This window comes from Saccostrea cucullata, unplaced genomic scaffold (assembly GCF_032062105.1).
Source record: "Saccostrea cucullata isolate Sc308-1 unplaced genomic scaffold, CSIRO_AGI_Scuc_v1 ctg637, whole genome shotgun sequence".
Lineage (NCBI taxonomy): Eukaryota > Metazoa > Mollusca > Bivalvia > Ostreida > Ostreidae > Saccostrea > Saccostrea cuccullata.
In genome coordinates, this window is record NW_026929309.1 from 52486 (window position 1) to 180650 (window position 128165).

The 128165-nt window shown below is 34.0% G+C and overlaps 10 protein-coding genes across 11 annotated transcripts; 4 read left to right on the top strand and 6 right to left on the bottom strand.

Moving 5' to 3' along the window:
- The first annotated feature begins 739 nt into the window (after nucleotides 1-739).
- On the top strand, nucleotides 740-1564 carry LOC134280406 (uncharacterized). Its single transcript, XM_062762808.1, has one exon. It carries the CDS (start codon nucleotides 740-742, stop codon nucleotides 1562-1564), a length of 825 nt encoding a protein of 274 aa, XP_062618792.1.
- Nucleotides 1565-4406: 2842 nt separating this feature from the next.
- On the top strand, nucleotides 4407-6863 carry LOC134280417 (piercer of microtubule wall 1 protein-like). Of its 2 annotated transcripts, none has more exons than XM_062762823.1 (4): nucleotides 4407-4544; nucleotides 5638-5725; nucleotides 5875-6008; nucleotides 6306-6863. In XM_062762823.1, the coding sequence occupies exons 1-4, from the start codon at nucleotides 4533-4535 to the stop codon at nucleotides 6372-6374; spliced, it is 303 nt and encodes a 100-aa protein (XP_062618807.1). In that variant the 5' UTR covers nucleotides 4407-4532; the 3' UTR covers nucleotides 6375-6863. The 2 variants fall into 2 exon arrangements, with proteins under 2 accessions (XP_062618807.1, XP_062618805.1); XM_062762821.1 differs by having other exon boundaries at nucleotides 4432-4544; nucleotides 5635-5725.
- A 1460-nt stretch (nucleotides 6864-8323) lies between these two features.
- On the bottom strand, nucleotides 8324-12296 carry LOC134280421 (ATP-binding cassette sub-family F member 1-like). The gene is made up of 4 exons (XM_062762829.1): nucleotides 12240-12296; nucleotides 11814-12034; nucleotides 10141-10781; nucleotides 8324-9910 (listed from the first exon to the last, which is right to left on the bottom strand). The coding sequence occupies exons 2-4, from the start codon at nucleotides 12007-12009 to the stop codon at nucleotides 8597-8599; spliced, it is 2151 nt and encodes a 716-aa protein (XP_062618813.1). The 5' UTR covers nucleotides 12010-12034; nucleotides 12240-12296; the 3' UTR covers nucleotides 8324-8596.
- A 258-nt stretch (nucleotides 12297-12554) lies between these two features.
- Nucleotides 12555-57886, top strand: LOC134280407 (cilia- and flagella-associated protein 54-like). The gene is made up of 68 exons (XM_062762809.1): nucleotides 12555-12811; nucleotides 13396-13501; nucleotides 13744-13887; nucleotides 14455-14626; nucleotides 14821-14879; nucleotides 15031-15174; nucleotides 15344-15457; nucleotides 15697-15798; nucleotides 17600-17801; nucleotides 17984-18091; nucleotides 18313-18425; nucleotides 18678-18852; nucleotides 19179-19264; nucleotides 19502-19585; nucleotides 19644-19682; nucleotides 20167-20299; nucleotides 20909-21001; nucleotides 22096-22337; nucleotides 22653-22742; nucleotides 23354-23635; nucleotides 23774-23935; nucleotides 24284-24466; nucleotides 24598-24690; nucleotides 24965-25147; nucleotides 28038-28180; nucleotides 28605-28752; nucleotides 30311-30466; nucleotides 30569-30691; nucleotides 30989-31313; nucleotides 31650-31742; nucleotides 31997-32123; nucleotides 33925-33976; nucleotides 36051-36155; nucleotides 36346-36437; nucleotides 36603-36844; nucleotides 37319-37426; nucleotides 39126-39316; nucleotides 39647-39871; nucleotides 40814-41043; nucleotides 41567-41817; nucleotides 42049-42201; nucleotides 42522-42707; nucleotides 43073-43160; nucleotides 43358-43531; nucleotides 43783-43849; nucleotides 44058-44258; nucleotides 44953-45216; nucleotides 45474-45625; nucleotides 45903-46057; nucleotides 46365-46538; nucleotides 46887-47067; nucleotides 47677-47703; nucleotides 48568-48764; nucleotides 49193-49368; nucleotides 49610-49789; nucleotides 50102-50277; nucleotides 50617-50741; nucleotides 51083-51191; nucleotides 51478-51643; nucleotides 52900-52926; nucleotides 54091-54358; nucleotides 54625-54750; nucleotides 55031-55349; nucleotides 55483-55675; nucleotides 55919-56076; nucleotides 56392-56551; nucleotides 56934-57020; nucleotides 57367-57886. Exons 1-68 carry the CDS (start codon nucleotides 12621-12623, stop codon nucleotides 57490-57492), a joined length of 10326 nt encoding a protein of 3441 aa, XP_062618793.1. The 5' UTR covers nucleotides 12555-12620; the 3' UTR covers nucleotides 57493-57886.
- A 3469-nt stretch (nucleotides 57887-61355) lies between these two features.
- On the bottom strand, nucleotides 61356-62753 carry LOC134280408 (uncharacterized). The gene has a single exon (XM_062762810.1). It carries the CDS (start codon nucleotides 62751-62753, stop codon nucleotides 61356-61358), a length of 1398 nt encoding a protein of 465 aa, XP_062618794.1.
- Nucleotides 62754-75945: 13192 nt separating this feature from the next.
- LOC134280409 (uncharacterized) lies at nucleotides 75946-89568 on the bottom strand. The gene is made up of 6 exons (XM_062762812.1): nucleotides 89049-89568; nucleotides 88855-88945; nucleotides 88422-88601; nucleotides 82389-82453; nucleotides 79581-79668; nucleotides 75946-76082 (listed from the first exon to the last, which is right to left on the bottom strand). The coding sequence occupies exons 1-6, from the start codon at nucleotides 89352-89354 to the stop codon at nucleotides 75946-75948; spliced, it is 867 nt and encodes a 288-aa protein (XP_062618796.1). The 5' UTR covers nucleotides 89355-89568.
- Nucleotides 89569-94181: 4613 nt separating this feature from the next.
- On the bottom strand, nucleotides 94182-95027 carry LOC134280410 (E3 ubiquitin-protein ligase TRIM71-like). The gene has a single exon (XM_062762813.1). It carries the CDS (start codon nucleotides 95025-95027, stop codon nucleotides 94182-94184), a length of 846 nt encoding a protein of 281 aa, XP_062618797.1.
- Nucleotides 95028-95101: 74 nt separating this feature from the next.
- LOC134280411 (E3 ubiquitin-protein ligase TRIM45-like) lies at nucleotides 95102-95839 on the bottom strand. Its single transcript, XM_062762814.1, has one exon. The coding sequence runs from the start codon at nucleotides 95837-95839 to the stop codon at nucleotides 95102-95104; it is 738 nt and encodes a 245-aa protein (XP_062618798.1).
- A 3228-nt stretch (nucleotides 95840-99067) lies between these two features.
- On the bottom strand, nucleotides 99068-99924 carry LOC134280412 (uncharacterized). Its single transcript, XM_062762815.1, has 2 exons — nucleotides 99833-99924; nucleotides 99068-99410 (listed from the first exon to the last, which is right to left on the bottom strand). The coding sequence occupies exons 1-2, from the start codon at nucleotides 99922-99924 to the stop codon at nucleotides 99068-99070; spliced, it is 435 nt and encodes a 144-aa protein (XP_062618799.1).
- Nucleotides 99925-102999: 3075 nt separating this feature from the next.
- Nucleotides 103000-108591, top strand: LOC134280413 (uncharacterized). The gene is made up of 4 exons (XM_062762816.1): nucleotides 103000-103782; nucleotides 106022-106918; nucleotides 108027-108148; nucleotides 108429-108591. Exons 1-4 carry the CDS (start codon nucleotides 103000-103002, stop codon nucleotides 108589-108591), a joined length of 1965 nt encoding a protein of 654 aa, XP_062618800.1.
- Nucleotides 108592-128165: the final 19574 nt, after the last annotated feature.

Here is a 128165-nt window from a genome sequence, read left to right on the forward strand (position 1 = left end):
GGTATTTAAAAAAGATAGATTAGTGGAAGCAAAACTGGATAGTCCTGAGCGAGAAGTAATTAAAAGTATAGTGTAATTATTTTCCAGTAGTGTGTGCAGATGGAGCTGAATTGTGCTTTCTGAAATCTACAAACGGAGTCTTTTTATCAAGTTCAAATTCTGTATAATTTCGCATTCAATTTAAAAAAAAAGGTGATTGGGATCGGAAAGTTCAGGCATATCCAATTTTTTCTTTGCATGAAGGATATATCTCGAAGTATACCCTCTGGGTATATACACAGTACATGGGGACGAAGATTGAAGACAAGTATATATCATTTAACCCAAAAAAGTTACAAAAATTAACACGTGGACTGAAATTCAAATCAAATTGGTATTTGCTTGAAATTTTTGGTCTTGCGGTCCTCGTCGACCATTTATAATGGAGAGAAATATAGAGATCATCCAACCACAGTGACAGTGCTTTTGGCCAACAAAGTACCAACTGAGTAGGTAAAACAAATACAAGATGTGAGGACAATCATATGTTGTAATTTAATTGTTCAAAATGACACCCAAAATATGCACTGTATCAATCATTGATGAAACCAGAGGTTACTTGTAGAGATCTGTAGCTAAATAGCTTCAACTTGACAATATAAAAAGAGTTTTTAGTGTGGTATTTATTTTCCAGTAGATATGTCTTTATATAATTGTTTTAAAATGAACAAAGGAAGTAAACTGCATTGAAAAAGAAACGATGGAAATATCTACTAGTTCCTTGCAAACAGTTCTTGTTGCTTCTATACAAACCGGAAGTGACGTTCCTAGAAGATTGGCTTGTTTCGGTTCCTCGGAGGTCTGGATAAGTGGCATAGATGACGTCATTGAAGGCTGGAACATGGAGGAAGAATTTGCAGTGAAAGATATATTTCAAACCGGATCTGGACGTCGTCCGACCGACCTTACCGTAGATTTTAAGGGTAGACTTATGTACTCAGATCATTATCAAAGAAAAATCTTTAAAAGGAAAAACAGACATGTTAAGGAGGTGATGTGTTTTAGGAAGTGGAGACCCTCGGGAATATGTTACACATCGAAAGGCGAATTGTTGATTGGTTTGTCAAATAAAAACTACTCAAAGAAACTGATCAGGCGATACTTCGGAAGGAAATGTATTCAGGAAATTCATTTTGACGAAAACGGAATTCCCTTCTTCAAGCCTGGAGATCTGGCCATTTTCGTAGAAGAAAATAAAAACACTGATATCTGTGTTACCGACTGTCAAGCCAAAAGTGTGTTAGTATTCGACGAATCGGGGAGTGTTCGATTCAAATACTCGGGAAGTCACGTGATAGCCGAATTTAAACCAGGATGTCTGGCGACTGATTCTTTATATCACATTTTCATTGTGGACACAGGGAACGATTTGATCCATGTACTGGACCAATATGGTCAGTTACTGGGATTCATTGATGACGCATGCGGGGTTACAGGCACCACGGGCATTGCAGTAGACAGTGAAAATCGAGTGTGGGTAACTGAATGCCACACCTCCAAAATTAAAGTCCTCAAGTATTCCTAGACTTTAATGATCCTATTGCCAACTTACAACTTGATGAACTTTTTGTCGGGAAATATGATTTTATATGTTTACTTATGTGTAAAAAATACACAATATTTGATATAAATCAATATTTTTTGGTAATAACATTTGTTATAAGATTGATATGTGTGTATATATGAATAATTTGAACATATAATTTATGTTTACCCATTTGTTAAAAAAAAAAATAAAAACTAGCGTTTTGATCATAAACAAATTTTGTATTTTAACTTTGCTGTGTATGTTTATTGGAATGATATTCCACAGTGTTTGCTTAAAGAGCATAAGGATACAACAAGATTTATATGCAAATTACGTATACGTCACTTCCAAAATTTAAACTTGCACTGACATTTATATTACATCACCATGGTCCGTGTCACACACACACACACACAGAATGTTAATATATTAATTCAAATATCTAACTTTCAAAAACTCAAACTGATTTGATATAATGAAATTTAATATTTCGTCAAAAATCTAAATTTCCAAATAGGTTTTAGAATTTTCACTTTATTGTTAAATTTTCAAAATTCAAATTACCAAATATTATGGTGCTTCCGTTTGTTCAGAAAGTTTACACTTAACAATCTAAAGTTTGGTAATATTTTTTTCTTTCGATTATTTGAAATTAGCTTCAAATTCTAAAATCCAACTTTGTATATTAAGATTTTTAGAAAATTTTTGATAATTAACGCTGTTCTTTAGAATTTTGCAAATATCCAAAATTTACACATGAATTTCATATTTTGGATATTTGTAAACTTCAAAAGTACAAACGTGTTTTGGTTATTTTAAATTTAAAATCAAAATTCTAAATTTCTAAAAATCTAAAGCGTTTGAAAGTTGGAAGTTTGAGGTAAATTTTAAATAATTAAAAGACGAAAATGTTATCGAATTTTATGTTTAAACTTTGGAACAAACGGTAGATTAAAAACTCTAAAGTTTAAAATACAAAATTTGTTTTTGGAAATTTGAATTTTGAATATTTAATAAAAATCTTAAAACTCAAAATGTTAAACCTGTTTGGAAAATTGAAATTTTAGATTTTTCTAAAATATTAAAATTCAATATCAAATCAAGTTTTTGAAAGTTAGATATTTGAAATAATATATTAACATTCTAAAACTCGAAATCGTTTTAGAAATTTGAATTGATAAGTGTTACACGGACCCACCATGTATGTGTTAAACAAATTGTAAATAGCTGAATTTCCATCCATTTAACCGGGTAATATAATAGTGGTGGGCTGAGTCCCACATATATTCTAACAGATATGTTAGACTAATTTTTTCACGGACAAGCAAAAATTATAATTTAAAAGAAACAAGATGTGCTTGTGAAACACTATGCGCCCGGCTGCTACGAAGTTCGGAAAAAAGCTATTTTTAACATATAGGTCACAATCGAGGTCACAAGGTTATTGACACACATACCAAATATAAAGCCTCTATCTCTCCTGGTTCAAAAGTTATGATGAAGCTAGGTACAAAAAAGCTATTTATAGCATATAGGTCACAGTCAAGGTCATTGACCTTGGTGTCATTTGAAAAGGCATCATGTGTGGAGTATGCATACCAAATATGAAGTCTCTATCTTTTTTTAGTTCAAAGGGTATGGCGAAGGTTAAAGTTTGAAGACAAAAATGTATTTTTAGCATACATTTCACTGTCAAGGTCACTAGGTCATTGACCTTGGTATTATTGGAAAGAGTTTAATTAGCATACCAAATATGCAGTCTCTATCTTTCATGGTTCAAAAAGTTATGGCAAAGGTTAAAGTTTGCAGAAAAAAGCTATTTTAGCATATTGGTCAATGTCAGAAGGTCATTGACCATGGTGTCATTTGAAAGAACTTTATTAGTGAAGTATGTATACCAAATATGAAGTCTCTATCTTTAATGATTCAAAAGTTATGGCGAAGGTTAAAGTTTGCAGACAAACAGACAGACATACAGGACAAAAACAATATACGCCCCGGATCTATCGATTCGGGCGCATAAAAATTAAAAGCACATGCACACAAACACCTGACTGTCTTCTTGTCTGTTACAAGTTATACTAGATGTCTGACGGGTGGGAGTTCAAGGTCATTTTTCAAAAATTGGAAGTATTTTTTTTAGCAAAACAAAATCTTCAAAATCGAAAACCCTATTTCGTGGCGGGTGTGTGTATATATACCACCATCACCAATTGCAACACAACATAGGATTTTCAAGTTTTTAATTACTAAAATACTACTGATTTTGTTCAAATCACTCAGTTGCTTTTTTTACTACCAAAATTTTATTTAAATACGTTACTATTATACTACATGTATAAAAAATGATGCGGATAGAGGATCCTATATAATTAAGTTTGGTTAAATGAATGATGGTGGAAAAGCCTTTCAATAGGGAAAAAAAAAAACAAAAAAAGGTAAAATACATGTATATGGAAAGAGGTTGGGTTGCTACCTGATAAAACTGTGGTCTGCATGCTGAAAGTATTAAATATTATATAATGTATATATCATTATTATTATTTTATTATCCAATCAAGGGACCCGTTTTACAAACGAACTAACGACTAAGACCAACATTTTGTTCTGCATTATTTTATAATCATTCAACATTACAATATATTTTTTTAATGTTTATTAAACATTGACAAAAGGTTTAATCTATTATATAAAAAAAAAGAATGAAGTAAGTCATGTCTACAAAAGTAGTTTTAATCAGAATAAAAGTATGCAATATTTTACAAACAATTAAATATCTTGGACGTCTTTTAATTTTCTCCTCTTTTGTAAAACGGGTGTGAAGGACAATTTTTTCAAGTTTTATTTTCATCGGGCTCGCGATTCGTTATTTGTGTTGTTGGAAGTGACGTAACGTCCTAGCAACCACGACGATTACACCTCAGCTTTGTACATACAGCAGTCAACATTTAGACATACAGATAAGATGGCAGATCAGGTAAGGTTCTTGGCGAAATTTTTAATTTTTAATGTTGTTCAAAGAATTTTATTCGCAGTAGGCATGTTATATTTTACGTTTATTTTTATACAGAAATGGAAAACAATATAGATATCGATCTTCCTAAAGTTCCTTGTTCAAAACTAAAGCAGCGTTTTATACTGTACGTTTTAAATAAAATCTACTTTTGAATACTTAAAGAGGCTATTTTTAAAAGCTTTGAAAAACTATAATATAGCAAACTTTCAACTTTCGAAATTTCAAGTTCCAATTTACATGATTTAATTAAGCTTGTTACTCAAATTAAAGTCAAGAAATCTTATTAAATCCCGGACAAGGTTAATATTAGTTTACTTTTACATGCATGTCCCATATCAGCTGCAGAACTGTAGCTCTCCGAAAAAATATTTTGACAGACCAGAGAACTAGTGCCACCCATTGAATTAAAAACTGTATGTTTATTGCGCACAAAAAAGTGTGCTGTTTATTGATTTGTTTCTCGATGTTTTAAAAACTATCATCTCAAAATATTACTAACCGTATGTTCCTAATATATTTTTTCACAATAAAACATTCCATATAATTGTTATTAATAGCCCTCCTGGCCCTGAAATCGAGATCATCGAAAATTTTGTCTATTTATACTGCCATTTTGGTTTGCAAGATAATCGGCCTAATGCGCTTCGTGTAGATGTCAACTACACAAGTACTTGATAGAGGAGTACGGAATTTGTTGAAATCTAAATTTTATACAATTGAGGTAAAAATTGGAAGAATTAATCGGTAACCAAGCGCAAAGTACTGCGCAATAAATATATAGTTTTTTCAATGGGTGGCAATGTAGCTCTCCGGTCTGTCAAAATATTTTTCGGAGAGCTTCAGTTCTGCAGCTAGTCCCCATATGCAATTATATACGCATTTGTCATATATGTATTACTTGTATAAAGCCATTCCCATGGCCCAGATATGTGGAGATTGTGGGCTTGCGGCACAAGAATTATAAGCTACATGACTTGGTTAAAAGGCATGGTGAGCTAAACTTTTAACATGTCTAACAGAGATATATTATCAAGCATCAAACTTATTTCAGCAGCAGGCTGCACCTGGCAATGTCCCAGCTGGTTCAAAAACCTCAGAATTTTACAGAACAGACAACATTCCAAACAGATTTGAAAACCCAGGTATGGATAAATTCAATAAAACCAACATTAATTGTGATCATCAGCACATCTTACCAAAAAAGATTATTATTTTGAATGTTAAGATTCCTCAGATTCTAAATAGGGATATACACATATATGAAACAAATCAATTTACATTTCCTTGACAGAGTGGTTTCAGGGCTACGGAGGTAAACCCCAGCATCCTATGTACAGAACCAGTTCTTCAGATTACGGAGCTAAGGCCCCCTCTGTTCACACCATGCCCACAACTTTCCATGCCCGGTCACAAAAATTCTCAATGGTAAGAAACCCAACACATCATTTCCTATATTTTTAAATAGAATGTACAGGTGTCATCACTTGGGGCTGCTGGTAATTTTACATGCAAGACCTATATGTACACAATGTCATACTACAGATTGTGATTAGAATATGTTAGGAAAAAATTATATTACGTACAATTATTGAACATTTAATCTCAGGTATACAATCTCTTTTTTGTAATAAAAGAAATAAAATGTTTTAGGTCTGAACCTATTAAAATGATATCATTTTATAACGTTATTTTAAATATTTTTACTCCTTTTTTTCCCTACAGCACCTAGGAACATGTGGAATGTACAAGAATCACTCCCTCAACACTGCCTTGGATCAGAGCCGAGTATGATGATCGATTCTGTTTATTTACACTATACCTAATAGTCTCTTCACATTGAAAAAATAAATATCAACATTGGCTGAATTTTAAACACTTGACAGTGAAAAAGGTTTTTCAAAACGTATTGATGGATTTCATATAAATCAGAGTTTTTGTTGCCTTCATATTGTTACATCACACCTAATGTGCTTTAAATCAATTTTTCACAAGGTTTCAGCTAGGTTACTTTAAAAAAAGATTAATTATATATGTGAAGTTGTAGTTATTGGAAACCTTTGTTTTGTGCACTCAACTATTTGCTACATTCAGAATCTAAAGAAATCATTTTATCAATCCATGAGAGAAGTTAACCAATCATTTATTTAAATTTTACAGTACTGTACATTAAATGTGCATTTAGACAATATTTTCAATGATTCTTGTAAAAATTTCAAGGATCTTGGTTTAAATATTCATTTTTTTGAATTTGTTAATAAATATATTACCTGATACATTAAATTATCCAGTCTTTTTCTTCTTTTTGTGACTAGATGGAATCAGTGAACGAAAATATTAAAGCAATTACCTACTTCTATTTGATTAAATTTGAACTGGCTGTTTAGTAATAAAACATTGATTTGGAAATTAAGAAACACTGCCTGATTCTGTCATTCATACTTATTGGAACTACAGTGAGGAAATGAATCAGAGTACCAGAACTCTTCTTAGCAAAAAGGCCCCTTATTCTTGCAGCATTACATCTGGAAATATTTATTTTATCATTGTAAATTCTTAACATTTAACCTTGACCCACTTGAAGACTTGTTTTATGCCATGCCTGATGTCCAATCCAATTATGTAATTTGACGACACATAAAAAAATATGTACTGATAAAATTATAATTACAAGAGATATCATTTCTGCAACTTAACCCATCAAACCCCCCTCTGCACAAGGGACATAATTCTGTCAAAAATTGCTCGATTGTAACCAACATGACATAAACATTCTTATGATAAATCTGTATACAAAATTTCATCTCAGCATGTGCAACCTCTGCAAAGAAAATGAATAGAAACTGCAAAAACTTCTAATTATTCCAAGTCATGTGGGCATATCTCTGTCAAAAATTGCTTGATAGTGCCCAAAATATCTTGACCTAGATATTATGATAAATCTGCATTCAAAATTTCGTTTCAGTATGTGTGACCTCTGCAGAGGAAATGAATGGAAACTGCAATTAATAAAAATTTTTTGAAGTTCAAGGGGCATAACTAAGCTTGATTGCATGTACCCAAAACAGAACTTGATCTTAGATATTTTTATATAATAAATTCGAACTGGGCATAAAAATCAAAATATTCTACTAACAATGAATATTTAGAAGGATATATAATTATAAAAGCAATTGGAAGAAAATGCAAACAACCAGAATATACATATCTGAATAAAGGATTGTCTAGAAGATGGCGTATTTACAACATATTCAAAATGGCCTATAGCTATACTTAGTCTTTTTTTCTTTCTTTTGTGGCCTAGAATCTCTCAGAAAAATGGTAATTTAAATGATCTTAAACTCTTTAAAAGAGCTTTTTTTTAAATTGCATACAAATGTCTCACTAAATGTAAATCCAATAAAAGAAAGGTATTCAAAATGGCCTATAGAAAATATACTGAGAATATTTTAAATTAAAAAATATTTTTATCTTTCTTTTGTGTTGCCATAGAAATGAATCTCTCAGAAAAATGATACCGGTAATTTAAATGATCTTCAACTCTTTAAATTCAGATAACTTGCTTTTTTTTTTTATTTCATATTAAATGCCATTAAAAAGCTACACTTTTCTTCATAAGAAAGTCAAACATGTATTACTGTACAATGCATAGACAAAAAATCAGTTTTTTTCTTTATCAATATGTTTAAAATGTAGGAAAAAAATCCCCAGAGAAATTTAGTTTAAACATGAAAAATATATGCATTATAAAACTGCAGGTATCCAAAATTAGAAGGAAAATACATGTATAATATTTTTTTCCAATAAAATTAATATCTTCAATTTAACCTTTTATATGGTAGACATAAAGAGAGAGCATATTGCCTTATCAATCGTAATTTTTCCAAAAATTTTTACAAGCACTAACCTGGAAAAAGAAATTAGTGCCAAAAAAAATTTGACATTTCATTATCCTCCAAAAACATTGCACCAAAACAAATATCTTATATATAAATAACCAACATTCTAGACATTCCTCAGTTTATATCTGTTGGCTGAGCTATCACCACTTCCTCTCCCAAAGATTCCAGAAGTTCACGACGATAGTCATCGAATCCACCATCCACCTCATTAATAGTACGATCCTCCACCACCCACAGAGTGCAGTCTGTATCTCGGATCAGTCTCTCGTCGTGAGACACAATAATAACTCCTCCCTCGTAATCGTTTATTGCATCACCGAGAGCATCGATCGATTCAATATCCAGATTATTGGTAGGCTCGTCAAGAATCAACACATCTGCCGCGCGACATGAGAGGTCTGCCAGGGCAACCCGGGCTTTTTGTCCTCCAGAAAGATCGCGAATTTTAATTGTGTGGGCATGACTGGCCAGCCCGAATTTTCCGAGCATTTTTCTGGAGTCCTGATATGGGATGTTAAACAGTCTTTGTAAATACTCACACGGTGTCTCATCCATATTTAGCTGATCTGCAGAATGTTGGTCATATTTCCCAATTCTCAGTCTATGATTTTTAATCATATCTCCTTTCTGAGGTTCTAGATCTCCCACAAGGAGTTTTAAAAACGTAGACTTTCCAACACCGTTAGGTCCCACTATAGCAACTCTTGAACTCATGTCAATTCCAAAGTCCAGATTCACAAACAATGCCGGGTTGTTTCCATACGCAAATGTCACATTATTCAGACCCAATATTGGAGGATTCAATGGGCTGGGGTTGGGGAAATTGAACTTGACAATGTACTCTTTTGGTTTCTGTAACAATTCTGTAGGTTTGTTCTCTTCTTCAATGGCAGCCTGCATTTTCTTGTTTCTATTCTTCTCCTGCTTTCGTGTCAGGGCCTCTTTCTGTTTGGCTTCAGCCACTTTTGTTGATTTACCTGAAGCTTTCATTTCCTTTAACATCTTTTCCTGCTTCTCATATGCCTTGGCTTGTTCTTTTCTCTTTTGCTTCAACATCTTCTTAAAGGTCGCGTAATTTCCTCTGTAATAGAACAACTTGTGCTGATCTAGATGAATAATGTCCGTACAGACATTGTCCAAAAAGCTCTGGTCGTGAGAGACCACCAGCAGCGTCTTCTTCCAGGTCTGCAGATAATTATCCAGCCAAATAACGGCATTGAGATCCAAGTGATTCGTGGGCTCGTCCAGTAAGAGGAGGGTGGGCTCCAGGAACAGGGCTCTAGCCAGGGACACCCTCATTCTCCAACCTCCCGAGAGATTCTTTGTGGGGCGCTCCATCATCTCTTTCGTGAATCCAAGACCTGCGAGGATCCTCCTGGCCTTTGGTTCTGCTGCGTCAGCACCAATGGCTCGAAGCTCGTCATAAACCTAAAATAGTGAAAGTTTGTACGTGTATGTACATTATATTGATTTATAAAATCGGGTCTCAAGAAAGATCATAAAACCTCATGGAAAGAGAAAAAGCTTTAATGACAAAATTACAAATCTTATAAATATGCCCAAGTAATAATTCAAAAATATTCTTTATAACTGGCATTTATTTTGCAAATATTTTATTTTTGTTCTGAATTAAAAGATTATTTTTACTCAAAACAAACCTCCTGAAGTCTTTCATTGATTTTTGTGTTCCCTTTTTCCACTTCCACTTGGAGCTTTTTTTCTTCCTCTAGGAGAGCGGTGCGGACCTTGTCAGCCTTCAGAACAGAATCAATGGATTTGGTCTCATCCGCCACAATCTCTTGCTCACACAGCAGAATATCAATACTAGCTGGAATGTTCAGAATCTTCTTGGCCATGTGATTCAGAAGGGTCGTCTTTCCATGACCGTTAGGACCCACCAGACCATATCTCCTCCCTGCGGTGATGTACAAGCTGGCGTTGACAAACAGATCTTTTCCTTTAGCAGCGATGGAGAAGTTCTCCACTTTGATATCCTGACTGTCCAGTATGGTGGCTTTAGCAGATTTCTCCGCCTGTGAAACGGTGAAATTTTCCACCCCTCCGGCCTCCATGCTTTCCAGCTGTTTCTGGTACTCGGCCTGCTTTTTGAGTTTCTTCATTTCCTTCTTGCTGAGTTTGGGTTTGTTTTCCTCCACCTGTTCCTCTGCTTTTTCCTCTTCTTCATCCTTCTGTCCTTCCTCGTCAGACTCGTAATAATCAAACTTCACCTCCTCCCTCTCCTCTACCTTAGGTTTGCTCTTTTCTTTCTTTTGTGGTTCAACAATTTCTTCCTCTTTTACTAAAATAAAAAAATTTCCTAGACTCAAAAAACTATTCAGTTACTCAAAATCATACATGGTCAGTACCCCCATTCCTCAGAAATTGCAATCAGGCTAAGATAAATTTCATTATCACCTCCTTTTCTTTATTTAATATTCCAGTGTTGTTTCATTATTCGATAGTAGGTCCGTTCGACTGACAGTCAAATAGTCGATCATTCGTTGACATCCCTAATTTGTTCCTATATTCGTAATGTAGCAGAAGAAACACGGGTGATAACTCACTCACTTCCAGTGCATTTACTACCAACAATCCAGAGAGTTCCAAATGTAAACATGGCAGGTAAATTTGAAGTGAGAGGAAAATGTTGAGAAAATTAATTAAATTTTCGTCTTTATATGGATTATTTTTTGGGATGAAAGGCATACGCAATTTCAAAAGGGTTTGTTTTTTCAAGTGCAAATCCTTTTAAATATTCTTCAAAATCATTTCGGAGCGGAACGCTCCGATTAGCTACATTGCGAGTATATGGGACATATTCTAACTGAGGTGAGGGCTTGTATCAAGACACAGATTATTCTAACTGATAGGGCTGGGCAATAATATCGATATTTCAATATATTGCAATACAATGGCAAAAAATATAGTATCGCAATACGATTTTGTAATATCGATATATGGGCAATTTTAGCATTGAATATAAAAATGGACTTATGAAAGTTTGTTATTAAGCCAAACAGTTAGTCAGAAGTTGTTTTGTGGGAACATTTCAGAGCATAACTTAAATGAAATCAACACGATTTTTTTCCGTGTTGGTTACTTATCATAGTTATATACATTCTGCATGTAAATTAAAGTAAATATAGTAAGAAAATGTCATTTTTATTACATTAAAAAGATTGCAATACATATTGCAATACAGTTAAAAGTATCGCAATATATCGCAATACAAAATCTCGCGCCAATACCCAGCCCTACTAACTGAATCTAATGAAGCTTGTATAGTGTTTCACAATATGACACTTTAAGACTTTTCTAAAAGTTGTCTCACCTTCCTCTTCATCGTCCTCTGCTGCCATTATTTCAGCTAGCTGGGCCAGTTTTGATTTCTTCTTTTTCTTCTTCTCTTTTCCAGCTGCACCATCATCCGTCGCTAATTTCTTCATTTTTTCATCTAACGCTTTTTCCTCTTCATCGCCGTTCCAGAGTTCCTCTTCTTTTGCTTTTCCTTTACCCTTTTTCGGCATATTTTATCTGGTATAGTTTCTTCGCCTTGAAATATTGTGAATTGCGTAATGTTAATGAAATGTTCTTTTACCAACATTCAGTCTGAATAAGTGAACAATTTAAATGTAAATTTTCATTTCTATATAAAATTGTACAAATTTTTCAATAGAACTATTTAATCTTTGGATAAATAAAAAGAAATTTACAAATTTTAAGTGTATAAAAGATCAAAATATGTCAAACAAATTACCGGTTCTCTTAGATCATTCACACCGGAAGCATGTGGGAAAGACAAAGTGAAGTAAAATTCATCTTGGTTTCGATTATTTTCCCGGATTTAGTTTTATAGATAAAGTAGTACTTAATATAATTTTATATTGTGTCAGAATAGTTAGATTTTTTGCCTTTACTTTTCCCAAATTTTAGGACAAATTTTAATTATACGATGATTTAACGTTCAGTTAGTATATTCGGGAAAATGAATTCCTATCTGAAAGTTTCTGTAACCCAAAGTGCTAGCACGAGTTATCGTTCTTCCCTAGAAACGCGGTGCGCGTCGATGATGGCTGTTTGGAAAGAAAACATTTTTATTCAATAAGTATAACCCACAAGTAGTGAACAGTTGGAGAAGATGGCGGCGATTTTGCGAAGCGCCGCGGCAAATGTTGCCAATCGTGGCCAGCCAAGCTCCTTTTACAACAAGGACAAGAACAACCCCGTTTTCCAATCCCTTGACCAAGAAATCAAGAAGTTTATGGGGTACATGAGAAAAAGAAGTGCACCTGGGTATAAAAAGCCAGACGAGGAACCGTCTTCAAGGCCGTACGTTTTATTCATTTAATTACATGTTCAAAAATTCCCCCAAGAGATTAATTTCAATGTGAATGAGTCAGTCACTTTCCTAAATTTCTGATTTTTATAAAATTTACATTAACATTCTTAGTTCACATAGCATAGGTAACAGTATACAGTTGTTGACTGGGTATAGGGAAATGGTCGATCTGTTGTACCAGAGTGCAAGATTACCCAAGGCCGTAGGATGCTGACAACAGTTAGCACTCCAATCCAACATATTGGCAGTCACTGTTTAAATTCCTGTCAACAACTATTTTGTTATACACTGCACTCCTTTGCCAAATGAAAATATAGCTCAATTTAGTGCCTTTTGATGTCAGCGAGCAACTGTTTACAGTATTTTTTTAATGGTCTATTTATCATTTCCTGGACCGACAGTTGTGGAAAACAATTGAACTGTTGGATTTTTAGGGACTGTTTATATAAAAGGGGTATAATGATATTGTTTTGTGCATCTGAAGAACAGAACTGTAAGTTTTTATTTCAAGAAATACAACAAAACTTGAATCAATTCCTTTGATTAGAAGATAATCAATTAATTTCCCTTTTAGTTCTGACACACTGTTTGAGTTGTGGAACAAGTATGAACCTAAGCTTCCTAAAGAGTACTACCAGAGCAAGTTGTTAGAGGTGGGAGACTTCCTAGTGTTGGTTAAGGTAAGTAAATATACTATGATAAGCAATAAAGACAATGTAACTTAGTATTTATAGCTTCTAGAATAGATGAACAGAATAAATATAAAGATTATAAATCATATTATAATTGCACATGTTTTATACCTTAATTGCCCTGAAAAGCGAGAATTAAATTTTTTAAGCGTCTGTACATGTAAAATGTTGATTTATACTGTTGTATATCCATTCAAAATTTAATTGAGATTTGATGATTTTTATTCCAGGAGTACAGTATTGCCCTGTGGCAGTGCTATGATAGATATCTGATGCACTTTGGGAATCTCAATGTAGAAGAAATAACTGATGTAGACGCCTTCAAGAAAATGTTCTTCCCAGGGGGTTTTGATTCAGAAAATGCCGGTCTCACTGTAAGTTTTTGCTACTCATTTAAAATACATGTCACCACTGAAACACTTTATGGGCAGTACAAGATTGTTTATAACATAATGAGCAACACATTTTTATTTTATCTTTATCTGTATTTTACATGAAACTTTTATATTAAACTTGTTTTTACAGTTTATTTCACTATGTTTTATTTAGAGTGAAAAATAATTTACTGTTATGCATTACACCGCTCATGTTGGAATTGAAATATTATCCCATATAGGTCGTAAGCTCTCAAAAATGGCAAGGGTCATGCAGTTTAAAGAATTTCATTCAGTGTCTTGTTTTAAATCATTTATTGATGTACATTTATAGGTCCATGTTCACTAATGTATAGCTTTCATTTAAGGGCCATGTTTCACAAAAAATATATAGCTTTATAGCTCCATATGTTTCAGTAAGCATTTGTCAATATTTTCTAGTTGCGACCTCTGATGGATAAGAGCATCAGTATGTACCAGATGGTTGTTTTAATATTTGTATTTACTGTTCCGAGCTCTGATGGGTAAGAGCATCAGTATGTACTAGATGGTTGTTTATATTTGTAGTTCCGAGCTCTGATGGGTAAGAGCATCAGTATGTACCAGATGGTGAAGGCTGGTGACCCCAAACTTCAGAACAAGCAGTCTGTAGAGAGGTGTGTTCTCATCCTGAATTTCCTCCGTCTCGTCATGCAGGTCGTGCTTCCAAAAGAAACACTGTGCTGGCTAGTGTACAATGGTAGGCTGAAATATAGCACATTTCATTGGTAGTTTAATTGAGCTTTCTGTACGTGGTGACATATTCACATTCCACCATGTAATCGACATACATGCTTTGAAGCAAGTGTCAGTACTGCATGGAAAAAAGAGGTGGTAAATGCACCATGTTATAGCAATAAAGTTATAATATGTGTATACTTTATTCTGTTACAGGTACTGTTCACATCTACAGCATTTCACGTCATCTCATGTCCCTGGGGCACTCCTCAAGGGTAGGTAATGAGTTGAGTTATACTCAATTGTATTAAAATATCAGTATCGAGTTGTGAAAGTTAGACTTTAATAATTGCAGTAAATATATGACTGATTTTAACATTTTACTGATTGACCTTCAGTAAGTGACTTAAATTGTTGACATTGTAGGCCCTGGAGTACCTGCTGTGGGCCAGTATGTGTATGGAGACCTCCGTCCCCCTCCTGGCCGTCAAGTACCTCCCCTGGAGGGCCACCCTCTACACTGCTGTCTGTCAGTGTTACTTTGACTGTAAACAATCACAACATGCAGAGGTAAGTAGGGGCTCTAATGGAATGGGGTTTTACAAATATTTTTGAATGAAAAATTAAAGACCTTGTAAAGTTGAATTCAAAAAATGTTATATTTCTTTTTTCATTTGGCTATCAAGATTAGTCATATATTCCTACATGGTTAATAAGCTTGTATAATTCACTCTTTCAGGCCTTTGCAAGGCGAGGACTAGCGAAGATTAATGAGCTGAGTAACTTGGAGAACCTGAGTAGTTCTATAGAGACGCCCCTGTCTGAGATCACCTTCAGGACTGCCACTGTCAAGGTAACCAGAGGTCAAGGTCACAGGCTGCGGTCATTTATAATGAATATTTTTATAAATTAAGTATCCACTGTCAAGGACAGCAGAGATCAAGGTCACATTGTACCATCAATTAATTTATAAAATTTAAATACAGTGACAAATTTGTTTATTATTCTTGTCTGAAGTTGACATCATGTTTGCTTTAACTAATTTCATTTTCTATTTATTGAATACAGTTATATTCTGATGTTTAATTACAGATGGCCATTATGGTGTTCAAAAGATCAGTGTATGAAACAAGGAGGAAACCCAAGGCTTTACTAAGACCCAAAACAAGAGCTAATCTTAAGGAGGCCTCCCATGTAAGTATCCAATACTGAGACCCAAAACAAAAGCATATCTTAAGGAGGCCTCCCATGTAAGAATCCAATACTGATACCCAAAACGAAGAGCTAATCTCAAGGAGACCTCCCATGTAAGTACCTACAAGTGAGACCCCCCCCAGCCCCTGAAAGCTATGATTAAGGAGGCCTCTCATGTATGTGTCAACTTCAAATCCTGGATTTTATGAAAGATAATGGAGGAATTTCTCATTTCTTACAATCAGAGCAGCTTTATTTCAGGAATGAATTCTAAAATGAGCCAAAATGATTTAATTCTATTGCACATCGATTCAGATTTATTTTTGGAAATTATGTATAGACATGTAACTACAGTCAAGGGACATAATTATTCGCCACTTCAAAATGGCCGCCGAAATTTTACAAAGCGCACCTTGATATTTAGGAGCTGTTTAAAAATTAATAAATGCCCATCTTACCTCAATACTTTGTTAAATTGCCTTTCATCTTTAATACTTATTTTTACCGTTTGCTATAAAGATTGGATTTAAAATATTTTGACAAATTTCCGCCAGTCATAAAATCTTTTGTGTTAATAATTCGGCACGGGTTTCCAGTGTTCTTTTCAATTTTAACCAAATGTTCACATGATATTTAGATATTCCTGGGCAGGCCATGATGTTGTAATTATATTGTTATTGGCGATGTATTCTTTTACTAAATTAGCTCTATGCGGAGAGCATTGTCGTCCATAAATACATATGCGTTATCTGGAAAATGTCTGGAGAACGGGCCAAAGGTTGTTGTCTAATATTTCAATATATTTTCTTGCATTTATGTTACCTTCTACACTAGTTAAAGTTCCCATTCCTTTTATACAAACACAACCCCAGATCATGATCACACACTGTCGTCGAGATGGCGGACACACAAGCTGCGCAATATATTTTCCTCGTCTTTTCTCAGATATAAACTTTCTTATTTTTTCCAATTAATATTTTTGGCTTTCATCACTAAACACCCATTTATTCCACTCACGATCAACAGTCCAATTTCTCCTCTCCTTGCACCATTTACAGCGAGCTTTTTTGTTGGCCTCACGAATAGCGACTTTTTTCTTGGCAACCCTTCATGTTTGCTACCCAAGCTCGTGAATTTTTCTTTTTATAGTCCTTGTACAAAATCTATGATCGTTTTCCTCATTTATTATACCTGTAATGTCCTCGTAAGTTCTTCGTCTGTTATCTTTAACTACACGTGAAAGTTTGTTTTTGTCTCTGTCCCAAAACACTAATCTTCCTCCCTCTTCCTCGTCGATTTTCTACCTGTCCCGTTTCATCAAACTTTTTAACAATACTACGTATTGTTGACCTAGGGATTCCTAATATCCTCGCCAATTCTGATGTATTTCTGTTGTTTTTATATGCTTCTACAACCATATTTCTGACGGTCTATCTAATTCTTTCCCTTGCGACCCATGTTGTTTTCAGATATATTTTTCGACAAACAATATAGCAGACGACAAAAATATTGTGTACACGTCATCAATTTCAGTATTACAACACAAAGATAAAAATAGAATGGGAAAATCTTTTGATTTAAAAATTCAGCCCTACTTTACGGAACATGCGAGAAAACGTGACGCGATTTAGGCGGAAGTGGCGAATAATTATGTCCCTTGACTGTAGCTTAGCATTGAAGAATTAATTCAAACTGAGATATTTTAATTGCCTAATGTTAGAGAGTGAATTAGTAGACTTGTTTAGTTTGGTATTTAATGTATGATCTGATAAAACAGTAAAGGATGTGATACATTTTATAGCTGACTTGGCCCAGGACTCCATCAGAGAAGCTGTTGGCGGACATGTTTGAAGGCAGTGCAGCCCAGTTCTTATGCATTCTAGAAAGTCTGACCGACACAAATCGCCGGATTCTCCTGACAGCCCCTCCGGCCTCTGATTCTGAGGTAGAAATACTAGACGTGTACGCTGAACTCTTCATGGCAGGACAGGAGATTCTCGCAGGTATAGATTTTGCTGATCTAAATTATAATCATCATGATAATACGTTTCACATCTTTTTCTTTTTCTGAATTATTGGTCTAAAGGAAATATTGTGTTTAAAAAAAAATTAGGCCCATTTAAAAATCCACCAAATGAATAAAGGTACTTGAACATTGAAATATTTTTTTATTTGTTTGTCACAGGTGGTGGTGGACATCGTGGGTCATCCATCAAACCGACCAGCAGTGTCCATCTTCCTGCTCTGGCGGGAATTATCAAGGACTCCAGTGTCATGGATATGGCCTCCAAAGGTATGGGACAGCTGGATATATTGGACTGTGTCTACATCAACAGACTTTAATTATTCTGATCTGTAATGGAAAGAAATGTCAGATTAATATTTTTATTCAGAGTTAGGTATTCAACAGAATTTCAAATGTAAAAGTATTCTTTACTTAGTTCGATTAGGAAGGGAAAAAAATGTTAGATGACATTGAAAGACAGTTGTGCATTTATTCCTTTGACCTTGCAGGTGAGGACGGCAGTTCTATTGAGGGAGCCATTCGTCTGGTGAAGCTGGCCTACAGCTTTGAACAATGGGAGGTGTTTGATACCTTGATTGAGAATGTTCTTACCTATATCAGGGTAGGTATTCACAGAATTTAAAGCTTACAAATGTTAGCTTTGAAATAAATATAATTATCAAGAGAGGTGGAAGTAGTTGTTCAAAGATAAAAATTATATTTGTCAGAAAAGATAAGTTGAGTATGGTATGGTAGTTGTTATCATCAAACTCGTTAAAATATGAAAGAACACAATGGGCATGCAGGTCCCACTTTCAAAGATGTTAACATTTTCCAAAACAAAGCACTTTTACTCAGATACAATTTTCTGTAGATTCTGAACAACAACAAGTATAGCTGGGATGAGAAGGCTCTGGAACTCTTGCTGGCCATGGAGAAAGTGAACCCCAGCAGACGACACAAACGTAACATGGCCTCCGTCGTGGATGATGTCGAGAAGGATGGAGGGCAAACCGCAGAACCCAAAACAGCACCAGAGTCACAACAAGGTAGGAGCACTGTAATGTTTACATTGCAGGATCAACAGGGGATGCTTACTCCTCCCGGGCACCTGATCCATCCCACCACTGGAATTTCTAAGGGTCCATGTTTTAAGTATGCCCTCTTAGCAGATTTGTATTGTTTAAAGATTTTTTAGATCAGTTATTGTTGGCTATCTTAACCTTTTTCATATTCACACACAGCTCAATGGTATGAACTTCTAATCTAAAAATCATTCCAGTTTTTGAACTGCTTGTTAGAGCTTCAGTTTCATTTTGAGGTAATGGAATTACACATAAAATTCTTCATCATCCATGTTTTTTTCTGTTTTAAGCTACTTCCAGCAGATCCTACAGTGGAAATGATGACTTGATTCAGGTGGCTGAGGTCATGATGTCCATTGTTAATGGGCCATTTGTGGTAAGAAATGGGTTTTACATCAAAAATTAATTATTTTCTAATGTCTCTCAGGCCTAAATTTGAAAGAAGAGCACAAAATGAGAAAGAGAGAGGATTGAGTCATAGTGAATTAAAGAAATAGAAATCTAACAAAAAATTCAAGTTTTGTTATCAAGAGGATTAAACCAGATTTATCTGGGTTTTTTTTTTTTGATACAGAGTCATGATAATTTTTTATAATTGTTTTTTTCACTCTAGCCCTCCAAGATCGAGGTAGATATGGTTGTAGATGCCGCTCTCTTCCTTTGGAATAAACTTGGCACACAAGTCGGTTTTCTGTGCATCGGTTTTTGAAGCACCGGTGTTGCCTTGGTTACTAAAAATGAAATTTCTTTGAAACAACCCAAAGTACCTCCAGAAAATGGAGAACCCAAATAAGGTCTGTAACCCAAAGTATTTCCAGAAGATAGAAAACACAAATAAGGTGAATTTTCCGGATCTCTTTGAAGTGTCTGGTCATTTTGCTCCACACCCTTACTTCCAGGATTTTTGTTTTCAAAAATTTCATGAGACTGACTAGTTCATTTGATGTGTTTTCTGCCAGTAAGTTTAATTTAATGTCATGGGATTTGTTTGATTAACTTCCCTTATATGAAATTTGTTTGGCAGGGTAAATGGAAGTATTCTGTTGGATAAGAGGGCAAAAAATATTATGATATATTAAAAAGCTCTTGAGTGGAGCAAGGATACAAAATGTCGAATTGATGTAAAAATGTTATCATTAATGAGTAAATTGAATTAGATTTTATCGTATCATACACATGTAGTTATTTCCTTGTTAGGAAGACTATTTCCCTTCCCTAAATATATAGCTGATCCTTTTGTGTATAGTACAGCATGTAAAATATTTTGTTCTGTTACAGTGGGTGTACATTCTGGACGTGGTCCACAAGGTCCTGTGTTGGTGTGGTATCAGCAGTGTGGACCCCGCCCTCACCGCTGAGGTGGTGCTGAGACTGGCCCTGGTGTTTGAGAGTAGTGCTCACATTGATGATGGTAATTTAAGATAAAAATATAATCCATATTAAATTCTGAATTAAATACAAATTTCCTATTTGATTAAAATTTACAATTTATTTTATGGTTAAAGGGATCTTATTGGTTCTGCATTGTTAATGCTTTTCTTTTTTTTTCCATCAATGTGTTTGCTTTTGATTGTTGGAGGAATATTCTTTAATCTTGATGAAATGATATGTAATTTTGAAGAAAAAATGATAATCTTTGTTGTTGAATGCAGATGTTGAATTATATATAATCATTATAGATGTAGTGCATCATCATTGAATCTGCCCTTTTCCATTCAAGAGTACAAACTGACAAGTTCTTTGTAATGATTTTAATTTTTCAAAAACATTTAGTTGTAGGACTCTGAATTTTTAATTAAAGCAGGATTTAAGAGTATTAAATCCAATTTTTATAGCACAGCTTTACATTACTCCATATTTTCTGATTTACATTGGCATGGGCCACATTGCACAATCATAACATTACCTAGTATAAGTATATTATTTGCTTGAATTTAAAAAAAAAAAAACTCTTTCTTTTATCTTGATCCTGTGTGTAATATATTGTATTCTGTTTCCTCATTCCTTTATTGTCCACCAGGAGTTTTAAGATCTAAGTTAGTTACCCAGAGTTCCAAGTTTTCTCCTGACGACGCCAGCACGCCCACGTCTTATCGTTTATCCAGTACGCGTGGTAAGAGCTGAGTGTCGTTCAGGCGCGACAGGCCTGGCTTTACGCTTCAGCAGATAAAGTGTCTGCTGACTTCACGCTTGTTTGATTTGTAGCTCTGTATGACTGACTAGCTGTCAATTAGCAAAAGAATTTATAGGTGTGAAACTTCTGTGATTGAATGTGTGAACTTTGATAAAGATTCGTCTTAAGTTTCTAAAAAAAAATATTTTAATTTTTATGCTGTTCCAAAACACTTTACCATTTCCAAGATTTTACTTTTTCTGCATGAATTTGATCTAATTGTTTGAAAAGTAATAGTGTTATAATTAAACTTTTTTCTTTTATGATGCATATAGATAATCTGCACATGTCATTTAGATATCATTTTTGTTTTTTAAACCCAGAATTTGCTGTGACTTTGGTGTGAAAAAAGATTTGACTTGCTCATTTATCAGATCAACTACTACATTTTTAAATTCATTGATTAATATCAATTATTTCCAATTCACAAAAAATGCATGTTGTGAACAGAGAAAAAAAATAACGATTTGCAAAGTCTGCAATCCATGCAGATGAGCACACATATATGTAATTGTATTACTTCCACACAGGGTATGATTTGTAGATGTTTACATGATTTGTGATAAAATATTGGTTTTTGTATGGTTATTTAGCTGAACAAAGAGTGAAGAAGCGAAGTCTGGCATTTGTTTTTTGTCTAAACTGAGACAGTGTACATCCTAAGTTTTATGATCAATAAAACTTTCTATCAGAGGTCCTTTTGCATTTTCTTACAAGGAAATTGATAATCAAATTTTATTTCAGCGAGGTGTTTTAAAAGATCTGGTTAAAACTAAGATAGATAACTTTCAATAATTATATTGGTTCATTCTTTGAGAGAAAGTACATTTATAAGTTTTTATGAAAATTAGTAGGAGAATGAAACCATTAAAATATTAAATTGAAATTCATGGATATTGAGAACAGCATTCTTCACAAACATCTATGCCTAACTGACTCTGTACATTCTCTATGAGAGTCATTGGAAGTATAGATCCAAATACATAAAACAGATAGGTCTTAAGTAACATCATTTTCTTCTCTCCCTATTTTAGAGGCCACTTTTGCATTGCGTGGCTCCAAGATGTCACTGGATGAGGTGGGACAGGAAGGCAGCCAGCACCACCTGGTGTCAAGGACCTCCATGTTGTCATCGTCGATGCTCAATGTCAACCCACGACAACAACTGCTGCAGGCTCGAGATATTCTGGATCTCGGACTCAAGAACGTCTCGTACGCTAGACAGGCTGTGGCTCTCAGTGATGGGAAATCCATCGCAGATGTCAGCTGGGCAAAGGTAGGTCTAGCAAATACCGATAAATCAAGAAATAAATAAAGTATTTGACTGTTTAGTAAACTGTTTTGTCTAGTACTTCTTATCTGGAGAACTCAACGATAAAATAATTTTCCAAAATAATGTTATAAAAATGGTCAGCATTTTTATGATGTTGGGTGACATCATATGATTTGGCAATTCGGATTTAGAAAATTTCAGTATTGGTATATCAATGCTGAATGTAATTTTGAATAGATATAAAAAAAGTGATAACAATCAGATTAAAACTCTAATTAGTATATATGGTACAATAACCATTATTGGTGATGAATTCAGTTGGAGGAACATCAAATGATGTCTCCAAAGAAAGCCCCAACAAACCTGGAGCTGGACACAAAAAGTATCGCAAGTGATTTACTAAGTCTGGTAAGTGACCTTGACCTTATGTCACATGACCCCTCAAGGCCACATTCTATCTGCCTGTGTTGCCATGACAACTCATTGGTGGAAGACAGTCATGCAGCTAATCACATGACTGTGAAATTTAACATTCATCACCCTGAAATGATTACCGCATCATCCATTTTTATATGGTTTCCAATTTTTTGAATTGGAAATTTAGCTAGGCTTCACATGTACTTCACATAAAAATTCAGAATGCATGTCTTTTGTTTTGTTGTCTAACCATGTATAATTTGCATGATTTCCCATTTTGTAAGGAAATCCCATCATTTGCAGCCTGAAATACTTGCTAATGAGAAACTCAGATATTGTTTTGTCATTGAGTGTTTTTTGTGAGTTTTAACCCTTGAGTTGTTGTGTATCTAATTTCATTCCTTGTTTGTTATATTTTGCCTTGTAGTGTGATTTTATTAACATAGTTGTGAAAAAATTGAGTTCAATTAATGTTTAAAAAAAATTAAGCTTCCAACTTCCAAGCCTGGAGTTGTTTGAGTACATGTACTTTTTTTAAAAATGTGGAAAAAGTCCACTTTCCATTTTTGCCTTTCATTCTCCCTTAAATATGTAACCAACAGGACATACAAGATGAAGTCTTCAGTCCAGAGCCGGCCTCTCAGAGAGACACAAACCGTACTGAGGGAGTAAAATCCACAGATGAGGGGGAGGGGAAGAAAGAATCCCAGCTCACAGAGGAGGGGGGTAAGGGGTCAGCCACGGCTGTGTGGAATACTATTAAGGACCTCCACCTAGAGCTGATTCTGATGTACCACCGCGTCTGTCTAAAGCTGGCCTCCATGGGACCTGACCCGGCAGAGAATCTACCCAAACCATTTAAAAGGAAGGACCTCTCTAAACAGGTAATAATGACGGACTGTCCAGAATCATTAAATAGTGAGGCTGACTGGCTTTTTTTACACGTGATATAAACACTATTGTCTTTGTTTTAAGTCTGTTATAGTCTGTACAACTGTTACTGACATTTTGGTGTTTTATAGGAGAGCAGTAATGATCTGAACCCTGCCTACATCGAGGATTATAAGGAGCTCCTAGGAGCCTGTAGGAAAAACTACCTGTCTAAGGCCCTGCTGTTTATGCAGAAGTCGCTACTTCTCAGTAACTCTGGGGTCACCACCACAGAGCAGAAGGGTCTGCTGCAGGTACAGAAATGTTTTTGAAAACTGAATTAAATCGGTATTCAATTTACTTTAAAAGCCAATTAAGGACTGTAACCTTGTAAAAGTTGAAGTAATTTAAAGACTGATTTTTTTAAATGCAGTTATATAATTTTCTGCAAGAAATTTATTCTGAAAAAAATGTGCATGTAGTATAATAATAAGTAAATTAAGCAAAACTTTAACATTTTATTTACATTATTTAAATCAGAAAGAGATACACAAGTCCACATACTGAATACTGTTTTTCCCTATGCATTCATTTTTTAAAAAAATAATTTGTTATTATATCATATCCCAGAATGCAGCATTATTCATTATTTTATGATAAAGGATGCCGTCAGTATGATCCAGAAGAGTCAGACAGATGAGAAGAGGATCTACACAGAGAACACCAATGTCCCAGAAGTCCCAGACAAACCCCGCAAGGTGCCCCCTCCCCCCATACTACTGTGTCGCACCGACACCATGATGGTCTTCAAACCCGCCCCATTCTCCTCAGAAGATGGGCAGGAGGTCTGTCTACTTCTCATTCTTTATGTCTAACTTTCAAGAATATGGCTGCTATTTTGAGTACTTCTTTTAGTTCTAAGTTTTGCTCTCTTTTGGAATGTGACTGAAGTGTCTTAACAAATTTTAATTTTTAGGTGGCTTGGTACAGAATCTTTGCTCGCTCCTCTTCAGGCAGTAATGTCAAGGTCAGATTGAATGACCATTTCTTCCCGGGAACTGGTGAAGAGGTAAGTTCTAAATTCTTAGTAATGGGAGATAACCTAATGCAAAAAGTGACTCAATGTAAGAGATTCAGGGTCAAAAGGTCAAGTAAAGCATATTTCTTGACTTATTTCAAATAAGCCTTAATTTAAATGAACATAGAATGTAGAAATATTTTTATTTCTCAAGAATATTATTAAATTATCTAAGTATTTTGTGCTTTTTGATATCTTAATATTTCCAAAAATGATTTTTCTTGGAAATTATGTCTCATTGCACATTCTTTGTGTGCCCATGCAGGTGCCCAGTTATAGATGTGAGCTACGAGTGTCAGGACTCCAGCCCAATGAGCGATACGTCTTTGCCGTGGCGGCCTATAACGCCGACGGTCAGTTGATTGGAGGAGGGGTGGGGGAGAGTTCTAAACCTGTCCTGGCCTCCCACCCCCTCCCTGTACTGATGACGTGGGGCTTCCTCAGTCAGGTAGGGAAAATTTCTATCTCAGCAATGATACACATGAATATCACATGGTTTTAATACAGAATATTATTTACAAATCACTCAATGTAATCCAAGTCTGGACTCTCCATAGACATTTTGTTTCACGATATACTTTTTAATGAGCACTTGTAAATTGTAAATGATTCAGTGTTTCAAAGGAATATTTCTCATTTTTCTGAATATGTTCATCCCTAGTAAAATTTGTATTTTCTGAATGAATTCACCATGATTATGATTATAGTAAACAAAAGTGCCTTGCATGTATAAAGGTAATATTGCCATATAATGAACCTGATACACCTCTTCAAAAATTTTCTAGTCCCTAGAATACTGTAAGGCTTAAATTCCTCTTGCTCAAATGGTGGTGTAATTAATGTATGAGGGAAAATTTAAATATTTCCTGTTTTATAACATGATTGAATAGAACAAGTATCCACAGTAAGAGTATCAAATTGATTGTCATTCTCTGTCCTCAATGCTAAGTGCAATCTCAACAATAATGAAAACAAAAAGAAAACAAAGTTCATAAGTTTTATTCCAACACGTAACAAAAAAAGCCACACTTGCAACACATAACAACTATCAGATTTATTTCATGTACTGAATGACTTTGATCTCTCCTGAGTGGTAGAGAGTGACCCAAAGTCGACCCTCCTTGTCTAGACCCAGACCCGTGGGTCTGTCCAGCCCTTTAATGTCCACTAGTCTCACAAACTGCCCAGCCTGATCAAGGACATGAAGGCAGTCATTCTTATAGTCTGTCACTAGGACCTGGCCTTTAGAATCGGTCACTATCTGTTTGGGGGTGAAGGTTTTCTTTATCCTGGAGGTTTTTCCATCATATCTAAATTGGACTGTTCCAATTTTGTTGAATGCAAGGATGGACTTTGCGTTGCGGTCTGAACAACAAATGTCTTCATTGATATTCTCTGACATGAAGATTTGATATTTCCCTCCGGTGAATATATTGGAGCCTTTGTCATCCATCTCAACTTCTTGCTTCACTTCTGCTGTCTTCCCATCATAGCGAACAACTTTGTATTTGGAGAAGTCAGATGTGACTTGGCTCACAACAATGTCCCCATTCCTTGTATCACAGATACCCTGTGGATGCCAGTTCTCGGGTGTGGTGACAAAAGTTTCTGACTTTCCATGTTTGACAATGCTCACCGTGTTTTTGAAAGAATTTGTGTAGACTAGTTCTCCTCTCCTGGTCATTGTGATGTCATTGGGGTGCAGTGTACAGGTGGTTTTGACCGTTCCCTGAACAGCCCCAAAAATATCCACACAGGTCAGGGTCTGGTCTGTCCCGTTGACCCAAGCTTCGTGGGTCCCCACACAGGCCACTTTACACAGATTTTTCAGACCCGTAGGTACGCTGGCCACAATCACAGCCTGTTCATCCAGAAGCGAAGCCTTTGCCATTTTCTTCTTCTCCACATAAGTCTGTTTTAGCGAAGATTTCAGTTCTCCGAATTCAGCTGAGAGTTCGGTTCCCTTGACGGTTTTGGTGATCAATGGAGGAATTTTGATCTGACGTTTTGTGGGCATGTCATTGTATTCCTTTAATTTGGATTGGTACCTTGCGATGTGTGAGAATTTGTTTTTGTTCAGCATGCTTCTGTTTTTCTTTATTGTTTTCAGCATGCCTCTAATGTAGGTCCTCAGAAGATACTGATGTGTGCGTAATGTTGTCAGATGCTCGTCCTTCGTCGCGTTTATCTCGGCATTGTATCTGTCAAAAATCTCGTCCACTTCTCTGTGCCAGTCGCGTCTGGTTTTGTCGTTTTCCTTTGCCAACTCTGCGTAATTTTCCATCGTTGTTTTGATTAATTCTTGGACCTCTTCATCCTCGTCCACATATTTCGGGATCACAGACAGTTCTATTTCATCTGTCTCTTCCTCTATCTTCTGTCTGAGGTCTTTTTCTTTCACAATGATTTCTGTATTGTGGATACTTGGAAGGGAGGGGGTCTGACCCTCCTCGGGGGGAAAGTACTGGTCACTGTGTAATTAAAAAATTCAAAATTACTAAAAAAAAATTCAACAGTTAATTAATTTAAAACTTCATAAAACTAAAAATTAAATGAATAGATGTCTTAATATTTTTTAATGCAATAGAATCTCAGCGTTATACAAAATTTTATAATTACCTACTCAGGAAATTTTAGAAAAACTGTATAATATCTAGAAGATAAATTTTTAAAACTTAAAGAACATTCTTACCTCTCAAGCATTGTTGAGAACTTGGACCCTTAGCCTTCGCTATTCTCTGTTTTAATTCTGGTAGAGGAACTTCTTAGCAATGACCTAAGATTAAGGACAGCCCAAACACCTACTGCACACGGATTAATTCCTCAGTGTGTTACTAGGTTTACCTGGGATCTGACTCAGGGACAGGGTCATGCATTACTCAGATTATAGTCATAAAGATTTCAGCAGTAAATCCCTCTTTTGGAAAAGATTAATTAGGTTTTTAAAGTACTAAATATAGGATTAAAATATGTTAAATCACTAAAAGGAATTATAATAACTAATGCAGAGTATTAATGTTTTGTATTTTTGGCAGCAGAACTTGAACAAAATTGGTGCATAAGGTTAAATAAATACATGAAATAATCAAGACATCCCCCCCCCCCCACTACCCAGAACCACCATATCCAACTTTATACATATGCTATTTTGACCACTACCAAGCATTGATAATTAACATTTCAAAGATTGAACAAAAAAAATCACCATTTGAAATTCAAGGATACAAATTAATTGAATCAACTAAAGCACAAAAAATAATTATCATACAATAAATTTTACAATATATCCATCATTATAAAATTCTAATCTGTTATTTTTGGCTCATTTGTTTTTGTAGATAGCCTACCAGGTTGGTTGCTATGACATTGCACGACAGGCTTGTGACGTCCTCTGGGGTCACTTCATTGCTAAACCTCCAGCCCCCCAAACTGTGACCTTCACCTCTAAATCAGAGGGACCTTCCAAGGTCACATTGATGAAGTAAGCATCACCAAGTGTGAATGTGAAAAAAAAGATTCTTGAATACATGTACATTAATCAATTATTAATGTATAAGCCCTGGAGATTTATAAACTCGTGGATGAATTGTAGAAAAGGATTTAAAAGTTAGGCCTAAGAAACAAAAATAATACATAGTGGCTATGATATCTTCTGTAAATGCATTTCAAGGTCCCAATGACCTATTTTTGACATATATATTATATAAATACAATCATGTACAGTTTAAACTTAATTATAATGAAGTCACTTGGACCTATGAAATTACTGAGCTATGTCAATAATTTATAATATCCATATAAGGATTAGTTAAATTTATACAGCTGGGGATCCATGATAACTTTGCTTTATTTATGCATTTGCAATATCCGTGTTCATACTAAACGAGTTTAACTGTATATTGCAGACTAAACCAGAAGGTGGTATGTGTTTCGTCCCCCGTTCTGTTGAGACAGTTCCTGACCAGTATCTTTATCAGTGTAGACATGAGTGTTAAGGAAGGAGAACTCTTCTGTGATGTCATCAATGATAAAGGACCACTCCTTCCTGGACAGGTATAATGTCAAGAGTTATCTCCCTTTACCACAGTCAACCTTCAGTGCAATTATAACCTGCTAAGTTCAGAATACAACTTCAGAAGTTTATCATATTGACAAATGCAATAACTAGAGCTTGAATATATATTGATTCAAAAATGATTTGGAAGTCTTAATCTTATAAAGTATTTTTGTTCCCCGCTTTCGCGAAAGCGAGGGGACATTAAATCTCATTCGTCTGTCCATCTGTCCCTCTCTCCGTCTGTCTGTCCGTCAGTCTGTCAGTCTGTCCGTCTGTCACAAAAACTTTAACCTTGCCCATAACTTTTGATTTAGTGGAGCCATGACTTTCATATTTCACATGTGTATTCCTTGTGACAAGACCTTTCTTTGGGTACCACCAAATTTGACCTTTTGACCTTGACCTTGGAGTTTGACCCAGTTTTACACAAAAATTCCAAACTTTTACTTTGGCCATAACTTTTGAATGGTAGGTACTAGGACTTTTATATTTCACATATGTATTGTTTGTAGCAAGACCTTTCATTGGATACCAACAACCTTGACCTTTTCACCTTGACCTTGGAGATTTATGTACTTATAAAAAAACTTTAACTTTGACGAAAACTTTTATATGGTAAGGGTTAAGGATTTCATTCTTCATGTATGTAATCCTTTAGAAAAGAACTTTCATTAGATACCAAGAACTTTGGTCCTTTGACCTTGACCTTGGAGTTTGACCTTCTTTTTAAAAACTATAACCTTGGTTACAACTTTTGAACGGTGGATACTATAGGACTTTCATATTTCACATATGTATTCTTTGTGGCAAGACCTTTCATAGGATACCAACAATTTTGACTTTTGACCTTGACCTTGGAGATTTATGTACTTATGAAAAAACTTTAACCTTGACCAAAACTTTGGAATGGTAGGGGCTAGGGCTTTCGTACTTCACATATGTAATCCTTGTGAGAAGACCTTTCATCAAATACCAAGAACTTTGATCCTTTGGCCTTGACCTTGGAGTCTGACCTACTTTTCAAAAACTTTGACCTTGGCCACAACTTTGGAACAGTAGATACTAGGACTTTCATATTTCACATATGCATTCTTTTTGGCAAGACCTTTCATTTGATACCATTGGCCTTGACCTTTTGACCTTGACCTTGGACATTTTTTTGTACTAATAAAAAACTTAAACCTTGACTATAACTTTTGAATGGTAAGGGCTAGGGCTTTCATACTTCAAATATGTAATCCTTATGAGAAGACTTTACATTGGATACCAAGAACTTTAACCCTTTGACCTTGACCTTGGGTTCAGTGATGATTTCTAAATAAATGACATATGATAGGGTGTTCATATTACACGCAATACGTCATAAAAAATGACATCTCACCCACAATGGCACTGAAAGCGGGGGACCACAATTCCTTGAATTTGCTTGTCTTTGAATATTTCAATCTGGATGTCTTTGAAAGTTTTTCTCTATGCAATCAAGTTCAAGAAAAATGAATTTTGCCTGTTTTTCTGTATACTGAACATTCAGTAATGCATGATTTCCTCCTTCAGATGAAACGGCTGAGTGAGTGTGAGAAGATGTTGGTGGCGCTGGAGTTGGCGGGGTGGCTGAACGAGGCTAATTTGGCCCTCCAGGCGGTGGTCCAGTGTTACGGACTGTTGGCACCACTCATCTTCTACAAGATCCCATCTCTGGCGGTGGTGCAGGTCATTATCAAAACGCTTGCTGTTTTATTACTGTAGCTGATAATCTGCGTGTTAGAACATTAAACCTTAAAATCTTATTTTATTTCTCTGTTTATTAAATAGGTATTACAGAGATGCCATGTTGTGCTACAAGAAATTCCTGCTGGTCTGAGACAGAAGAGACAGCAGAGCATTGCAGACAGTCTCCATCACATGACAGCCTGTATAACCTACAGTATGGCTAAGGTAGGGACTCCTATAGTAAAAATCTGCCTCCTTTCTCCAACAGCAGGCTTGGTTTAGACATGTTGGCTATAAAATGTTTTGCTGTTTTGTCATTTTTCAAATTTTGTCTTTTGTATCTAGGTATAAAAGAATTCATCCCATTTCTGAACAATTGTTCCTCTCTCTGTTTTTGTTGAACAGAAGAAAGCAGTCAAGTACTGTATTATCAAAGAAGAGTCTAGTCTGTCAAGTAAAGAATGGTCTTGTGTTAATTGTTTCAGATGGGTTTAACATTTTGACTTGCTTATGTATTTTTAGGTTTTGAGGTCATGGGGTCACAAGCAGCTAGCCAACAACATAAACGAGGCAGGGCGCCGTCTGCTCGCTCTAGAAGGAGAGGATCCCAAGGACAAAAAACACAAAGAGAAGGAGCAGACGGACATGACAGAGAAGGGGGCCCTCTCAGGGGGAGAAACGTCCGCTGACGAGAAAACTGACATGTCTGACTCACTGCCCCTGCATGCACTGAAGAGGAAGAGGGCCAAGAAAGCAGGGGCGGGAGCCAGTAAAGAGGAAGCTGAGGGACCAGTCAACGAGGAACTGAAGGCCTTAGAAGCTCACATGCTCAGCCTCTCCAAACAAGGTGTGTTCAGTACCAAATCTGATGTCTTGTTACTTTAACAGCTTCCTTCAGTTATCAAAGCGTCATTTCAATAGTTTTGACTCCATATTATGTTAACATTTTGTAATATGATTGCAAACCATTGAAGCACAGACCTCTCTTTAAATTCTGATCAAGACTACAAAAAAACGCAGAGGGACCCACTAAAATTATATTTTCCTATTTTATTCACTTCTGATATAAAAAAGAGATTCACCACTTGTTGAATTCAATAACAATTAAAGACCATTCAACAAAGATTCTCTCATGTCCTTACTACAGCTTTTGAAATAATTTTTCTCTGCACTTTGTTTATAGCCCAGTATGAGCATGAGCTGTCAGGATTTGAGGACCCTAGTATTCTCCATGCATACATAGCTTACCTGCCTAGTAAACTGGCCTATAGGGAGGGTAAGTAAACTAAATATTGAAGCCTGCATTGCTTACCTGCCAATAGAAAAAAATACTTAATATCATTTGAAAGTAGGTGTTTTTATGATTAGTTTGGACAGTTAAGTCTTTTGACATATATATTCCAGAACTTTTGATGTATAGGTGTTCAAAATTTCAAATATTCTATCATTTTCATTTTTTGTTGAAACACATAATTATGACTTTATGATATATTCCATTGAATATTTTTTCGTAATTTTTGTCTGTTTCAGTGGTGAAGTTTAAGCGTCGCCATCGCTATCTGGAGTTCTTTGTCCAGGTTGCTCAGAAAGCCCTCACAGAAGGAATGGCCAACCAAGTGATGGACTGGTGTGACGACACATCGACATGGCTCGCTAAGTAAGTAGATCCTTGTTATACTGTAAACGTATCACATTTGGCTGTGTATTCTTTTTAGCGGCTTTGGCGGATCGCAGCAACCGCTAAATCAAGTACATAGCTAAATGTCTTGCATGTATACACATAATTAAGAATATGAAGAAATGCGCTAAATCAAATCTACTCTGACTTATTCAAAAGTCAATATTCGCCAAATATCGTACACGCTAAATACCGTATAAGTAGAATTTTTAGCGAGGATTTAATTTTGGCACTATTAGCGAGGGTACCAACATCGCTAAAATTGAATATCGCTAAAAATTGATTGCGTTTTATTTGAAATAGCTTCTTTAAGTGCATTTTAGAATCGCTAAAATAACATATCGCTAAAAATAAATTACCAGTTTTTAAGGACAAATCGCTAAATTTGTGTCTCGCTAAAATTTCCACTTATATGGTATAATACATTTACAGTATCTCATCAATCATTAATAAAGATGTGGATTTTACACAGTACAGCCTCTTCAGAAAATTATATATATACAATTCTGTGTGATAGCTGGGTACAACCTTTTTTGAAAAAAATTGAATTTTTAAACACATAAGAGGGATATACTATAATAATATTCAAAATTTGTGTGTTCATACATGTATATGAAAAACATATATGTATATTTTTATAATGCACTATATCCAAACTTCCTCTGTAGTATTTTACACTATATCCTGTATCCAAACTTCCTCTGTTATTTTGCACTATATGCTGTATCCTAACACTTCCTCTGTTATTTTACATATAAATTATTAAACTTTTTTATTTTGCACTATAAAGAGATCCTAACACTTCCTCTGTTATTTTGCACTATATCCTGTATCCTAACACTTCCTCTGTTATTTTGCACTATATCCTGTATCCTAACAAGCATATCCAATATAACACTTCCTCTGTTAACACTATATCCTGTATCCTAACACTTCCTCTGTTATTTTCACTATATAATGTATCTTTCAGGAGAAATGATCCTAACACTTCCTCTGTTATTTTGCACTCTATCCTGTATCCTAACACTTCCTCTGTTATTTTGCACTATATCCTGTATCCTAACACTTCCTCTGTTATTTTGCACTATATCCTGTATCCTAACACTTCCTCTGTTATTTTGCACTATATCCTGTATCCTAACACTTCCTCTGTTATTTTGCACTATATCCTGTATCCTAACTCTTCCTCTGATATTTTACACTCTATCCTGTATCCTAACACTTCCTCTGTTATTTTGATATTTATTAACACTTCCTCTGTTAAACTATATCCTGCTATCTACTGTCCCTACATTATATAATATTTTGCATTAAAAATGTATCCTAACACTTCCTCTGTTATTTTGCACTATATGTATTAAACTTCCTCTGTTATTTTACACTATATCCTGTATTAACTTCCTCTGTTATTTTGCACTATATGTATCCTAACACTTCCTCTGTTATTTTGCACTATATCCTGTATCCTAAGACTTCCTCTGCTTATTTTACCACTCTATCCTGTATCCTAACACTTCCTCTGTATATTTTAATTAATTTGGCATGTATTAACACTTCCTCATAATTTATTTTACACTATATAAAAAATCCTAACAGTATTTTTTTTTATTAAGATCATTGTGATTTTTTTTCATTTAAAATACAGTCAAATAATTATTTATATTAATTGTGCTAAAATTAAAACTTCCTCTGTTATTTTGCACTATATCCTGTATCCTAACTTCCTCTGATATTTTACCCTATTTAGTTTAACAAGATGTATCCTAATTCTGTATTTTAGAGAATTTAAACTTCCTCTGTTAGCAAATATCCTGTATCCTAACACTTCCTCTGTTATTTTACACAATATCCTGTATCCTTTTCTGTTATTTTGCAATATTTGTATCCTAACTCTTCCTTGATATTTTGCACTATATGTGAACTCTTCCCTGTTATTTTACACTATATCCTGTATCCTAACTCTTCCTCTGTTATTTTACACTCTATCCTGTATCCTAACACTTCCTCTGTTATTTTACACTCTATCCTGTATCCTAACACTTCCTCTGATATTTTACACTATATCCTGTATCCTAACACTTCCTCTGTTATTTTACACTCTATCCTGTATCCTAACACTTCCTCTGTTATTTTACACTATATCCTGTATCCTAACTCTTCCTCTGATATTTTACACTATATCCTGTATCCTAACTCTTCCTCTGTTATTTTACACTATATCCTGTATAACTTTTCTGTTATTTTAGCCAAATTGTTCCAAACTTTTGGTATGGTGTATCCTAACACTTCCTATTTTATTTTGACATATTTTGATGCTATGTTTGTTTCTGTATCCTAACACTTCCTCTGTTATTTTGCACTATATAATGTATCCTAACACTTCCTCTGTTTTTTTGCACTATATCCTGTATCCTAACTCTTCCTCTGATATTTTACACTATATCCTGTATCCTAACACTTCCTCTGTTATTTTGCACTATATCCTGTATCCTAACACTTCCTCTGTTATTTTGCACTATATCCTGTATCCTAACACTTCCTCTGTTATTTTGCACTATATCATGTATCCTAACACTTCCTCTGTTATTTTGCAATATATCCTGTATCCTAACACTTCCTCTGATATTTTACACTATATCCTGTATCCTAACACTTCCTCTGTTATTTTGCACTATGTATCCTAAATGTTATTTTACACTATATAATGTATCCTAACACTTCCTCTGATATTTTGCATATTGTATCCCAACACTTCCTCTGTTATTTTGCACTCTATCCTGTATCCTAAAGTTATTTTGCACTATATAATGTATCCTAACACTTCCTCTGATATATTTTTTGTTATTTTGTTATTTTACACTATATCCTGTTTACTTCCTTTTATTTTCTATATAATGTAAACACTTCCTCTGAATATTTTGCATTTTTAACTCTTCCTCTGATATTTTACACTATATCCTGTATCCTAACACTTCCTCTGTTATTTTGCACTATATCCTGTATCCTAACACTTCCTCTGTTATTTTACACTCTATCCTGTATCCTAACTCTTCCTCTGATATTTTACACTCTATCCTGTATCCTAACACTTCCTCTGTTATTTTGCACTATATCCTGTATCCTAACTCTTCCTCTGTTATTTTACACTATATAATGTATCCTAACTCTTCCTCTGATATTTTGCACTTATAAGATTAATGAAAACCTGTATCCTAACTCTTCCTCTGATATTTTGCACTATATCCTATATCCTTACTCTTCCTCTGTTATTTTACACTCTATCCTGTATCCTAACACTTCCTCTGTTATTTACACTAAAAGCTTCACTATTATTTTAGATATACATCCTAACACTTCCTCTGTTATTTTGTATCTTTCCAAACTGCTTCCTATGTAAAATAAATACAATTTTACATATCCTTATTTACACTTCCTCTGTTATTTTGCACTATATCCTGTATCCTAACTCCTCTCTGATATTTTACACTATATCCTGTATCCTAACTCTTCCTCTGATATTTTACACTATATCCTGTATCCTAACTCTTCCTCTGTTATTTTACACTCTATCCTGTATCCTAACACTTCCTCTGTTATTTTGCACTATATAATGTATCCTAACACTTCCTCTGTTATTTTGCACTATATCCTGTATCCTAACACTTCCTCTGTTATTTTGCACTATATCCTGTATCCTAACACTTCCTCTGTTATTTTGCACTATATCCTGTATCCTAACACTTCCTCTGTTATTTTGCACTATATCCTGTATCCTAACACTTCCTCTGTTATTTTACACTCTATCCTGTATCCTAACACTTCCTCTGATATTTTGCACTATATCCTGTATCCTAACTCTTCTTCTGATATTTTACACTATGTAATGTATCCTAACTTTTCCTGCAGGCTATAGAGACCTTCACCACCTACTTCCCAGACATGTTCAGACAGTGGCACAGAAAGAGGAAACTCAGGAAGATGACAGTGGATGAGATGCCATGGAGATGTCAGGTAAAAAGGGGCGGGGTGACGTTTTATATTTGGATGTCAGATAAAATGGGTAGGGATATTTGTTAATAAGCAGGGTGGGGCCATTTCACTAAGTGACAAAACTAAATAATTGATAAACAGTATTTGATTATCAATTATTCCTTACATGGACCATGTGTTATAAAAGAGAATCTGTTGCTTTAATTTTCAGTTGGTGTTGCTGCAAGGAATGAGTCATTTCTCAGCTTTTCTACAGAGACTGGAGACAAGAGATAAAGTACTGGGTACTGCTAATATGTACAGGTAAAGTCTGCACACCTATATCATAAAATTCTTTTGTTAAATATTAAATTACAATGCTTACACATGAATACAATAATTGTTACATGTATTCTACAATATAGAGTAATTGCAATTATTGTATCCTACTTACATGTTGCTAAATAAATTCTTTGCAAACATTTTTAGAACCAACTTTTTGGATGAGGAATGGTTTGGTTTTGAGACAGCTGGTACCCTTGTGGTTGGCTGGGAAGGGGGACCAGCTAAGCCCGTTGAGCCGCGAGGCAGGAAGAGGCTGGATGAAGATGAGGACAGAGAGCTGGCTCGTTTACAGGCTTCACGCTTGGATGCACTCGACTTAGCAGAACACGAGAGTCGTCCACGGACCACTGCTACTGGTATAGAGATAGCAGCTGCCCTAGCTACAGGTAATGGTCTTTGATATAAAGCATTAGTTTGGATTATATTAGCATGATAAGCCACAGATTTTAATAAGACTTTGTTACAGGAACATTGGAATCTGTTCATGAAGTTTAAGACAGCATGTCAGATCTCTCATTCAAACATGTGATGATAGTTATAATGTAATGTCATGAGACAATTCTAAGATCTTGTAATTTTTGGAGTCTTTAATAACTTTTAATGTTTTTGTGGATTTGTATAAAATTTAACAACTTTATAATTCACATGCATGTCTATGTCGGCATCTTGATTGTTGTAGTCTGTGGTGATTCTTGTGTTTGTCAATAATCAGATTAATTTTTTTGCATGAAGATTTCAGAATCCTTTAAAAATTTATAAAGAGTACCACATTGACAGAAATTTCACCACTGTTATAAACCACGTTTTCTGTTAAGTGCATGTTTACTTTCATTTTGCATGCTTCATGTGCTCACTTCTAGGAGAGGTCCCTGAACATCTGAAGGAAACTGAATCTCCCGATTTGGCTGGTTCTCAGTCCCAGACTGAGACAACACAGGGTACCAGTACAGAGGGTACCACTAAAGAGGGTACATATATCTGGTGGCGGTCGCCCGATCATCGCCACACTCGGGCAGCCTTTTATAAATACTTCTGTCCTGCATTTGGTGGCTTGTCTTCCTCTTAGCTTAACATGTAGTCCAATTATATTGGGGTTTTGGTCTTATGATTTCATTTAATTTTTTTGTTTATTAGACGTGTCTCAATTCTGAGAGTCTTAGTAAATGGAGATATTTATAATTATCATCACTAAGCATTACATTTAGTATAGAGTAGAATTTCTTATAAGGGCCCACATCGAAATGTGCTGACCCATTACATTCACTGTGTCTGTCTAACAGTCTGACTATCTATATCTGCATACTCCATGCAGTGTGATAGCTTTACTGAAGTACCTCTTTAACAAAAAAGACTTCATATTTACTGCAGTTTGGGGACTGTTAGGGGAAGATAAATAGGAATTAAAGTTTTGAAAGTCACTAAGGTTAAGGTTAATGCAAAATATAATTACCATGACCATTTCACAAATATGTGGTGCAAATTAAAGTTCATATATATATCTTTAAGAAAAACTTTTAATATATCATTGGAGGACTATAGATTTTGGGGTCACTTGGACAAAGTTCAAAGTCAATATTGTTTTCATGATCAGTGATGATGCAATTACTTGGATATGCTGTGACCAACAAATTTCTGATTAGCTACATAAGCTGAGAATGCCTGGAAAATCATTAGTATGTAAAATTTGGATTCATATGGTCAAAGGTCAAGGTGAAAGTTTTTGTTAATTTAGCCATTGTGCATAAACTTTTATGGCAGAATTTGTCTCTTTACTAGATTGATAAAACAATTAGAACAAAACTTGAATTAATATAAATGTGGTTTTCAATCAAGTTAAAATCAAATTACTGATTGGTCTGAACTTAAAGGTCAAGGTCAATTAAAAGAAAAGTTTATTCATATAAGCAAACCCAGGAGCCATGTATTTATTTCTATTTTAAATTTTCTATTTTAAAAGTTGGTCACTTTTTTTTGAAGAAATCCTTTTGCAGCACACATTTTTATTACCTACTATAAGACAGGACTTCTATCATTGTACTTGCCTATGTTTCCCCTTTGTGCTTCAGTTGATATACATACTTATATGTTATTATTTTTGTCTACATGTTTCACAAAATATTTTGTCAGATGATTTGCATGCATGCTTATGGGCCTTGCACCTCAATGAAATCTGTGTAAATCTTCTTTTTTTCTCATTATATAAATTTTTTGAATTATTTTTCCTGCACATGTACAAGTATACCATGCATGCATTTTATTTCCAGGGTGATGTTTTTTTTATTTCAAGCACTTCAGCATTTATCCCCACACAACCTTTTTTTCTGCCACAAACAAAATTATTTATTTTTTCATCATTGTGACTATGACGTTTTTACGTTTAAACTGTATTAGCTATTAGTGTTTTCATAAAGACAGACAGACAAACAAACAACATTTTAATGTATTTTGCTAAATTGTGGTTAAATAATGAAAAGTCTTTTCAATAAGCTTGACATTTGAAATGTAAAATTAAGATTTTAATTAAAATCGTTTAAGACAGTACAGATAAAAAATCTAACTGTCATATAAACTGGTATTCGTCTAATTATAATGTATCATTATAATTATGATTTTCCTTACTGCAATTTAAAGTACTTCCTCTGTAACAAGTTTTCCCATTTTCTACAGGCAGTGCTCCCCCTCCTATGTTTTTCTGCCCCCCAGAACAGGAGGACACCCCCAGGACGTACCGCTCAGAGGCCAGCAATGCCCCCGCAGTCCCTAAACAGACCCAGAAGGAGATAGACAACGTCATTATATCTACCAAGGAAATCACTGAATCCCTCACCAAAACTTTCGCTCACTTCAAAAAGGCTGTGGTAAGTTTCAGATATTTTAATTTCATTGCCATTTTACTTTAGAAAAAAGTGGTGTTTTTTGTACTTTGGTTTTACATTTTAAGAAAAAGATCGAACATCTTTAGGTAAAAAAGAGCCTTAGAGTAAGATTAAAAAAATGAAAACAGTGAGGAGATTAGGAGCTATCTTTACTTCTTATCAATTTGCAAATTTACTGATATTTTCATTTTTCCCTGATACCTGTCAAAAATGTTTATTTCCTCAAATAATATTATATCTTAATGGTTTGTTCTAATTTTCTAGTCAATCATTTAGTTTCTTGAACATTGAGTTATCTCTCCTTGTTTCTAGATCTTGGCTCATAGAGGGCAGCACTGGACCTTGCTCCAGGACTCGTGCCGGACCATGTGGAACTGTGCCCACACTGCCCTGTTACGGGCGATCGGACAGGAGGACGGACTACTGACCGTGGACAATCTGAGATCTATTGTGTGGTTCCCTGTCTATACTGCTGCTGACTGTATACTGGACATGCTGGTACATTTACAGACCGATCTAGAGAAACATGCTGATAAGGTAATTAGCCCTTTTATGGTAACTGAGGTAGTACTTATTTGCAGTAATTGCTCTACATTCAGATAATAAAATGATGTATTTGTAACAATTGCTTTCATGTGATTTTTCGTTGCAAAGAGCAGTACCGCAGTTATCATGAAACAGTCTATACAACAGCTTCATTTGCTTCTTGTAATGTATATAAAAATATACGCCTTCAAAGTGAAAAAATTGTTGGAGACTCCAGACCTGTTTACTCTCACGATTTCGCCGTATTTTATACGGATTTTTAGTCTAAAATACGTCTCACGTTTTGCTATTATAAAAATACGGAAATCGTAAATACGTGTCTTTCGGAATTTAGTAGTTATATTTTGTTATAATATGTCTACGTTTCACGCTTTTTAATCGCTAAAGATAGAAAGATTTCAAACACATAAGAGAAGTTGGTTTGCCAAAACGCTAAAATGACAACTACCATGTTGTTAAGGCAAAAAAAAATTAATTTTTTGGTTCTCAGGCCCTCCCTCATCTCTTCCAAGGGTGCCTCATTGACCCTTTTTATTGCTAAATCAATAAAATTTAAACACCAAATCACCTCCCTCATCATTTTTTGAGGTTTTGTACAATGTAAAAAGCTGCCTCATTATGTTTTGGGGGCAATAAAAAAGAAAAAAAAATGCCTCCCTCCCTCATCATATTTCTTGAAAAAAGGCCTGTGAACCAAGTAATAAACTTTGCATGGCCTAAACCATGTTTTTGTAATCAGAAAATCAGTTGTTCTCTATTATTAATTTATGTAAAATCGATGGAAAGTGAAATCTTACTGGCAAATGCCAAATCTCACGGACAGATCTAATCAAGAATACTGAGAGACAACGATATGGGTAAACAGGTCTGAGACTCAATTTTCATTAATTTTATCCTTTTCTTACTTTAATTTCTCTTTTTTTCAACTTGAAGGCTAAGAGTAAGAATCGTAAGCTGGGGGACCTGTTTGAGACCTGGACAGGGGACATCACTCAGGAGAAGGGCGGGGCCAGTCTGAAGTTTGAGGCCCCCCTAGACGACGCCAGTGTGTGTGACATCCGATTTATCAGTCGATTTGTACTGAGGGTACTGGAGATGTTGTTCTATGAGCAGAAGTGGGAGAAGTTGGTAGACATAGCCATGCGCTTCAGTGGACTGACCAAGTGAGTTGTTTAATTTTTGTTTAAAAACACTTACGTAATATTCATAATTTAGACCTGCATTAGTAATAATCTGTGGTCCACAACTTTGCAGAAAAATTCAGAATTTCATTTTACCAAATAAAATTACGAAGCTATGCAATCTGGTCAAACTAACTTTACAGATTTCTTGTCTTTGAATCTTGTCTCTGAGTCACTAAGTAATTGGTGTAATGTTTTGGTGTTACATGTAAATCATTATGTTCATATGAATTAGACCACATGCTTTTACCACTTTTGAGTATCACTTTCTCTCTTTCTTGTCTTTCAATGACCCATTATATTGTATCACTGTCTATTTCTCTACTTTCAGTGACCGTTATGCTGTATCTCTTTCTCTACTTTCAGTGACCGTTATGCTGTATCTCTTTCTCTACTTTCAGTGACCGTTATGCTGTATCTCTGTCTTTCAGTGAATGATCTCTTTCCTACTTTCAGTGACCGTTATTGTATCTACTTTCAGTCGTTATATCTCTTTCCTTTTCAGTGACCGTTATGCTGAGCAGGTCATCCCGATCCTTGTCCAGGCCCAGAGACAGATTGTGTCCCTCCTGGAGGATCTGGGGGGAGAGGAACCACCCCAGAAACACTACCGTCAGTTGATGCAGAGGCTGGGTGGTGTCATCACCTCTAAGGACTATCTCCACACCCAGCTGACCTTGGTCATTGACCCCAATAACCTCCCCAAAATCCCTCCAGGGGCAGCCATTGACCCACTTGGACATGGAATATATTCAAGTATGTACATGCATATGTATATTGTAAGATTGCAAGATTGTTATCAATTTAAAGCCTTTAAGTCAGGCCATTTTTTAAACCTTAATAATTAATCATCAGAAGTGTTCATTAAATTGACTGAATAACACAGTTTCATCCTGCACATGTGAGTGACAGGCTTTGTGTAATGAAATAAAGATGTTTTTTACAGAGCTAAGAATACAGGTACAATGATATTGTATCTCTTTGTAGTTAAGGACGGTCAGACCTCGGTCTCTGTACCCCTTGACGTGCCCCTCAGTCTACAGACATTACGGGAGGTCCTGGACAAGTCGCAGTACACCTGTAGGGCCCTACATCACAGCCGAAAACTCCTTATACTCTACCTAGCAGGACAGCAGAATGGTAGGTCTAATAGCATTGTGAAAGGCCATTTGTAAACTTGTGCAGCCACTGTACACACTGGATATTTTGGCTGGGTGTTATTTTTGCCCTTTCAACCTTGCAAACAATTTCACCCTGTTTTAAATTCTTCATTCATAGTTTTGTTTTATTTTTATATTTTTTTTTTTTTTTTTTTTTTTTTTTTTTTTTTTTTTGTGGGGGTGTCTTATTTCATTTTTTTTTTACCAAAATGCAAATAATTAGACTTTTATCTCACTTTTTTTTAAAATTGAATTTCCTTTATCTATTAAGGTACAACTAATGTTATTTTTTTGCTGTAGTTGGAGATGGGTTCCTGAGTCGCCAAGTGTCTCGGGTAGAATTTGTCCCCACCACCGCGAAGCCCCAGCCCACCATGCCACCGGACATCAGTCGAGAGGAATTTATGGACATGAACGACGTACTGACCACATGTATGCCCAGGTCCCAGCTAGGAACGGTCATCTCGTCATATGAAAAGACAATAGGTAGATATGGATTTGTTGTAATATCAGCTCAACGCGTGAGATACATGAATGTGACAAATGCATGTACATAATATAAAGAATAAACTGGACAAATTGAGGTAAAATTACAAATTAGGCAAACAAAGATTAAAAATATAAAATTTATCATAATTAATTCTAGATATTTCTTATTCTATACTAAATTTAAATATTGATACAAATCAGTGAGGCTCTCTTAGCTATTTTATACAGTAATGAGAAATCTATAGTACCGGTATACTTGTCCAATTTTGGCTGTAGATTGATGTGTAATGCCTTTCTCTTTATAGCTCTATTAAAAGTTAACTTTTGCTATCATCTGATATCAGCATTTTCTGTTTCTGTAGCTATGCTGCTGGCCAAGAACCAGAGAAGTCAAGCAGCACAGGCCATGCATGAATTAGGAAATCTGCAGTACCATGCCTCTAACATCAGGTAATTGTCATTTCACATTAAAATATAAATTCATGTAACTTTAATTTTAAATCTTGCAGTTACTTTTTCCCTCATAACCTCTTGTTTGTCTTATCTTTGACACAGTGAAGTTACTATTATCAAATCATTTTTTTTAATTTACATTCATGACTACTAACCCCTCCAGAAATAGATATAATTTTTTTCTCTGTTTACAGAGGGGCATACCGCTGGTGGGCTGAGTCCCTGGACCACACCCTTAACACGACGGATGCCCTCCACACCTGGCGGGGGATGATGAAGGACAGCACTGACATCAGCTCTGATCTCCTCAAGAGATGTGGACTGTGGGGGTGTCTGCTAGGGGGCGTGCTGGCCTCCAACATTGCACAGTAAGTCAGGGGGTGTACTAGCTTCCAATATCGCACAGTAAGTTAGGGGAGTGTTAGTTCCAATATTATTGCAAAGTAAATCAGGGGTGTGCTGGCCTCCAATATAGCACAGTAAGACTAACTGCTCACATTTGTACAAAATAGAGTTCAGCTAGCTTATCAGGTTGATAGACATAAGATAATAGATCAAAATATGTGTGGTATATGTTTTTTAGAGTGTGTCCCTCTTAAATCTTTTATTTCAAATTTAGGTACATCTTAACCTCTGACCTTGGACTTAGAATGGAATGCTGCTTCCTGTCTGGCTATTTCTTCAAGGTAACAAATATTAATGAAATTGAATACCAAAGCATAATAAAAATTAATAAGCATAATAAAAAAACATTGTGTCTTTTTACATTTTGAAAACTTGCATTTACTAAAAATTACGATAATTTTAGATTTTTTTCTTGGAGTGCCCAGGTTTATTGTTTCACAGATATTGATCAGCAGCCTTGATTAATAATTAAATTACATTTGTTAACAGGCCCTGTTCCGTACGTCTCTGCCCCACCCCCGGGCTGACAGAGACTATGCCCTGTATGAGGTAGGGGAGGGGTGTGAGGTCACTAACCTTGTCCCTGGGTTGGACCTGCTGTCTGAGAAGTTCCGGTGTGACGGAAGACAACTGATCGCCGCAATCCGCTGGGTCACGGAAGAGCTGGCCAGAGGGAAACATAACCTATTTGTAAGTGTAAACTTAAAAATCAATATTATCAATTGTTTTTGCTTACCCATATTTAACATTTATCTTAATGTATATTTAATTTTATAAAATCTGTTTTTCATTGAAATAAGACAAATTGTTTCTTTGCAAATAAGAGTAATTTATTCAAAATAGTTGTTTATATGTTGTAAAACAAAAATATTTTCTCAAGTGGTGTAAATTTTATTGTGTTCCTATTTTATATTTATATTTATTCTTATTTTTGTTATATATTAAACCCCAAATGTTAAATAAAAAAGAAAAATAGGCAGGTTATGATTTTGGGGGGCGATATTTCGATATTTCTTCAGTAATAACGATATGCGTACATTTTATTGTTTATATTTATATCTGTTTATAATAATCATTTAAACTTTAAGTTCAATAAAAGGATTTTTTTTGATAAAAATGATGCGAATGTATTTATACGCTTTTAAAAGAGGCTTTAACAGCTTATGATAAAGAAATAGTTAGGACATGCCGACTGTAGAAAAGCAGGTGATCAAATGGATGGGTGTTTTCTTAAGAAATAAAGGAGAAAATATTCAGCAGATGTAATTATTATTGCATAAAGATTGTAGGCCAAAAAGAACAACTCTCATGAAATGTGAAATAATATATAATTATTCAATATTGTAAAGTTCAGTACAAAGGCAGTTTTCTTTCTTCTATGTAGGTCCTGCCCCTACTAACTCTGAACCAGTACCTGACAACCTTTGTCTGCCGTGACCTTCAGAGGTCAGTGGATGGACGAATACTCAAAGTCAGAGTGCTCACTGACCTGCGACTGTTTAACGAGGCCTTCATCACACTTCAGCGACTTCTTCATGGAGAGCGACTTCCTCAGATCGGAGACAGTCATTTCAGACAAGTGGAATCTAAGATGAGCTCACTCAAGTTCAACACATCCAAACCTATTACAGAACCTGTCAATCTGAGGGTAAAGTTTTCTATGAAATGTAGACTTAAGTTTGAAATGCACTGATACCTGAAAATATTTTTAGACTCATTTAGCTGCAAAAACATTGAGGTGGATTTGTGAGATTTTGACTTAAGTTAATAAAAAAAATTGCTCAATATGTTCTGCTTATTGGGAATTTAGAATAACAAAGTGCCGGACACTTATTTTTCTATGTGTGAGTTCTGGAAATGGTCCTAATATTAAGCTACATTCTGACTTTGTTTGTCTGTCTGTAGGTTCTGGAGATGGTCCTAGATAAGAGGCTGTCCTCCAGTCTGGCCACCCTGTACGGGCCCCACATGACTTGTCATCTGTCCTTGGTACAGGCCCACCTGTTTGTGTCCCTGGCGGACACCATACCAGTCATCCCAAGGATGGAGGATGTCATGTAAGTCTGCAGTTAGCTATAGCTGCCTCCTTTTTGTCGACAATCCTTTATCTAATAAGCTTTTTTATCGAACAAACTTTGAATGATTTTTTCTTGTTTTTGTGGAAAAAAATATGAAGTTGTAAAAAAAAAGAAATTGAGTAATACATGTAAACTGAAATTGAATTCATTTTGTTAAATTGGACTTATGAAGGAAAATGTTTTCTCTTCAGTATATAAGTTGCTAAAATCTAAATACTTCATGGTCACTGTAATAGATTTATGTTTTTTTCTGCAGTTTGACAGATGGACAGAAGGACCTTAAGCCTTTCACTATCAGTACTATCTCCCGTGGGGGACTGGGCTCTAAAGGATTCAAATTGTCCAGCAGCAGCAGTGGAGGGGCACGGAAATCTACGAGGTCATCAATGGACATGAGGAAAGATGATGGAGGTAAGGAACAAGAAAAATTACCAACTTATTCAGAGAGCTGTCACAAGTCTTAGATAAAGAACAGAAATGTTCCTGGAATTGTGATTGGTTTGTAGCATTGCTCAGAACTTAGTCCCAATCATTGTTTTCAACTGAAATTGAATTATTTTCATTTAGAGAAATTAGAAAATTTTTGAAAAGGGGGAAAGGAAAGATACATTTGCATTTAAAATTTACACCTTTTAAAATCGGAAAAACTATGAAATCATTGATTTTTTTCTCCATTGTGGGTGAAAACTTTATATTATTGACCTTTGACCTTTTTCAGGAGGAGATGAGGATGAGGAAGAACATCACAGTGGTCATGCTACTCGACGCTTCACCCAGAGTAAGAAACCCCTGACCCTGGAGCTGATTAAGGGGACACTACTGACCATGGCTGATCAGATGGTGACCACTATTGCTGAGGTTATTCTGGAGAATGCAGAACACGACAAATCTGGTTTGTAATAGGACTCCTTGATCATCAGACAAAAAGAATGATTTGGAATTGTTTGTATTGTTTCATCTAACAAAGAGATCTTTTCAAAGTGATCAACAGTTGGTTTGCTTTGATTAATTTAAGGTGTATTATGCTAGTTAACCCCCCCCCCCTCCCGTTCATTAGCTTCTTTTTGGGGTTGGTAGGGTAGGGTGTTATCAGTCAGACATAAGTAAAAGTTATAATTTAAGTGGAAACTGTAAATCAACTTTGTCTTTAATATCACACTTTATTATAACTAGTAAAATTAATAACTGTAATGACAGCTTAGTTACATGCTTATCATATACATAAATCCTCCATCACTAGGTCTGGAATCTCTGCCAGCAGCGGAACTAGAGTTGGTCGTCCTGTGTAAACTACAGCAGGCCGTGATCTCCCGACAGAAACAACACGCACCGATGGCTGCTAGGATCATTTTGTCTGCCCTCAAACTCCTCAAAAACTCCCAGCTGTTTAAACCCAAGAAAGAGGCTCCAATTACAAAGAGGTGGGTTAACTTTTCTTTTCTTTTCAGCTGGTATATGTTAAATTCCATGAAGTCATTGTCTAAGAATGGAATATCAGTCATTTGCATATACAGTAAAACTTGTCTAATTCGATACCATGGGTTTTAAATAAATTGGTGGGATTGAATTTACCATTAAAGGGACTTAAAATACCGTATACCTGGTAATTGAAAATTTTACCGAGACGCAAGTTTAGTGATTTGTCTTTAAAATTTGGCATTTTATTTTAAGCAAAATGTAATTTTAGAGATTTTAAAAAGCTCACTGAAGAAGCTGTTACAAATTAAGTGCAAATAGTTTTTAGCGATATTCATTTTTAGCGACCTCGGCACCCTCGCTAATAATGCCAAAATTAAATCCTCGCTAAAAATTCTGCTTATATGGTATAAACCATGTTAGACAAGATTTCGGATAACGCGATTTTCAGATTAGAAAAGTTTAACTGTACCAGGATTTCTAAACAAATTAGAATGACATCTTGGCAGTTTTAAGTCAAATATGTATTGGAGTTCTATGTTATATATCATTTAATCCATTAAATTAATTGACATCTATGATTAATTATTTTACTAATTATTGTTGACTTACAGAGAAGATCCTTTTGAATTATCGGAGAGGTAAAATAGATGTAGTATATAACACAAACAGTAATTTTCTATTCCATCAATTTCTTGTTGCTTTTTATTTCTACAGAATTTAAAGTTATTAGGCCCAACAACCAAAGATTTTATTTTACAATTGTTTGCATTTTTTATTTATCAAAAAGATGCAATGCTTGTTTTATTCATGATTGTTTATTTTGCTGAATGAAATGTTATTTTCTCTTTTTCATAAGATTTTTTTTTCTTTAGTCACTTAATATATGCTTTCTGAATCAATGAAAACTAAGAAAAAATAAGGAGAAATATCTAATATGGTCAGTCAGCTGATTTATGAACAAATTTCTTATGCCATTATGTTTTCTTAATTTTTATTGGTATCACAGAAAAAAAGCTTTTATACAGTCACAGATGTACACAGAGGCCATCTTGTAGTAGATATTCACATGAGAGATATACAATTCAAAGCTTTCACCACTGTAGATATGACATATTAGTTGCACTCTTGCAATATTCTCTGATATGTTCATCTTTAATCTTAGAGTCTTAGCTCAATGAAATATTACAGTAAGAGGAAACTTGTAACATTAACCTGTCCTGGCAAGTCTTTAATTTCTGTTATACTTATTTTGTGGGAAATATAAAAAAAATCTTATCATTCTAAAATTTGTATGGGAGATCTGTATTTTGTGGATATACTCAACCTTTGGGGAACAAACTCAGTCCTGTACCTGTTGCACATACATGTATGTAATTACAGTACTTTAAATTAAATTTTATTCCTTTACAGTACTGGCCATATATGTTATCCTTAGTGTCCCTATATTTAATTTCAAAATAGGTATCACAGTGAATTTGATTTAAGTATTTCTCAATTTTCAGACCCTCTTCTCTGAAAGGATCAGGTCCCAGGAAGGACACCCATGCTAACGTTAAAATCGTTCATCCGGAAAATAGCCAGTTCCAGTACCAGAACTTCCAGAGTCGGTCACGCTTGGATGCTCGGTTATGGTTGGACTGTCGACAGGCTCTAGTGAAATGTCTGATGATGGAGGTCCGCAGTCTGGGAGAGATCAAAGGTGAGAGGGCAAAGGTCAACTTTTACAAGAACAAAATATATATAATCTTATGTTAATCATTAATGTTGAAACATGAGTATTTTCATTAGTTAATAATATAGCATATATTTGTGGGGAAAAAAAAGCTTAGGAATAACAGTATTAACATAATTGGTGTTATCCTTCAGAACTAAGTTTTGCACTAAGTTTACCAAATAAAACTGTACTAGTAAATAAACTATGGTTTACAGCTATTACATTTATTAACTGTTTTGGTCATGTCAAATATAAATTTTAAGAAAATTGCATTATACATGTATATAGTCATCAAGATGTTATCCAAATTCAACAACATTCACTTCAATTCAGTTGTAAAGGGTAATATACATGACTGTATACAGTGAACAATTTAAGATCTATAGAGTGACCCTTATATTTATTGTTTACAGACCCTGAAACTAAAGTTCTACAAGAGCTGGCAGACTGCCGTCAGTATTGTATTGAGGGTCTTGGTGAGGCAGAGGCTTGTGGCGATGTAGAAATGCAGGCTGAGTTCTTTATACAGGGCGCCATACTTAACATCACAGAGGGCAAGAGTCTGGAACACACTGTCTCTCTGCTGCAGGTCTGTGTAAAATACTGTAACAAATTATTGTCAATTTTTTCTTCAATTTATGGATATTCAAATATTTTTGTATATTGAAAATTTATGTGAAAATTCTGCACTGTTTATTATAACCAAAACTTCATATTAAGTTATTCAAAGATTGTATTAGAAAAATTTGGGAAAGTTTCTAAGATCTGGAAAAATAAGATTTTGAAAAAATTATTTTTGAAAATAAACTAACTTCTTGAAACCTTTACAGGATGCCATTAAGCTGTTACAGAAGATCCCTAAGTTGTCTATCCCCGGGGAGCAACTTTTGACCCGAGCCCTGCTCCTGAGGACGGACCTCGAGGCTGTGGAGAGGGAGGATGAGACAGCACTGTTTACTGAGCGTACACTGGACCAGTACTTAGAGGCCCAGGACCTCATACTTAAACAGGTACAGATATGTAAAAATTGTAAGCCAGGGGTCAGTTATTTTGTAATGTCCAAAATTGAGTGTGCAGTTTTTAATGCTGTAATTGATTTAAGAGTACTTGATAATTAAATCATTTATATGACATTGTATGGTGAGATTTTTATTTTCATAGCATAATATATTAAATATTTTAAAAAAGTTTTGTACATTGAATTGATTTCGTACTATAAATTTTCAAAATTGCTTGCAAAATCTCAATATATCTTTGTGTACAAGGTAAAAAAAATTGTTGAGTCTTTGTTAAATAATTACGAATAATTATATTGTTTACAGTTGGAGAGACTAGGGGAGGCAATCGAGCATTATTACCCCAGTCAGATGTCACAGTTCTCTGCCCCTGTCAGTCCTATGAAGAATATTTACCTCCCACAGTTGTTACAGCTGGTACAGATCAAGCTGAGGGTCGGGCACGCCATCAGTCGCAATGCCGCCAAATACATCCGCAGTGGGTAAGTCAAATAAATAATAAATACAGGTCAAACTAAGGAGTCGCAACACCGCTAAATACATCTGCAGCGGATAAGTAAAATGAATAATAAATACAGATCTGACGGTGGGACACACCGCCAGTCGCAACGCTGCTAAATACATCCGCAGCGGGTAAGATGTCTGTTTAGTAAAAATATATTTTATATTTATAGTGGGTAAGAATTAGACAATGGTGCTTAAATTTATGAAATTCCAAGAGATGTTATCATTCATTTTTTTTATAAAATTAATCTAAAAATCAATCTAGCTAACATAATTAGGAAAACAGTAATTTTACATGTGTATTTCTTTGTTAACAGTTCAGATAAAGACCCGGTACAGCTGTGGTCCGCTGCCCTGGGAGTCCTGATGACTGCCAGAGAACTGTCCCAGGCCAGCGTCACAAGGGAGGCAAATCTGGAGGCCGAAATCTTACTGAACCTTGGTATGTGTATTAATTTATTACAGTGTACTTGTAAATTGAAATTTGATTTTTAAGTAAGCCAGGTGTAAATTTCTTGGCTTGAGCTGTAGGCATAACATTTGAAATAACTGCAAAATTTATCACAAAAAGCAAATGATACTAGTAATTAATACACCTCATATTTATCAAATGTCAGAGGCCAAACCTGTTTTAATTAAGATAGATTATACAGATAAACTGGGCTGCATCTGTAACGTCCAAATACTCCCCCGAGATGTGTTTTGGTATATATGAAAACCCTAATTTATTGATATGTTAACAGCTTTTTACTAATAGTTAACAAATGGATTTTTTATTAACAGGTAAAGTACAGCGTATGTTGGTGTACCACGGAAAGTTCCCACCCAGGAAAGCAGCAGAAACTCTGTTAGAGGCCATTACTACCAGCTTCAATAATGACCATGATTTGGGGTAAGCGCTGTAGAAATGACATCATCAAATAATAATGTCCTTGACTGTGTATAATCAATGCCCCTTTCTCAATAGAATGAAGTCACAAACTCTCTGGACAGATGGAGTATGTCCTTAGGTCTGTTTAACAGAGTGCAGGTTCTTTAGCACGCTATCAAATTCCTTATACCTCCAAAAGATTTGTTTGCAAGCACTGGCTCTGTTGAACAGGCCTCTGGGGTGTATTGGTTTAATTATGTAAATTATGTGTATTGCCCTCTGTATTGTATTTATTGCCCTGTTGTAGACTGATGAGACAGGCCTACATGGAGATTGCCCTAGTCTACCTACAGAGTTCTGGGCTGATTACTCTAAAGGACAACAATGGGCTGGAATTTGTCACGGAGTCTCAAGATCCACTGGAACCTACCAGTGCCAAAACGGACAGCTCACGGAAGACCAAGTCCTGGAAGGTAAGGGGTGGAGTCAGGGGTGTGGCTTATATACGTCAATCATTAGGGAAAGAATAGAAAGATAGTAGATGTATTATGCATGATATAAAAGATGCAAGATTTATGCATGATTGATAGATAAACAAAACATGCTTCATTTATCTGTATTTATTTGGGGATGACTATCTATAAAAACATCTATCATTAATATATGATTTATATTCTCAATTTACTGGTTGCTACTTTAAATGAGGAAAGGATTCTATAAAAAGACATTTCTCTGTCACCAAGAAGATAATTTGGGTTTCTGATTGAATGGATGATAAGATTTAGCAAAATAGTCATCCTATTTTCTTACAACGATCGTGAATATGGAACTTCAACGATGGAAGTTTGATAGGAAGTGAAGAAAAAAGAATATGAATATAATTATGCAGACAGAGCCCTGTATTTGACCTATGGGCATTCATAACATTCTTTGGATTTTTTTTGTAAAATCAGAAGAGTGTGTAATAAATTTTACGATTCAGTAGATTTTTAGCTCACCGCAATGAAGTTGAGAAGTTGAGATGTCATTGAGCTTATGCTATACCCCAGGCGTTGGCCTCGGTTTTGGTGTCCCAGGTTTTAGAAGCAAGTCCATTCCCAAGTAACTATAAGCCCTATTTGAATCAAACTTGCATGGATGATGCATCTAGGAATGGACACTACAAGACTTGCAGTGGATGCTGGATCTGACCTACATTTTCCAGATGAGTGACCAGGTTAAAAGTTTTTGGAGTAGGTCCATTCCCAAGTAACTATAAGCCCTACTGGGACCAAACTTGCATGGATAATATATCTAGGGATGGACACTACAAGACTTGCTTTGGATGCTGGATCTGTTCTACTTTTTCCAGATGAGTGACCAGGTTATTTCCAATAAACTGTAAGCCCTACCCTGACCAAATTTGCATAGATGATGCATCTAAGGATGGAAAATCGAGACTTGTTTTGGATGCTGGATCTGACCTGCATTTTCCATATGAGTTTCCAGGTTAAAGTTTTTGGAACAGGTCAATAGACAATAAAATTTAAGACCTATTTTAACAGAACTTGCATGAATATTGTTGTCAGGATAAATACTAACTACTAAGAAAATATGATGTGAGATTTGTATTACATAAACTGATAAAATTTGTTGAGGTGAGCTTTGTAATTTTTGATTACCTATTTATCTTTGTATAGTAATCACAAGAGATAAATAAAAATTTCAGACAAATAAATTGACATTACAGGGTTCCCCTGTGTCTACACCAGAGAGGGTAATTAAACTGTCAAATACATGCTTTAGATTTTTGTCAGGAGCTTATAATTAACCAGTTCATATTACAGGACTTTGTTAACATTTTGTTTTCTGGGCTTATAAAGGAAAAAAATAGTTGTCTTCAAGTGCTCAAATTTGATACAAAAATTAGTTGTTGATTACAGTTCTGTGTGCATAAGTTTATTTTTGAATGAAAAAAAAAGATTTATTGCTTAATGCATTTTTCATGCAAAACAAAAGTGCATGCAAAATTTTATTTCATTTTTATGTCATTTCAACTTTCATTGACTTCTGTTTGAAGTTAAAACATTAAATTCATTTTCATATTTCATTTTAAAGAATTAAAGCAGTCGACATATTCAGTTCATCGCATCACTGCATGACTTGTGTTGTGCATGAAGGAAAACTTTTAATTGTGATTTCAAAGTAAATATCAATTAAGTATTATGTGTGATATATTTTCAAGCTATACTGAGTTTGTATTGAGTACTGTTATACATGTACATCGATTACAGTAACTGTTAGACTTTGGTGTCAAAGCTCTGAAAACAGGATATCGGGCATACATGTATAAAGAGGGATTTTCCTGCACTGTATATACAAGAAATAGTGTGTGAAACTTTTAGTTCTGTAGCATTGACTTCTTTTGATTAACAATTCTCTGAAAGTCTCTAAAGCCTAAAGTCTCATAAAGTAGAACTGCTATTTGGTGCAGGGAAAATCTTAAAAACTGAATGGAAGGACTCTACTTAAAATGTGTGACTTCTGCTCAATATCTGTATATTGTTACTGTACAATAACATAGAATTGATCAATAGAAAAGCTGGATGTCTGCTGATATTGTATGGGAGGACAGAGATTTTTTAAGAATTTTATTACAGATTGAATTTTTACTGCTTTAACACCCTAAAATCACTTTAAATTATTCCACTTAATATGAAAAATGAAGTAGTAACCTTAAATAATGCTTTAGCAAAAACTAAGTTAAGAAAGGATTTGATCTCATTTTTTATAATGCAGTATTTTTTCTAGCCTTTTTTTTTCTTCAGCATTATATCTTTACCATAAATACTTGATAGGTTTTAGGTACTATATTGATCTGTATCATGATTATAAGAGTGCTAGTATTGAGTTTATTTTGACACTGTGATTTTGTTAACAGAGTAAGAAGGACCGTCTGAGCAGTAGGACCAAGTCCAGTAAGAGTGATGAGGTGGGTGACCAGGAGAAGGAACGCCGCGCGGCGTGGCTGGCCATCAGATGTGCTGCAGCGGTGGCAGAGGCCCAGAGAGCTCGTGTGTTACTGATCGGGGACGTCAGCGTCACGTCACAAAAACTCCCGGAGACTGCGCAGGAGAACATCCCAGACTTCGTGGCTTTGGATCTTGTCAGTGCTTATGTGTTAGGGGAAAAGAAGAAAGTGTATAAAAGTAAGATGTCTAATGATCAGTAGTTTTACAGGAGGAGAGTCATGCATGGCTAAAAAAAATGAAATATGATTTTTAATCTCATCTATTTTGAATCATTTTGTAAAACTGCGTGAAATTTTTTTGATATCCTTTCCAATTCTTTTACATCTTTCAAATAAATTTTTTTGCCTCATAATAGGGAGATGAAATGAAAGCTCATCATTTTCTTTAATTTATACCTTATACAAGTGTAAGAAAATCAATCCTTGTGTTTTTTTTTGCTGCAGATGAAATAGAGGAGGAGTTGGCTCCCTTGATTGAGGCACAGGAAGTGAAGAAGGTGGAGACTTATGAAGAACAGGTGAACCGAGCGAAGGACGGAGCTAAAGACCTGGGGTGGATCCACTTCCTGGGTATAGTAATCTGAATGGGCTTTAACAAAGAGGAAATCTTTCAGAGAATATTCAGTGAAGAAATTTGCAGACTTCAATTGCATGGATTACTTATCCTAAGTTATCTAGGAAAGATCATGTTAGCACTCTATTTCAATAATATTCGAATAAAAATAAACACTATATAAAATTAAAAAAAACCAAAAAAACATGCAACTTTTCTATGATGTGTATGATATCTAAGGACAGAGACCAGTCATACTGTAAGGAGTTTCTGAATGGAATTTTTCCTATTTTCTAGGTTACCAGACAGTGTTACAGAGACTTTGTAGTACCTCTACCATCTCTGCCTCCAGCATCAAGTCAGACAACTCACCACAGGATGACACCGACCCTGGTGATCTTGGCCCAGACTTTGACCTCGGGTTTATCAGTCATGCCCAGTGTGACACCACCATGAACCATGACGTGGTGCGCTCCATGCTGTTTGGTGGTATCTGGTCGCGGCGTTCCGCTAAGCTCCACACATACCTATCCACACATCTACAGGTGTACAGTGAGAAATGTTGTGCCGTGTATCCCCCCGACAATCTTAGTCTGCCCACCGTTACTGCTGTCAGGTGAGGGTGAATTTGGTAAACAACCATGAATCAACTGCAATACTGTTTAAATCTTTTTTACCTTAAATTTAATGAATATTAATGTTTTTCATTTTAATGAATATTCATGTTATAAAATTTATTCTTGTTGTAGGTTGGATGCCAGTGTATTGTACAAGTCCTACATCCAGAACCTGACCGTGCCAACTGACCAGGAGGAGAACGTCCAGACAGGTGGACAGGGGATCACAGGGAAGGCCCCGCCCCCTCCAGGCTCTAATCTCAGCCAGTACCAACCCCCGGACAAAAGTGTCACCACCCCCACCGATACTGAGGTGGCAGTACAGGTCAGTACGGATATTGGGTGTCACACAACACCCCCCCATCCCCCCTCCTCCCCTCCACCAAAAAAACAATAAATAAAATTTTTAAAAATCGGCACAGTATCATTTTTACATCCCCACCACATAAATTTTTCAGAAAAATTAAAAAGTAAAATCAACTTTTATAAACCTTCTAAGAATAAAAATTTTGATATTGTGTCCGTATTTATTCAATGTGTTTATTCACTTTTGGTCTATTTTTAACAGTTTTACCAGCCCTCGTTGGAGGAAAATGATCCCCAGAGACCTGAAGCTGTGGGTCCAGACTCCAGAATTCTCTTGCTGTTTGCCATGTCCAACAAAAAGGTCAACCAACCGGGCATCCAGTGGGTGACCTTGTCCCAGCTGAATGACCTTCATGACAGGTATGGTCAATAATGACATATGGCAAATAAAATATGGATTAAAATATGCTTAAGTTTAAAATTTTCAGCCAAAAGACAAGAAACTTATCAGCATAAGAGATAATGAACAATTTAAAGATAGCAGATGCTTTGTTTTAAAGAAATATTTCAGTTAAGAAGACTATCAAAAACACGAAGAAGAGCAGTCTTCTCATGAAGATCTAATGAGAAAACGCTGATTTGTTTTCTTTAATCATGCAGAAACTGCTGCTTAAAACATATTTCTCTAATTCACTGACAGAGTCATTATTTATAATGCTTTTTTTTAACTTACAGATTGGCACTGCTTGCTCAGAGAGTAGAAATTTCACTGCAGGAGAAAGAGAAGAAATCCAAGGACCCTATCACTCCCTCCCCTACCCCCACAGCCAAGGCTAAGAAGACCCAGAGAATCAAGGCTCTGTCCCCAAAAGTTCAGAGAGATGAACAGTTAGAGGTATACAATCTTTTTTCCTAATTTTTTTCGTAAGGAAAATTTACTTTGTAAGTTAGTAAAAATCACTTTGTAATTTTTTGCCCAGTTTAATAAAATGCAACGAATAAAAATCTTAAGTTTCAAAGTTAATAAAGATATTGACTATATGAAATTTTTTTCTTGGATCTTTTCCAATTTGTCTTTGATTCCTACTTTGCTTCTATCTCAAACTGAATATAGGGAAATTGTTGTCCTCATTTTATTATCACCTCTTTTGCCCTTGACACTAGACAAAAAAAACATTGTATACAGTAAATGTTATACTCTCTCTTTTCATGATCAGTAATCAATTAAACATTTACATTAAGACAGTTGTAATATTATCCTATCTTTCTCTCTGTAGAGTTTACTGAAGCAGTGTGTGGATGATGTGACCACTATACTGGGGGTCCTGACTGACCAGGCCGAAACAGCCAGCACCGCAGGCGACGTAAGTTATCTCTATGTCACACAATTCATGTAGAATGTCTTGTGTGTAGAATGTCTTGTATCTCATACCTTAGCAAAAACTGTGAAAATCATAGCTTCATAATTTATCAGAACCTTATAGTTAGCAAACAGTTCAAGCCTACAACTACTGTGTTTCATTTTAATTCTAGCGCTTTAGTCGGACCATAAGTTTTTGAGTTATTGCGTAGTTTTTTTTATATATTTATTATATTTATCCTGATGTATAAACAATTAAACTTAATTTCTTAATCTCATGATTGCATTGTATCAATTTAAGTTTTGATTTTTATATGACAACATGTAATAATGATTTGCATTGTTTGTAGATTCCGTTTGAGGTGAGTCGAACCAACATCAGGAACCTGGAGGGTTTGTTTGACCCAGGATTTGGTTTTATTCTCCGCGGATCAGACATGGCTACCTGGCTTGTGAAACTACTGACTCAGCAGTAGGAACCAGACAAAGGAACTGGACAGTGTTTATTTTACAACATTGTGTTACTAGGCTTAATATTTAATTATGTATTGACTGTAATGAAATGAAAGTTTATTTTGTTTTTATTTACACATACCACATTGAATTTTAAAATAATTTAAAGATAATAAAAAAAAATAGTTTTAAAATTTGTTTAGAAAACTACTGATTGAACTATATAAATTTTTGAGAAAAAAAATACTTGTGTATGACTTAGCAAAAAATGTCCACTTTATGGCTTTTGTGAATTGTTTCACATTTTACATCAATGTTATGTTTGTTATTTTTGAAATTTGTGGCACTTAACTTACTTTCTCCGTCCATTTGTTGTCTATTTTTAAAAATTATGTTTATTTTGGTATACTTTGATTATATATTGCTCACTGTGATAAAATTTCTTTTCTATTTATGAAAAATTTTGCATTTGTCCAAAAAATATCCTTAATTGTATAATTATGAACTTTATTTATTATTTATTGACTTTGAGAGACTAATATTAAAAAAAAATTCTGAGACATTGAATTGATTGTATGTTGTTCAACATCCCTCTCGAGAATTTTTTTCACTCTTATGGAGACAGCCACCACTTAGCAATTAAGAGCTGCAAATTTTGCACTTACAGCCATTGAGCAGTAAGGACTCTCTTTTGTGCTAGCACCTTCTGCAACACAGGACCTTGATTTATACAGTCACATTCCAAGAACCAGTATCCACTTCCCACATGGGATTCAAACCCGCAACATAAGGATCACGTCTTTACTTCTTGACTCTAGAGCAGACACACTAACCACTGCATTATGCAGGAGAAAACATTGAATTCAAGTTTGTTTAATGTTTCAGATATGATTTCTGCTTATATTGGTTTTAAATTTTTAATGTAAGTGAAAGAAGAAGTGATACTAGACCTTGGGATTTTAGTTCAAACCTAAAAATAGAATTATCTGTCCAAATCAAAGTTCACTATTTGATCTTAGTCCCCCCCCCATAATCAGTCATTCATTGTATTGTTCATGATGACTTAGCCTACTTTGGTGTCTTGACAATGCTAATAGTTTGACAAACAATAAGGACTATACTATAAACTTTTACAACTGTCATCAATTGAAATGGTATATTATATTTTCATACCTACCTTTTTTAAAGAAAGATCTGGCACAATTGTTATCCAGGGCCGGCCATCCATTATTCTCCCTCAAACTACCCTCACTAATTTTAAAAGCAGTAGCCACCTCATCTCATGAAATGTGATTGCTGGTGCCTTGAACATATGCAAAAGGATTTTTAAAAATTCTTTTTTAATGAGGGGACCAAATTGGAAAGAAAAACCTGTAATTTTCTTTTTAAAAAAACATGGATCCATACTTTACCTGTTACATTTTTCTTAGTGGTCAATTCGCATTTAGGAATATATAGATTGGGTTAAGGTATTTCAGTTTTCAACTGGCAGAGATCAGATGTCAAAAAAGAAATTCTTGTACAAAAAATTTGTTCCCTGATTACCTCTCCATTTTGTTTTGGAGTAATTAATTCATTTTATTGAGTGATTGGTGACTTCCTTTATATGTGCAATAAGGTTCCAGAAATAGGGTTTCATACTAAAGGTAATGGTGGGTAAATTTTTTTACTTTTCCAATAATTACTGGCTCCCTTAACTTAAACATTTATTGCAGTAGACCATAAACACTAGTTTTAAATATTTTTAATATTCCACAGAGCCAAAATGAATTTGAACCACCCTGTATATATTGGATTCCGAAACTTCATAAAAATCCTTACAAACAAAGATACATTGCGGGTTCCAGTAAATGTTCAATCAAGCCTCTTTCGTTACTCCTCACTAAGATATTGACAGTAGTGAAGGAAAAAAAAATTCAAGAGTACTGTGCAATAATATATTCAAGAAGTGGTGTAAATCAGATGTGGGTACTCAAAAATTCCAAAGAACTTTTGGACAATTTGAAATCACAAGATTTTACCAAAATCAACAGCTTAAAAACTTACAACTTTTCAACTTTATACACAACCATTCCCCGTGATAAATTAAAGTCCAGGCTTTTTGATATCATTGGCAGCTGCTTTATCAATAAAAATGGAAGTCGTACATTTACTTACCTGGTCATTGGTCATTTGCAAAATTATTTTTGTTAAAACGCATTCTGATTGAACACACAGGTTCTCTGAAGTTGACATCAAAAAGATGCTTGAGTTTTTGATTGACAATATCTTTGTGGGTTTTGGAGACCAGGTCTTCCAACTATCTATTGGAATTCCCATGGGTACCAATTGCACTCTGTTATTAGCAGACCTATTTTTACATTCCCATGAAGCAGAATTTGTGCAAAATCTTAATGCGTGAAAAGAAGAAAACACTTGCTGTGGCCTTCAACTCGACATTTAGATATATCAACGACGTATTGTCAGTTAACAATGTTAATTTCCATTCCTACGTCGATACGATATATCCTGGAGAGCTTGAGATAAAAGATACCACAGAGTCTGACACATCTGTTTCATACTTGGATATTTTACTTGAAAAAGACGTTAATGGTAATCTAACAACCAAACTCTATGATAAACGTGATGACTTTAACTTTTCTATCATAAACTTCCTTATGCAGCAATGTACCTTCATCACCTGCATACGGAGTATATATACCTCAGTTGATTCGATGCGCAAGAGGATACTCTACGTATGAACATTATCTAAAACGAGATAATTATTGACAAGCAGGTTGATGAAATAATAATACTAGCAGTCTCGTCTAAAGTCATCATTTCGTAAGTTCTATGGTCGATACAATGACCTTGTCAGCAAATACAATTTATCATTGAGCCAAAATGCTGACGGACGTTTTTCATACCAATTGTTTGTCCATTATTTATACACTGAATTGAGACAGATTTTTCCATTATATCCCGATCATGACAAGGAGCACACAGCGGGTGTGACCGGTCAGCAGGGGATGCTCACTCCTCCATGGCACCTGATCCCACCTAAGATGTTTCGGAGGTCCGTGTTTGCTCTGCTCCTATTTTGTATTGTTTATGGACTTTGATATTGAAAACTGCTCGTTATCTCCATATCTTTCAACATATGTACAATAAGGCTTCCAAGCTTAATTTTAAGCCTGGAGGTGATTGGCAGATTTAGGAGTAAAAAAGGAAGCTTTTTATAAACAACAGGCACATGGGCTACATCATTCACACGAAATAAACAATAGAAATGGAGAGAAGAGCAAACACAAATTGACCAACAAAACATTAAAGATGAAATCAGGTGTCATGGTGTAGGAAACATTCCCTGTCAACTTGCTACATGTACTCCTGTCGTACGCACTGGCTAACTGAAAATTTTATTTATCTTTCAGCATGTATCCAAAGTTCCGCCCTAATCTGTATCATCCCTATCTTGTAGTAAGAACCAAAACTATCCAATTTTAGAACTAGAATTCATTTTGCTTGTTGTCGAAGACGGATTTTTTAAGGTCTTTATTTACGTTTGGATAGTTTTTTGCAGTGGGAATCGGAGGTTTGCTTGAATGAAGGCCCCAGGTTGCCTTCATGTTTAAAACTGTGTTGGCCAAAAAAGCTTTTCCATACTGTATAACATAAATGTCGACAAAGTTCAATCAAAATCACATTATTCAGAATGGATTTGCAAAAGCTTTCATGAAATTTAAGGATGTATTCATACATGTATGTGTTTTGTATATACTTTATCTAAATATATATAATAATTGATAATATAACTATACATAAAGAAGATGCGTGAAATAAAAATGTAAGCAACAAGTCCACAAGTTGTACATAGCCATTTTCTGATGTGTTTGACATCATAGTTTTATATCATGTACCTGATCACCTTTATTTCTCCTTTTTCAAATAGTCCTACCCACAACCTCCCCTCACTGTCCACACTCAATCCACAGGGCTTGGGTATTCCACACCTATCTAGACATTTCAGGAACTGTCCGTCCTGGTCAAGAATATGCAGACAGTCACTTCTTAAATCTTCCACAATGATCTGACTCATAGAGTCTGTCACAATTTTTCTTGGAACAAACCCCTTTCTCCTTCCGGCTGGTCTACCATTGTATCGAAATCGTACTCTTCCCGTTGTATCAAGTACGACAACTGTCTGGGCATTAATATCAGAAACACAAATGCCTCCATTGTTGTTCTCGGCAATAAAAGGCACCAATTTACCACTTGCAAAAAGGGCTTTTCCATTTTCATCTTTGAATATTTCCTGCTTTACTTCCTGTCCATGATAGCGGGCAATCATTTTTTGCTGTCTATTACTTAGAGTGACCAGTATGTTTCCTGACTTAGTGCAGCTCAGTCCTTCTGGAGTCCATTCTTGCGGTGTTTTGATCAATATCTCTATCCCCTCGCGTCTGACAATGTTGACAGTTCTATCTTCAGAAATACTATATATCAGTTCACCCTCCCTTGTTAGTGATATATCACTAGGATAGATTTGCTGTGTGAGGGCAAGGATCTGCTCTACAGATCCGTATATGTTCACACATTTCAGAGCTTTATCTAAACCACTAACCCAAGCTTTATCTCCTCCGACAGCCACCACTCTATGTAGAGGTTTCACTCCAGTTGGAATTGTTGCAATAACTCTGACTTTGTCCAACAACTCTCTCGTTGATGAAAAAGATACTTCTTCTTTCAGACTGGATAGCGATATCTGTGTAAGAGTTGCTTTGTATTTTTCTAGCTCTATACTGAATTCTTTCCCTTGGACTGTACTGGTTTTCAGGGAAGGAATCGGCACACTAGGATCTGCAAGAGAGTTCCTGTATTCAACAAGGTTTGATTCGTGGTTAGTCACTTCTGAGACTTTATTGGACTTCATGATCTCTTTGTTTCTTTTAACTGTTTGGAGGATTTCTGGAATCATGCCTCTGAGTTTAGATTGGTTAGCTTTTAATACAGCCAGGTGGTTTTCTCTCATGGATGTGATCAAAGTTCCGAATTTATTAAAGATGCTGTCTACTTCTCGATGCCACATTGTTCTCTGTTTCTCTGTTTCTTTTTCGAGATCAAAATATTTTTCCAAGCATAAAGTTATATCCCTGTCACTATCTTCGTTTTTCTTTTTGTATTTTGGAATAATGCTGGATTCAATTTCCAGTGTTTCCTTTTGGATTTCCTTTTTCTTGTCGTTGAAGATGTTTGGTATGTCTTTCACGTTGTGTCCATTATGGGAAGTGATGACACATTTCATGCAGACGGGGGCATCGCACTGTAGACAATGGGCCTCGCATCTCTGGTGTGGGTGAATTTCACACTCAGGAAACACCAGTTGTATCTTTCTGTTTGTAAAGGGAACAATGTCGTGTGTTTGACACTTGAATTTGTCCACAAGTTTACTGACGCAGTCCACACATAAACTGACTTGACAGTTGTTACAAAACTGTTGGGTGGAGTTGTCACAAAGGTCGCATGTTATTATCTCCTGTGCCCAAGAATGGGGGTAGCCATTTCGTTAAATGTTTGTCGAAACTAAATCTGTAAATAGTTTATGCAAAAAAAATTGTTAAAATGCATAATTGCCACTACAAATTTGCTGTCTAAGTTTAAGTATTTTTATTTTATTGAAAATTATATAACAAAAAAAATTTAGAAATCAAAGTTTTAGAATAAATGAAGCAAGTTAATGTAGTTATACAGTTCTGCTATTTCAAATCTATTCGATACAAGTTTTTGAATGATTTTTTGCACTCCAAGGAATATTTGTCTTACCTTCATCGGAGGAAAGGGTGGGGCTATTTAGCGATAAGGCAATGTTGCAAAGCATTTCAACTAAACAAAGTCAAATAAAGTAACCTTTTATTGGTTTATTTTCTGTTAGAAAAGTTAACCCTTCAAATGTCCAATAAGTATGGTAAGGATATCAGAGAATTCACACATGATTTGAAACAGGTCTGTCGAAACTGAAGATCTTACTGCTGATTTTCAGCTCAGTTGCCCCCCTTTCCCATTTGAAACGGCTTCTCACGGGCACATTAAAAATATCTGAGCAAAATGCAATATACTAGTATGTTTGAAAGCACTTGCATATTTGTTGATTCACCTTACATAATAAAAGCAATGTCCATCATTTTATGTATTTTACAGGAGTAATCTTGAGAAGTTATCAAAATTAGTCTGATTTTATAGATTTTAGTGAATAATAGATTTAGTTTCAATTTTTTGTAAGTAAAAACGGAGAAAAAAATGCTTTCTCATGAGTGCACAAACATTGTTAGAGATAGATTACCTGCATTTGTTAATAATTATTGCTATCGATAAAAAAGTAGTGGTTATGGAAAAATTAAAAGAATTTAAAGTCGTAAGAAAACATACCTTTTTCAAACTGAACCAGATTTCCTTTATGCACTTCGTTTTGACAGCCTGATATTATCTAGGTAGGGGTTCCACTATTTATTTCTTGTTTATTCTTCCTAGTTGTTATCTTTATCCAAAAAGATCGATATTAAAGTGTCTCAGTAAATCAAGATGGGAGGACAACATTACCGCTACATTGCCAAAACTTTCAACTCATTACCGCTACATTTTTTCAGATTTTCGACCGATCATTATCGCTTTATTTTCCCGGCTAAAAACAACTCATATTACCGCTATACATATTGAATCAACCCAAAACAACCCATTACCGCTACATATCGATTTGGCCAGGTATGGTTCGGTATATGAGTTCTAATCAACAGAATGATACGCACTCATCAACATATCCTTACAAATGTTGTTTCTCTTTTTACATTGCAGTTTTCCAGAACAGTCGAATTCATTTAAAATGATTGCAAATTCCGAATAATTTCACAAGTATGCTATGTGGATTTCTTTGCACACACACATAAAAAAAAAATTAAGGGACTTCGATCCTCAGCCAACAACCTGAGGATGATTCCAAATAAAGAAGATGGGCGGATAAGGCGGGTAGAATGCCTATAGCGTCAGATATCAAGAAATCACATTTGATATGTAAATTGAGTAATAAATTTACATCTCATTATTGAAATTTATGAAATTATGAGGAAAAAACATTTTCTGAGAGAAATTAAATCTTTTTAAAAAAATTTCATTGATAAAAATATTTCATGGTATTCATGTGATTCATCGGAGGAAAGGGCGGGGAGCAATAAAATACCTATGTATCAGACTGCTTTGAGACTAACGCACTAACCACTATGCTCCTGAAGTGTAGGGGCATTTAAATCATCTTTGTGATATAACCCTTGACTTAATAGACTTTAAGTATTTCTCGGAAAGATACGAATGTTTTGTCATAAAAGTTTTAAGGTATAGTGGGTCTTCGCACCATTTTTTTGCAAACCAAAAAATATTTATTTCATCGCAAACTTTTAGGATTATCTTTCAAAAAATCGTGCGAAAACCCACTCACATTGAAGAATTTTGTGAGATTTTGTAAAAAAGAATTATACATTAAGTTTACTTTAATATTAGATGAGATATGACATAAAATTTGGATATAATTGAGATTAAATTTTTCACTTCTTATCTGTCGCGATATATGCATTATGCTCGCCTTATCCGCCCATCTTCTTTAAATAATACTTTCCAGTTCTGGAGCATTCATTTTTAAATATAAAATATACCGCGGTAAATGATTCTTACTTTGAAATATATATGGAGATAACGAACAGTATTCAACATAGTCAATTAAACAATAAAACTTTTGGAGCAGATCAAACATTGACCTCTAAAATATCAGAGGTGGGATCAGGTGCATGCCCTAAAAGAGTGCGCATCCCCTGCCGACCGGTTACACCCGCCGGGTGCTCCTTGTCATGATCGGAAAAATCCGTCAACAATTCAGTGTATAAATAATGGACTAACAAATAGTTGCAAATCTCCAGTAAGCATTTGATCAATTGTACTTGCAGGTTTTTCATTGTATCGATCATAGAACTTAGGAAATTTAGAAGTTTTCCCATAAACCATTCAACTTAAAGATCCAATTTAATTTATTTAATTCATTTGTGACTGTTTGGTTTCTGTTTGAGAATTTCGCAGTTATATTGAAAAAGATGTTAACACCCTCTGGTAAAGAGATGGGAAGGTAGACTTGTACTCGGCACTTACAGCCATCGAGTAGTAAGGGCCTCTTTTTTTACGGGCACCAACTGCGAACAGAGGTCCCGTCGAAATACCGCACATAAGGATCATCCCTTTACTCTGTGACTTCAGAGCAAACGCTCTTACCACTGCGTTGGGAGGGCATCAAATATAGTTGAAAAAAAAAATAACAAAAACAGTCTGTCGCGGACTATGCCAGACGTTGGGCTCATTATAAAAAAATCTAAACTTAGTTAGAATAGATTAAGTGTTTTAGAAAAATAATTAAAGAATTGAATTTAGAAAGTTAAAAGACAGTATGAAAACCAGAACGAAATAAGAGACTTAAAGGAATACCTATAGAACGCCTGCATAAACAAAATGTTCTGGCTTAATCTAAAAAGGCTTGCAACGATATCTTCTTCGTTTTAAGGCTCAGTATTGTAAGTTTATTCAAAAGAACTTGGTTTCAAGTCTACGTCTAAAAATCCAACTTAAATTCAAAGTTCACTGTCTGATTAAAAAGTACTCTAATTTTTCTATTTAAAGATTTAAAGAGCCTCGATATTAAACCCCTTTCACACCGGGGCTGCGTCCTCACGGCGAGTGCACGGCGTCCTCAAAAATGCAAAACGCCGAGGTGATCGCAGTAGAGTCTCCTACAGCGCCTTGACAACGCGGCGAGATCTCCACTGAACGCCGTAGGGTAGCGTAGGGTCTCCTAGAACGACAGGAGACGGCAATCACTTTGGGCATGCACAAAGTACGCGCCGTGTGATCGCGGTCTGATAAGAACGCAGTAGAAACGTAGTATGATCGCCGTAGCAGCGCAGTGAGATCTCCAACAACGTAGTGGGAGCTCCGTACAAGCGCCGTGAAGACGCATATGATCGCAGCACGAACGCAGCACGAATGCAGCACGAACGCAGTGATAGTAGACTGCGCTTCCACGTACGGAGACCTCACGGAGATGTCGCGGAGTCCTTGGAGATGTCATTGCGTTTCTATCGCGTTTTACGGCGCTTCTAATGAGATTTATCATCTTGTGATTTTTCGACTGCGATTACACGGCGACAGCACAGAGTTGTGACTGCGATCATTGCGCTCCCATGGACGTCACGCACGGTGTTGGTGTCAAAAAGCCAATAATTACTATTACGGCGGCATATACGCTATTTCCATAATTTTAAAACAATTCACTATATGAAAACTATATATCATTCGATCGGTAATTGTATACTAAATACATTTTAACAAAAATATTGATGAAAAAAATTTCAATTATCAAATATATCAATTCGACTATTCAATCCATTACGTCAAAAAAGCATGTAGATAGGTAACAGGAGAGTCGCACATGCAATAACAAAATGTTGATAATTTCCATAAAACAAACAATACAAACATAAAATTTGGCAGAAAAGTCCTTTTTGTGTGCGAGGAACTATATTTTAAATCAAACTGATATTTTGTGTCGATATGTATGTTGGGTTTCTGATATTAAGCCGATTTATTGTGGGGATATTGACTAAGATGGTGTGTCACAATGTTTAGAGGTTCAATGTCGCAAGGTTTTTAAGATTCGTAAAATGGCAAATTTTGTAATGCTGGATGAAAAATTGATGTTGAAAATTATTTTAAATTCTACGAAATGTTGCCATGTTATTAAGAAAAAGATCTCTAGACAGAATTTTAACTTGCGGTGCCTGAAATTTTAATAATAATTGCCGTGTTTCATACATGTACTACATGTAGCTATACGTTACAATTGAATTTGACGGCAAAAACGTCACGTTAAAATGCTACACCCCAGAAATGAGCTATATTTTTCTAATTTGGCAACAAACAACGTTTAATACAAAATGTGCAAAATCAAAACTTTATTTAGATATGAAAATGAATTGATTCTATAAAGATGTGTTTGTTTTATAGGCTTTTTACAATGTCAACATAAATGTCACACATTGTCCAAAAGTAATAAATCTTACTATAATTGTATAGATGTGGTAACATTGATCATATGTGTAGTCATTGAAAGTAGACATATTGAAAATTAAAGGATTTTTATGAAATGTGCATCTTTTCAAAAAGTTATTGGTATATTCCAAAATAATTTTAGTAGAATGGTGACAAAATCCTAACAAAATTTAAATGTCAACATAAATGTCACAGACGTAAAAATTTGGCGTTTTGACGTTATTAGGTTCAATGCATGAAAGTCATGTAAAGCCTCAAAATATTTTTTTCTCTCTCCAAAACTTAGTCTCAGTTGCTGATGAGCCTGATATGGATAAAAGAAAAACATACCAATAATGATTAATTAGAAAAATAATTTTAAGTTTTAAAAGTTGCATTTATATATAAAAGTAAAACATGTGCAATGTGTACTTGCACACTGTATCGGTATCAATCCTTGTTAGAATCTGTACAAAAGTACCATTCATAGTTCGAATTAAGACACGAGAAAAAAAATCACACAAAACAAAATTTATGCAAGGATATGACTTCAAATTTGAATTAACTCACAGTAAAGTGTGTCACTTCTATTTTATGCTGGTATAAAATGTTCTATATACATGGCGCGTTTACATTGAATAATCCAATATTGAATAAGAGTTAGGGGTTGTCGGAGGTGAGTACAAATGTATCAGATTTTCATTACAAGATGGGATGGGACTTTGAACGAAAAAAAAATTCAATGTTTAATCAGCAAAATATCTACAATAGTTTAATTTACTGAAAATAAAGGACAGGTTCTAGGGCCTACTGATATGGAATTCTTTTTTAATTTATCTCAATAAAATAAAAGCATAAAAAATTTAAAATGCGAAGTTGAACAAGTTTCGTTATTTCTACCAAGTTTTTATTTTTAATGAAGCAAACCATGCTCATATACTTTCCTCCCGCAATATGCATGCAGAAGAGTGCAGATAATTTAATGACACGTGCTTTCAATTACCTGCATTATATAATTGGCGGCATTACTGGGTTTTTATTTTTCCTCCATAAAAAATATTAGAAAAAAGTAACGTCAAATAAATTTTCTAGAACTTCACGTAAAATAACGTCATTTTGACGTTACCGAAACTGACACCAACACCGTGCGCATCGTCTTGGCGTTTCTACAGCGTCCGTTGGCGATCACAATGCGCTTTAACGGCGTTGTTAGAGCGTTTTCAGCCAGCTCACAAAACAAGAGCAATGGGATCATATTTGATCAGCAATAATTCCAACGTATTTGTTGCACTAGGAGCATTTAAGTGAAAAAAAATGGAAGAGAAAATTACACTAGAACTTGTTCTGTTGTTTCACTTTGTAGATTTTGTAGAATATTTTTCAGTGTGTTTATTTTTTACATTCATTATAAAATCAAAGAAAATCTATCAACACATCTGAACCGATAAAATTGAAAAAAGGAGTTTAATCATAAAACTTTTAAATATTAATAATTTAGTACCAAATTATTTTTGTAAGTATTCTTCTTAAATATTAAGAATATTTCTTGGCAAGATTAGAAGTCTTTTCACCGTTTAACTTGAATTTTTAAACAAGAATGTTTTACATTCCTTTTGAATATATATCAATGAATATAGAACGCATTGTGAACGTATTATGAACGCAGTCAGCGTAGTGAGAACGCCGTGAACACGAGGTGAAAACTGAAAACTCCGCGGAAGCGCAGTCAATCGAGATCTCCGTGGAAACGCAGTACTGTAGAATCGCATCCGTCGCCGTAGGGACGCCGTGACATCTTCATATTATGAAAATTTTACAGAAATTTGTGCAATTTTCCTGCGATACTACGGCGATTTTAAAAATTTAACAACGCCGTAATGACTCCGTGTGAACGCAGCTTCGTCACCCATTCTCAATAAAGGTGTGCAGTTACGGTCGCAGCTTCTTATGCCTTTAAATTAATGTATTTCATATCGTATTTAGTTTATTTAAGGTTCAGTTGGGGCCGTAGAGAAAAATTAAAATCAATTTGCATTTCTTCATCCTTTGCAAAAAAAAATTTCAGGTATAATATTATACATTTATTGTCTGAGTTCGAGGGCAACATGCGTTTTGTCGGACCCAAGAACCAAACTGTCTGCCTGAGGCCGTTAGGCCGAAGGCAGACAGTTTGGTTCGAGGGTCGACAAAACGCAATTTGCCCGAGAACTCTGTCAATAAATGTTTTGTTATACCTTTCATTTTATTTTATATTTTTTGACATACATGTATTTTGTACTATATTCTGTAATGTAACATTAGGTCTGTCACTGTTTTACACCAACGAATGAAAATTAGATTAAGCTCCGCCCATTCTGTGACGTAAGCGGTCCAACATCTCTCCGAGCGGTCCAACATCTCACTCAGCGGTCCAACATCGATTTTTTTATGCCCGCTCAGCAAAACATTAAAAATTTTAGACTTTTTTTTCGTATGGATTTATGTAGGAACAAATTTTTAAAGGTATAACAATAAAGAAATGACACGTACGATACCGTCGCAAACAGTAAGCATCTAAACAATATGTACTTGATTTTTTTTACGGTGTTTAAATTGTGACTTGATTTCATCAAAGTTATTGTAGCATTATTCCATCTATCTTTATAAGCGATTTAGAACTCATGATGTTGCATATTTCCAACAGAAATAAGGTAAAATACGGATGTCGCAAGTATCACTGTGAACAAGTTTCTTTGCAAATAACAGTCCAATAAATGAAGATTTTATCAGTTCGAAAACATTCTGATACAAAACCTTGTTTTTTCTTTACGTAAAAGGAAAATCTGAAATGTTTTGTTCACATTTTGTTATTACTGGAGACTGATTGAAATTTAAATGCCATGAAGAAGTATACTAACCTTAATCGTATGGATAAGAATGTAACGTACTAGATCATATAAATATTATTTATTAAAGAATTTGAACACATTTTGTACGTTTTGCTAACGTTTAATACTATTTTTCGGAATGAAAAGAAAGTCCATAACCATTATTAATATATTTTTCAACTCGTTAAACTGTAAAATACGGTAACATGAAACGTACGTTATCGAAACGTACGTAACCAAACAAGCTACTAATCACCTTTTTGGTAGGACCAAGCCTCCGTATCGGTTCCAGAAGCAGACGGCAGAGCATGTGTACTTGTGGGGAATAGCAAGTTTTATTTTCTGAATTGTCGAAAGGGGTAAGTTATTTTGTTTATTTATACACACACTTTGATGATGCCCTATAAAAATTGCATTGCATTATTTCAGGTGATAACATTCATACATATTTTGTGATTGGTTAAGCATCAACCCAGAACTTGATGCATGATGCGGAGTTTGCGTGTTATGGAACATCAGTCGGGGAAATGTACGATACAATTTGTAACGTACATTTCAAAATATTAAGACTTTTTAAATATCATCTAGTTTGTTTTTCTAAAATTATCTTACTAATTTTTTTTAAATAAGCCTTTTATATTAACGTTTGTTTTATATTATACACAAACATTTCAGATAAATCTGATTATTTGATTATTCAAACATGAGAATAAAGAGGTGTTTTGATTAAGAGAAATACGAGTATTTTTATGACAAAGCAAAGATGATTCCTAGGATTCATATTCAATATTCTTAAATTTTAGATATGTTTTGACGATGAAAAACTAATCTGAATTGGGAACACGTATTTAATTGCAATCAAGTTATAATACATTTTATATTTTTCTATTAGTAACGTACGTTTCACCAATGAGCAATAAACATATTACTGTTGAAAATGACACTTTTATCAGTTCTAATTGTTGTAATATTTTATAGAACGATGCCGCTGAGTCGAGCTGAAATACAAAAAGCATATCGAGAGAGAAAGAAAGCCAAGGAGGGTGAAAGTTATTTGCGGAAGGAGAGATCAAGGAGAATGAAGTATTATGTTCCAGCAGCAGAGTTGTCAAGCAAGGAAAGAAAAAGAAGAAACAAACAGAATGCAGAGCGAGTAAAGAAACATCGTGAAAAAAGAAAAGCAGAAGTTTTGCAAGTAGAAGAGGACAATGTAGGAGAGACAAGTGGTTATGAAAGTAATATGATGTCTACAGGTGAAGAAAGGCAATTGATTGTTAGAATGAATTTCAACACCTCAAAAAAAAGTTCCTCTAGAAAGAGGATAAGTAGGGCAGTTTCAAAAGCTCACAGAGAAATAAATCATCTGAAGACGAAAACTGATGAAATGAAAATGAAGATTAGAATGCTTAAAAAAAGAAACGAACGATTACAAAAACGTCAGCAGGCAGGTATGTCACCTAGAACACCACGAAGTAAAACAGACCGAGATTTGAGAGAGGCAGGTATATCCCCAAGCAGAGGAAAGGCAGTCAAAAGAAAGCTTTTATTAGGCAATGCTCTGCTTTGTGAAATTAAAGAGGCAAATCTGAAAGCTGGGTCGTCAACTGTGAAGAAGCAAATGTTACAAGCTATTGCATCTGGAAATACACTTAAACGATACAAAGGACTTAAGTGGTTAGGAAGTAAAACAGGGATGAACAGAAACAAACTTAGAAATACCATAAAGAAATGGTTAGATATAGGAAGAAAATCAAGAAGAAGAGTTCAACAGAGGTACAAAAATGAAGTAATATCTTTCCTTGAAAGAGATGACAACAGTAGGGCACAGCCGGGTAAAGCAGATGTGAAAAAGATTGAATCAGGTACAAAGATGCAAACGCGAGTACTTACAGATTACTTATCCAACTTGCATCAGAAGTTCATATCGGAATATCCTAATATAGAACTTTCACTTGCAACATTTTGCAGAATGAGACCTAAACACATACTCAACACGAGTATGATTTCAAGAAGCTGTTGTTTGTGCACAAAACAGAATATGGCGTTACTGCTTCGATGTATGAAAAGTAATGGGATGCAGGTACCATTAAATCCAGAGTCATTTTTGAAGCAAAATGATAAGCCAACACTCCAAGATAAGCTACCAGCTCAGGTAAAGTACAGTCAATGGAAGAGAATTGAAGTCACAGAGAAGGGGAAGACTAAAAATGTTACAAGAATTGTAGAAATGAATGCTGAAAGGAGTTCATTCATAGAAACCTTTGAAGCACAAGTAAGGGATTTTGAAAGCCATGTTTTCAGAGTTGGAAGACAGTATCGGGAAATAAAAAGTCTAAAGGAAAAACTCCCGAAGCATCATTTCATTGTACAAATGGATTTTGCTGAAAATTACGCTTGCAAATCCAATGAAGAAATCCAATCTGCATATTGGAATATGACGTCTGTAACGCTTCATCCGATTGTGGTTTATTTTATGAACACTGATATGAAATTAGAGCATCTAAGTTACGTTGTTGTATCAGATGAAATGAGCCATTCAGCGATAACTGTGCACTGGATTCTGGAGAAGTTGATTCCCATTCTCAAAGAAATTGACCAAGATGTTGAAGTGATACATTATTGGACAGATGGGCCAACAAGCCAATATAGGACAAAACAGACTTTTTTCACCGTCGCTAACCACAAGGAAATATTTGGCATTAATGCGCGTTGGAATTATTTTGAGGCGGGGCATGGAAAGGGCCCATGTGATGGTCTTGGGGGGACCACCAAGAGAATGGCAGATGAAGCTGTAAGGAGTGGCAGAAAAGTTATCCAACATGCATATTTTTATAAGTGGGCAGTGGAATCGAACTTGAAAGGAATCAAATTTCTCTTTGTATCATCTGACGAATGTAGTTCAGCTGCAAATACTCTATCTGCTAGAAATATCAAGCCTCTGCAAGGTACCTTCATAGTCCATTCTGTAATCGGGAAAGGAAATTCCATAGTAGCTTGGAATGAGGTGAGCTGCTACTGTCAACAATGTTTCTTTGGTGAGGATCCAAACGCTGACCATGGGTGGAAAGTACAGAGCTTGAACAATTGGGTCAACAATCGGAGGAAAAACCCAGAAGGGGAAGAACAATTAGCTGCAGAAACAGACAAGGTAAAAGAACAACCATCAAATACAAATGGAAGCCAGATAAACCTTATTGAAGGGGAATATATCGCTACAAAGTATGATAGTGGCTGGTATATCGCAAAAATTCTACAAATCGACCATTCCGATGACGAAGTGAAAGTTATTTTCATGGAGAAAAAAAAAGCAATTTTTCCAGTGGCCAGCAAGAGATGACATCCTTTGGATACCAGTTAAAGATGTCATTTGTAAAGTAACTGAACCAATGTACATCGGGAAATCCAAGAGAATGATGAAACTGCTGCCTGATGACAAGGAAAAGATCCTGGATATGTTCAAATGAGTGAGAACAGATACTGTTTGTAATGTACGTTACGTTACATTAAAAGTACATAAATTGGTTTATAAATAAGTTCAATTCAATCTATCATCGATCAGAATGATTGTAAGTACTTGTTATTATTCATTTAGACTTGAATTACTTTTATTGTTCTGAAAATCATCAAAATGTTTGCGTAATTTCTACTTTGTTAATGTACGTTACAATTTTCTAAACGTTTTAATGTTTATTTCCTAATTCTTAATTTCAATAAATATAACAGAAATGACAAAATGCACTTTATGTTATATCAACATTGCAGTCTGTGTAAGAATTTTTCTAGTTTCAGATTGGGACCTAACTTTGAAATGTACGTTACTTTTGACATGTGCTTTCCAGTTTGATATTTCTGAAAGGGCTGTCAATTTTTTTTTATGGTTAAAGGGTTATTATTTCTGTATATTTTCTTTCCTTTCCAGAAAAATCACTGTTAATTGTTTAGTTTTCAAAATGAATATTTAGTAGTTTTTGATGATTATATGTTTCAAGATAAATTTCATGATCAATTCAACATAAAAAATACTGGTACTTTCATCTCCTCGTGGAAAAAAAAACTTCCATCGATATTTCATGATATGTTTGTTTCTAAAAAAAATAACAAATATCAAAGAAAACTAATAAAATATTTTAACATAATATGAAAGAGATTTTTAGAATAATGTTCACTTTCTGTTTGCGTTCTAGTGGTAATGTACATTTTTCGAGCATTTATTATTTGAGTAAAGGTCTATATTCCTTGTAGCATAATTAAAATATGTTGATTATTTACGTGAGAAAACTTATAAATTCGGAATCTGTAAACTCTACGTATGAACAATTTCTTAAACGAGGTAAATTATTGACAAGCAAGTTGATGAAACAAGAATATCAACAGTCTCGTTTAAAGTCATCATTTCGTAAATTCTATGGTCGATACAATGACCTTGTCAGCAAATACAATTTATCATTGAATGAAATGCTGACTGACGTTTTTCATACCAATTGTTAGTCCATTATTTATACACTGAATTGAGACAGATTTTTTCCGTTATTTCCTGATTATTACAACGAGCACACGGCGGGTGTGACCGGTCGGCAGGGGATGCTCACTCCTCCATGGCACCTGATCCCACCTCTGATGTTTCGGAGGTCCGTGTTTGCTCTGCTCTTATTTTGTATATTTGTTTAATGGACGTTGAGATTGAATACTGTTCGTTATTTCCATATCCTTCTCTAGTAATTTTAAATTAATAACAAAAATCTATTAATTCAACAACTTTATTTTTTCAAAACTTAAATCTCCAATGCACACTTTTATTGAGAATGGGTGTGGTGCAAATGTGACAGGGCCTTCAGCAGTCATTTTTTGTTTTCATATAAAACAATTTTTTTTCTAAAAATTATACACGAGAAAGGGAAAATACTTGTTGTGCCCTTCAACTAGATTTTTTCATATTTTTTTGCTCAGTTGAGTCTTTTGCTAAAATGTGTGTACCAAATTTGGTTATAATATGACATTAAATATAAAACAAGATATGTTTGTGAAACATTATGCGCCCAGCGGCAACAAAGTTCTAATAGCTATTTTTAGCAAATAGGTCACAGTCAAGGTCACAAGATCATTGACTTTGGTGTCGTTTGAAAAAAAAACTTAATTAGTAGAGTATGTATACCAAGTATGAAGTCTCTATATCCCACGGTTCAAAAGTTATGGATAAGGTTAAAGTTGACAACAGACAGACAAACTGACAGACAGGACAAAAATAATATAAGCCCTGATCTATCCGGGCGCATAAGTAAGATATTACAAAAGTCTACGAACTTTTTGAATGATCCTCATAGAAGACTGTATCGAGTTATTTTCATTATTTTATATTTTGGAACCTATGCTACACTTAAAACCTTCATGTTCGTTTTAAAGTAATGCTTTGCTTATCTATTCTGTCAGTTATAATTTTGAGAATGAGTGCATTTTCTTTAATATGATTACTGCTATGTCATACATTCATCAAACTCACAAACTATATGATTACTGCTATGTCATACATTCATCAAACTCACAAACTACATTTGTTTTATGTGCACAATCATATTTTTTAACAGAGTCTTCATTCATCAGTAAACACTTTCCCATGTAAATCTGTGAATACCCACCAATCCAAGCGATGAAGTCTACAAAATGAATTTTAAAAAGTAATAAATATGAAATCTTAATATGGAACACTTTTTGCATCGTTTTACTTACACTTAAGGATTTCCTGATCATTTTGTGCCTTCGCCTACTATTTTATAAGTCTGAGTTTACTTAACGAGGCCCATGTTCTAGTTTGAAATAACGAAAACGGGTAGAAAAATATTTTGGAATTTTGATATATACGAGGGTTGTCCCAAAAAGTCGTAGACAGGGAACATAGTTTATTTTCTCTTTGCTAAATCAAATTTCTTTTCTTGTCATAGCAAAGAGTAACATTTTATGATCATGTATTTCAATATTCATTACGATACCACATTAAATAAGAAAACTATGAAAAAAAATAAAGAAATCATGTAAGTGTACATCGGCGCACGAAAACAAGCGTAATTTACGTCCCTCATAACGTCATGGTCCCCTTTTCTGCTTTACATGCGTCTTTTAACATCCAAATGAATATTTTTTATAGTGAAAAACCACTTTTAACTAAGGAAATATTTTAAATTACTTACTGTCCGTTTTCTTAAGCAGATTCAAGTTTTAGTCAAAATTAAATTAGTTGAAAGATCACATTACATTTTAAGCAGCAGAGAATACACCTTGTTTGATGACGTTCATGGCCCAGAACATTCCCGAATATCTGCGTTAAACAATCAGACTCTACTTTACATGCAATAACTATTTTTTTTCGATATATAGGAAAAACTATCCTTGAATCTAATACTATAAAGAAACAACTTTTCTATTAAAATATAGTGTGTAATGTCCTTTCTGTACTCTTCTCCTCCGTCTCTGATGAATATAAAACATACCAAAAACAATTTATTTCATTTCAGTGCGCCGGGTACGCGTTCGACGACGTCTTTTTCATCAATCTCAATTCGAACAACACTTTGAAAATCATGCCATCGGTTGTCTATTTCTAATGCTATCTATATGAAAATTTGACATATTATTAAGATTTTGATTCTGGTTTCAGTGATTTAAATTTTAGTTCTATCTTGTACATAGTACCAAAGAAATAAAAACAAATGTAATAGTTATATGCGTAAATTATTCCGAATTTTGGTCGTGCGCCGACAGCCCATATCGGCCTTCATATAAATCGTCCCAATATATTTAATATGAAATATATATATATATATATCTAAGAATTCACAGTTTTGAGGAACATTGAATGTATTATGTCTATGCAAAATTTGGTTAGTATTGGTTGCGTGTTAAAAAAGTTATAAACATTGTCTACGACTTTTTGGGACAACCCTCGTATATTAGTATTGGCTATACTAAAAAATATCAAGATTGAATTTTTTCACCTTGCTTTGAATGTAAGGGAATGGAGCAATTTCAAAATTTGGAAAATTTTTGGTGATTGTACACATAAATATATGCTTAAAGTACGAGGGGTTATCAAAAAGTTCGTGGACTAACGCCATCTAAAAAGCATAATCTTTTCTATCGACAGAATAAACAATAAATCATAAATTTTATTTTTTTAATAAATTAGTTATTATTTTGTAAGCAATGGTATGTCCAGGCGGTGCAACCTCGAACACGACGTTTTTGCGACCTAAGAGTAACTGAGAAAAACTCTACTGATATGAGCATGTGGCATCCAAAAATCTCGTTTATTCATATGTGTTGGGACACAATTGTTAAATAAAATATGAAATTTTAACTTCATTCTGGAAGTTCTATGATATTTTATAGTAGATTTTACATGAAGTGTTCAAACAAATAAGGCCTTGAAAATGACGTCAAAAGAGGGGAAGGGGTTTCCTTTAACAACATTCTATAAAGTTTTGCGTCTGAAAATACTGATATAGACCTAAGAAATGTTTAAACTGGCTACAGAGAAATAATATGCATCCAAAGTACTTGTCTTTTAATGTCAAAATAGATTCAGGAAGAAAGGGGATTGACAGTTTATGTCGATTTAGCTCTAGATGTGAAAAAATCAATCACGTCAGAAAATGACGTTGATCATGTGTTGTAGATATTGAACTCCAAAAACAAAATATGCCGGCACGATCAAGTGAGGATCTCTCCCATTGTTTAAATCTATTTACATGTTATATTATCATTGAAAACCGTTGTTCATGACATTGTAAAGTCATATAAACAAGGCGGGATTAAGTGCTTAGTCAGCTCCAGAGAATCTCATCAAAAGTCTATGAGGTTGAAGAAGCGGACATTAAAAATCAAATGGCGTTGTCGGACGCCATGAAACTAAACGCAACAGCGCCGGGTGATCATATAATGTCGAATTTATTTTATAATAATTTGGCAAATTATGAACGTATCAAGCTAAAATTTTCAACATTTCTTTATTTTTTGTTGTTTTATATCCCATATAAATTTTGAAAGCACAGACTACTGAGTACTAATTTTATAGCCTCAGTCCACGAGCTTTTTGATAACCCCTCGTACATGATTGAAATTGATAAATAAAAAAAAGTTGTTGTCCTTTGAAAAAAAGACCACGATATGCACGTGTTTCTTATCAAAATTCAAAGGAAATTTTAGATTTAGTGATTATATAAAGGTTATTTATTTATTTTTATTTTTTTTCTATACATATATCTTGTTATTTTCATCGTTATTTTTGGTTGCATAATTAGGCTGTAATTATAAAAAAAAATCATGACTTGGAATTATGGTTTAAAGTTCTCAATTTATTTCATACGCTCTACATAATTATGAACAAATTTTAAAACGAGGTAAATTTTTGACAAACAAGTTGCTGAAACAAGAATATCAGTATTCTCGTTTAAAAACATAATTTCGTAAGTTTAATGGTGAATTCATCATTCAAATGCATACTGATGTTTTCATACTTATTGTAAGTCATTATACACACTAAATTGTCGACAAGTTTCTTCGTTATTTTCCGATCATGACAAGGAGCACACAGCGGGTGTGACCGTTCGGCAGGGGATGCTCAGTCATCCATGGGACCCGATCCCAGCTCGGTTCGTGTTTGTTCTTCTCCAATCCCGTATTGTTTAATGGGCTTTTGAGCATCAATACCGTTCGTTATCTTCAGTCACTACTACTGCAAGAATAGCGAAGTATTCAAGCGCAATTTTACATCATTTCAATTGTGACATCATGGTATTCAATTGGTATTGTGAAGGCAATCAAGGGTACTGCATCCTCGCAATGCCAGGAATCCTGAGAATACACGTTGCGTACAACGAGAACGTAATGACTTTAGACCCCTGGCATTGTGGGGATGAGGGAACGATGTGTGAAAACATACCTGTATGCACAAATCAAGTAGATTGGGCCTCGTTAAATAGTTTCTCTTTCAATTTGTTTTGTTCTTTCTCTTGATTAAAGGGTCGATAAACATTCATTTATTATGAGAAACAACAGAAAAATTTTTTATAGTGGATGTTTGACCTTGATAATGATAATCATATGATTGTATTATATAAAAAGGCATTAGATAACTGTCGATTGTATCAAGCACATACCCTTTTTAACAAATGTCTTATTTATAAACGCGTATTCTTCCTCTGATTGGATTTTCAATAGATAACCATTTTCTTCTTCACACTTCGTCTATATCAAAATAATGGAAAGTGATATGAATGTTTAATTTATTAAATGTTTTCGTTATAAAGTATAATCGTTATCTATTAATTGCTATTAACGAAGTAAAGTTGAAAGTATATATATATATATATATATATATATATATATATATATATATATATATATATATATATATATATATATATATATATATATATATATATATATATATATATATATTACATATATATATTTATATATTATATATATATATATATATATATATATATAAATATTTCTTCACTTAGGACAGTTATGTTAGTTTAAGAGTTGTTGTAAATAGTGCTTTATAAATAATAATTAATTTCATTACAACATGTATTGGTAACAATCCTCTGTTAAAACTAATGTTTAAATAACTGTATCTCACTTCTATTCTCAATGACCGTGTAGTGTAGGACAGCGCACAAATTAAATCGGCATCGAAAGCAAGTTTTTTGACTTGCCATAGGATAGCGCGCTGTTCCTGCACTGCTAGGAGACAGATTCCGAAGGTCGAGAGTTCAACCCCGGGCTGGGGCGAAAGTGGGTATCCATGTAAAAGTGAATTTCTTTGTGCTTTCTATATTAATATTTCTTCACTTAGGGCAGTTATGTTAGTTTAAGAGTTGTTGTAAATAGTGCTTTATAAATAATAATTAATTTCATTACAACATGTATTGGTAACAATCCTCTGTTAAAACTAATGTTTAAATAACTGTATCTCACTTCTATTCTTAGCTGCAATAATGTAGCCCTCTCCTTTTTTTTTTTTTTTTTTTTTTTTTTTTTTTTGGGAGAGGGCTACAACTCCAAAAAACTTGCTTAGGCTCAAATTAACAGTAAATGGCTATTTTATTAACATTTCTTACAATGATCCAAATATATTAATATTAATATTTATATATTATATTATATATTATATATATTATATTATATTAATATTAATATTTCATAAAAATAACACTTAAAATGGGCAGTTTTTTATGTTAGTTTACAGATAAGCTTTATTCAGTTGTAAATTTAGTGAACTGTCTTTATAAATAATAATTAATTTCATTACAGTGAATAAAAAACTTATTGTAGTTGAATGTAAAAATAATTTACAATCCTCTGTTAAAAAAATTTTTTGTTTAAATCCAGAAAACTGTAAAAAAAATCTCTACATTATTGCAGCTATTCTATTCTCAATGACCGTGTGGTGTAGGACAGCGCCGCGAGAATTCCATCGGCATCGAAAGCAAGTTTTCTGACTTGCCTAGATAGCCGAGCGGTCTAGCGCGCTGTTCCTGCACTGCTAGGAGATATATTCCGAAGGTCGAGAGTTCAACCCCGGTCCGGGGCGGAAGTGGGTATCCATGTAAAAATGGATTTATTTGTGCTTTCTATATATATATATATATATATATATATATATATATATTTCAATTTTACTTCGTTAATAGCAATTAATAGATAATAGATGCCCAATATATATATTGGAAACATGATTTATAAACGTTTAAAAATTGATGAAACATGCGGTGTTATAAACAATGAAAACAAAGTAACGGATTCATTATGCATTAACCAATAAGGATTGCTTTTTAAGCAGAAACAAAAGAAAGAAAGTCAAAATCAAGGTGTCAAAAATAATAGCGTGATCGATAACATCTTGTCGCAGGTAATGAACATGCCAAATTTGAAAGCTTTATCTCTTCTCAATCAAAAGTTATAAGAAAATACTTTTAAGATAATAAGATAATACTTTTGAAAAGTAGGCTAAAGTTCGAGGTCAAGGATTGGAAGATCATAGTTTATTTAGAAAGGTATTGTCACAGATCATATAATATATTATATGTTTAATATGAAAGCACTGTCTTTTTTCTTTCAAAGTTATTACCAATTTAAAGTAATGTTACTTTTTTAAAAAGAAGGTCAAACCTCAAGTCAAGGTCACATGGTTAAAAACCATAGTATATTTGGAAAGGTTTTGCCACAGGTTATGTTCCTGTAACAGTATTTAATAAACGGGTATTTTATTAGATATATGATATGAACAGCGTTACATTTATAATTATCGTCATTCTTAATATGTGAAAAATAAAGTGAATAACAAAAAATTAAAAATAATATAAAAATACTAAAAGATCAAGATTATTGTAAAATTATGCAATATGCACATTGACCCCCAACTTTGTTAGTTAGATATATCAAATTGTTCAATATCAAAAGAAATGATCAGCATGTATTGTAATTCAAATGGAATGGATATATTCAGGATTTGTATTCATTTCTTTGTACATGTAATATCATGTTTTTGTAATGAAAGACCATAGAAAGTGAATTCATTGCAAAACAGACTAATCAGCATTTTTTTTAAACCAGTCTCACTCGTATTATGCTCTTGTCATGATAGGGAAAAAAGGGAAAATCAATAGAACACAGTAAGAAAATAATTACTTCACAATTTGTATGAAAAATGTCAGACAACATTCAACTAAATGGATGTCCTTATTCATGGTTAACATGCATGCTGGAAAATTTACATTCAAAGTTATTATATGTGAAAATAGCATTGTGCCTTAAAGCTTTGAAATGGAATCATTTTTCTAGAAAACAAAGAAAAGTCTTTATTTTATGAAAATTTTTGTTTAAATAAAAATAACTTAAATCAGAGAAAAATTAAAAAGAAGTGATTACATGGAACACAAAATAATTTAACCTACTTTTGAGGCATTCCAATCTCTTTTTTCATCAGTTATATAACTGTAGTAGCACATTTGAAGGGTTTCTTTAAAAGAAAATAAAAATATATGACCTATCATAAACATATTCTATTATCAATATAAATATATGAAGTGGACATGAACACTGACCCTCTGGAAATTCCAAAGGTGGGTCAGATGCCTGAGAGAATAAACTATCCCTTGTCAACCGTTCGCACCCGCTGCAAGCCCTATGAATTGATCAGGTGGAAGCAACCATTAAACAAATCATCCAAAATACGGTCCATTGATAAACTATATATGAAGCTAATAAGGTCATTATCACGACCATAAAATTCAATTTCGACTCTTTTAAAAGGGATACCTGATAGAAACACATTATTACAAATTAATGACGTTTTTATGAAAGACAACAAAATTCCTTATTATGATCTTTATAAAATAAGGTTCCATTGTGGATAATATGGTACGGACTAGTTATATTGTAACATTTATGTACGGGAATCATTTTATAAAACATTATTTAGAATGTTTTTGATAGCAAAAACGATATTATAACGATTAAATTTCGTATGCATCATTATAGATATGAAAAAACAAGATGTGAAAACAGTGTTTGTGAAACACTGATGCCCCCGTATGGCAACATAGCAAAGATAAAGCTTTTCTCAAAATGCAAATTTAATTAATTGGTACCAAAAGTAGGGTATTCTCACTGGAAAACAATTGTGAAATTTGAAAGTAAGCCAATGTTAAAGTTTTTTCAATAAGTACAAAAATCTCAAAGTTCAAGGTCAAAAGGTGAATGTTATTGGTATCGAATGAAAGGTTTTGCCACATAGAATAATCATGTAGAGCATGAAAGCCCTAGCCCTAACCATTCAGAAGTTATGAACAAGGTTCCTTTTTTTTCAAAAATAGGTTAAACTCCAAGGTCAAAGGGTCAAAGTTCTTGTAATCAAATGAAAGGTCTTGTCACAAGGATAAAATATCTAAAGTATGAAAGCACTAGCCCTTATAAAAATTACCCTTAAAAAAGTAATGTCAAGGTTTGCTTTTTAAAGAAGGTCAATCTCAAAGGTCAAGGTCAAAGGGTAAACGTTTTTGCTATCCAATAAAGGGTCTTCTCACAAGGATAACATTATTATATGAAGTATGAAAGCCCTATCTCTTACCGTTCAAATGTTATGGCCAATGATAAAGTTTTTTTCACAAGTACGGAAATCTATAAGGTCAATTCAAAGGGTCAAGGTTGTTGACATCCAATGAAAGGTCTTTCAACAAAGATTACATATATGAAGTATAAATGTCCTGGTATATACTGTTCAAAAGATATGGCCAAAGTAAAAGTTTAAAATTTTCATCTAAAAGTGGGTAAAACTCCAAGGTTAAATTAATTCGATGGTACCCAAAGAAAGGTCTTGTCACAAGGAATACACATGTGAAATATGAAAGTCATAGCTCCATAAAGTCAAAAGTTATGGGCAAGGTTAAAGTTTTTGCGGACATACATACAAACAGAGAGACAGTGAGACGGACAGAGAGACAGACAGACAGACGGACACGATAAAAACCATATACCCCCGAAACTTCGTTTACCGGGGCATAAAAAAATCAACAGATTATCTATAATGAATTAAAAATCCTCTTAGATAACCCATCATTACACAGAGCTCAAGTGAGGATGTGATCGGTAAAGAGGGGATGCTTACTCCTCCTAGGAGTTTTTAGATTTTATGAGATCGATCAATGATCGTTATCTGTAACCTTTACATACATAATGAAATATTCATCTGTTTGTGTCGTATCTTTTTTGTGTGTAAATTTCATTTGACTTTTTCTGTATTGACAGGAGTCGAATAGATTGATTGATTGTATACTGTTTAACGTCCCTCTCCAGAATATTTCACTGATATGGAGACGTCACCGTTGCCGGTGAAGGGCTGCAAATTTGGGCCTATGCTCGGCACTCAGGGCCATTGAGCAGGGAGGGATCTTTATCGTGCCACACCTGCTGTGACACGGGGCCTCGGTTTATACGGTCTCATCCAAAGGACCGCCCCATTTAGTCGCCTTTTGCGACAAGCAAGGGGGTACTGAGGACCTATTCTAACCCGGATCCCCACGGGGTGGAGTCGAATAGAGAACGGAATGATGATTTAGTGGGTCGCATGTTTGCCTGATATCATTATTTTTACATAATTTTCATATACATCTGATCGCAATTTAGACATAAAATTACAATTTGTTTTTCATGCACCGCATATTGTTTAACATTTTCAAATAAAATGCTAAGCATCCTTCTTGCAGTGCCCCATTTGAAAATAACTTCTATCACCACAGAAAAAAAAACCGCCGTAAACACATATGTTTAGGACATATTTTATCTTTTTTCTTGAGTTTTAAAGAAACCAACAAATTATCAAGACTTGTTCCATGAAAAATTGAATAACATCATGGTAATTATCGCATTTATCCACAACAGATATATGCACATGCCAACAACGTGCTCAGTAGAATAATATTATCGAGGAAATTCGAGCTGTAAACAGAACAGTTTTTCCCGATTTGCTGGAGTTTGGTTAAAATCGCGTTTTTCCATTAATCAGACGATGCAATGCAACAAATAAAAGCAGTTAGTAATATAACCTAATGATTATTACTTAGTTATTTCTTGTCTTGATGTTATTATGGTCGCATTTATTCTAAAATCAATGTTATTCGAACTCTGTGTGACAGAGGAATGGCGGACGAAATAAACACATGGCCTCAGGAAGGCACCCATATGAAAAATCAAATTTTCAAGAATTATTGATAATTACAAGAAAAAAGCAAAACAAATGGTTGTAGCCATATTATCAATGATTCAAACTAACACCATTTTCAATGCATTTTTCATCTCGTGAATGCTGTAGCTGCGCAATTCCAACATGATTAATTTCCTCCTAATTAAAACAAAATAAACTAAATTATTTACTAATTTTGGTCTCTAACAGTAGGTAATTAGTGCATTAGCACTTTAAGTCACTTTGGGTTAGTTTAGTAGAGTATTAAGCACATTCTTGGTATTTCTTATTTTACACCAGACTAGATCTAATATGGTTTGTACATCCCCCTTAACTATGGTGGCATATATATAAACATGTTAAGTGTTAAAAATATTTTATTAACAGTTTGTCATAAAATATTACAACTCACTCAAAATCTTCTCCTTTACAAGAAATAAACACTTGCATTAGCCTTTTGCTCGACAATCAGATATATATCGACAACATTTTATGAATTAATATTCGTTACATGTACGTCCATTTATAGATATATCGACTCAATATATTTCCATCAGGTCAATATAAAAGATATTGCAGAGTTTAGCGGGTCTGTTTTTTTTAAGTAACTATTCATAATTTTAGTGAGAATTTTTTTTTATATGCCAGACCTCACAAAAAATAATCCACGCAATCATCTGCTTTGCCAGTGATTATATAATACAGTTACCAGATCTTGCAAAAATCATTTTATACAATACTGAAAATAAAGTGTCGCAAAAATTTTGTGATCAATAGTATATTTGGATATTTAACTGACTGTTAACGACAAGGGCCAAGGGAAAACAAATATCTGACAAGCGAGATTCCTTAAGCATTTCCAGTGTCGACTTACACATGTTACATGTTTCACTAGCATGATTTGGATCATTTAAAACAAAGAGGGGCTACTCACAGAAAAGATGAAATTGCTTACCGGTATTTCAAACCCAGATAACGTCATTACTTTGTAAATCATATTTTCGTTATAATGACGTTGTCAACATTTATAACCTTTCATTTGATAGTATTTTTTGCTGACTATTTTATGTCTCTCTAAGACAAAAATTAACTTCTCATTGTTCAGTCTACTAGATCTATACATTGGGTTCACGGCGGATGTTTCTAGTCGGTACCTGATCCCACCTCTAAAATTCTTGAGTTAATAGATTGGTATTGTTTATATTTCAAAGAATGATTACTGTTTGGAATCTTCATGTTTGCATTAAATGATATTTTCTACAATTTCATAACTTACTGATTATTAATTTATAAATTAATCCACATACACCGCCCATCGTTATTTATCCAATAAGATATTTTTTTATTTGCATGCATAAAACAACTTCAAAAGATGAAGTCAAATAGCAAAAAGAACATTTACTAATAATGTTCAATAACAGAAAATATCTGACCAGGAATCTTTTATTAAGAGGAAGAAACTCAAAATAAAACAGTTTGAAAAAAATGGATCAAATATTATACTCAGTAATAGATCAAATATTACAAATGACATGTATATATAAAAAGTACTGAAGCCCATTTAGGGCCTATCAAAAATATTTTTGAATTCGTTATAACAATTTTTAGAATTCGTCATAACGAATTTAATTTGTTATTACAGATTTTTAGAATTTGTTATAACTATTTTAATTTGTTATAAGAGATTTTTAGAATTCGTTATACCGAATTTAATTTGTTATTACAGATTAGTTGAATTCGTTATAACGAATTTAATCTGTTATTACAGATTTGTTGATTTCGTTATGTCCAAATTCTTGAATTGGTTATAACGAATTCAACAAATCTGTAATAACAGATTAAATTCGTTACAACAAATTCAATGAATCTGTAATAACAAACTAAATTCGTTAAAACGAATTCAATGAATCTGTTATAACAAATTAAATTCGTTATAACGAATTCAATAAATCTGTTATAACAAATTAAATTCGTTATAACGAATTCTGAAAATCGTTATAACGAATTCAAAAATATTTTTTGATGCGTCTTAAATGGGCTTCCGGAAAAAAGTGATTGAAAAAATTAAGGATTTAATTTGTCTGTGTCTCCTACTAGTTTCGAATGATTTGAATAATCTCCATTATTTTTTTACGTCTATTTCCTTGGATAAGAAGTCTTTTTATTATTTGATTCGTGTTCTGTGTTCTACCTTTATATTTAAAGATAATATATATTTAGTTGTAACAAGTCATTTGATTGGGTAAAAAAAATTAATACAGCGTATTACTTAAGTTTCTTACGTCACAAATCAAAATGTATTACTCCGTTTGATGTAACTTTTAAAATAAGACCAATTTGCATTTTATTTGGGAAGAAAAAAATGTTTCATTGTCTACACTGAAATTTTATTATTGAAATTAGCCTCAGGTAGTGTAGATTCAAGTTTGTTCAAATCATGACCCCGGGGGGAAGGGTGGGGCCAAAATGGCAGATCATAATTTTACATAGGAATATATAGGAAAAATCTTTAAAAATCTTCTCAAGAACCATTGAGACAGGAAAGATGAAACTCATGTGAAATTATCCTCAGGTAGTGTAGATTCAAGTTTGTACAAATTATGACCCCCGGGGCTAGGGTTCTGCCAAAATGACCGATCAAATTTTTACATAGGCATATATAGGGAAACCTTTTAAAATCCTCTTTTCAAGTACTTCAAATCCCTGCTTAGTGATATTTATATGGAATCATCCTCAGGTAGTGTAGATTCTAATTTGTTCAATTCATGACCGCCTTGGAGGGTAAAATTCAAGCCCCCCCCCCCCCCAACTCAGTAAACTTTCAGTTCTGATCTGATGTGTGTTTTTCCTAGCAAATTGCTCAGGTGAGCGATGTGGCCCCTGAGCCTCTTGTTTAACGAGGATTTAATTTAGGCATTATTGGCAAGGGTACTGAGATTGCTAAAATTAAATTTGCTGAAAAATAATTACGTTTTATATGTAATAGCATATCTAATAAGCATTTCATAAAATCGTTAAAATAACATCTAAAAATGAAATTTTTATTTTGAAGGACAGATCGCTAAATTTCCTTATCGCTAAAATTTCCATTTATACGGCTTATATTGTTAATCTTTTATCCAATCAAATTTCATTTTAAAGTGCATGTACAGGGAGTAATTTTTTAGCATCTGAGATATGTTGATGAATACGCAAGAAATATGCTGAAATTTTGTAGCATTTAGGCATACAGAAAAACAATACATACTCTCACACGTGATATTGACATCACTCCAAGTTCCGTCCCACAGGCACCTTATGATTCCGTCCCCCGTTTGCTTGATATTGTCCAAGCAGGACAATTTGTGTTTGCTACCGAAATCTAAGACTTGGTCGGAACTGAATCTTTTGGCGCTCTTTGGGAGGGTAAGGTTCAATGGATGACAAACTGCAAAATTAGATGAGTTTAAGAATTAGTTCCAAATAATATGAGCAATTTTAATCTAAAATTAATATTATTTATTACATTTTTTAAAAAATGATAATAAATAAATGTATTTTTTCCTATTTTTATTCCAATCCAATAGGCTTCTACAGATCAAAGTTGCGCCTTTCTTGAGAGATACTTATGACCTGTATCACTTACAACATTTAACAATATATTGTTTGTAAGATCAATGTATTTAATCCTTTTTACTTACATGCTACCTCACAGACAGTATTGTGTAGATGTTTAATTACACATTTCTCATTGATTCCACATCTTTTATGCTGACATTCTTCTGTTAATTCCTTAAACAAATTTGACGATACAAGACATTTTTTCTCTTTATATCTTCCAAGCAACTTTAACAAAACTTTCATGATCATAACTTATGATTGAATTACAACCTACCATTGGCCAAGATTCCCGCCGACCAAAGATCCAGCCGTCTTCATTTTTCAGGTTTGTATCAGTTCCACTGTCGTTTTCATAGTTTAATTCACAGAATAATGCAGCCCGTCTGTAGTTAAAGGATAGACAACCAGGACGGACCAGACATTCTTCTGCACAGTCTAACGGACTGACCTGAACAATAGTGGTCAGTAGCCTTCCCACGAGTCGCTTACCCCATTGTAAACTGTCATAGGCATCCTTCAAAGTCCCTCCTTTTGTCAGCGTAAATAGTAAAAATATGAGACAAACTTTGAATACTTTCATTGTCGATATAAAACTCGGAAAAGTAACTAAAAATCAAACTGTGTCTATTTATGAGCTAGTTAAACAGTCAACAGTGTTTTCTTTCAAATGCACGTGACTGTTGGTATGATAAATTACCAATATTGTATACATGTATAGCCAATAGCATGCCAACGAAAGCTGTGCTTCCTAGAAATTAATCGATTATCGAATTTTAAAATATGTTAAAAATCGAAACAAAAAGATGATTTCAAATCATAATGTTTAGAAACTTTTTAATCATTGTGCTACCTGGTAACTTATATTTATGAAAATACAGCACATTCTTAAACTTCGATATTGAACCAATATTCCTAGATGCCATACTTTAGTAGTAAACAAAAGTATTATACAAAGGGGGATTCTACTTAAGTGTAGTAGCGTGGTCCCTTTTTACACTCTTGGTTTACTGACCAGATATTAGCAAAGTGTATTTTGGTTGATTTCATTGTGTATAACAAAGTATGTCCAATCAAAGCAATGTGTATTAATAATGAATAATTAAACACATCAAAATACAATATATCTAACACCCATCGCACTAAATATGAACAGAACACCCCCCCTTAGACTACAATTGTTTCTCTTTTACATGGAAATGGGCGGAGACATTTAGATTAGATACTATAAAAAGAATATTCTTGATACATGTGTAGTAGTTTAAGATACACGGCATCCTACTAGCTTGGGCTAGTGGGTTAACCCTTTAGCTCAATCGGTAGAGCACTGGACTGGCATGCCAGAGGTCCCGGGTTCGATCCCCAGCAGAGGCACAAAATTGTCTCTGTTACATTTAGCGCACACGTTGGGACCCGGGTGTTCTCTGGCGGGTGAGAGTGATTGCCCCTATAACTTCGCCCCACAGGTAAAAGAGATGAGGACATCTCATTCTCTGGAGGGGGACAATGTAGTAGTGTAAGATACACGGCATCCTACTAGGTTGGGTAAAAGGGTTTACCCTTTAGCTCAATCGGTAGAGCACTGGACTGGCATGCCAGAGGTCCCGGGTTTGATCCCCAGCAGAGGCTCAAAATTTTCTCTGTTACACATGTATATGATATTTTCCTTTTAAAGAATTAAATGTTCAAGATTTACAATCAACTATACAAATACAAATTTCTATTCACAAAACGTGAGCAATGAAAAACTATAACAATATTAACCAAAGAAATCCATGCTGACCAATATAAAACTGCATACGTTTCAACCGAGAGGTTGCTAACACGTTTACAACACAAATTCATGTGGCTTGTTATGATTCTAAACATGTCATAGAGAGGTCAATCCCATGTAAATAAAGACAGCGAAGAGGTTCAAAACAACAAACTTTTAATTAGAAAACATTGATCACAAGGTTGTTCAACAAAGATATTTCTTCTCAACCCTTACACATATAATATACGCATTATATATCAAACTTGACTCTGAACAAACCTGTGCTCGGTGTTTGCGAAAGCTTTAAAGTGTGTACCTGTCAGTGATTTCTTTTGATATTTATGAAAATCAAAGAACCCTAATTTCATCACGCAGTTTCGTATGCTGCTTATATCTATTATTTGACATTTTTAGATTATGACTCAAATAATAAAGAATTAAAAAATTAATAATAGAAGTTTTTTAAGCTTTTGATAAATGTTCGAAATTTGACGATGTTACCGGGGACCACAGGTAAGCCTGAATGAGGTTTGTCCTTTGAGCTATTGTTTAAACATACTAAACTCAGTTTTTCACGGAAAATGAAGCAATGCATTTACAATGTACATAGTTGTGATATTTAAGCAATTCAAGATACAATACATGTATAGAGAAAAAAATTATATTTCCAACACTTTTTAAAGGAGTCCGATAATCCTCTCTGTGCTTTGAGCATTTCGGTGAAATCTGTTGTACCATGCCCAAAGTCCTTCTCTGGTTTTTTATTAGGTGTAGTAAAAGCCTTGTAGTCCTGATAATAATTCGATCAGTTTATTTCTAAAAAAAAAATGATTTTTCCAACGTTTCAGTACTTAATTATAAGATTGAAACTGGATATTCAATCACTATGTTTTACCTCATACTCACAGCATGCAGACACCCAGCATGCAGTCTCTATAACTTGGATCGTATCTTTTGATTTATTTTCTTTTTAAAGAATTCTATAAGTATAAATCTCTTAGTAAATTTATTGAAGTTTTTTATTTGATTGACTTGCATCCTTGGTACATGAGCATGCATGAGTTTAAAAACAAAACAAACTTTTGAATTTTTTTTTGGAAATGCTGAACATCCTTTTATAGCAATTTGCAGAGAATAAAAAAATAAAAAAAATTAATCTGAAAATACTAAGTGTTTAATTTGACAGTACCATTCATTATTTTCCTATCTTCAGGAAAAAACAAATTCTGTTGTGTAGGTGGACACGTTAAAATTTTTATTTGTCATATCAATATTTTATACTTCAATCACCAAAATTTACATTTATTTTTTCTAACATTTATTGTTGCTGGGGCAGAAGCATTTACAAAGTAATTCTACACTGTAGTCCGTTTTAAAAACAGACTAGGAAAAACGTATTATATCTTCCTCGATAATTGATGGATGATTATGTGTAATTAGATATTTGAGGTTTTGTTCCTGGTATCCAAATTTGCTCAATGACTCCAATCAGATATAGATTGTCATTTTATATCTCAAATTTTCATTTCTTATTTATATACCTGACATAAATACAATATACTCTTGTTTTACGTAAACTTTGAATATCATTGGAAGAATGCCTCATTGATTTCATTTTCTCATTGCTTTATTTATAAACTTGAAACAAAATACCATGCTGTGAGTATGAGAGATCTATAACTTAAAACTTTTTAAAAAGATATGTTCTACACGAAAGATACAATATATACAAACAGTATTCAAGTTGAAAAATCCATTAAAACAATACAAATCAGGAGCAGAGCAAACACGGGCCTTGAAGAAGTCCATTATATCTATCTATGTTCCAATCCCATCCTGTATGGTTGAAAACAAGAGAGTTATAGCTATTTAAAGTATAAGCCAATCAGATCGGAGCGCAGGAGCATGCATGTGTTTTCATGATTATTGCTATATATCATGTTGTAGGATATCCTAATGCATGGCTATGTTCAAAATTTCAAAGGATTTCGTCAAAAAACAAGAAAGATATTGAGACTATAGTTTCAGCCAGTTAGAGCGAAGAACACGTGCATGCGCGTGATATCTATTTTGACCATTTCATATTGTGTATGCTACTAATATATCCTTATATTAAGAGTTTCAAAGTATTTCATAAAAAATGTAAAAAAAAAAAAACTTCGCCTATATCAATTAAATCGGTCATTTCACGTGTTGCACGTACACGCTCTTGCAAGCATGTGCGCGCAAAATGAACTTCGTTTCGCAAACCTACATAACATGCCTACTGACCCTAAAAAGGTTTTACCTAAGCCGGATGTGTAGTTTACAAGATCACTCCCGGACGAAAAAGTACCCCGGAAGATGATTGATTGATTGATTGATTATATATTGTTTAACGTCCCTCTCGAGAATTTTTTACTCATATGGAGACGTCATCGTATGCCGAACATACAGAACATGCCTAATGATAGGTATTTATGGTACTGTTGATGTTCTTGTTTCATCGCCTTGTTGTCAATAGTTTGCCTTGTTTTAAGAATTGTTCATTCATAATGAATCAACTGAGAGACATAACCCTCATATGTATGCGATAAGGGTATACTGTCACATACCGGTAAGTAAGGTTTCGTTGACGATTGAAAATTTGAAGTCATGGCGTTTATCATAAAGATTTATTGTTTAACTTACTTCCAATTTTTAAGAGTCAGAGTTTGCTGTATCCTTCATTTCAACTCTATTCAGACACATTGAGTCGATGTACAAACGGAAGAAATTATCGACAACAGACAATACATCGTCGATATGATTATATACTTATGTCAAGTTGATGGTAATAGTCGGAAAATGTTTTCTTTCTTTTAATTTCTTCTCATGGATACGTTTTTAAATTAATTTGCTTCATATGAATACAAAAAATAAGTTAGATAAAAAAACGGGGTTCTATTATGGTGCAAGGCAACGATTCAGGGCGATTATTGAAATTAATATTTACTTGTAAACTTTTAGTGACTAAATGTTATCAAAATTCAGAGGTAGTCTCAGATACAGAGGTGTAGATACACACCATTAATAATTTTTCAGTCTCTCATTTCTAGCAAGATCCTCATAGCAGTTCCCTAACTCCTAGTATTAACAGAGATTACTAATTGAGAGTATTATCTATGATCAAAAAACGAAAACAATTTTTAACCCAGTTCATGCCTTATTTGCTTTATCTTATAGTTAAGGACTTATAATCAGATAAAAACGTGTATGTCAACGTCCTATTGCGGATTTGATTTTAATCAGAGAAACTTTTAATTTTATTGACTACATAACTTTCCTATTCTCAGATTGTCTATGTACAGTTTACAATTAATTTGTGAGTCCTGTGCAACCCTTTTTCATGAATAATCCATTGCAAGAACAAAAGGTTGTGTATAACATTTAAATGTCAGTTGATAAAACATACGGAGATAATGAACAGTATTCATGATCAAAAGTACATACAACAATACAAAATAGAGGCAGAGCAAACACAGACCTCAAAAATATTAGAGGTGAAATAAGGGCCATAAAGAAGAAAAATCAATATAATTATTGATATCATAATGATATGAATTATATAAATATGTAATTATCAAGAAAACGAGTTTCACGCTATCACCATCTAGCAAATTTTACTTAAACTCTTTACTTCGTATACTGGATCATCTTCACTTCTCCTTTTTCATACAATCCCACCCACAACTTCCCCTCATTGTCCAAACTCAGTCCGCGAGGTCTAGATAGATCACAATCATCTATACATCTCAGGAACTGTCCATCGTGATCAATAATGTGTAGGCAGTCGTTGGTCCAGTCTGTCACAATGATGTGACTCAGAGAATCTGTCACCAGCTCCTTGGAATTAAATGTTTCCTTCCTTTTGGCTGGTGTACCATCGTATTGGAATCGGAATCTTCCCGTCTTGTCTAAGACTACCACAGCGTCAGCATTACGGTCAGAGGCACATATATCTCCATTGCTGTTCTCTGCTACAAACAGCATATATTCACCACTTCCATAGATTGCTTTTTCATTCTCATCTTTAAATATTTCCTGCTTGACTTTCTCTCCCTGATATCGGACAATCTTGTTTTGATCTCCATTATAAAGATTGACCAATATATCACCTGATCTAGTGGTGCACATTCCTGCTGGTCTCCAATTATTTGGTGTGGTGATTATTACCTCTGATCGCCAATGTCTGTAAAGACTCACAGTTCTATTGTTATAATCGCTGTATATCAGATCTCCCTGTTTATTCACTGATATACAAATTAGTTCTTCTTCTTTTGGTACTGGGCTATCATGGGAGGAGTTTAATGTTAGTGTTACAGTATCATGCAGGGATCCAAGTTTTTCAACACATCTTATGGTTCTTCCTTTTTCTCTTACCCAACATTTATCATCTCCAGCACAAACTACTCTTAATAGTGGTTTGACTCCAGTAGGAAAAGTTGCAATAACTCTTGCTTTGCTTAATAACTCTTTCATAGATGTCTGTGTCAGTCTAACCTTGTATTCTCCAAGCTCGATACCGAGTTCTCTCTCTTGAACTGTGTTGGTTTTCAACAAAGGAATGAAAACATCAATAACTTCAGGAATATATCTCTGTATTCTTTCAGTCTGGAATTAAAGTTGGTGACTTGGGACACTTTATTCGACTGAAGCATTTCCTGATTTTCTTTAACTGTTTTGTTCATGTCTGCAATCAGGTCTCTGAGTTTGGCTTGATGTGATTTCAGGTCATCCAGGTGCTCATCTTTCTTGGACTGGGTCATGGAGCTCAGTTGATTTAAGATGTCATCTACTTCTTGGTGCCAAAACTTTCTTTGTTTCTCTTTTTCTTTTTCAAGTTCAATATATTTCCCCATAGTTTTGGTTATTTCTCCTTCCGTGTCTTCATTTTTCTTCATGCATTTAGGGAGAAGATCGGATTCGATTTCTTTAGTTTCTTTTTGGATTTCCTTTTTCTTGTCATTAAAGATGTCTGCTATATCTATCATGGTGTGCCCATTATGGGAAGTGATGACGCATTTCATGCAAACAGGGACATCACACAGTTTACACTGGCCCTCACACCAATGACTGGGGTGAAATTCACACTCTGGAAAAATTATTCGTATCTCTCCATGTTTGAAAGGATCGCTGTCATGGGTAATTGCCTTGTCCTTCTTCACAAGTTTGTTGATACATTCTTCACATAAACTGACTTGAGACCTGTTACAGAAATGTTGGATAGAGTTGTCGCATAGATCACATGAGATGATTTTTTGAGCACTGGAAATTGATGTATTGCTATCCATCTTCTTGCCTTATTGTCGAAACTTGAATCTGTATTTTTTTCAGTAGGAAACAAAAGGCAGCTGTGAAAGATAATAAATTCCAGAGTTCAGAAATCGGTCGCAACAGGATATGATGATCTATTTTTCTCAGTCATCTAAACTATTCTTCTTGCCACCGCCCCAATATTACTTATAGATTAGGGGTGTATTTTCATATTGATATTGTTATCATTTTCAACCAAACTTTTCAGAGTTCATATGAGTTCAGATATAGTTAGAGTTAGATAACGTGTAAAGATTACTTTAGTACATCTTTAATCATTCTGCAAACATTCAATTTTTGATACTAGTTTACGACGCAGAAAAAACTTCCTGAAGGATTTTTATTTCGTGAATAACTATCTTCACATTCAATTGATATTAATTGTAATGTCATTAATCACACAATTCACGGAATACTGACTATAAAAATAAAGATATGGGGTGGGGATAAGAACACAAAATCAGAAGTAGAGCCATCACGAAAATCCAAACCATAGGAGAGGGGACCAGGTGTCTCCATGAGTGAACATCCCCTGCCGACTGGTAATACCTACAGTACACTACTTTTCATGGTCGAGAAAGACGGAAAAATCCGTAGACAATTTAGAGTGTAAATAATAATATGAAAATGTCAATCAACATTTTTACTAAATGATGGATAATATTAGCGATTATTAGTTTTAACTTTAAACTGGATTCTGGATATTCTTCTGTCATCAAATTATATGTCAATAATTTGCCCTGTTTGAGTAATAAATCCATTGTAGAGCATGTCCTTGCTTGTCAAATCAACTGGAAGATATACGTGATATATAAATTTTACATAATTAATTTAAACTATAAAAAATTGATTTTATTGAGATTTTTTTGGACAAATAGTTAATTTTTTTTATCAAAGAATTAATGTTTAGATAGTGCAAAGGAAATTGACACTTAGAATTTATTTCAGGAATAATCGTCAAGCTCCACTATAAAGAGTGTCCGACTCGTATGTGTGATAGTTGGAAAAATGTGTTATGATGTTTTAATGAATGCCGTATATTGTCTGAGAGAAAATTAGATTGAGTGGACATTCCATCATCAAGAAAATACAGTTTTACTCTAGACTGCTAGTATTCTGATACGATAGAAAGTTTTATGTGTGTTTGTGTGTGAACGCATTGACATTTGTTTATGAGATTTTACTTGGTTATTTTCTGATGTACAAATCTTCTACATCTATGTTTCGAAAATTATCTTTAATAAATTTCATCACAAGTTCATTTGTGTCACATGTATTACATAAAGTCCATTACAAAAAAGGATATGGAAATAACGAACAGTATTCAATCTCAACGTCCATCAGAGGTGGGATCAGGTGCCATGGAGGAGTGAGCATCCCCTGCAGACCGGTCACACCCGCCGTGTGCTCGTTGTCATAAGTGGCGATGGTACATAGCTACATGTACATAAAAAAGAAGTTGGTGAAAGACAGCCTGAAGCCACATTGTTTATCATAATCGTTTACCTATTTTTAAAGTTGCATAGACACAGATTTGAAGTTTATATTTTTGTATAATATCACGACTTTTATAATGTAGTAGCATTTCACACAAAAATGAATTAAAAATCTTATTCATCTACACATGTAAAAGTTATTGAAACTTTAAAGTTATTATAAGATGAGAGTTTTAATATTTTTCATTAACACAAGATTGACACTTTTCCTGAGCAGTAAGAATAAAATTAAAATTTGTGAAATTACAAGGATGTGTCATTAAAAACCCAGCAAATTATTTAATGTTTGAATAACTTTTTTATAAACGAATGTTTTTAGTTTATTTTCGTGTGAAATGCGTTTACAATATATCAGTTGTGATATTATACAGAAAATATTTTCTTCAAATCTGTGTCTCTGCAACTTTAACGTCTTTACTAGTAAAATATACGTATTCACATATTGAACAATGTGTCTGACTTTAATTTGTTTAATATTCTATGTCAAGTTCAAAAGAAAATGAAGAGTGAACGAAGGGATAAAAATTAAATATTTTTATTTAATGCAAAGTCGTTAATATACATGTATCTTCCTGTTAAAATGAATAAAGACTGGTTACTTGAAGTCATCATTGTTGGGCATGTGGCAGCGCTTTTTACGACTTTTCTTTATTACGCCGCGGTTTTGAACCAACTGTGGGACGTGGAGACCGGTTCTTCGAATGTCCCGTATCGCGGTGGATGTAGGCACTGCTCAATGGCCTTGAGTGCTGAGCATAGCTATGAATTTGTAGCATTCCATCGGAAATCACTGTCTGAGTGAAATTTCTCAAGATCGACGTTAAAACAGCAAAAAGAACTTTTTAATATACAAAAATGTATTCAACATGTACAAAGGCAAAATAACTCTTCTTACCCAAAATATACCCATCAATTTTCTTGTTTTCTTACTGTTAATTTAACAGAATTTGATCCGATTTTCTGATCACCACACTGTGGTTTTCTGAATCCATATCACCACTCTCTGAAACTGATGACGTAGTACGCAAAAGCATGACGTTATTTTTCTTGCGCGTTAAAAAGTCCCTATTTATCATGCTTTGTTTTATGGATAATTATTATACAATTGATCTCTTAAGTTTTATTCTGCTATATTTAGCTATTTATAAGGGGGTATATAATAAATTTATCATTATAACAGTATCTTGATCCGAAGAGCCGTACCACCTCTCGTTGACAGGCGCGGATCATCAGATCAAACTCGATGCTTCGCGTCTCGTTAGATCTGATGATCCGTGCCTGTCAACTTGACGTGATACAACCCTTCGGATCAAGTTACTGTTATACATATATATATATATTTATAATACTTTGAAGTAAGATGGTATTTGCTTTCTTTATCATTCTAAACAACGTGTTAATGTTCACCATGTAAAGTCTGCAGTGTGTTGTAAAGTCATCGTGAAAATTTGCAAAAATGCTTTTGTAAAAAGATATGCATATTTCATTATATGCAACTTTATAATGTAATTATGAACTTACAAACAACATGTAACAAATTGTAATAGCTTGTATGTCATAATTTGAAATGCTTTAAATTCTAAATATATGTCTATCTCGTGTACTGAATCACCTTCACGTCTCCTTTTTCATATAAGCCAACCCACAACCTCCCCTCACTGTCCAAACCCAGTCATAGAGGCCTTGATAATTTGAAATTATCCACACATCTCAAGAACTCCCCATTTGATCCAGAATGTGTAAACAGTCGTTTGTCCAGTCTGTCACTATGATCTGACTCATGGAATCTGTCACTAGCTCATTGGGATCAAATTTCTTCTTCCCTATGGCAGGCGTACCATCTTTTTGGAATCGTGCTCTTCCTGTCTTGTCCACCACTACCACATCGTCAGCATTACGGTCAGAGGCACATATATCTCCATTGTTGTTCTCTGCAACAAAAAGAGTCCACTTACCCCTTCCATAGATAAATTTATCATTTTCATCTTTAAATATCTCCTGCTTGACCTTCTTTCCCTGATAACGGACAATCTTGTTTTTTGTCTCCAATATACTGATTAACCAATATGTCTCCTGATCTGGTAACGTTGAGTCCTGTTGGTTTCCAGTCCCTTTGTGTTGTGATCAATGTCTTTGTTTTTCCGTGTTTTATAATATTCACAGATTTATTCCCATAATCACTGTATATTACGTCTCCACTTCTGGTCTCAGAGATATCTTCAGGTTGTGAATCACAACAGTTTCCTGTAATGACCCGTTTATGTCTAGACAGTCTAGACAGTCTACGATACCGTTTTTTTTACTAGCCAAAACTTTCTTTTCATAAACAGGCCAACATGTGTAGTGGTTTGATTCCTGTAGGAATGGCTTTGTCAGGGAACCTTGTATTCACTCAACTCTTTACTAAGTTGTCTCCTTTGATCTGTGTTTCTTTGAAGTACATAAACTGACAAATCTATATCTAGACCGATATACCTGTATTCCACGAGTCTAGATTTGAAGTTTGTGATTTTAGCAACTTGATTGGACTTGATAATTTCTTTGTTTTCTTGAACTGTTTTAATCATGTCTGAAACTAGGTTTTTGAGTTTGGTTTGGTGTGATTTAAGTTCAGGTGGTTATCTCACGTATATTTGAGCAAACACCTCAGCTCATTAAAGATGCCATAAATTTTCTGTGCCTTTCTCTTTCTTTTTTAACCTCATAAAATTTTTCCTGTGTTTGAACTTTCTCCTTTCTATATGATTTTCTCCTGATTTTCCTTCTGAATATATGTTTACTTGTCAATGAAGTTGTTTGACATATCCTGTAGTCATGTCCAATATGAAAAGAAATGATGCATTTCATGCAAACAATAATGTCACACTGTTGACAGTAGCCCTCATATCTTTGTTCGGTGTGTGGAAATGCTAGTTGTATCTTTCTGGATTTGAAAGGAACACTGTCGTTTGGGAGAGACTGGAGCTCTTCCACATGTGCACTGACACAATCTACACACGAACTGACTTGACATTTGTTACAAAAGTGCTTGTTGGTTTCATCACACAGGTCACACGTGATGATTTCCTGAGCCCATAAGTTGGGAGTGACCCTTTCATAACTCTAATGAATCTGTAAATAAATTATTAATGCAGAAAATTGATTGAATGCTCCATTTTTCAAAGTTAAAATTATTTTTGGAGATTTTTTGAATCATTGATCAAAGACAAAGTTCTTTGAGGGTACATAGATTACTCCTTGGTTATATGCATTCTTTTTGAAACAGTGTTATGATAATATATCAATTATAAGTTTAATATTAATAGAATCACAAAGCATAACGATGTTTTGCAATTTTTTAACAATTATCTTTATCTTTTTTACAAAATGATCAATTACGGTTTTATTGTATGAAAACTACAACAGAAAAATTATTTATTTCATTCCCAGATCTATTTCTTACATTAACTTTAGTATTATTAAACCCTCGATATGCTCAATGCAAGGCAAATACCAGGAGCACTTACAATTTTTGTCGAGAGAAATCAGTGATACACTTATATTAACTCAATTATTTTTGTAATAAATACCTTTTTTGTCTGAAAGATAGAAGATTGTGGGCGGGATGATAAACGTTGAACTTTAATATCTAAACTTCAAGTATACAAAGTTATTTACAAGCAAGCTTCAAATGGTTGTGAAATGTGACAAAATACCCAAAAAACAAAGCAACCTACAAAATAGTTTGAATACTATGCATTGATTACGACAGAGAAATTAAATATACCTTATCAGCTGAAGTAGCGTTATACTAAACACCGCTCTTACATGAACCAGAATGAAAAATACTTTAAATACTTACGGTTTGGTGTTTATTCCTCGTTGTCATTTAGTAAGATGTACAATTTCGGAGTATTTCTTCTTCATTCATATTTTAGGTTTTTATTTTCTATTCTCCATACTACAGTGCCTACCTGGTAAAAGCGGCAGTTTCTTTTATGAGTGGTGTTTTAAGTACTTGTACATACTGTCCTTAAGTGGTATCACCTATAAAGACAAATCAAATCGACTAATCAGATTCTGCATTGAAATTGTTATAGTTTTATATATTGGTTCTTATTAATTAAATCTATACTTCTTAAAAGTCTGATATTTTATTACCAAAGTTTTATTGAAAGTCATAAAGTAGATATTTGACTTAGATCGAGACTTAGATCTTAGATCGAGTAAGATATTTGACCTTTCGATGAGATATTGGACCTTTTGATGACATACTTGACTTTTTTATGACATATTGGACCTTTATAAGAGATAATGAACATTTCGATAAAATATAGGATCTTTCGATGACATATTAGACCTTTCGATGAATTATTGGGTTTTTTGCTGAGATAATGGAACGCTTACGTCACATTGTGGCCTTGATCAGATTAATCTTGTACTCATTCATTGGTGTTTGATAGTGGCAGAATTACTCGAGGTTAAATGAAATATACTAGTTAAGTAAATTTAAATTATGGAAGCTAGCACAAGATACATGTATGTCTGAAAATAAATAAATAAAAAAAGGTATTTCAAAACGTTTATTCTCCGTGTTCTCGTGCAACATGCGTTTTGTCGACCCATCGAACCAAAATGTTGGCTTACAGCCCCAGGCAAACAGTTGGTTCTTGGGTCAGAAAAACGCATGTTGCCATCGAACTTAGTCAACAAAATTAATGTATAATAAGTATCATTTCATTATAAATAGGGATTTGACCTATAGGGCCGGGCTTGGTTTTATTCTCTACAAAAAGCTTGCAGATTTCCGTTTTGATTAATAACATTAGGCTGAATACATATAACGATTTGTTTTTCCTAAATCTTTATTTCAGTGAGTAGAGATAGGAGCTGAGCCCTTTCATAGATTTCTGAGTTTGTTATCTCCAAACATAATAATTGATATTTTTCTTTACTTCTCATTGTGCTTAATGGTAATGTCTACTGTCTCTGAAATTCTATTCTTTACGTTCAGGCTATTTATCCGTGGATATATTAAAACATGCCATTAATGTGTGCAAAATATATAAGCCTAAATGAAATCCAAGAAAAACAGTTTCTGATATATGTAGACAAAGTCAAAGTGATTAGATTCTAAGGAATATATACAAATGAAATTCATCGCAGCTCAATGCTGCCAAGAATACCTGTATCGAGTAACACAAAGTGAGCTTTTCTTGTCCTTGGAGAAAGTGTGCTTAAATTGTTCCGCCTGACTGACAACTGTACATTGGATTGTTACGATCTGATCTCTCTTTAGTATTCCTTATATCAAGAATTGGCATGCATAAAGGATAGATAATTGAAAGTAAATACAGAGGTCTATAAAAAAAAATAAAATAGTCTATGAAAAGGCGAAAAATTAAAACTATAAAAGTTTTAGGGAGAGTTACAGCCCTTGTCATGGTCGACACGGATTTTTTACCGCTCCGAGTACTTGCTTAGGTTTTGGTCTGTGAATTCTTTATTCGAGAGCGACCCATGCCTGAGAATCAACAGATGTTTCACCGCTATAGTATGCAGGTATAACAGGTATAGTGAAAGTGCATTACTTAGTATTTAGCTTGCATAACTATTTGCACATCTAAACAAGTCGGTGAACAGTTCATCGAACACTACTCAGCATGTCAAAAGTATCGAGGCATTTGTCTCTACACTTCTCTACCAAATATTTCAAGGGTATAACTCACGAGGATATATTGAATGGTTTACTGGAAAAAGTTGAAAACAATGACATTAAAGCTATTCAAATTACCGAAAGTGATTGCATAATTACTCTTCGAGATAGTCAGGTGAAGGAAAATCTTCTTATGTCGGATTTAACGGTCAGAAACAGAAACATCACTCTGATTGATGTAGAGAAACAAATAACAAATGTTACCATTAAAGATGCCCCAGTCGAACTAGACGATTCCTTCATCGTCACACACATGATGGTCTATAGACAGGTAGTGTCAGGTTCAATAAAACGAGGTACAATTAAAAACACAAGTATTGAAACCGGAACAAGATACCTACAAATCTTAAACTGTGTTTCGACTCTCCCCAATCGAACACACTACGGAGATCACGAAGTTCGATTATTTGCTGATAACAATAGAACACAGTGTCTATATTGTAAAAATACCGATCACCCGTCGTTTAAATGCCCAAACAAACCTGATCAAAAAGTAGTGTGCTTTAAATGCAATAAATCAGGTCACATAGCATTTAACTGTCAAAACGACCCAGTGTGTCGATACTGTAAACAAGAAGGTCACGACAAAGACGACTGTCAAAAACTTGCTGAAAAACTTGCCCTAAAATATGGAAAATATGCCTCCGAAATTCTGGAAGGTAACGAAGCGATGCATGATGATGAAAGCGCTGAACAAAATGGTGAAAATGATGAACCCATCGACACAATAGTACTCGGTGCATTAAATTGAAATTGCAGCAGGCTCCCAAAACTGACCCCTGTGTCTGTGTCAGGAGCAGCATATGAAAACATGTCAGAGTTGTTAAATCATGCGAATAAGAAACTTGGTGATTCTATACCCCAAAATATCATAGTAAATCTAGGCACAAATGATATATCAAGGCATCGGGACAACCCTAGTGAAATAAATGTAAACGTGCTTATGGGTCTCAATAAATTAAAGAAACCTATCCATCGGCAACTATAAGTGTCAGCACGATTATTCCAAGGAAAGGTAATGGTGCCGTAATAAAAAAATGAAATGAAACAACAAACACAGTGAACATCTTCCTGAAAAAACTTTGCGAAAAGGATCACAGAACTCAGATGATTGACACATACAGTCTTTTCGTAAATGATCAAGGTCACGCGATCAAATCATTGTACGACCCTACCGATCCAAGTGGCGTGCACATAAGCAGTGAAGGTGCCGGAAAAATTGCGATGGCGTTTCTCGAGCAAAAAGAAACTTTGGATGACAGTGAACCTCAGACCCCAAGCATGTCAAAACGAAAATTAAGTTCTCATACACTGCCATCCGCGGAGAAGCAAGGCAAATGTCCCAAAATTTATTGAATGTAGCGAATGTACGTGAACCTTACATAATTTAACATTGTATAATAATGTACATATGTTTGGGTATGTGTTTTTTTTTTTTAACAGTCATTTTTTGTGCAATGTATACTAACGATTTGCATTTAAGCATGTGTTCATAGGAATAAATACAAACATGTACATGTTTAGCACGTTCAATTTTTTTTTCAAATCAAATATTTATGAGGGAAATTCTTTTTATTACCCCCAAAAATTGTACACATTTAGCATGTTTATTTTTTTTTTAAATCAAATATTGATAAGCGGGAAAAAAACTTTTTATTACCCCTACAAATTGTCAAAGTCTTTGCATATATCATCTATAAACGTTAACGGATTAAGGGATAAAAGAAAAAGAATGTGTATATTTTCATGGTTGAGCAAGCGTACCTGTAAATATGATGTAGTTTGTTTACAAGAGACTCACGGAACTGATTTAGATACCGAGAGATGGAAACATGAATGGAAAGAATTTAACGGTACTAATTCTATATGGAATAACTGGTCTAGTGAATCACGCGGTGTTGGCATATTATTTATGAAAAAAAAATGAATTAAAAGTTAGCGAAGTTTTCTTAGCGAAGCCCAACCTGTTTAACGGACAAAATGGTGTTTTGGCCAACTTTGGAGGTTTATTGTACAGTTTTAAGTAATAGACATTAGGTATAAAATACAAATTTGAAAAATTTAAACATATATACGATAGAAAATAACAAATAAAGATTAATTTTTGAATGTCACTTTTTCCGGGATATTCTTCTCTCCTATAGGTCAATTCTTTTGTCAAAGAGAATACATCAGTTAATGTTATGGCTGATGTAGTGGCGTAGAAATTCTAAAATATGACAGAATATCATTTATTATCCTTTCCCACAGCTTTAGCTTGCATGAAGGCATAGTGAAAACTTTAATTGACTTTGCTATAATATATGATTGTAATTTGTAATTAAACTCATGGTCTATGAAAATTATCTGCATTTTTATCTGGTTCTATAAATTTTTACCAGTAGGACTCTAATAACCAATTTATTGGAGAAATGCAACACCAAATATCAGGTTTATATCATGATCAATATTGCCTTTTAAATTTCTCGATAGTAGTTTTTATTAGGTGAAAAAATGGATCACTGATAAAAATAAGTAAACAGAATGCACATGGTAAATGACATGATAAATAGGTAACTAGGTAGACTCGTATGACCTGTTCTTATCTTACAAAAAATATACTTATATCGCGCCTATCAATGAGACAGGCAAGACAAATCTAAAACCAGGAAAAATAAAATATCAAACCGAAAGTTCTTTCAAGTCTGGTGTATATTGAGAAAGGGAGATGAGATACTTACTGTTTCTTAACAGTCGGCTTTGACAAGTAGGAACTATACAGGTAACTCAATACAGATTTTCATTACAGTTTATCATTATAGATACCTTTAAATATTATTTCAATTAAGCTATATTCTCTTTTTTCCGAATGTTTTACTTCGCTCTCTGAATAAATTTTTTAGTACAGTGTAGTTGATGCTGAAATGGTCATTCAATGCATCTAATTTATGTAACTTTTATTTATTCTTTTTTTTAAATTATAATTTCAGTTCCTGCTAGAGACAATGGCCACTTCTTCTTCCTGGGCACAAGAGCTGATCACCTGTGACCTTTGTCCTAAGCCTACTCAGCAGTTCTGTAACAACTGTCAAGTCAGTTTGTGTTTGGACTGTGTCAGCAAACATGTGGATACATTCAAGTCTCAAACACACGACATTGTTCATTTCACCAACAGGAAGATACAACCAGTGTTTCCTGAGTGTAAGGTTCACTCCAACCAGAGATGTGAGGCCCACTGCCAAAAGTGTGATGTCCATGTTTGTCTGAAATGCATTCTTAGTTCCCATAGAGGACACAATATAGTAGAAATGCAGGAGATTTCCAATGAACTGAAAAATGAAATTGAAAAAGAAAATCAAGAAATTGAATCCATTATTCTTCCCAAATACATGACCAAAATGAACAATATAGTCAGAAAAATATCCATATCAACAGCCAAATTTGATGAACTTGAAAAAGAAGCAGAAAAGCAAAGAAAACTATGGCACAAAGAAGTGCAAAACATCTTCAGCGAACTTAGATCTTTGATCAGGTCCAGCAGATACAAATATCTCAGTTCTCTTAAATCTCATGAATCCAAGTTAAAAAATCTTATTCTAGATATACTGCAAACTGTTGAACAAAACAAAGAAATCTTGCAGACTAATAGGGTGTCTGAAGTCAAATACTACAAATCCAAACTGGAGGAATACAGAGACATACCTGCTGATATTGATGGCAAAATCCCCCCAATGAATACAACAACTGTCCAAGGGAGAAAACTTAGCATAAAATTAGGAGAATACAAGGCTACATTAACACAGACTGCATTACCAAGGCCAACAGATGAAGTTCCCTATTTATCTACGAGAGAGTTATTAGACAAAGCCAGAGTGATATCCACCAAAGTTAACCGTTTATTATGTTCCCCAAACGAAGTTGGGGAACATATTGTTTTTACAATGTTTCTTCTTCTTCTTATTTTTTTTCTTCTTCTTCTTCCTGGGTACTTTTTTGTCCGGGAGTGATCTTGTAAACTGTTCATGCGATTTAGGTCAAGTTTTTTAGGGTCAGAAGACATGTTATGTAGATTTACGGAATCAATGTCTTTTTGCACGAACGAGTCTGCAAGAGCGCGCACGTGCAACACGTGAAATAACCAATATAATAGATATAACAGCAAATTTTCAAATTTTTTTGAAAGAAATGCTTTGAAATTCATAATGTGAGGATAAATTAGTAGTAGAGAAATAACGAAATGGTCATTAAAGCAAGATCTCACGCGCATGCACCTACACTTTGCTCTGATTGGCTAAAACTAAAGTCTCAACATCTTTCTTGTTTTTCGACAAAATCCTATGAAATTTGAACATATTCATGCACTATGAAGATCTATTGCAAGACATATAAGAATTATCATGAAAGCATGCGCATGCACGTACGTGTGCTGAAATCTGATTGGCTGAAACTTTCAATGCCTATAACTTTCTAAGTTCTTAACGAAACAGGATGAAATTCAAAATATGAATAGGTATAATAGATTCCTACATTATGCTACTATATGTATCGCATTTTACTGCAGGACATCATGCATGTATGCACTTGTGCACGCACAATACGTAAAATCGCCAATATTTTCAAATAACAGTAACATATATATTTTTATGATATTTTTATTGATACTCGCTATATAAAGATATGTTAATGGTTTAAACAACATGTCATGATCATCTTGCATGTGCATGCAAGTATGCGCGCGTGCAATACGTTAAATGAATTATAATTGATATCATTGTAGTTTTAATAATTCTTTCCTTTGATACTGAGCATATTTTTTTTAAAAAAGTCTCACTGGAAAATGGCACAACAGGGAGTTGGGGAGCGTTTGGGGAACATCTGTGACATTCCCCGTTACAATTAAAACTAGTTGAGAGTGGCCTGTGTAGGAACAGGTAAAGCTTGGGTAAGTGGTAACACAATGACATATACTGTGTTGATATACATGGGTCTGTACAGAAATCTTTTTCTACCGAATGTTTAATCTGTCCTAATGACATCTCCGTGACCAGACAGGGAGACCTGTTCTACAGTAGTGATATCAATCAAACTGTCAGTCAGTCAGAAGTAGAAAGGCAAGGGTAAGGATCATTACACCAGGCTGGATACCATGAAGACCTGGTCAGGGTTGCAACTGGTCAGTGTCTATGGTAACAGATTATACAAAATACTACGTTATCAGAAAGAAATACTGAAGCAGGAAAAGATGAACATGGAAATACAATTTTCGAAAAAGGAAATAGTATATTAAATCTTGCAGCAAAAATAATGGATACATTTGTATGTCTGATCGTAATGTTGACATTGTGGTCGTAGTGGACAAGACAGGAAGAGTCTGATTCCGATATGATGGTACACCAGCCAGAAGAGGAAATCATTTATTCCTGGGAAGATAGTGACAGATTCAATGAGTCACATCATTGTGGTGGATGATATCAATACGTGTCTACACATTCTAGATCAGAATGGACAGTTCCTGAGATGTATGGATAATTATGGATTAGAGAGACCTTGTTGTGGGTAGTGTGTAGACAGTGAGGGGAGGTTATGGGTAGGATTAAAGGATTCAGAAGATATAAAAGTGATTCAGTACTTGAAATAAACATAGACTGTGTCTTAATTATAAGAGAATGACAGAACCTATCTTATATACTTGATATGTACATTAATTAATAGAAATAAACACACTAAACAAGCAGTATTTATCTAAGACAGATATCTTCATGTATATAGTTTTGCAAAGTATGAATATAACAATAAATATATTCAATACAGTATTTTCATATCTATGTGAAAAATGAACTTCTAAGTAAAAAGACAATGGAGAAGAACTTAACAAATTATCAAACAGATGATATTAATTAAATTACATGTGCTGTATATAACTTTTGTGAAGTTCAATGAAGTAGAGATTTAAATTTAAATTTCTCATTTATATTTTAAATTAAACAGCAAGAACCTTACATTCTCTCTCTCTCTCTCTCTCTCTCTCTCTCTCTCTCTCTCTCTCTCTCTATTTATCCCAAATTTATCCTGTGGATATCAATGGATATATTTTTATGCTATCCTACAGCTGAGATCTCATAATGGGTTTTGCTAGAGTTATGAAGTATTTAAAATAAAATGGATTCCTATATAAAACAATGAAAAACATTGATAGTGATGTATAAAATACAAAACATAAAATTCCCTTGATTTGTGGATAGATATGATTTTAATCCAACAAGTCGTGTGTTTTTAATCCCCTGGCCTCTACTGCCTTATAAAAACAACACACCTCATTGGATAAAAATCATATCCAACCACAAATCATGAATAAGTGCAGTGGATACTATCCATGAGATAGACCCTTGATTTATCCAAGAGTATGCTGTATCATTAGTACTTTCGTTTTTCAATTTGACAAAACCCGCCCTTGCTTCAGGATGTTAATTTATCTAGACTTCTTTTTGATAAAGATTTTGCATTGTGTTATCAAATTGATGCTTATTAGCGAAATTTTCATTTAAACTAGAAAAGGCTTGGTTTACCTCAGAGAAATGTCTTGTTTTTTACTGGCTACTACGGAAATGGATATCAATGTTTCCCCAAACTGTTCTCATTAGCTGACGTCATGACTTCAGACAGTACTTGATTTAGCAAATGGACAAAAGCCAATGCATTGAACCTAATTATTATCACATTATTTTACATAATATTTACCCAAACTCTTATGCAGTTCAGTAAGAGTGCTTGCTATGTGATGGGGAGGTCGTGAATTAAAATCTCGACAGTGACTGACCTAAGTCGATAAACGAGAGGCCCATTGGCTTATAGTTCACCTGAGTATCATGTAGCAAGTTTCAAACAAATGAATTTGGTTCGTGTTTTAAACTATGACTAGAGGACATAAAATTCACAATTGTGAAAGAAGAAGCATTGCTCATTTTAAATATATAAGTTGCATGCTTTAAATTTGATCAAAGAAAATGTGCATTTCTATTTCTTTGTAAAAATCAGCAAAAATTGGTAGTGCCCCACCATACGAGAACCGCTAGCTGACCCAGCTGGAGCCACACATTTCACATTTTTGGAAAAAGCTCCATCGCTCATCATGAATGTTTGATTAATACCTAGGAGCAGATTTCAAAGCATTAATTCATTTTCAGAATACACTTATTAGAGCCCCCAGGACAACTGACGTAGGGGCTTTGAAATTCAAACTTTTTGAAGAAGAGTCCTTGTTCATCATATCTACATGTATATACTTTGTTTATTATTTTTACAATCATTAGAGCCCCGCACTAAAACCATAACCCCTGATCAAGGGGCCATAAAATTCTCAATTTTAAATGAAGAGCCATTCCTCATCAGAGCTATACTGGCAAAATTTCTAAGTCCCCACTTTTATTTTTTCAAAAACTTCGAAACCTTAGCATCAATGTATTAGTCACTTATGATTTTGCCTTTAATTTGCAAAACCTACCTGTCAAGGCCAAAAAAATTGTAATCGAACGTGTAATTACTCGACCGTGATCGTTTTTGTTAAAAAGCATGAAGTTTGAATTCCATATGTTGTCGGATGTATTTTTCATTTTGTTTTCTTCCATGTGTTCTCCATCTTTAATTGATAACGAAAAACAGAAAAAAGTTAGATTAAAATGCGGTGTATATCCACACAACAATGTGAAAGTGAAGTTAAAATGACCAAAGCTGGTCGTAGTTAACGAGAATCCAGTTTCCTTTCACTGTATGATTTTATTTTACTTAAAACCTTTATAATTATCGCCCGAAAAACCTACAAAGCATACCTGAATTCCTTCTAATCATTAGCAATTGCTAGATTTTCAACAAACACAACAAATCATCCTTGAGTTTACTCGGAAAAATCAATGGAACCGGAACCGGAAGTGCACTTCCCTCAATGTCAAACTTGAGGAGTGGGATACACATGTAATAAGACTTTATGTAACTTTTGTTAGCAAGGCACAGACACTTTCGGTAAGCCCCTTGTCATCCTAACCTCAACCCAAATTAACATGTACGGAAGAAGATAAACCGGAATTTGAGGCAGCTTTTCCAGCAGCAGAATCGAACGGAACTAGAGGATGACCTTGTTTCCTCATGGAAAAACATTCAATAAAAGAATTTTTCTTAAATAGTGTGAACTCTTTTGTCTTGATGTGAATTTGTTTGAATGGAGGATAATGCGGTATTTAATGTTGTGAATTTTTAATTATAGGGTGCCTTTACATTTCTGCATATTGTGTTAAAGTGCTTCAATAAAATTACTTAAGTGAGAAAAAATTGCAATGCTACTTTTTCATTATGTAAACTTATAATTATTAAATTATACTGTTAAAATAATTCAATATAAAATCAGTGTAAAGCAAAATCTTGCATGGGGACTTAGAAATTTTGACTAGTATATATACAACGTTTATTTGTTTAACACCCAGTAGCAGAGAAGACTTTCAAACAATTTATGCATTTTCACAATATACATATCAGAGAGTGTCCACCCTAACACTTTTTTAAAGTTTAATATTCACTGGATTCGGGGCAGTATTCACGGGAGGGTCAATGCGAGTGCAGCGGTATTGTGACGTCACAATCCACACCCCAATCAACGTTTTTAACAATGGTTGCAACAGCCGATGTCAGTTATGTATATTAGCAGGAAAAATATAAGACACACCTTTTACAGTAATTTTTTTAAATATCAGAACGTCTCACACAGTGAAAATCGGAAGAAAACACGGAAGGCAAACTCTAATCTGAGATATAACTTAGTTTTTTTAAAATTTTCAAGGACAGAATTTAGTAAATAAATGAAAACACCGAAAACATTTGTCTTCATTATTGCAAAAGGGACTAGAGGTAGTGTGAGCACTAAGCTCAATAATTGATACCCCAACTCCCGTACAATATATGATTATAAAAGCACAATGTTTTGCTATGGAAGACCGAAAATAAGTGTCAGATCAGAAAGTAAAATTAAAAATACACAATTGCATTATGTTATCAAAATTGCAATGTGTAATAAGGAATCTGTGTTATTATAAGTATTCAGTTGTTTTGAATAAGTTGCGGAGAGAATGAAAACATTGACACCCTTCAACATTATAAAATGAAATATATGGAAAGATCGAACAGTATCAAAAAGACCTAGCACTACTACTAAACACTAGATATTTACATAATTACATGTTGAATTGGAAATATTAAGAACACAAAAAGACCTAGCACTACTACGTGTTTACACCGCGGCGGGGCCAGCTACCGTTACTTACTAAACACCTGTAAAGTATCGATTTTTACATAATTACATGTTGAATACATGGGTTTTATCAAAAATATTATAGAACACTACAGTAATACATGTACAGTATGGGATGAAATAAAGTCGAATAATTTATCGAATATATTAACTTAAAGTTTATTTTCAAAATCAATAATACCAGCCCAAATGATCTTCAAATTGCTAAAAAGGTATAATTAAAATTTAAAGAATGCCAGTGATATCGCTTCTCTTTATATGCACTGGTGTAATCCTGTTCACAATTAGCCCGTGCAGTTGCAGTTATATATATATATATATATATATATATATATATATATATATATATATATATATATATATATATATATATATATATAAATATCGACGATTTTTATTTGTTTTTATTTTATTTTTTTTGGGGGGGGGGGTTATTGTTAATAAAAAAAAGTCATTCTATTCAGAATATCAACAATATCATAGCTAGTATTTGAAATCATTTTTACTGTTAGCGTTTTTTCAAATTTCAGAAAGGAAATACAATAATGCCCATTATTCTAATGGGCATTATTGTATTTCCTTTTTTTGTATTTCAGAAAGCGCTAACAGTAAAAATGATTTTTCGATAAGACAATTTTAATATTTGTGATTTCTAACTTTTTTTCATTGGATATATATATATATATATATATATATATATATATATATATATATATATATATATATATATATATATATATATATATATATATATATATATATATATATATATATAGGTTGTTTTTTTTTTTTGTATATAATATATATATATATATATATATATATATATATGGCTGGACACTTTTACAACTTCGAAAAGTTTAAAGATGGTCTTTCAGGCAGAAGACAAAAATATATAAGATAAAAAAGTTATTTTGTTTCATTTTTGACTATAAGAAATAAAAAAAATTCAGTTGTATTTATGTACAATTGTTGACACTTGATTTTATTTTATGAGAATGATGATCCTTAACTAGTGTATAGCCATATATTTCAAAATCCTCCAATAAGTACTGAGTAGAGACCTGCATACTCTTTAAGAATGCTGGAATTCCCCACTGATACGCATTCGTCGAAGATAAGGTCATGGAATTCTAATGGGCATTATTGTATTTCCTTTTTGGCTTAAATGTTTGTATGTACGACTGTACTGTATATATATATATATATATATATATATATATATATATATACCATATTAACTCTTTTTTTGTATTTCAGAAAGCGCTAACAGTAAAAATAGAATTCCTGACATTAATCGACAATATATCATTGATTGATAAGAATTACTAGTACTTTAATTCTTGAGTTGATTCGCTTTTTCATTTTATTTCGAGAGATATCTTTTAAGAAAAACCAAAAGAGATATATCTTTTACTTTAAGAGATATCTCTTAATCGTGGAAATATATCTCCAAAAGTAATGGAAATATTACAGTAGATGAAAGAGATAGCTCTTGATTGTTCAAATATTTCAAGATAGAGATATCTTTCAAGAAGAAAAAGATATTTGTTTAAGTGGATGAGATATCTCTGTTAGAAAAAGAGATATTTCACTACGTGAGAAGAATATCTCTTAACATAAAATGAGATATATCTCTTTTCTTAAGAGATTTTTCTGTTTTAAAGAGAAACCTTTCTAAAATGAGTGATACTTCTTTAATTTTAAGATAAATTGTAGGTTAAATAGCAAAGGGGCTGGCCATGGAGGATACTTATTTTCCACTCAGTTCATATCCTTCTATGAGCATTAAAACGATGATCGATTCCATATTGGCTTAGACGGTGCCAATAAAAAAGATATTAATATGTAAAATCTACTTGACGTTTTTCATACGAATTGTTAGTCAATTATTTATACATAGAATTGATGACGGATTTCTTCCGTTATTTCACGATCATGACAAGGAACACACGGCGGTTGTGACTGGTCAGCAGGGGATACTCACTCCTCCATGCCTCCTTATCCTACCTCTGATGTTTCGGAGGTGTGTTTTTGCTCTTCTCCTATTATGCATTGTAATCTGGACTTTCATATTGAATGCTGTTGGTTATCTACATATCCTTCTTGTATAAGGTGTACGGGTTCTGATAGAATGGTTGGTATCCTCAAATTCTCTTTTGGGACATACACAATTTATATGAGAAACAGTAACTAGTTTTGATATAATATATAACATTAAAGATTGTAACGTTTTAAACCAAGTTACTTTTGAGAATTCTTTACCGGGCCTCTTTATTTTTTATTAAAAAAAATTATTGAATTATTTTTCTCTGCAAATGATCTTTAAAGCCCAGAATATCATAATTAACAGAAGGTATTTAAGAATTGCTGTTCATACATTCATCAAATTCACAGAATGTATAAAAAATTTTGTTATCTTTACAGTCCTTATTTCTAACAAATCCTTTATTCATCATCAAGCTTTTTCTCCGATCCAGTAATTTGAATCGTGTGATTTTGAAGAACGGTAGTATCAACATTGCTTTTACTATGGTCCCATATCCATTTGTTGTTCTTTTGATGACCCCCGATCCACGTAATGAAGGCATCGTCTACAAAATTAATGAAACATAAAATCAAGTATGGGACACTTTTTGCATTGATTGATTACATTGCATAAGATAGTTTCAGACATAGACTTTTAAAAAAGTTTTACATTATTAGAGTCAATCGCGGGTATGTTAAGGAAGCATATAAGTCATTTTTCTGGAAATTTAGACTTTTTAAAGAAAATTAAGTTTAATAAATTACCAAAACCGCTGATAAACGTAAACTGTTATTATCTGATGCATAAAGATATAAGGGTGTCTCGAACAATGACGTGCACCACCACCACGGCATCACGTGACTTCTATTAATAGCGAAATTTTCCTTAATAAAAAAGCGAACAGAACAACAATACCCCGGAAACATGACTTGCACAATATTTCATTATATAAATATAGCCCTTTGATGAGGTCCGTCCGTAGATACATCAACTTACAGGAAAGCAACTCGACCAATAACGAAGTGCGAGGTCGATATACTTTTCTGTGAAGTTGATATATCTATGGTTTGACCGAACTAAAGGGCATATTTGTTATATTATTTTTAGAGAAGAAAGACAAAACAAATTTTGAAAGATAATTGGGAAAAGCCACAAATTTTTATCTTCTCATTTTTAACAATTGAAGACTAGAACAAAATTATTATTTGTTGTTTAAATGTAAATTAGCGAATTAAAGATTTAAAATCCTACATTTTTTATTATATATTGTATTTATGCCCATCTTCCTGATACTCGCACTAAAGGTTGCTCTGTTTGATGTAATATTACACTATCTGATTCAAACACAACACCGTTTGAAGTTGAAAAAGGTCATTTATTATCAAATGACAATTTTGTAAAACTATTACAAAAATGAAAATGTAGTTTGATAGATTTACATTTATAAACCTTGCAGTGATACCAATATCACTACATGCAACTTCCAAATAGATCAAAACATTACTGTATAAAACTTTTACATCAAAGGTGGGGTAAGGTAAAAATGCCTTACCTACTGAAAAAAGAAATATGGAAAATTATTGTCAAATTATTCACATCAATTAAGAACACTATATATTTTTAACTATTAGGGAGAGGTGGGAGGGTTGTTCAAAAATAAACTTGTATTTCCATACAAATATGGCGGTGCCACTGATTGTACTCAATCTGATACTGAGTCTGTTGCAAAAACAAGACTGCACAAAAGTATTAGAGTTATCTCGCTTGTCCCACTTTCAATACACAAGAAATGGGCATAAAATCATTTATGAACATAAATAGCATTTATGCCCATCTTCCTGATACTGGCACTAAAGGTTGCTCTGTTTGATGTAATATTACACTATCTGATTCAAACACAACACCGTTTGAAGTTGAAAAAGGTCATTTATTATCAAATGACAATTTTGTAAAACTATTACAAAAATGAAAATGTAGTTTGATAGATTTACATTTATAAACCTTGCAGTGATACCAATATCACTACATGCAACTTCCAAATAGATCAAAACATTACTGTATAAAACTTTTACATCAAAGGTGGGGTAAGGTAAAAATGCCACTTACTGCCAATGACAGGCAGATCTGAACTGTCATCAGCATATATTTTCAACCCTAGGGAAGTGCGAGTCTTCAAAAATCTTACTACAATAGAAGTATCCCTAAAATTCATAAAAACTGGATACAAACAATGAAAATAACACAGTAACAACATACAAAGAAACTATTTCAACTCTTGTAAAACAATACCATATTGTTATGCATTGTACACAAACTTTGTTAGATACATTATTACATCAAAACTTTACTACTTCTTGATACAACCAGATGCTCCTGTCATCATGGTTGAAAATGTTTTTTTCTAAGCCAATGTCCTCTTTCCTGAAACAAATCATGTGTCAAACTTGGTCACATATTTTGAAAATTGTCCAAACCCTCATATTCTCTGTTACTGGTTTGATATTTATTTTACAATCAGATGCTCTTGTCACCATGATTGGGTATAATTTGTGACACCAGTAATTAAAACACACTTGATACAACATCAACCAAATAAATTACTCCTATTTCCTGAAACAAATAATGTGTCAAACTTGTTCACATATTTTAACAATTGTCCAAACCCTCATATTCTCTATTACTGGTCTGAATTTAACAATCAGATGCTCTTGTCACCATGATCAGGTATATTTTGTGACACCAGTAATTAAACACACTTGATTGCAATCAACCAAAAATAAACAAATTACTCACTATTTTATAGGAACTCAACTCAAAGTAGATTTAAAATGTCAGGAATTATAATCTAACCAGATGCTCTTGTCACCATGATCAGGTATCATTTTGTGACACCAGTAATTAAAACACTTGATTGCAATCAACCAAACAAGTAAACAAATTACTCACTATTTTATAGGAACTCAACTCAGAGTAGATTTGAAATGTCATGAATTATAATCTGACCAGATGCTCTTGTCACCATGATCAGGTATCATTTTGTGACACCAGTAATTAAAACACTTGATTGCAATCAACCAAACAAGTAAACAAATTATCACTATTTTATAGGAACTCAACTCAAAGTAGATTTGAAATGTCATGAATTATAATCTGACCAGATGCTCTTGTCACCATGATCAGGTATCATTTTGTGACACCAGTAATTAAAACACTTGATTGCAATCAACCAAACAAGTAAACAAATTACTCACTATTTTATTGGAACTCAACTCAAAGTAGATTTGAAATATCATGAATTATAATCTGACCAGATGCTCTTGTCACCATGGTCATAACTCATTACCTCAACCTCACCTCGTGAGCAGTCAAAGGTTTACAAAGGGGATTCGAATGTACTTTTTGAAAGCGTCTGATGACCACCGCCCAATTGCTTTAATTTTTTGCTCTAGAACTCCATTGGAAAACGCCGTTGTCGCTGCTCTGATTCTAAAGCTGTGACCTAAATATTATTTACAATCTACCCCACACCAATTTAATGACAAACATAACTGATCTGTACAATATTTCCATGACACCGGTGACCCATCCATGAAAGTAAAAAGAGGACCAGATGTTGGTTTTCATAATTGAAAATATGTCCATAGGGCCTGAACAAGACATATTGTGTTATCTTTGCTGTCATTTTTCACATGCAAAGTGTAAGATTGACCTTTGCCATGTTTGAAAGTTTTTCATTGTCAACTCCAACTCTATTGGGCAGTCTGAAGTATTTTCTAAAAATGTACAGATTGTACTGTCAATAAATGACAATTTCTGTCTTTTGAAGCTGTAAATTTTACAATCCTAAGAAAACAGTGAAAATGCCACTAAATACACACTTTTCATAAGTCAAAGATTTGTTAAGAATTTTGCCGGGGACCTGTGCAAAATATAAACTTGTTGTATATTGTAAAGAAGCTATCAGCTGTTTAAGAATGATTGGTGTTATAGGTAACCTAGGGTCCACTAAGCTTGTTTTCTTGTAACCTTGTAATCATTTTTTCACTAAAAGTTGGGCCTTTCATATTCCTTATCTTATGTTGAATACTTAATGCTGAAACATAGGTTGCCACTAACAATCAGCTATAAACAAAATGATATCTTAAGCTTCTGCTTTTGCTGGTACACCTTTAGTTATTAAAGCAAAATGATGACACCAAACAATGGTAATATTCAATTGCCCTTTGATAAGTATTATAAGTATTATGAGTTGATGATGCTAATTCCTGATTTATTAGGTCTGAAGCTATTGATTCTAAACTTTGAGATTGTCCTCATTGTTATGGCATGCTACAGGGTTGTTGTAGGAAAATTTTTGTAGGGACTGTGGAATCTGCTGGCGAGAAAGATGATCAGCTAAAACATTATCTAAACCCGATACATGTCTTCCTTGAAATAAAATATTGTGTTTAAGATATTGCACTACTAAATGACAAACAAGAACCATGATTGACTTTACTTTAGGTTTGTTTGTTGATGATGTGCACAACAGCATCATTATCCGTGAAAAAAAAAATTTAATAATAATACATCTATTTTCTAACTGAGCTGCCCAAAGCTGAACTGCAAGTACACTGGGAAATAACTCCATTTATTGTAATATGATAGGTTTTCCAGGTTTTAGGCCATAAACCACTAAAATACTGATTTCGTAAATAACCAATGAAACCAATGTTACTTGCATCCATCTACAACTGTAATGAGTCAGAATTGTCCCATTGCTCTGACAAAAACAGTGACTTGCCATTGAAATGCTCCAAAAACAAACCCCAAGCATTTAAATCCGCTATTGCTTCCTTATTCAATTTCCTATGATGAAAAGGTTGAGTTAACTCAATTGAAAAATCAATTAGCCACCTAGGAAATGGGCGTCCTGGAATGACCACTGAACAGGCGAAGTTTAACACACTTATTACCAACTGTAACTCTAGTAATGTTATGGATTTTTTAGACTTGTGAATTTGTGAAGATGTCTAGCTTTAGTTAACTTGTCTTGTGGTAAACATGACTCCATCAAAATAGAATCCAACTCAATACCCATAAATATAAGCAAAGCGCAGGGAAGGACAGTTTTTAACTCCTTAATTGGAATACCAATATCCTTGAACAAAAACATGAACTAGTCTCCCATGTAAGCCTAACTTGTTTTCACATACCCAATGTACTGCAGTACTGAATTCTTCAATCAAATGACTGACAAGAAAAACTTAGTCACATAGGGAGAGTTTTGTCAAAATAGTATTCTATGTCTAAAGTAAAACCCAACAATTCCCAATCTGAACAATGTATTGGAATGATTTTATATGCATTCTGAATATCCAATTTAAACAACCCACAATTTTCCCCATATATGCGCATTAAACCTACTGCATCTTCTACCTCCTGATATTGAACAGATTTGAATTTGTTATGAATACCAGAAACCCAGAATTTAGACCTACTTTGCATTTACCCAAACTGATAGCCAATGCCTCACTATGGATTTCTGAATTTAATGGTTGCTTTTTGGGCTTGATTTCACACTCCCCTTTTAAGTTTTCACTGATTTCAAAGCCTTTATAATTATTATTTTTGATTCCTAACAAATTTCCAAATCAACAAATTCATTTCCCCAGAATTTGCTTTTTATCTTAAAATCTACACCGAGACCCAATGGCCTAATGATACTGTTATTCTTAACCCCTACGTTAAGTGATAACTCCTTAAATGCTGTTTGTTAAATAGAATCTGAATCACTTGGTAAAATTGCCATCTTCTAGTTGGCTTGAATGATTGTTGCTTGTTGGAGTGTCACTTGCAACTTCCTCTTGTTGTAAATTTACTGGCTTTGTAACCACCCCCATAGTCTGTAGGCCTACTACCAGTACTCATCTCTGTAAATGGATGTTAGCATGTATGTCTAATTTATACAAATCATGTCAAGAATTCAACCTATCTATGACTGATAAAATTATCAGCTCTTGATTAATGTGGCAAAATTATTGTTGATTTACTCATCCAAATATTAGACCATATCAGGCAATAGGATAAAATAACCCATTAGACCTGACTCTAGGGTAATTCTTTATACAAATTATTGTTTATATCTTAAAACAATCTGTATAATTATAGTGCACTAGTGAAATAGAGCTACACAATGTATCAAGAAATCATTGCAATATCACTAATTAATTCACTATCCCTAGTGAAGCATTGCGATAGAATTATCGCATTTGTAACTTGATAAAGTTAACAAGATTCAGCACTAATGAAGACGTGATAAAATTATCACTAATTGCGATAGAATTATTGCATTTATGACTTGATAGAATTATCAAGATTCAGCACTATTGAAGACGTGATAAAATTATCACTAATTGCGATAGAATTATCCCATTTATAACTTTATAGAATTATCAAGATTAAGCACTATTGAAGACGTGATAAAATTATCACTAATTGCAATAGAATTATCGCATTTATAACTTGATAGAATTATCAAGATTCAGCACTGATCAAGACGTGATAAAATTATCACTAACTGCGATATAATTATCGCATTTATGACTTGAAAGAATTATCAAGATTCAGCACTATTGAAGATGTGATAAAATTATCACTAACTGCGATAGAATTATCGCATTTATAACTTGATAGAATTATCAAGATTCAGCACTATTGAAGATGTGATAAAATTATCACTAACTGCGATAGAATTATCGCATTTATAACTTGATAGAATTATCAAGATTCAGCACTGATCAAGACGTGATAAAATTATCACTAACTGCGATAGAATTATCGCATTTATGACTTGATAGAATTATCAAGATTCAGCACTATTGAAGATGTGATAAAATTATCACTAACTGCGATAGAATTATCGCATTTATAACTTGATAGAATTATCAAGATTCAGCACTGATCAAGACGTGATAAAATTATCACTAACTGCTATAGAATTATCGCATTTATGACTTGATAGAATTATCAATATTTAGCACTATTGAAGACGTGATAAAATTATCACTAATTGCGATAGAATTATCGGATTCATAACTTGATAGAATTATCAAGATTCAGCACTGATCAAGACGTGATAAAATTATCACTTATTGTAAAGCATAGCGATAGAATTATCGCATTTGAAACTTGATAAAATTATCAAGATTCAGTAATACATTAAAATACCACTAATTGTTCAGTAATGTGCAAAATTACCACTCATATTTGAACATGTGGCAAATTATCAAAGGCTCTTCTGCAACTCCTGTAATAGAAAAAGTTTCCAGACTTACTGTTCCAAGTAAAAATAAATGCCTGATCACAAGGATCCCTTGCTGTATTTCCCACTCTTGGACTAGCTGGCTCTCTACAATGCTTCTAATATGTGATTAAACAGAAAACTGCTGAAAGTATAACATTGTGTCATATATGCATAATCAGCTACATATACATGTATTGCCTGTTTATAAATTTAAAATGCAAATTATATATAACCATAATTGTTATATGGCTAAATGACATACAAACTATTTAGCTAGCTATCACTTGTACTATGTATCACAGCACCCCTGATTGTCCTGTAATATTTACATTGCCAATATGGTTCATGTGTACACCATCACAAAAGTTATTCACTACAGTGTTCTTCAAGCCCTTTAACTTCCAGTACACAAGCTGCCTTCTGTTTTTAACTTCTTTTAAAAGTTGATTTGCCAAGACTATTTACTTATTATATAAAACAACTCGGCAGTGTCTGGTGGAATATCTTGGTAAAAACTGACACACATATATCTATAGTGTATTTAAATGATACCGGTTTAAAAACAAGTCACATGTCGCCATTATTTTTGACACAATTTCCCTTACCGAGTCCTCATCAGCATGCGGCTGATCGATATCGTTTCCCGCAATACTAGTATGTAAAATTAGCTTCTGTGGGCGGTTCCTTTGAATCTCCTCTTCTAGCACTGTAATGTCCATACCTCGGCCTATTCTGCCCCCACTAATCCCAATGACCGAAATCGCTACATTTTTTACATTGAATATAATTGTTTGATTGTTCAGTTGTCTCTATTTCCTCGCATAATGATATAAGCGTCGAATGTGTGAGTCATCAGATATTAATACAGACATATTGATGAAGGAAGAACACAGTACAAAACAATGATCGTTGGGACAACACAGGTCACGAATGATGAAAAATCTGGACGCACGTAGGCCTTCCACGTGTGCCAGGACCGAATTTCAAGTCTCGTCTTTTAACACTTACAAATGTGCTGAATTCCTTGGAAATCCAAAAGATCACACCACGAGAAGTCCATCAAATGTATTAATTGTGCACTGGACACGCTGTAAGCCAACTTACTTGTTCAAAAATAAACTTGTATTTCCATACAAATATGGCGGTGCCACTGATTGTACTCAATCTGATACTGAGTCTGTTGCAAAAACAAGACTGCACAAAAGTATTTAGAGTTATCTCGCTTGTCCCACTTTCAATACACAAGAAATGGGCATAAAATCATTTATGAACATAAATAGCATTTATTCATTTTTAAAAATATCTCCAATATGTTTTGATATAAAGTAGATCCTTATTCAACATGTTCAAGACACTGTTACGCCTTACAATTGCTGTATTACAGAACATCAGAATTTTAAATGTTGAACGAACAAACAACAATTAAGCAATATGTAAGTATGAAATTTTATATACCATTCACAATGAATTCCTTCCTGATAAACAGGTATTCTTCTTTGGACTGAATTTCCAAAAGATGGCCCCCTTTTCCTTCACAGAGCATCTATATTAAGTATAATTTACAAATAAAGTATTAATGTCATCTAATTTTTAAAGTTTTACAAATCCTACATATATTTCTAAAAAATATAATAGATTCAATCAACATACTGTACTTTTTTCTGAAAGCAAATTTATTATATTTATTCCCTTAAAAAAATAAGAACAGTTAAGTAATCTTATATAATACTCAGCTTGAAAGTATAATTCACACAGTTTAAAACGTTATTTTCAAAAACACATTGAAAACGGACAGTTGATACGAGTTAATGAACGTCAAAATAAAATTGTGCATTTAAACTTTAAATTGGACTTTTCTTCCCTTGAAAAAAGAATTATAATGGAGTGAAATCGATGAAAGGACACAGTTTAAAACCTACCTTTGAGGCATTCCAATCTGGTTTGCTTTTGTTCATAAAACTGTATAGGCAAGTTTTAAGGGGTTCTTAAGAAAGAAAATTAAACAAATATATGTATAGAATGAACAGTGATCGGTCATGAAATTTTTTAAACAATACAAATCAGTGAAGAGGGCATAAACGCGGATCCTCTGAAATTTACAGAGGTTGGATCAGGTGCATAAGAGGAAAAAGCAGTCCCTGTTGATCGTCCACAACTGCCGTGAACCCCATGAATTGATCACGTTGATGCAACTTTCCGTAGTCGAATTCCGTTGTTTAATTTATTGTGTGTATTGAGGCATGCAAAATCTTGCCGATAAGTACAAATTGAAAATTATATCTAATGATTGATTATTTTTGAAAGTTTGCTAAATTCCTATGCAAGCTATAAGTTGTAAAAATACTTTTTAAATTTGAATTTTCCAATTTGTTAATTATCATTTTGAGCCTTAAAGAAGAAATAAGAAATAAAATACAGATGCCTACAGACATATTGATAGAAATTCGCATAATTGCTTTTACTAAAAAAAAAAACAAAAACAATGTATTGCTTATGCAACATATTGAAGAAAGTGACAATGATACCTAGGTAATTCTTGCAATGGACAATCAAATTGTTTGTTATACACTTACTTTAAGTGAACATTCGAATTTTAAAAATACTAATACTGATGGATTAAACAACAACTTTCCTTTTCACACTTTTTTTAACAATATTTCATGAAAAATATTTGCCAAATACTCAGTATATGTTCGTTAATACATCGTGCAAGGCTCTTTTAATTAATTGTCATATACCATTTACTTATTCGAACATTTAATTGTATGAAAAGTCAATAATGCACATTTCTTAAACGCAGCACAGTTAAGGTTACAAAAAGGAGTTGGAGCCTAATGTGTACGGGAAAACTTGACTATGACATCATACACAATATACGTCATACAACATTTCTTTAAAATACCACAAAATGAGTTTATCTGCTAATTTAACCAATACGAAATTATCAAACTACATAAAAACTTACTACAGTGTGTTGTTTTGTCGTTTGTTAAATCCCACATTACAAGTTGTAAACAGGTCACTGGTTGCAATACACTTGTCAATATGACGTCATTTCTTACAACGTGACGTAGTTTGTATGCAGTGAGGGACAGATAAAGTAATATTTTCTCAACAAAATGTGTATTCTCTAATTGAATAAAATATTATTTACAGATATTCTATGGGTCAATAACTTGAATTTAATGTGTTCTTCACAATTTTATTAATATAATTTCTGTACATTACGTATTTAATTCACACTGCCGTATATTTGTGTAGTGGTTTGGATTTTCATTTCATAGCCATCGTTTCGTAATTCCTATTTTACAAGTATTTGCTGGTATTTCAGTCTGATAATTCTATTTACCATCTGTTTTCAGTTGTTACTTACGTAAAAGCCCTTTATTATTAGTCTTTTATAAGTTAGGACATGAGTTGACATTCCACATGTTTTACTTTTTAAACAGAAAGTGTCATCCATGTTGGCAGTCTTTCCGTAGTACTTTTGATACCTGCGTTCTGATTGGTTAATTTAGCTTTAGGATCTTTGATAGTCATTGGCTTTTATTTTGGGCCTAGCTAGGGTATTTAAACCCGTGTTCGAGCAGTTTACTTCACTTGGGTTGGGGAACACAGCCTCATGGTTAGTTCCTCTTTTCTGTGCTAAGAAAACCTCATGGTTTATGAGCACTATTTGATTAGATACTTAGTGGGCTAAGAAAACCTTATGGTTTAACAGTTCTCTAGGTTTTAGCTTAGATTTAGTTTCACGTTTTTCACATGTTAGGAAACAGTTAGGATGTAGGGTATTTAAAGTAAATTAAGTTTCCCTTTCCAAGTCCAGCCTGGTCTAGGGATATGTAGATAACAGGTTTATTTTCTAGAACCACTATTTATTTATTTATGAGTGTTGTTTATTTTCTGGGTGAGTTATTTTTAGAGCCTAGAATTAGCATTGATATTTTCAGTTCAACTCTAGAGTGTTGATAGTAGTCATATTGGGTGATGTAGCTCATTCCCTTTTTATTTTTTTCATCTCATTGATTTTTATAGGATTTTTCACCTTTTTCATAAGTATGGAAGCCTAGTAGGGACATAGATTATTTTTCATAAGTTTGCCACATTCCTCCCATTTTTTCATTACATTTTTCAATTATTTATTTATTGAGGTTATTCATTGAGATTATTGAGATTCATTTTTCAGATTAAATCAATTTTTGATAAAGCTTTATTTATCCAGTGCCATTTTCAAAGACTTTTCTGTTTGTTAAATTTTGATCATTATTTATTATTTGTTATCATTTACAACGGTTAATTCTCACTTTATTAAACTGATAAAACTTACAACTGTGTTTTCATTTAGCATTGACCATAGTTCAGAAATCCCCTTACCTGGGTTGATCATTGATAACTGGAGATAGTTTACTCCTTTAAGCCGAGTTGGCTAGTAACTTTAGTAATTTATACACTGAAGAGTTCTACTTCCGGTTACATAATTTTTGGTGCCGTGACCAGGATTTCTGAATAGAAACCATGGCTTCGCTAAATTCAGATTCTGATAGAGTAGGAAGAGCTACATCAACCCCTAGAGTTGATAGGTTAAGTTGTAGTCAAGGTGCTAGAAGTAAGCTTATGTCAAGAGTCAAACAGCCCTTTTTGTCCTCTCCTGTGAGTGAGACTAATATGCATGAGAGTGAGCTAGATACTAGCATGAGTTTACAGGTTTCAGATTTAGAACTGTTGCAGGACCTCACTACAGACTTTGAGAAATGTAAGCATGAGATTGAGGAAACTCTTCGACGCAAACGTCGTGTGTCATTTGCTGAAGGTAATGGTAGGGACAGACAAGCAAGTCAGAATGAAGTTGTAAGAGAGACAGTGACACCCTTAGATAGAATGAGAGAAACAGAGAGTTTGAGTACCTCACCTGCACAAATAAACTTTGCACAGAGAGACAGAAGTGAGAATCTCAGTAGGTCACAGACAAATATGTCTACACTGCCCAGTACCCCTGTAAATCTTGGTAGACCTAAACGTAGAGAAAAAGAACCAGACAAGTTTGATGGTAGAAATGTAGCATGGCAGGATTACTTGGTTCATTTTGAGCAAGTGTCTAATTGGAACAATTGGTCTCATGAAGAAAAGTCCCAGCAATTAGTCATGTCATTAAGGGGGGAGGCACAGAAAATTCTAGGTGACCTATCTCAAGAACAAAGAAAAGATTATGACAACTTAACATCTATCTTATCTAGTAGGTTTTGTCCGAAAGAACTTGTAGTTGCACATAGAGTAGATTTTAGATCGCGTCTTAGAAAACAGAATGAAAGCCCTTCAGATTATGGTTTTTTGCTTAGGAGGTTAGGAAACTTAGCTTTTCCAGATATGGCTTATTCTGATAGGGAGATAGTTGTTTTAGAGCAGTTTATGAGTGGAATAGGCAATTCTGAAATTAGATCTCATGTCATTTTACACCATCCTAAGACTTTAGAGACTGCTATTTCACTAGCCACAGAATTTGAGGCAGTTAAAGGGCCACAACTCTCCATCACTAAGCCAAGTGTAAATAGTGTTAGGACAGATAATGAAACTACACCTGTTAAGACCCCTGATGAGTTAACAAGTTTAGTTCAAACTTTAGAGAAATGTGTTAACAAAATGGCAAATAGTTATAGGGGTGGTAAAAAACAAACAGGGAAAGTCATAGAGTGTTATAAATGCCATCAGTTAGGACACACAGCCAGATACTGTCATACACAAAACAATAGTGATAGGGTAGAGAAAGATAAGACACCCCCTTCTCACACACCATCAGTTAGGGATAAGGAAAACTTCCCAGGGTTACATTCGAAGCCCACAGTGTGACGCAAGATTCTGTTGATAGTAGGGCTACTCAGAAGTTAAGAGTTAGTTTGCTTCAGAAGTCATGTTTAAGTGTAGGCTGTACTGTAGGAGAACATGTAAATAAGTTTTTAGTTGACACTGGTTCTCAGGCTTGTTTGATAGACAAAGATGTTTTTATGACTTTTGAAAATAGACCCCCTTTGAAACCTTGTGTTTTGTCATTAACCACAGCAGATGGTAGTGCTATGAAAGTTTTAAGGAAAGTTGACTTAGAGTTTAGAATAGGAGATAATTTGTTTTGTCATGAATTTATTGTTACTGAGTTAGGAGACTTGTGTGGAATCCTTGGGATGGATTTCTTGGAGAACAATGATGTGACAATTCAGGTTTCTAGGTGTCTCATGTTGATAGGTGGTCAGCATATTCAGTTAGAAAGGGAGACAACTCCTATTTGTGCTAGAGTCAAGGTAGCAAAGAACATAGTTATTCCCCCTGATTGTGAAGTTTTTGTACCCGGGTATGCTGTAGGTGATTTGGACGCTTCTGTAAATAATTTGTTTGAGCCGTTCAAGTTTTTAAATCAAAAGGGTCTGTTGCTAGAACTTTAGTGAATCCTGACAAGATTTTATTTTCTGTTGTAAATATTTCAGACAAGGCTGTTAGGATCAATAAACACACAACAGTGGCTTCTGTACAGCAAGT

Coding starts and splice junctions, on each gene's coding strand:
- LOC134280406 (XM_062762808.1), top strand. CDS start 740: ATGGAAATATCTACTAGTTCCTTGCAAACAGTTCTTGTTGCTTCTATA.
- LOC134280417 (XM_062762821.1), top strand. Junction 5,726..5,874: donor AAACAGATTTGAAAACCCAG/GTATGGATAAAT, acceptor TTTCCTTGACAG/AGTGGTTTCAGGGCTACGGA. Junction 6,009..6,305: donor GGTCACAAAAATTCTCAATG/GTAAGAAACCCA, acceptor TTTTCCCTACAG/CACCTAGGAACATGTGGAAT.
- LOC134280421 (XM_062762829.1), bottom strand. CDS start 12,009: ATGCCGAAAAAGGGTAAAGGAAAAGCAAAAGAAGAGGAACTCTGGAAC. Junction 10,782..11,813: donor AGAGGACGATGAAGAGGAAG/GTGAGACAACTT, acceptor TTTTTATTTTAG/TAAAAGAGGAAGAAATTGTT. Junction 9,911..10,140: donor TCAATGAAAGACTTCAGGAG/GTTTGTTTTGAG, acceptor TCACTATTTTAG/GTTTATGACGAGCTTCGAGC.
- LOC134280407 (XM_062762809.1), top strand. CDS start 12,621: ATGGCGGCGATTTTGCGAAGCGCCGCGGCAAATGTTGCCAATCGTGGC. Junction 22,338..22,652: donor CAGATGTCAGCTGGGCAAAG/GTAGGTCTAGCA, acceptor TGATGAATTCAG/TTGGAGGAACATCAAATGAT. Junction 28,753..30,310: donor GACCACTCCTTCCTGGACAG/GTATAATGTCAA, acceptor TTCCTCCTTCAG/ATGAAACGGCTGAGTGAGTG.
- LOC134280408 (XM_062762810.1), bottom strand. CDS start 62,753: ATGAAATGTGTCATCACTTCCCATAATGGACACAACGTGAAAGACATA.
- LOC134280409 (XM_062762812.1), bottom strand. CDS start 89,354: ATGAAAGTATTCAAAGTTTGTCTCATATTTTTACTATTTACGCTGACA. Junction 82,454..88,421: donor TGTCAATATCACGTGTGAGA/GTATGTATTGTT, acceptor TTTCTTTTAAAG/AAACCCTTCAAATGTGCTAC. Junction 79,669..82,388: donor GAGATTGGAATGCCTCAAAA/GTAGGTTAAATT, acceptor ATTTTGATATAG/ACGAAGTGTGAAGAAGAAAA.
- LOC134280410 (XM_062762813.1), bottom strand. CDS start 95,027: ATGAAAGAGTTATTAAGCAAAGCAAGAGTTATTGCAACTTTTCCTACT.
- LOC134280411 (XM_062762814.1), bottom strand. CDS start 95,839: ATGGATAGCAATACATCAATTTCCAGTGCTCAAAAAATCATCTCATGT.
- LOC134280412 (XM_062762815.1), bottom strand. CDS start 99,924: ATGATTAAAACAGTTCAAGAAAACAAAGAAATTATCAAGTCCAATCAA. Junction 99,411..99,832: donor TCTAGACTCGTGGAATACAG/GTATATCGGTCT, acceptor TTGGTTAATCAG/TATATTGGAGACAAAAAACA.
- LOC134280413 (XM_062762816.1), top strand. CDS start 103,000: ATGTCAAAAGTATCGAGGCATTTGTCTCTACACTTCTCTACCAAATAT. Junction 106,919..108,026: donor CCAGAGTGATATCCACCAAA/GTTAACCGTTTA, acceptor GGGTCTGTACAG/AAATCTTTTTCTACCGAATG. Junction 108,149..108,428: donor TCAGAAGTAGAAAGGCAAGG/GTAAGGATCATT, acceptor ATGGTACACCAG/CCAGAAGAGGAAATCATTTA.